Raw genomic sequence first — 144179 nt, 5'->3', positions numbered from 1 at the left:
AGCCAAAGCAATAGAACTGGAAAAAAAATCATCTTGAGTGAGGTAACCCAAACTCAGAAAGACAAACATGGTATATATTCACTTATAAGTGGATATTAGCTGTAAAGTAAAAGATAATCATGCTACTATACACAGACCCAGAGAGGCTAAGTAACAAGGAGGGAGGGCTTAAGGGGGGACACAAGGATCTCCCTGGGAAAGGCAAATAGATTTCAAGGGTAGACTGGCGGAAGATAGGGTTGGGAATAGGAGGGATCAGGTAGAGGAAGGTGGAGGTAGAAAATATTGGGAGAAACAACTGGAATTTCAGGGCATTTCAAGGTGAAATGAAAACCAAATGCAATGGAAACCCATGGGATCTACAAGAGTAACCCTAGAAAAGACTCCTAGTAATGAGGAACTTGGAACCTGAACCAGACATCTTCTGTAACCAGGCAAACCCTCAAATAGAGGGATTGGGACACCAACCCAGACACAAAATCTTTGACCCACAGTTTGTCCTGCCTGCAACTCTGAGACCAGAGCATAGCATAATTGTCATCAAATAGACCAGAGAGACTTTCATCCAGCAGCTGATGGGAGCCTCTGCAGAGTCCCACAGCCAAATATTAGGTGGAGCCTGGAAAATCCTGCTGAGGAGGGGTAGGAAGGGTCAGAGGAACTAGAGGAGTCAGAAACACCATGAGAACACAGCCCCAGGACTCAAGGGGGCTCTACAGGGAGCCTGTAGAGGTCTGACCTAAGTCTTCTGCATATCTGTTATGGCTAAGTAGCTTGGTATTCTTGTGGAATTCCTAACAGTGGGAGTGGGGATGGCCACTGACTCTTTAGCCTACTTGTGGGACACTTTTCCTCTTACTGGGTTGCTTCATCCAACCTTGATGTGATGGTATGTGCCTGGTCTTATTGTAGCTGGTTATGCTTTGTGTGGTTGATGTTCCTGGGAGGCCTGCTCTTTCTGAGGGGAGCTGGAGAGGGAGTGAATCTGGGGGAGAAGGGATGTGGGGGAAAAGTCAGGGGAGGGGAGAGAGTGGAGACTGCTGTTGTGATGTAATATATGAGAATAATTTTTTAAAAAAGAATCCATTGTAAATGTTGAAGTGTGGAGGGAAATAATAAACCAAAAGCTTGCAATAGACATAAGAGGATTAATCTTAACTTCGCAATAAGTAAAAAAAAAAAAGGCCCATTTTAAAAAAAAAAAGTAAATGAACATGTATACAACAAATAGACATTCCCAGTGGTTTCCTGCGGAAAAAACAAGGGGTTCTGGAATGTATGTGCTCAATGGACCTACTAAAAAGCTTAACAGTACAAAGAGTCCCTAGTTTATAATGTTTTGACATGCAATTTATCTTTTATGGTAGTATGAATGTGGCATGCATTTAATGGACAATATAATTGAAATTTCTGTTTTGATTTTGTTTCCCGGCCTAGCAATGTATAGCATGATCCTCTGTTGATGCTTGGTGTAAGGAAAAACAACAGATTCTCCGCAATCTGCTGTGTTGCTGGTATCTTTGGTATTGTTATGTTTCCATATGCCATCCTGTCTACAAAGTACCCATCTGTGGTTTTTACTTCTGGCATATTAAACACATTTTCAGCTTCCTATGAATTTATCAGGAAGCCACTCCATTATAAACCAAGGAATCTCTGTATTTGAAATTGATACTGGCTGTCAAGAGTTAGCCTATTCTAAGGATCCTTCAACAAAGCAAGTGGCCCGGTTTTGCAGAAGGCTTCGTTTGGGTTCTTTCCTCATGGTTCATCAGTTATTAACTGCCCTCTGCCCAGGCTTTTCTGTCTATGTAGTACAGAAGGGTATTTGAACATGGTGTTTGAAATCACTGCCCTCCTGCCTTTTGATCTCTTTTGGATAAACTGCAAAGCAATTACCATAAATAGAGTAGCAGGCAAGTACAGAGCCTACTATAGTTTGGGTGTGTTTGAGTGTATCCCCCAGGATCCATGTGTTGGAAGCCTGGCCCCAGTGTTGCAAGGCCAAGAAATGGCTGGACCTTGAAGGGTGGAGTCTGGTGGGAGTTAGCTGGCTAGGTCTTAGGCACTGTCCTCAGTGAGATTAAGATTGCTCTCCAGTGACATTTAATTATCTCCTGAGAGGAAGTTATTACAAATGAGTGAGCCTGACTCCACAGTCCCTTACTCTCCTCCTCACTTTCCAGCTTCTGTCTTGCCATAAGATCTCTCCTTTTCTCCCAGACATCACCATGATGAGACATACACAGAGGGGCTTTACCCAAGCAAGCTCCATGCTGTTGCTGTTGCCTCCAAAACTGTGAGTGAAGTAAATTCCTTTTCCTTTGTGTTTTGTATGGAGGTTTGGGAAAAGTGTGTGTGTGTGTTTGTCTGTCTGTCTGTCTGTCTGTCTGTCTGTGTCTGTGTGTCTGTGTGTGTGTCTGTGTCTGTGTGTGTGTGTGTGTCTGTGTCTGTGTGTGCCTGCCACGTGCAAAGGGATGTCAGAAGTCAGCTTTATGTGCCTTTCCTTGAGAGTCATCCATCTTGGTTTTTAAGACAAGGTCTCTCCCTGAAACCTGAGGTTTCTAACTTGGCTAGGCTACTTGGCCATCAAGCCCCAAAGATCCACCTATCTCCATCTCCCCAGCACTGAAATTATAAGCATATACCACTTCTCCCCCACTTTTTACATGGGTTCTGAGAGTTGAATTCGGGTCCTCTTCCTTGTGAAGCTAGCCCTTTACTGACTGAGCCACCCTCCCAGCCCCATAAGATTCTTATTCTTTAGAAATACTTAGCCCCCAGCATGTTGTCATAGCAATATTTCTGTGTCTTTCACATGGTAGCACTGTGGGTTTGGACAATTTAACCCACGGTCTGAATCTTACTTTCCAGTTCAATAACATAAAGATAGTAAAATTACCCACCTCTTGAGGATAATAGGAGATGTTCTGTGTTCAGCAGTCCTCATATACTACAGTAAGATGGTAACAGCTGAATGTGTGACTATATTTTGTTACCATTGTTCTATTTATCATCAGTGAAGTATGGAACTCTACAGCCTGAGTAGAAACCAAACTAAGGGGTCTCCAGCCATTTGCTTTGTTGTTGTTGTTTGTTTGTTTGTTTTTCCTATTGATCTCTGTCCCCTTTGGCAACCTGGTGGGGGGGGGGAATGATAGTAACAGAGTTGTCAATCATCGGAGACTAATTGAACTCATGATCATGGTTACATTAGGGACAGTCCCATTAGTATCAGACACAGTAGTAACAGCAGTGTAGCTAATGATTTCTGGATGGTGATGGCACATCCAAGAACTTAGATGACAAGATACAGACTCTCATCACAGATTACTTCTGTGTTTATCTGTCTCTGTGGTGACCTCCCTCACTGACTTCTCATTCATAAAACTGTGTAGACACAGGGCTCATGGTTTCTTGAAAACTATGAAAGTCATTACTTGAAACTTATTTCCTTTTGAAAAGAAGAAGAAGAGGAGGAGGAGGAGGAGGAGGAAGAAGAAGAAGAAACCCTTGCAATGTTTTGATAACCAAACTAGCGTTTCATTCCTGAAGGTTTGGAAAGGCCCCAGGAGATTTTCAAAACTGCTCTCTGTGTGAGTATTCTTTATTTAGCTTCTCATTTCTCTACCTGAATCTTTACTTATATGAAACTATCTTGATCACGTGATAGTAACCAGGTATACTACTGTACATGGCCATATTTAAATTTTTTTTTATGATCTTGATTTCCTGGTGTTCTGTGTGATGCAATAATGGAAAGCCCAGCTTTGAACAGAGAGATGGGCACATTTTATTTCCCCAAGTAATAGTGATAGTAATGGCATTGTTCACTTCCCTTGTAAGCTCCAGCATGTACTTCAACACTTCACTCTGCCTCGTCTGTTTTAAGCACACTATGTTGCGGGGTCCGAGATGCACTTTCCAAGGCAGGACAACTCCTACTGGCTGCACCCAATGGACCAGACCTACAATAGATTGGGAAATTAAACCCACACTGCTAAGGGGCTCTCTTGCTTCTAAGACAGCCTTTTTGTTTTGAAACTGCAGCACCTAAAAACTCACCAGCTTGATTCATTCTGTGCTGACACACAGGCGGAACAAACTACATAATTCCAGATCTCTTAGTATCCTGAAAACCAACCCAGCCACTATAAGGTCCAGTAAAAACAAAATCTAATACAATATTTACAATGAAGTGCAGGTGGGACATCAAATCTCCCTGTTCAGGGTGTTCCCAGATCATGCACTGTGTCTATCTTCATTTTTTCTGGTCTTGACCTGAATCCTCTATAATAATATTATAATAGTAAGTGTATATGCTGATGGTCATCTATGTTCATATATATGTATAACATGAATATGTCATTAGTATATAAACAAGTGTCTATGCAATCATTCCACACCCCCAGGGTCCCCAAGGTCTACTAAAATCCTTGAATGCTCAAGCCCCTTCTCTATAGCATAGTATTTATTTTGTATATGCATTGTACATATTTTAGATGACTTAGAATATCTTATACACTGTAGATGATGTCTACATAGTTGTTGAATTTTTTAAGGAATAGTGACAAGAACCTGTATAAAAAACAAACCAATAGAATAATAATTTTGTCTTGTTTTGCTTTGGTTTTCTATGTAGGTCTCATTATGAACCCCTAGCTGGCCTTGGACTCATTATATAGACCAGCTTGGCCCTGAATTTAGAGAGATCTGCCAGTCTCTGCCTCCTGAGTGCTGAGATTATTGTGCCACCACACCTGACTAAGAATAATAATTTTAACTGAGAAAATTACATGAAACTTGAATTTCAGTGTTCATGAATAAAACTTTATACCTGTTCAAAACCAAGTCTGTACACATTCAATCAGATGCAATTTTATGCAAAGAATTTCCTGTATTTGGTTTAATCTGCAGATACAGAATAAAAATATGTGAATACAGTGAATGGACTCTATATATGTATCATAAACCTGTGTGCATACATGTACCTATAAGTACCTACATACTATACATGTATGAATGTATCTATATAGATAATACATTTATATATGTAATGTTTGTTTACATATAGTAATGTGATTTATGTTATATATGGAATAGGTGTTTATATGTGACATGTCTTATATATGTTATATGTAATGTGTAGTATGATTTCTTTTTATTTTTTGTTGAAAAAAACTTATTTTCATACAGTATCTCTGATCACAGTTTCCCCTCCCTCATCTCCTCCCAGATCCTCCCATCTTCTCACCCTTCCAATTTCATAACTTCTTTCTCTCTCAAGAAAACAGAGGTAAATAAAAAAATGAACAATGATAAAACAAAATGAACAAATTAACAAACAAAAAAGAAAAGAAAGAAAAAAATTAAACAAAGGTAGAACATGAGAAATACACACACACACACACACACACACACACACACACACACACACACACAAACCCATAAAAACAAAATATCAGAAACTGTAATATACAAGCAAAAGATGAGTAATGTTTTAAAAAAAATGCTTTGGGAAAATGGGAACAAAAAAATCTCCAAAATACTCTGGTTTCTTTTTGTGTTGGCCATCTACCCCTGGGCATGGGCCTTGCCCTTAAGTACGGCTTAAATACCGAGGGAGACTCCCTTAGAAAACTTTTTTTTCTTTTTGAGTGGTTATCAGTTGGAGATAGCTTCTTGGTTGGGGGTCGATGCTCATGTCAACTTTCTCCATCTCAACACTGGGACCCCTATTTGGTTTGTACCTACACAGGCCCTGTGCATGCTGTCACAGTCTGTGTTAGTTCATATGTCCATAAGTCCTGTCTAGAAAACATTCTTTCTTTAGTACCATCCATCCCCTCTGGATTTCAGAATCTTTCTCCCTCTTCTGCATAGTTCCCTCAGCCCTGAGGGGAAGTGTTTGCTGAAGACATCTCCTTTGGGGCTGAGTGCTCCAAGGTCTCTCACTCTCTGTATAGTGTCTAGTTGTGGGTCTTTGTATTTGTTCCCATCTACTGCATGAGGAAGCTTCTCTGATGATGGCTGATTAAGACACCGATCTATTGACATAGCAGAATGTCATTAGGAGTTATTTTATTACTGTGTTCAGTTAACATAAAAGTAGTATTTGGTTTCTCTTAGGCCCGTGGCCTATCTGGCCTGATTCTTGGCCACCCAAGCAGTGTTGGGCATGGGTTTCATTTCACGGAGTCGGCCTTAAATCCAATTAAATAGTAGTTGGTGACTCCCATAACCTTTGTGTCACTGCTATAGCAGGGAGTCATACATGGGTCATCTTGGTAAATTGAAAAGTTTGTAGCAGGGTTGGTACTTACCTTTCTCCTCTAGAAGTGTCCACAGTCCTTCCCAGGACCAGGAACACTAGTCAGTAGGGGAGAAGGCTCTAGGTAGGCACCAGATAGACTTCTCTGTGTTCAATGAGCTCTGTCAATGTTCTCTTCAGCAATAGGGCCTAAACATCAGTTTATGGAGAACAACCGACAGCCTTGGCAATAGCATGAGTTGTATGCACATGTATTTACCATGTTTGAATACACACACACACACACACACACACACACACACACACACGCTTGAACTTCTGACCTTCCTGACTCCACTCTCAAGAGCAAGATTTCAGGCATAGGCTGAATATATGGTGCCTGGGATGTAAGCCCAAACATTTGGTGCATGCTAAGGCAGCCCTATACCACCTGGACTACACCCCCAGCTCAATAGTAGAGGATTGTGAGACCTCTAAAAGTTGAGGAAAAGTCCTAAATAATCTCTGACTTCCATAGTAATGCTTCAACATGCAAATTTCCCTCCACAGGCACACACACACACACACACACACACACACGCACGCACGCACGCACGCACGCGCACACACACACACACACACACACACACCAAGCAAATAAATAAAAATTTAAGTCACCAAATTATACACGTATGTATGCTATTGTTATCATCATTATTATTCAGACACAAATGTGACTGCCTGCCTTTGTTGTGGGGTGTCCACAAGAGAAGACCACTAAGACATGGATTTAAGCCAATAGAAAGTCTTTATTAGCCAATTGGCGACTACACTGGGTGTTCAGGATCCCAGTGTAGCACTAAGCCTTTCTCAGGGTAAGTTTTCCAGCACAAAAACTATGTTCTGGGTTGACATATTTCAGTTAACAAGGACAGTTAGCCAGAAGCAGAACTACAGAAGCCAAAAAACAAAGTTAGTAGATTTAGAGACTTTCCCAGAACTATGGGCTTTGATGGATTAAGTTTGGCAGGTGGTTCTGTCTACATGCTGAGTTTTACAGCCTGAATGGTAGTTCCATCAGGGAGTCAGTTAGGTCTGGGGACCTATTACACCTTGAACCCATGCTACTCTAGGGCATGGACTATTATCTTTCCCCTCATCCCTTCCCTCAGTGCTTCAATCTATATTAAAAACACTTTCATAATTAGTTCCACCTCTGCCCATACTGACTTGTCCTGAAATTCTTCTCTGCAGGGAAATAGGTCCTGCAGATGGGTTTCTCCACACTGCTACAACACTGAGCTGCATCTCCAGTTGTCACTGACAATAGCATTTAAGTTTAACTAGAGATGCACTGTTTAAAAACAAAAAGCACAAAACAAGGCTTGAACATTTTGTAACTCGAAATAAAGATAAGAACAGCCAGATCCTTTTTTTTAATCTGTCAGCAGAGTAATTCCAGTAATCAGCCTGAATATATCATGCAATGAAATGCTAACACTGTTTTTAAAGGTAACACGTACCCCGTTACGATGATCTATTATCCTGTGGTGAAAAGACCATGGTGCTTAGTAGGCCAATGGGTCACAAGCAAGCAATCCAATCCAAATGTTGTATTACTCAGAACACTTGGAAACATAGGAAGAACAACCCTGCTTCCCTGTTCAAGTGTGACACATAACAGGGGCACATGCCCTCCATCCTCATACATTTAATAGGAAAAGGGTTAGAATTAAGCCAAAATTCACTGAATGCCAAGTACACAAAGACCCGATCTGGCACTAATTTACCATTTGTAGCTCATGTTTCTCAGAGAACCTTGACAGCTTAGATACACAGAGAGCTGGGTTGTTCCGTGTATAGAATCCCTGGCCTTGTCTGTGAAACCCCCTACAGATTTGGGCTAGATTGAGACCCGGTTATCTGTTTTAACAAAATATTGTTCTCATTGCAATACTATAAAGTACTTTCTCATTGTCTCTGTCTTACAGAAGCACTAAAATTTAAACAATTTGTCAGGGCACCTCCAAAGATGCATGGCCAAGCTGGATGTTCAATGTCAAGTATATGGTCTCCAAAGCTAATGTTATCACTGAGTCAGGCCACAACTCCATAAGACACGTTTCACATTTCAATATTTCTCTACCAACAATAAGAGCCTCAGCTGGGCATGTTGGCATGTACTTCTATCACGTGTCACACCTGTAGTCTCAGTACTCAGGAAGCAGAGACAGGGAAGATCACTGCAAGTTTGAGGCCAGTATGACCTACATAACTAGTACCAAGCTAACCTGGACTACACAAAGAGACCATGTCTTTAAAAAAGAAGTAGAAGAGAAGGAGGAGAGAAAAAAGTTTCAATCCCAGTTCATAGCATACTAGCTCTCCTCTATGCTTTTTCCCTTCCTGCATCCTGTTCCCCCAAACCAGCATGGCCTCTTCAGTTACTTTACTGGTTAGTGTCTAGTTCCATGGCTATTACTGTGGTAAAGCACCTTAACAAAGCAACTTTGAGTGGAAAGGGGTGTGCTTGACTTACAGTTCCAGGTGACATTTTAGGAAAGTCAAGGCAGGAACTTGAAACAATTAGTCACATACTGTCAAGAACAGAGAGAAAAGAATGCATGCATGCTTGTGTTCAGCTGCTTTTCTCAGTCATATACTGCTTAAGACCTCATCTATGAAATAATGAGGCTCACATTCTGGGTGACTCTTCTGACCTCATTTAATCCAGCTAAGGAAAATCCCTCACAGAGAGGCCCTCAGGCCAACCTGGTCTAAGAATTCCTTCTTTGAGACTCTTCCCTGGTGGCATTAGATTGAGTTAGCAATTAAAATCGTCACAGTATATTATAATTTTTTCAGTAGCTCAAGCACAACAGTGAACTAATGGATGTCATGTTCTATTTGCTAGCTGCTTTCAGCCATATCTCCTTAAAGTACACAAAGTAGTTTCAAACCAAAATATTTGGGAATCGTAATTAGCCATAACTCATCGAGGCAACTTGTCAAGAGCTTGAAGGCTGCTGCTGGCTGAACTGTTTCTCAAACAAAACAAAGAGTCTGGGGACAGGAATCTCTCAGCTGGGTAATATCACCACAGATACTTCTGCTTGGCTTTACATTCTCTTGTTTAGAAGTTCTGCTTCCTTATCTCTGAAGCGCATGTATTTATAGGTGCTGTGTGCTTCTGAAGCATGCCACTGTGAGGAATGAAGTGGCACTTAAGCAAAACTTTGACAGAAAGTTGAAATTGAGGTTGTCCAAGAACTCAACAGTACATAGTGTTTCAGCCCACTCTTCAGCGGTTTGGTGAGCTCTTGCCTCTTGGTTGTTTCTGAGTGTACACATCACTATGTACTGAGGCGTCGTGTCTGTTTTCCCAAAATCCAGAAGCATGAGTCAGCTATTCAGCTATGATCTACAAATTTGGTAAAGTACTGTGTCATGGACTCCAAGGCCCGTTTCCAGGAATCACTTCTCCAGGGCCCCCAGACTCACGGTCACAGCCAGAGCGAAGTACAAGCCCCTGAAGTTCATCACATTGACTTTCTGGGGAAATGTCAGGGATCCTGTGCAATCATTTACTCAGTGTGGAGGTGCAAAGCCACAGCTTGATGAATGTAGTATGATAGTTAATATAAAATGTTAAATGCCATATGGAACAGGACCGTAACTTAACAATATCCTGGCTTAGTTAATAAAGGTACTTTATCTTCCCCCTGTACTTGTTTTATATCTCACTGCACAAAGCTATGGAGTTTACAGCTTCATACTAAAATGTAAGAAGATGTTTAGAAACATCTAAATGTTTCACAGTCAAATGACAATATCCTTTTAACTCGAGGAACCTGATGGGGAAATGATGCAGGAGATTGTCACAGATTAAAAATTATGTACCCCAAAAACTGTATACTTAAGTCCTAACCTCCATTAACTCACAATACAAGCTTATTTTAAAGTGTTGGGTCCGGGTAATCATACTTAAGATGAGGTTGTTCTAGAGCGGGATGGACCCTTGAATAATATGACTGGTGTTCATATAAAAGGGGGAGAGATGTTGGGGGACGTTGCTCAATGGTAGACTACTTGTCTGACACAATTGGCGCTCTGGCTTCAATCCTCAGGACTACAAAAACTTTTTTAATTTAATAAAATTTCAAAAAAAATGGGGGAAATTTAGAAACAGACATGGACAAGCACAGAAGACAGTAGGTGAAAACAGGCAGAAATGTAATTTACTGCTATTACATGAAGGAAGATGATTTTTTAATTAGCCTTACATCCTATGACCTCGCTGAACTTGCTATGCACTTTTGTGATTGTGCAAAAGATGCTTTAGGAATGTAGATAACCACAGTGCTTATGATTGAGGCATCTTTATATCTTCCTTTCTGATCTGGATATTTTAACAAAAAGCATTTTAATGATTCAAATTAAAATGTTTTTAACTAAGAGGATGGTTTATTAATTTTCATGTGAGATAACTCATTTTTTCAATACACTCAAGAACACCAAACTAAAACTTTTTGAATTTTACAAATTAATGTGCAAAGGATTGGGTTTCATTACAAGACTTTCATACACGATTTGTTTGTGTTCTCTTCCACTGTCTACTTCATCGTTCCCTGACCTCATTTTACCCTTCTACTCTAAGCAGCCTCTTCTGTCTCCACATTACTTGTGTTGTACTGCTCTTCCCCCATTCTACAATATCTTTTTCCTCTCACAATCCCTTTTCATGACCTCTCGCATGCACATACATATATCCATTAAGAGTTAAGATCCACAAGTTAGAGAGAATATGTAATATTTGTCTGAGTCTGTTACTTTACTTAATGTAATGCTTTTCAAATCCATCCATTTTTATGTTCTATACATATTTACATAAACTCAAATTCATTGTGTGGGTCAGCAACATGGCTTCACCGGATGATGCTTGCCTCCAAGCCTAACTGACCTGAATTCAATCCTCAGAACTCACATAATAGAAGGAGCAATTTGACTCCTTCAAATTGTCCTCTAACCTCTATATATGTGCTGTGGCATGTACATATACACAAGCACACATACATAAGCAATTAATTAATTAAATTTAAATTCTACCATGTATATAAAACACACTTTCAAGACAGGGTATCATCGTGTACCCCAAACCACCCTTGAACTCTGAGGCAACGCTCTTAACTCAGAATTGCTAGGATCATAGATGTGAGTCACCATGCCCAGCTACAATTAAAACATGCTTTGCATTCAGCAAATTCTATCTAATTCTCTTGCTAGTTTTTGTTTAAAGAGTGGTGGTAGAGCAGAATAAGATTTTATTTTTAAAGAATTGTGCTAGAGGAATTCACAGTAACATTTTGGAGTCAACTGCTGTGGGATGGTCTGTATGTTAAATTGCTCTATTGTTCAATAAATAAAACACTGTTTGGCCAGTGGCCAGGCAGGAAGTATAGGTGGGACTAACAGAGAGGAGAATTGAGGGAACAGGGAGGCGGAGGGAGACACTGCCAGCCACCACCATGACAAGCAGCATGTGAAGACACCGGTAAGCCACGAGGCAAGGTATAGATTTATAGAAATGGATTAATTTAAGATGTAAGAACTAGATAGCTAGAAGTCTGAGCCATTAGTCCAAACAGTTTAAATAATATAATCGTCTGTGTGTTTATTTTATAAGTGGGCTGTCAGATTGCCAGGCTTGGTGGGACCTGGAGAGAAGATCTCCAGCTACACAGTCAACCTACACAATGTATCTTTAAAAGATGGGTAGAATTGTTGAAGAAAATCTTTTTGGATATAAAATATCTAAACTAGCCTTTGAAGAAAGTTTGATGTGGTTAAGGTAGGAGAGATACAGGACCAGAGCAAGGACAGGCACAAAGGTAGAGATGACTAAAGCATGGGACAAGTGTGCACAGATAAAAGTTTCATGAGGAATACTGACAGCTAATAGCATAGTGTCCCAAACAGTGGACTACTGGCTTCATGCTCTGCTTTAAGGTTTTTACATAGTCAAGTGTCACAAAAAAAAAACATTCCAAGATCACAAAGAGTCCGTGACCTCTGAAAGAAGATAGTCCAAACTGGTGGGTGCATGTGAAGGCTGGACAGTTTTCCCACCTATGAACACTTTGTGGTTTTGTTTGGTTGAGCTTGTTTACCTAGCCAAAGAGATGTCCTTGAAGTCATACTGATAATTTCATTTAAATGCCACAACTGCAAGACCTCATCATATCATATGTTACAAAAATTACTTAATACATGTCAAATACACATTTAATATTCTTAACTCAGTGTAAGTCTTGCTGTGTGTATTAAATTGTTATTGAATAGCAACAGAAAAGAACTTGAATTCTAATAGTTTGATGATTCAGTATATTTTTGCTGCAAACTCATCAGGAAGCTGTTAAAGCATATAATACACAAGAGGTTGGATCTACCATGAGTGCTACTAAAAGGGAGTTTCAGCTTTAAAATACTCTGGGGTGGTGGGGACTAAAAAAAAAATACTCTGAGAATGCTTTCAAAGAATGAGTGGCATTAGATCAAGCCTTATAGGATTAACAACAATCTGGTTATGCTGGCTTGAATCTTCTCATTACCTTGGTCTTTCACATAATTCAGCTGCCTATCACTGCAAATGGAGACACATGAGTCTTTTCCACTATTGTCGCAAATTCATGCTCATGCCTCAATCTGAGAGAATTAGCCTGGGAGTTAGCTAAGGAGGCTCAAGTGAATAATTCAAAGTGTTAGCATTTCTGCCCTACAAGGCTGGACAGAACATAGAGGAACAGTATTGTGACAGTCTCCTTTCAAAAACTCTGGTTAGCCCCCTTCTATGATCCTCCACATTCTGCTGGTCCTTCTTTTAATCATATCTGCTGCCTCGTGGAAACCAGTAAGCCCCACAGCTCATCTTCTGAAGAGCCATTTGTCCAGAGTCCAAATAACATTGTGTAAGCCGTTGTGGGTGGAAAGGTGGAAGAGTACTCATGTGGAGACATTTTCACTAAACCCAAGATTAATCCCCTTACATGAAAAGAATAGGTTACGCAATACATACCAAAGAGTGTTCCAGTGAACAAGCCAAGAACAAACAAAACATCCAGGCGTGTGTACAGTACTTCATGAAGTTCCAACTCAAGGGGAATCCACGGAGTAGGCAGAGATTTGAAAAAGGATTCTCTGGAGGAACTTTACTCCAGACCCTGCAAGTACATCTCTTCTCTAGATGTACTCTACTGCATGTGCCTGACTCTGTGTGCTGACTCCTCATGAGAATTACTTGGGAGTTAGTGCCATTGTTTGGTGAATCTTTGATTGCCTGGTATGTAATATGAGATCAACTACATAGTAGGATTTCCATTAACAAATAGAAAGCTAAGATGAAGACTGAAAAGTATCTTTCACATCTTTCGCTGGCTACTTAATGTTCTCATGTATACACTGTTTGGTTACTTCAAACACCACATATCTTATTTAGGAAGAAATTCTGTGGAGATAAAAACAACAGAAAGATAGAACTGGAGATTTGGGGAAATTAGTCCACAAGTATTTATGGTCTAGCTAAAGATATTAATGGTATTGGATCACTGTAGATATTAAAGCTTGTAAACACTTGATGCTACTGAATGATAATATAAGGGAAATCCCAGGTTTATCTCATATTTACGTACATGTGTCTCTACATACTAATTAATGCCTAAAGCATTAATGAAGAACTCTTGTATAACACTAGCGAAACCAGCCTTAATATTATACATCCCAGGGGCTCAGGAGAGAGAACTACTAGTGGCGAGGACTATTTTCAGGAAATAAAATCTAAGCACACCAAGCTCTATAGTCACTTGCTTTAATTCCTCTGGTATAACATCCTATATACACAGCTTCAGTTCTGTTCTCATGTCTAGCTTCTTTCTTGCCTGATTTCTCTCTGTTTATCTACTGCTCCCCCTTAAGTTCTATCTTTTTTTTATTATTTTTTAAGATGTATTTATTTATTGTGTATACAGTGTTCTGCCTGCATGTATGCTTGCACTCCAGAAGAGGGCACCAGATCTCATTATAGATGGTTGTAGCCATCATGTGGTTGCTGGGAAATGAACTCATGACCTCTAGAAGAACAGCCAGTGCTCTTAACCTCTGAGTCATCTCTCCAGCCCTTAAGTTCTATCTTAATTCTCTCATCTGAATTCTGCCTCACCTAGGTCCGTTTTACCTTGTTCTTATCCAGCTAGGACTTTCCCATCTGACTCTTTCTCATCTTCCATCTCGTTCCTCTAGTCCTCTCTTTTTGCCCTTCAATCTAGTTCTTCCCCATCTCAGTTTGTTCCTCTCAAGTTCTTACCCATCCATTTCTTCCATTCTCTTTTCTGTTCTCTGTCCTTCACATGCCCTGGAAGTCCTGGAATAAAAAGGGAGGGTCCGAGCTAAATTGTGTAAAGCTATTTACTTAACATTCACCTCACCTAGGTGGTGTCTCCTTGTGGAATTTACCGTAAGTCAGGAGACTTGCATGTGGGCTGCTATCACTGTTAGTCATTGAAAGTTGGGCGCCCACCTGAGTGGTGTCTCCTGTAAGTCCTTGAAAGTGACTAGGGAGATATCTGATTCCAGAGAAAGCCTTTCCTGAGGCTGTTCTCCAAAGGAAAGAGAGAGTGATCAGTCCACACTGTTAGCCCTTCTAAAGGAAAAGTCAATTGGGAAAACTATGAAGGCACACATGATTTTCATAACAGAAGACAGCTGATTTATAACAAGCCAAATAACACCAAAAATTCCTTGGAATTTGGCTTCCTCTGGAGAAAATCCTTGATCCCTCCAGGTAGTGACTTTGCCATAACCAGCTGAGTTTTTATGATATATTCCTGCGGCCTGCATCAAAGCACACTTTGTATATGTCTGTTGAGGATGTTTTGAGAAGATTAACTGATGAGGAAAGATCTGCCCTAAATGTAGGTGCATCATTCTGTGAGTTGGAGGCAGGGGTTAGATAAAAAGGGAAAGAGAGGGAATCAGCTGAGTGCTAGCATTCCCCTTTGTTTCCTAATCTGTCCAGATGGTAATAAGCGCCCCCGCCCATCAGATTTAAGCCACCCCTGCAGCCTTGCCTTTCGCACCATGATGGACTGATCAAACAGACCCTTCCTCTGTTAAGCTGCTTCTGGTTAGGTATTTGGTCGCAGCAATGAGAAAAGTAGATAATACATACCCTTTACAGGACATTGAGTGGAAAATGGATGGAATTTGTGAACATTACCTTCAGCGAAGTCAGACACAGAAAGACGACTACCACACGTTCTCTGTCACGTGTGAATTTTTTTAAGTAGAACATATTAGACAATGATGAATTACAATAGGCTGGGAAACATGGAGAAGTACAGTAGGAGGTGGAGGAAGGCACTCAAACACAGTGCATAGCAAGTTCTAGTGTCTACAGGACAGTGGGGGTGCCATGAGCCTTTAAAATCTATCTGTTATTTATAAATAACCAGAAGAAGGGCTTTTCAAGTGTCTGACCATGATGGTATGACAAGAAAAGGGAAGTGTAAACTACAAGGGTTGAGCTATCACACTGTGACCCATAAATGTGCAATTATTTTAGTCCATTAAAATTTTTCAAAAGACATTTAGGAGGATGAAATGTTAATTACTCTGATTTGACTGTTATGTATTATTTATGTGTATAAAGATATTGCACTATACCCCATCAATTTGTACAATTAAAATATTGGAAAAAAATAGAAAACGTTCTGGAAAATGGCAATGAATCATAGAAAAAAAAAAAAACCTGACCCAAAAAGAAGGAAGAATCCTCCTTCCATAGCTCCTCTTGCCTAGCAGAGCCTTCCTTCCCTCCAAAAACCACAGCAGGTCAACTGCAATGGCCATAATCAGCATCCTCAGGCTGGTGACAATGTCATAGACGAGTGACAGCCAAAAACTATCAAGCATCATGAAAAGCAACACCATGAAAGAATGGTGCCAAGTCCACCCAGCTGAACAACCCGCATCTGAGAAAACAATTGAATGAACAACAGGGCAGGAGAGCTCTTTCTTTACCTGTTTCAGATTCCCCACATAGCCAGCTTTTACAGCCTTAGCTGATACACAACTGATTTTGTTCCTTAATACAACATGGATGCATTATTGGCAACTTTAATTATGTACTCTTCCATGCCCCTGGCCCAGAGTAATGCATGTGTGTTTTTTATGTATGCTATGATAATCATTTTCTGAAAACAGAAAATAGGCTGAAAGCAGCCTTATAAAATGAGTATCCACCATAAATGCCAAAAACACCATTCAGATATTGCAGTGTTTGATCTTTGTTATCTGGGTCAGTTAGGGTCTGTGGGAGTCAGTTAAGCCCTTGTAAAACTCTGTTGGGTTTTACAAAAACCCTAAAAAGTGTCACTCTTTTCTTCCCACGTCATGCTTTCTATGCTGCTCAATGAGGAACAGCAGGAGCCCTCTGTTAGGACCTGTGGAAGACACAGGGAGAGCAAAGTAAAGAATCCAAGTCTGGGGTTGCTCCCCATTAAATGACACCAAGTGAAAGTGCTTTGATTTTGTTCCTTAATACAACATGGATGCATTACTGGCAACTTTGAGTTTATTATTAATGCATTAAAACCAAAGCAAGCATCCACATACACATATGCAAACAAAAATTTAAAAAGAATGATCAAATTGCAAGTATAACAAATAAAAGAAGCATAGCAAATATGTCCACGCTATGCTGTTCAATGAAAAAGAAAACCTCACATATTTACAGGGAGTGAGTGTGAGAGGGTAGGTACTAATATTGGAAATTTAATAAAGATATATGATCTCGACAGCAGCTCAGAGTGCTAGAAGACGTTGGAGTGCCATATTTAATATCCTAAAGAAAAACCAGCATTGAACTGAGAACCTTATTCTCATTTAAATTTCAAACACAAAATAAAGACATTTTCAGATATCAAGGATGCAGATCTTCACCTTTTCTAAAATAATTTTTCAAGGGTGCTTCCAAAAACACAAAACTATTGTCAATGAAAAGAGGTAGAATGCAATAAATTGTGAAATGGAAATAAAAAAGTGGCTCTATCAAAGGTTAATAAACTTTTTATTGTTTGCTTGTTTGTTGAGACTGGAGCTGATGTAACCCCACTAGCCTCAAACTTACAATGTAATAGAAGATGATCCTCAACTCCTTACATCCACCTCTAAAGTGCTGGGATTCCAGGTATGCACTACCATGTCCGTTTTATTGGTATGAAGACTCAAACTCAGAGTTTCACACAAGCACTTTACCAAGTGAGTGATCTCCCCAGGCACATATTTTCTAAGATAGATTTTATTATTTACTTAATGTGTGTGTGTTTCAGTGGAAGTGCCCATGGAGGCCAGAAGAGGCCGTAAGATCTCCTGGAGCCAGAGTTACAGGTGATTGTGAGCCTCCCAATGTTGGTTCTGGGAACTAAACTCAAGTCCTCTGAAAGGTCAGTATGTGCACTTAACCATTAAACTATCTCCCCAGCCCATGCTTCATAGTTTTAGTAATCATCTATAATCAAAATCATAAATTCATTCAATATGACAGGTTATATCTAAAATAAGAGCATACTGCTCTTGCCTAGAAGTAATGTTTATTCAATAACTAGACTCAAAATTGAAAAACAAACTTAAACATTCAATTGTAAGAAATACATACTTTGCAAGGGTCATTAAAGAAAGGAAATAAGTAATCTTAATAAAATTAGTAATTATACCAAGTAGCTACTAATAGATGTTTGGCAGACTGAGGAAGTGAATTGCTGAAAGCATAATGGAGAAAAGATCTTTCTCATCTTTCTCTTTCATCCCTTGGACTTTTGTGTTCAGAGACCCACAAGACAGTGATTAAACACATAGGTGGGGTTCAAGTCCCAGATTCCCATGGTCTGAATGCATGATGTTAGCCATGGTACATACACGCTTGGAGCAATGGTTTGTCCACTGCTACAGTGTAATGCCTCCTTATAAAATCACTGTGTAGCTAACTATTTAAAAGATAAATCTCTCTTGGAAACTATCCATCTATGGCTATGGATAGAGGTAGAGTCAAGTCAAGAGGGGCCCTCCATGCCCAAAGCCCTTCTGTTTTACTATCGTTGATGTTTCCATCCTCTCTCAGTTCCTGCACTCTCTCCTTAAGAATTCTCAGCCAATCCAAATTCTGTGACAGTTGTAGGGAGATGGCACCCTCAAGCACACGTACAGGCAGGCAAAACACCAATGCTCATAAAATAAAAATAAATAAAAATTTTTTTGAAAAAGTTGATTTCTGGTAGGTTGGCCTGCCATCCGTATTTGTTATATTGTTTTAAATTTTCGTTCTACATGTCCCCTCATTACTATTTCCAAGCCTAAGTACTGTGGATTCTCTATAATCGGTTATTAATGTCTTAGTTACCCTCAGTAAGTGAATACTTGAAGAAACTGGGAATTCTCAAAGCTCTGGTAGTCACTCAAAAAAAAAAAAAAGCCAGAAAATAGTAGGGTGTAGAAAAGCCTCAAGTAAAACTATATGGGTATTGTCGGTACCCATGACATAAGGATACACAAAGTCTTTTGTGTTGCAGAGTCAAAAGCGTCATTTGAGCTAAATAGCAACCATTTAGCTAAGGGGGAAAAGAAAAAAAAAAGCTCCAGTCATTTAGATCCATGCCATTCATATGCTGAAAAGTATTTTATATGCTTGGTATATGAAGAATTTCAGGTTCTTAAATTTTAAATACAGTAAAAGTCACATAACCAAAATATAATTCACACATGTGAATATTTGTTGCAAGATCTTAAATTTTAAATACAGCAAATGTCACATAACCAAAATATAATTCACACATGAGAGCATTTGTTCAGTCATTTATCTTATAGAATTTCCTTTTAGTTAGTGAATATTAAAGAAACCAAGTAGAGGCTTTTTAGCCTTCCATGGTCTCTAATAATTTTTTTTCTTTTTCCTTGTGCTGGGAACACAACCCAGGACCTCACACTTGCTAGGCAATCGCTCTTCCACTGGGCTAAATCCCCAGCCCACCAATGGTTTATTTAAAAAGGCGATGGCAGGTCCCTGATTGCATTAGTTACTTTTCTATTGCTGGAGTAATACACCATGATCCCGACAACTTAAGGAGGAAAGAATTTATCTGGGCTTTTGGTTCCAGTGGGTTAAATGTAGTCCATGATGGGGAAGCAGCAGGCAGCAGGTAGAGCTGCTGGAGCAGGAGCTGAGGGATCATGCCTTGAACTGTAAGCACAAAGATGAGCTTTGCAACCTCAGAGCCCAAGCAAGCCCCAGGGACATTTTTCCTCCAGCAAGGCCACGCATCCCAAACCTACCCAGCTACACCACCAACTGGGGAACAAATACAGAAGCAGCTGAGCCTCTGAGAGACATCTTCATTCAAACAACCACACTGACTATTCTGATTCCAGGTTCAGTCTTGACAGCAACCCTGTCTTGAAAAATAACAGTGAAGAATGAGTGAGAAAAGCACTAGATGCTGTTCATTCTGTGTCTTCTATACACATATGCACACACTTAAACACACATGAATATGAACATGTACACACACACACATCAAAGAGGAACAAAAACAACAAACAACAATTTAGAAAGAATAATAAGATTATGTCTGTAATACCACTTGACCATCACAAGCATTTTTTTTTTAACAATGTAAAGATTAGTGGCAGAATCCTGAAGAGGCTGAAAGAGGATGAGGGGAACACTAAAAATTCTCTTCCAAGTTTCCACAGACTCCAAGAGTTTCCACTGTGTGCCCTTCAGTCTCTAATGGTAATACCCACAGCCCTGGCATTTGCTCGCTGCTAAACATTACTAGTGGCTCAATCTTCAATAAATTTCAATATGACCAGTGTATTCAGGTTCAAGTCTGAGAAGGGTTTTTCACAGATTGCCAAGTTTTTTAAGACCTTGTCCATCTCCATTTGATATGTGGAACATAGATTAATAATTTAGTTATTTTTAATATCTCCTTCTTTGGTGTTAGGTAATAGAGAGAGAGACAGAGAGATTAACATAAATATTAGAATAACTGAAAGGGGGACATGGAAGAGCAACTGTACCAACAGAGAGCTCTTTTATCCAATTATCTGTTCCTTTTCCCAGGCATTTCTTCCTACAGCAGCACTCCAGTCATCAGATTGGCCACACTTGGAAAAGTCCTTTTTCTACTTGATCCTAGCATAACCAGTGGGTTTAGAAGCCTGGGGGAAGTATCACATGCCTCATGAGAGAAAGTTTTTTTTTTTTTTTTTTTTTTTTTTCCTTCATTTCCTTGGCCCTTACAAATTTACCTAATGGCATTGGCCCAAATTAAGCAGAAAACAAGGTAATATTGTTTTGATTATTCGGCAATTGTCTTCTGAGGCTTATATTAAAAGAAGCAGAATTTAAATCAGAAATCATGGGAACTAGTAATTTGCTTTAAAATGCCAGATTTTCTTGGCTCACGTTATAAAAAGATATTATAAGGGACCAAGTGCAGCAGGAATTTTATAGGTTTGTGAAATAAAATATGCGAGGAATTTCTCTAGTTTATTTCCCTAAAATGAACCACACCATAAAAGTGGTTCCAGTGCACTTTATATACATACGAATGTCCCTGAGCCCTCATAATTGTTGGGTTGTTAGACTGGCTTTCCTGTGAAACAGCCCAGGAATTCCAGCTGGAACCTTTCCTGTCCTCAGTTGTTCCTGAAGGTCTGACTTAGTCATCTAAGCTGAGCTGCTGTAATTTGCATCCACAAAACTTGGTCCCCTAGGGATTCAACATAGCTGACTTTTGGGGAAGCCGATTACAGTTTGGGCAAACTTTCTCAACTATGCCATTACACCTGGCAGCCAACCCCAGGAAACAACATCTGCTCGAGTTCCACGGCCCTCACCCCCTAACGCGTTTGTGGACTGCTGGCTGACAACTGTTACATGTTTGTAGTACAGATAGTACTCTGAATTCGGGTTTAAGTCGGTTCAGGCTCTCTCATGTGGCTGGAATGTTGGCATGGCTCAGAAAACAAAAGTCAACTTAACAACAAAAAAAATAGTTAGTTCCTCCCAAAAAGATGGCTATGGGGCCTGACAAATATACACGGGGCAATGATGCTGACTCCACTAAGTGACTGCTAAAGGACTCTCAGTGTCTTGGACTTCCAGCCTTTGTCTGCAGACAGGGTGGGCCTTGTTAAAATGCCAACGTGATGGTTTCGTCTCCCAAGGCTTGCTTTTCTGAAGTGACTTCGTCAGCAGGGAAGTTCAACAGTGCCCCTGAGCTCTTGTTTCTGGGGCCGTGATAACACTTAGCAAGCTCAATGGATCATTGTCTGCAGACTTGAAATCTAGAAATTAGGCTCTAGGAGAACACACACACACACACACACACACACACACACACACACACACACACACACACAAAGTAAGATCATTGATTTGGGTATCTCAGTGCACTCTGCTAACTTCTTCTGACTGGCTTTTTCCAAGTTTGCACTAAGACTGTCTCCATTGACCCACTGCAGAAACTGAAACCTGAAAACTACATTACAAGTGAACTGGAAATGTGGTGTTATCTACCTTCTGTTGGGACGTTCCCTGAGAGAAGAAGCATCCGGGCTCTGTAGAAAGGTATCAAGAGCTCTTCTATTACCTCATCTAAGTCAGGCTTCACTGAAGCACAGATCAATTTAAAAGTTGCCCCCCACCCACCCACCAAATCCAGGAACTCAGTGCCCTGTACTCTAAGTGCTAATACCACTATAAATTGATAGGAAAAACATCAGTAAGCTCTGTCCACATGCATCTATTAAGTATCTCTCTTATGCCAGGCCCTCTACCAAGCCAAACTACATGTCATAGTTAGTCTTGTCAAGTTTACAGGATTTAGATTCATCTAGGGGAAAAAAAAAAAACCTAGGTGAGTCTATGGGGGAGCTTCCAGAGACGACCCAGTGGAACTGTGGGTAGCAGCATCCCATGGGCTGGGGGTCTGGGCTGGACGAAAAGAAGAGAATCAAGTGAGCAGCGGTACTCATCCTCCTCTGCTTTCTGACCGCCTATGCAATGTGACAGCCTGCAGCACATTCCCGCTGCCCTGACGTCCCTGCTCTGCCTAATGAACCCTCAAACTGTGAGCCAAAACCAACCCCAGCTTTCCTTGAGACGCTTGTGAAGTGTTCCGTCACAGCCATAAGAAAAGAAACCAGGCTGTAGAGATGGCCTGATGGTTGAGAGCGCTGGCTGCTCTTGCAGAGGACCCAGGTTTGGTTCCCATCTGTAATGATGATCCAACCATCCAGTCCTAGGGGATCCAATGCCCTCTTCTGACCTTCTCCAGCACCAGACATGAACATGGTGTACATGCATACACAAAAGCAAACCATTCATATTCATAAAATAATAAAGTAAATCAATCTAAGAAATATAATAACACAAAGCAAAATAAATAAATAGCAGAATTGGATATTTCTGAAGGTGGTTGGAACTGCCAATAACTCTGTTGAAGCCCTCAAGTAAGCTTGTGTAATAAGTAGATTCCTCACCCCAGATCTAGTTAACCAGATGGAAGGGTGGCAAGTAGCTGCACTTCTTACGATTCCCCGATACCACTTTCAGCTAGTGCTTGAAAACTAGTTCTAATCTCAAACTGGCTTCACGTTTGAACCATCCAGTAAATTTAAAAGCTCCAATGATCTGGCACCACAGCAGACCAGCTACCTCAGACCCTCAAGAAGAGAAGGTCTGGTGAGTTCTTGTTGTTTCTTGCTGCGTGTGGGTTTTGTTGGTTAGTTAGTTTTTGTTTTAAGAACTTTAGGTGACCCTAAGACACATCCAAGACTGAGAACCACAGTCTTGGGCTATAAATACCGAAGGCATTCAAAAAAGAAGAATATCTGCAGTGGTCAGAGCCTACATTTGCTGTCCTCTTGTACCTTGAAGAAGACATTATGTTCTCTTTGGAAAGCCTGAGTGTGGGTGTTATTATTAATAAAATGGCATATTTACACAGCATCCATCCAAGATGTAGAATATTTTTATGGATATCTCTTAATCTCGTTTATCATCAATTCATCCCCTGAAATGTAATTAGAAGAAAATTTTATTACTACCCAAATTGCAGAGCAAACAAACAGCATTTTTCCTGAGGATACATGGCAAGTTCATTCTACAAATCAAACTCCACTGAGTTTCTTCCCAGAGCAAGAAAGGAATATTTGGACAGTCCTGGTTGAAACGTGCACTCCTGGATTCTGAAAATTATCCATTGTACCATTGACACCACTATCTCTCATAGCTGCAGTGTTCTTTGGGGTCTGTCTCTTTGGGTTGTAAGGGAGATAGATGAAGGGCCGATTTCCCCACTTCCTTGTAAGGCAGCAATGCTGAGCACATGAATGGGCATGCTCAACTAAGATCTTCATTCATCCATTGCTGAGATTTAAGACCATTGCCTGGTAAACTCCTTTGTTCAGCGCCCTGCTAAAAAAGCTTTATTAGAAATGGAAGCAAAACTGCCCTTTGAAGAGCTGCACTGACAGAGTTCAAGGTTGAGGAGGAACCGCCAAAATGAACAGGAAGTAAGACAACCACCATCAAAATCAGTAGACTCGGCTTTAGGCTACAGAGTGAGACTGGGAAGGCATGATGCAGGATCTAGGTCCATGGTTCTCTATCTGCGTGGGCATCAGAACCACCCAGAGGACATTAAAACACAGATCACTGCCCCAACAACAGTTTCTGATTAGTAAGTCTGGAGAGGGGCTTGAGAATTTGTGTTTCCAGCACATTCTCATATACTGATGCGGTTGATCTCAGGATCACACTTAGGTCCTGGGTGGGTGCTAGGCATACTTGCATTTGAGCACAGGAAGCAACTGGAGGGTATTATCTCCAAACCAGATAGCTAGAAGCAAGCTACATTAGGTGAAGATTCATGATGAGGCCTAAATATAAAATTCAAAAGGTTCAGAGTGATTCTGAACTAACATAGAACTCCAGCTAGGAAGAGCTGGAATATGACAGAGAAAAACAAAACAATTTTAATCAGAAAGATGCATGGCTAAGACCTTTCTATTAGCTGTAGGCGAAAAGTATGTCTTAGCCTTAGAAACAAAGTAAAATTCCGTATATGAACAAATATCCACTGGAGAGCTACTGAATCAACAACTCTTCAAGATCCCCAGGCAAGGATAAAAGGAGGGTACTCAGCCATACTGATTTTCCCAAACTTTTCTAACTGTGGCACTGTTAATCAAGAGCCTGGGAAATTCAGGGGCTGAAGAGATGACTCAATGGTTAAGAGCACTGTCTGATGATAGACAAGGACATCATGGGAACAGGAAGAGGCAGGGTGCTGTAGAGGCTCTCAGGAATCCACAAGGATGACCCCACCTTGGTCTGCTGGCAGTGGTCCAGAGGGTGCCTGGACTGGTCTACTCTGATAAATAACCTAGGTGTCATCATAGAGCCTTTGTCCAGTGACTGTTGGAGGCAGATGCAGAGATCCATGGCCAGGCACCAGGATGAGTTCCGGGAATCCAATCGATGAGAGAGAGGAGGGATTCTGCAGGCGGGGACGTCAAGATCATGATGGGAGGACGTGCAGAGATGACCAGCCACACTGGTGTAAGTCCATGAACTGTGGACTGGTGACTGTGGAGCCCCCATGGGACTGGACTAGGCCTTCTGGATACGGAAGATGGTTGTTTGGCTCGAACTGTTTGGGGAGCACCCAGGCAGGGGATCAGGATCTATCCCTGGTACATGGGTAGGCTTTTGGGAATACATGCCTGTGGTGTGACGCCCTAAGCATCCTTGGTGAAGTGGGAAGGGGCTTGGACCTGCCTAGGCTCTGCTGACTCCCCATGGGAGACCTTGATTTGGGGGATGTGAGGATGTGGAGTGGCTTGGGAGGAAGGGCTGGGAGGTGGGAGGAAAGAGGAGGGAGGATCTGCAGGTGGTATGTGGAGTGAGTAGAAAATTTCTTTAAAGAAAAATGGAGCCGGGTGGTGATGGCGCATGCCTGTAATCCCAGCACTCGGGAGGTAGAGGCAGGTGGATCTCTGTGAGTTCGAGACCAGCCTAGTCTACAGAGCTAGTCCAGGACAGGCTCCAAAGCTACAGAGAAATCCTGTCTCGAGAGAAAAAAAGAAAAAAGAAAAATGGAAAAAAAAAAAAAAAAAAGAGCACTGGCTACTCTTCCAGAGGACCTGGGTTCAATTCCCAGGAGCCACATGGCAGCTCACAACTGTCTGTAACTCCAGTTCCAGGGCTTCTGAGACCCTCACCCAGACATCATGCAGGCAAAACACCAGTGAACAAAAAATAAAAATGAATTATATATACATGCATATATATTTTTTAAGTGCCTGGGAAATTCACTTCTAGCCATCTATTCACCTCAAACATGGTCTTGGGAGACTGAAACCTATATCCACCTTCATCGTCTGGTCTTGTGGCTCCACCATAAAGGAGGGAGTATGAATGGGAAGAGAAGGATCCAGCTAAAGAGAGATGGAGAGCCAGGGCACTTGTTACAACATATGGCCTTCGAGAGAAAGGAACAGGGTGCCCCGAAATATGGCCTGTAATACAAAGTGCATTTGCTTTAAATGGGCAAAACATGTTAAACTACTCCCCAGGCCTGCGGTTTTTCTAAACTCCCCAAAGTGGAATCGTTCAGTACAAACAGAACAAGCCAGACACCCCGTAAATGGAAGTCGCCCTCACTGCCTTTTGACAATCATCACACACACTTAAGATCTCATTAAGTGTAGCCTTAAAGGGCCCTGAGACACACATCCCAGCCAGGGGGACAATAATATTTGTAAATATTAGCAGAATATCCCATAGCCTTTTGGTTTCCCCATAAAAAAATAATAATAAGCTATATAGAATGAACATACATTTCAAAATGATTAAAAAATTAAGGAGTGTTTGAGTGTGAGGAGTCTTCTCTTGGAATGCGGATCCCCTAAGATGTTTAGTGCCATAGGATAGCATGCCAGAAGCTTCTCAAGTTTCTCCCATGGACAAATATCAGTTATTCTGCAACAGGAAGGAGTGCATGCAGGCAACTATTGATAATTAAGGCAGCCTTTCAAGGTGTCCTTTTCGAAAGTCATTCATATAGTGTCTCAATCTTATTTTTTAGGACTTGGCTTTAAGTATTTATAAATTGATGGGCACTGATATTCAGTAAATGGGTATAATTCAATTTGTGGGGACAGAAGAGAATACAACATGATGTCATGACTTTGTAAACCCTAGATGCTTGGAGATTAAAAGTTAGAAAACAGAACAGTATCACCTTTCAGATGGTGGTTGGCCACTGATCTCTCCATGCCAAGAATGGTTAGACTCATGTCCCACAGATGCCTATATTAAATGTCACTTTCCCTATCTGTGAAGAAGACAGGGAACTAAGGAAATGCTGCTTAGTCCAGACTCTTTTTTTTTTTAATGTAATGTGTATACTAAAGTTGTTTACTTTTAGAACATCTTATTTACAAGTGAGCAGACTTAATTTAATAACAAACTGCTAAAGAGAACTTATTATGTTTTATTTTGTTTTGCTTTATGAACCATATATTTATATAGTACTCTCACACTGTAAAACAACCATTCCTACGGGTAAGGCTTTTGGGTTACAGTTTTTCATCATAACCCAGTAGAGGGTGCAGACACTGGGCATTTTTCCCTGGAGTCATTGCCTAATTATCAGAGTTAGACTTCAGTATCCTTCCCTGGCAAAGATGCAAGATTTCACATCGTAGGACAAACACTCTGGAGTCTTACAAAGAAGCACAGTCAAGCTTCAGGATGTAGTGACAGTGATAGGGATCACAAGACGAGGCTGACAGAGGAAACGACAAGACAATCAGGATTTGTCTTGTGTGTGCCCATGCCACCTGGGGTCTCCCTTTCCTGTTCTCTCTGTCCTATCTGTGACTCACCAAGTGTATCAGTTACCACTGATGTAAATAATTAGTAATGAAAGCCAGAAGGAAAATCACTGGAGTGCATTCTTGGACACAAATTTTATGGCAGTAATAAAATAAATGATTCATTGAGTTGAGGACACACTCTATTACAAGGAATTTATATAAATTGGGTAAAAAAAAAAACTGTTCTGAACTCAATACTTTGCAGGAATTAAAACCTTTCTAAAACACCATGTTCCCATAGAAACCATTAACTTACCTAGTCTCGTGTTCTGCATGACAATATTAATACCCTGGATTCTTAGCCTGTCTCACTTACACTTCATTAGAAGATGAAACATATAAGTATTGAACTACCTATAGATGACTAAGCCAAGAATAGCTATTCATTTACTGATCCACACAATTAAGCAGCAGCTATGAATTCAGAGGCTGGTCTCAAGAAACTCATGCTAAGGTTCTGCTCCTATTTTCTGAGTGACAACACATGTGAGGTATTGAGCTAAAGGTATTTTAATTCATGAAGGTGTTTGCCATGCAGTGGGTAGTAGACTGGTTACTTCAATAGGTTTCCTCTTCTGATATTCATGACAACTTCATCAATATACATTTGGATTTGACACATAGGAAATAGAGACTCAGAAAACTTATGTAATTCAGCCAAAGTTACACTATATGCCAAGATTTAATATTGGCTTTCAAGCTGCAGTTCTAGGCTATTTCTAATATGTGATGTTTTCTGTCTTAAGTTCACACCTTAGTTCTTCTGCTTTATAAGGGATATAAAAAGCAGGTTTTTGTTAGGAGGATATAAGGGGGAAAAATGAAAGCACATAGAGTTTGAGCTAACTTTGCCCATAGGCCAAGAGCTCAACTTACCCCATGTCACACAGCCATGAGCTCCAAATACAGCATCACATCTTTTCAAGCCCAATAGCATAGTGGCCAAAGTCAACCACTAATAACCTGAGAGCAGTGACCTACACAGACAGGTGTGATAGCTCCTAGCAGGGGTATATGCATATTTTCAATATATTTTGAAACAACTCTTAGAACATATCTAAGACTATTCTATTTTCATTCTCTTGCTATGATAAAAGCCTATTACCAAAAGGCAGCTTATGGAAGAAACGGTTTATTTGACTTACAATTCCAAGTTATAGTTCATCATTTCAGGAACTCAAGCAGTTTATCACATTACATTCACAGTCAAGAACAGAGAGAGAATAAATACATGGATGCTTATTTTCTTGCTTCACTGTTATATAGTTCAGGGTCCAGCCTAGGGGTGCCACCATGAACTGCATCTTCCTACATCAATTAACAATCAAGACTGTCCTGCATAGTCATGCCCACAGGTCAAACTGATCTATATATTTCATCATTAAGACTCTTCCCAGGTGACTTTGCATTGTATCAGGTTGATCATTAAAACTAACCAATAAAAAGTTCATGAGTGATTTACCAAGTGCAGTCCAGAATTTTAACTATAAAGGAAATCAATGATTTCCCAGCTGAACCAGTATGAATCAAACTATACCTTCCTTGGATCTAAAATTTTACAATTTTTCACTTGATAAGTTTTTTATTTCATGTTCTATTTATTTAATGTGTATGGGTGTTTTGACTGTATATCTGTGCACCACATACATGCTTGGTGCCTGAGGAGGCCCAGAAGAGGGTGTTAGATCCCCTGGTACTGAAGTTACAGACAGCTTGAGTCATCAATTTGGGTGATGAGAATGAACCCAGGCCTTCTGGAAGAGCAGCCAGTGCTATTAACCCAGGGGGCATCTTTTCAGCCCAACTTGGTGAAATTCTTAACTTCATTTTACTTAATTTGTGGGAAGTAGTAACTACACACAAATTAAGTAGCAACACATGTTCTAGGGCTTGACTATCAGGGTTCATATGCTGGCTCCATTGCTTCCAGCAACAGAAATGTAAGCAATACTCCACTGAGTATTCTAGTTTCGTTTCTGTGGCCATGATAAAAATATCCATATAAAAGCAATTTACAGGAGAATGGTTTTATTTCAGCTTACAACTCCAGTCTATCCTTGTGAGGAAGTGAAGACAGGAACCTGAAAGGCAGAAAGAAATGAATGCTTACTTGCTCGCTTGCTGATTTGATTGCTTGTGCTCAGCTTGACTTCTCTACTCAAATAGTTCAGGATTCCTTGCCTAGTGAATTGTGCCACTCATTGTGGGCTGGGTCTTCCCACATCAGTTAACTTAATTAAGACAATCCCTTACAGACATGTCCACATGTCCCCCACTAACCCAGTGTGAATAATCTGTGTTGACTCTCTTCCCAGGTGCTTCTAAGTTGTGGAAAGCTGAAAATTAAAGATGACTGTCACAGTGGACTTCATTTACTTCACCCTTAATATGAGCAGAAGGTGGTTAGGGAAAAAAAATGACAACATTCTAAATGCCAAATAAATATCTGATTTTTCAAAAAAGATCCAACTATATGAACAAATATGAATCCATGTGTTCCCCCCAATTTTCTTGGTTTATAACCATTAGTATCCATTTATTAGATGTTCTATGTTTGCACAGATATGTATATACATGTCACTTCATCACAAATTGAGCATGAATGAATGTTTCTCTTTTTTCACAAATACAAGCACACTTCACAACATTCCTCTGATCAAAATGTTTTGAATAGTTCTATATTGGCATGTACAAATTTGTCACAGTCCTCTATAAATGATTCATAGTATTACATTATATGGATAGACCATGAATTATTTAACTACAACCCAAATGACCTATGTTTGTCACAGAGACAAGCATGGAGGATTGGAGCTGCCATTGCTTCTTCACTATTTGCTTAACTGATTCATTGCCTTCTATCTACAATATAAGGCAATGGTGCTATTTACATGGATTCTAAATAATTTCCTTGGATAATTTTTCTTGGACCATCATAAATGTGGAGTATGAGTCTCTTCTCATTAATCATCCTACTGCAAAACAAAGAAAAATTCAGACTGGCCATTCTGCTACTGACAAGTGGCTGCATATATTGAGATGACTATCTTTGTAAATGACATTATTCCATAATAGTTGCTAGCTTGGGCATTGGCTCACAGATGTAAGGTCTGAATTCTGTCATTTTCTCATTTTTTTAAGTAGATGACTGAATGTTAATCTCAATTGTCAACTGATGAGGTCTAGAACCACCTCAGAGATGAACCTCTGTGCATGCCTGTGGGGGATTATTTGATTAGGTAATTGAGATTAAAAAAAAAAGCCACCCACTATGAGTGGCCACATTCTCTAGACTGTGTTAAAGAGAGGAAGTAAGTTGAGCACAACCCTTTATTCCCTGCTTTTTGAATGTAGACACCATGTGACTTGTCCCCTCCTGTTTCTGTGACCATGACCTCCCTATCACAATGGACTGTACCCTGGAACCGTGTGTCAAAATAAACTCTTTCTCCCTCAAGTTGCTTTTGTTGGGGTATTTCGTCCCAACAACTAAAGAGTGACAAGGAGAATCACTGAACTTCTGTTATGCTTCAACTGTCTAATGAGCCATCAACGACCTCTTACTGCACAGGAAAGAGTTAACTCCACAGGCCTTAATTACTCAAATCTTGCACATTCCCAAGATGGACTTGTGTTCATGGCCTGTGGCCAGTTCCTGAACACTGAACTGTTGGAATGTCCTGAGAACTAAGGGTGTTTTGTACACTGGGAGCCTTGAGCCAAACTGTACTGGTTTGTCTGGACAGTTCTGCAGACAATGTGATTGATGGTAAATACGTACTTGCCTGCGAGACGTCTGGAGCTTTGATGGCTACGGTCAGTCTATGTGAAAGGCCTTCAGTGAGCAAACATGGACTGGTAGGTTTTCAGGCGAGCTCCCTGCAAGCAATAGTGTGTGTGTGTGTGTGTGTGTGTGTGTGTGTGTGTGTGTGTGTGTGTGTGTGGTCATCTCAGCTCATTGTTAAGGGCATAAGCAATTGCACATTGTGCAATCCCACAGAGGGAAGACTTCAGCACTGGAATTTCATGTCATGTAGACATGTGCCTTCTCCTTCAATGGTTCTGTGGTGTATCTTTTTACTGTCCTGAAACTAAAACTGAATTGCTCCTGAGTCATGTGAGCCTTTATAGGGAATCCCTGAGCCTGGGAGTAGCCTGAGAGATGACTGACATGCTGTTTCAAAGGGTGACTGAAGATCAAATGACAGTGCTGAGGAAAACAACCATTTGATGACACTTCCTAAGACCATCAGACTTTCTTCAGGACTTGCTGCGAGGTAGAAGAGTCACAGCTACAGGGGTTTGGCAGAGGAGGAAACTAGGCTCACTCTGAATATAGAATAAACAAGTGTAAGTTAATGGCTAAGGTATGAATGGTGGTCAGTGATGGAAAACTCCTGAGAAGAATCATCATGGTAAAGGATATTCTGTCCGAACTGCCCTAACAGAATCCTTGCTGAAACAAACTAGGGTGATCTGACATCACTTGTGGGATGGTGGAGGATGAGGAGCAGTCAGATATGAAGGGTGACTAGATTATAAAGAAGTTTTAATAGAGGAGTTTTGTTAAACTCACTTAGTAAGTGTCCTTGGCTATAGCCAAATTTTATAAGAAAATGCCAGGTGGACCTAGAAATTTCAAAAGCCTGACTGATATTTGGCCAAGCAAACTATTTCTGTTGGTGTACAAAATGCTCAACACAATGTCTGAGCCGAGAGTTATTAATATCACAATTGACAGTAACCTGTATGGCTTTGGGATTGACCAGACTGGGTTGATGGGGCGTGAAGAAATGACAGGCACATGTACAGACAAGCTGAGGCTGGCTGGGCTGTGCACCCTGGTGAAGACGCTCCAGCAGCCCAGAAACTCAGCATGTTCATTGTAGACAGCTGAACAAAAATATGGGTGGGCTATTTAATCTTGATAGATCTCTGTAGGAGAGCAATCTCAGACGGTCAAAGGAGGAAGTTGTGATTGATACTTTCTGCACATGTTGTCAACATCCTTACCAAGGGGAAGGCCTTGCCATTCCTGTGAGACTGACCTAACTATTTCTATGGGTCTGAGGTTTCGTGGTCCCTGACATGGCTATGCTCATGTCATGAATGTTCATGCATACACAAGTACAATACATTCACTCCCCACAACAGACTATTATAAAAAGTACTACTCAGACTATTTACATTATTAATAAGTAGTTGAGATGATTCTTTCTTCCTTGTTCTTCCTTAAGCATTTATTTACTTCCCTTGTCCTTTGTATATATAGCTACCTTACACTGAACGCATGAACTGAAATTCCAACTTCCAAGAGTATCAATAGGTGCATTGAAATAACTGAATTTTCACTAGCCATCAACACAAGAGCATTTGTGTCTCCTGCCTTGCCTTCCTGGTGTCTCAAGAGGATGCAACATGATGGTATCTGACAAGTATTGACCTATCTGCTTGCAGAATCTGGCTTGCTCAGCAACAATGTTCCCAAGTTCTAGATGAGTCTTAATTGGACTAAGCCAGTGCCGTGGTGGTTGCTTTTCCTTTTGCAAACGATTGACTTCAAAGTGTCATATGACCCAGTGGTTATGAATGATGAGACACAGGCAAAATGTCTCCATGAGCAACAGGAAAGGATTTTACCCCAACCCCCAATTTTATGCAGTTACTTTTCTTGTTGCTGTGACAAAATCCTTCACAAAAGCAACTTAAGAAAGACATAGTGACTAGAGAGATGACTTGAGAGTTGAGTACAAAGTTCTCTTCTAGAGATCTGAGTTTGGTTCCTAGCACTCATGTTTGGTGGTTTACAATCTCCCATAACTCTAACCCCAGGGGGATTTAATGCCTCTGGCCTGGATTCATGTGCACCTGAACTCATTTGCACAAAGCCCACATGCAGACACACACACATACACATAATTAAAAAATAAATAAGTTTTTTTTTAAAGGAAGGGTTTATTCTGGCTCACAGCTTTAGGGTAGAGTCTATCTTTTTGTGAAAGGCATGACAGTAAGGGGTGTGAAGCAATTGGTCATGTGACATACTTCCTCTAGCAACTTGCACCCTCCTAATCTCCCCCACAAACAGAGCAAGCAACCATGGACCAAGTGTTTGAATACCTGAGCCTATGGTGACATTTCTCATTCAAATTACCACAAGGACCTATAGTTTTCTATTCCTCTTTCCACCTAGAGGGAAGACTATGTATAAAAGGAACCTCACCAAACCCAACCATCCTGGGGCCATGATCTCAAACTTTCAGTTACTAGAACTAGGAACCAAATCCCTGTCATTTATGCACCACCACCCCCACAGCTTATAGTTCCTTGGTAGAGCAATCTGAATTGCATGAGACATCTACTGAAGCCACATAAAGAAAAGACTTGTGCTAAAAACAATATCATATAGGAAGACCTTTTAAACTGGCACACACCTTTAATCCCAGCACTCAGAAGGCAGAGGCAGGCAGATCTCTGTTAAGTTTGAGACCAGCTTGGTCTATATAGTGAGTTCCAGGATATCCAGGGCTACACAGAGACACGTTGTCTCAAAAAACATATATGTGTGTGTGTGTGTGTGTGTGTGTGTATACACACACACACAACACACACACACATATATATATATATTATATATATATATATATACACACACACTTTTAGTACAGAAGCTTTACAAAATTAAAATCAACATTTTACAGTAACCAGACAATTCACCATGCAAGTAAATCATATTAAAACCTATTATCATAGGTTCAAAATCTATAAAACAAAGGTAAAGGGGGGAGAGAGAGTGAGTGGGATCCACAATCATAATGGGAGACCTTACCAAACCTCTCTCAGTATCTAATGGAATAAATAGGAAAAGAGAACAATCAGTAGGGGCCCAGAGGATTGAACAAGACCATGACCAATGCAAAGTAAAAGGTAATGCATGTCCATGTTGACCCAAACTCATTCCAAGAAATAGGATGCGAAGTAGTGGTTGGGGAAAGACAACAAAATAAGTTGAGGTATCCTAAATCATTTGTCTGTAAGAGGGGAAATATGGGCACCAAAAAGTATAAATATTAAATATACGAAAATAAAACAATCACAAAAATAAATTATGATGACTACAAATTTAAAAATTGAATGTTATATTAATCAGCTTATCAGCACTATAACAAATACATGAGATAAACAACTTACATAGAGCAGTGCTTTGTTTTGGCTCATGGTCAGCTGATCCTTGCTTTTGGCTCTATATCAAGACAACATACCATAACTGGAGGGTATGGTGGAGCAAAATTCTTCACCTCATGACCAAGGAGAAAAAGACAGTGAGGAGAGGTGGACAGACCACTTTCTTCTTCCAGAGACAAGCCCCCAGCAACCTAAATGCCATCACATGGTCCCAATTCTTAAAGATTCCAACTTCCAACATCCCTGGAGACCAACCTTCTAATACAAGCCTTTGGGAAACATTTCATATGCAAACTACAGAAAATATATAGCGTTTAAGCCTAGAGAAGAAAATTTATCCAACTGAAAGCAGGAAACTGGAGTTGGAAAGATGACTCAGCCTTTAGGAGCACTGGCTACTCTTCCAGAGGACTCGGGTTTGATTCCCAGCCCCCTCCAGCAACTTGTACCTCAAACAGGGCCACTAGTCGAAGACAAGGTGTTTGAATACCTGAGCCTAGACATTTCTTACTCAACCACCACAAGAACCTATAGCAGCGTCTAAGAACCAGCTGCAACCCCGGTGTCACGGCGTCCAACACCCTCTTTGGTTCTCCACAGGCATGCAAGAGGTGCACAGATAGATACACATGTACGCAAAACACATCAAACAAAACAATGAAAATGGGAAGTGGAAACAATAGTGAGAAATGTCCCCGCTTACAAACAGAACCAAACGATACCCAGATGGCTCCCCTCACCATTTCTGCTGAATTTCCAAGAGATTGCTTCTTTCCCATCATCATCCCTGGCACTGTGTGAGATTTTTTTTTTTTTTTTTTTTTGGTTTTTCCGAGACAGGGTTTCACTGTGTAGCTTTGCGCCTTTCCTGGATCTTGCTCAGTAGACCAGGCTGGCCTCGAACTCACAGAGATCCTCCTGCCTCTGCCTGTGTAAAATTTTAACAGGCTACTTTGTCATTCTAAGCTTTGGTTTCTTCTCTGGACAGTGCAGTTGTTATTGTAAACAAGGTGCCTACCTTGGTAGAAAGGATTTAATATACACCATCTGCTAGTTTCCTATTCCAACTACTTAAACTAGTATGTTAATGTTGCTCCAACTACTAGTACTCATATATGATTATAGTATCCTGAGTCCCTCACTCCAGCTAATGTGGGGACAAGGATAAGTTGATTGGTATTTTTAAATTGACTTATGTAAATACATAAAAAGAAGTCTTAGAAGCAAGGAGAAAGTTTCTTAGGAAAATGAAAACCATCATAAGAAGTTTGGATTAGAGCTAGGAATATGGCTCAGTTGATACAGTGCTTGCCCTAGAGTTGACAAAGCCCTGGGCTCTATCCCCAGCACCACATAAAACCAGGCATGGTCGTAAATGCCTGTAACCCAGCACAAGGGAAGTGGAGGCAGGAGGATCAGGAATTTAAAGCCATTCTCAGTGAGTACAGTGAGTTTGTGTACATCCTGGGCTACGTGAGATTCTGTCTCAAATAATGATTGCAGTAACAAAAGTGTAATGTAATTGATTGTTAAGTTAAATGAACAATCTCATTGATAGATCATACTGCATTAACTACAAAACATGACAGATTTGAGTGTAAGTTAAATTCTTATCCAGTTAGAATACATTGAAAAGAATTACAGGCTGGCAGGAGCTCACTCCTGTCAGGGATTTATGGGAAGAGTGTCCCTAACTAGTTGCCCAAGCAAAGCACCTATACCCTTGCCATTACTTAGAGAAAATCCCAATGGGAGGTTTAGCTTTGTACATAGTTAGTGTGCAAGAAATATTTATTTATCAGTTCTCAGTTTCAGAGTTTAAATCACTCATCAATTAAGTCATTGGTGGCTTGTCACTCTACCTCGGATTTCAATGTAGACCTGGGCAACTAGTTAGGGACACTCTTCCCATAAATCCCTGACAGGAGTGAGCTCCTGCCAGCTTGTAATTCTTTTCAATGTATTCTAACTGGATAAGAATTTAACTTACACTCAAATCTGTCATGTTTTGTAGAACTGGACTGTATACTCACACTAGCATTCCTTTTCCCAAACATATTGCAATGAATTCAGGCATTTTTAGCCCCAGTACGTTTCTAGACTTTTTAGTGACCAAAAGACCCCTGTGTCTTTGTTGAGAATGGTTACAAAGCCAGTTTCCTTCTGGTTTAAAGTTCACTCTGTTAAGCAAGAGCTTTTATAGTCTCAGGATCATGTTCATAAGCAAGTCCGTTTGGAAAGGTTTGAAAATGTAGACCCAGTTCCACATTTTCCTATCCTAGTTTACTTCAAAAAGAAAATAGCACAAATTAGTCAATGCTTTACAGTGGGAAGGAACAGACCTTAGGAAGTGGTTCAGAGAGATATTTTAGTTCTCTTGCTTTATTGTTTCAGTTAATCATTTGACCCTTTTGTGACCTTCCTTTCCTTAGGGAAATGTTCTGAGTTTGATCTGATGTCTTTAAAGCTATTTTACTGTGAAAAATACTTTCGGTATTTATGAATTTACAAAATGTTCTTAGCCTCTGAGGAAAAAAATAGATGGGTTGGAGAAAATTAAAACAAGCCCCAATGACTGAGTGCATGTTTTGAAATCCCTCAAGTACAGGAAGAATGTAGGTGGAAGAAAAAAACAGTCAAACTCAGGCAAGAATCTAGAGAAATCTCTGAAGATGTCAAAAAAGTAATTTTACATGAATCATTGTGTGTTTGTGTTTCTTCCAAAGGAGAGGAAGAGTTGTAGGAAAGCATGAAAAAAGAAATGTTACCAAAATTCAGTGTTCAGCAAGAATACCCCAGTGCAGCGAGCCTTCCTGGACTGTCAACAAGTTCACCATCCAATGGTAAAGCAATCCCATGTCAATCAAGGAGAAAGGGAACATGCAAGGTGCTGAGCTTGTAAAGAAGCATGAGCAAGGTGGCATGGGTGACACAGGCCTATCATCCCAACCCTGGGGAAGCTGAGGCAAGAGGGTCTTGAAGCCAAGGCCAACCTCAGCTATAGACCCAGGGCTCCATAGCGGGACTCTATGGAAAGAGAGGCAGGTCAAGAAAAGGGGGGTGTGGAGAAGGAGGGTGTGGTCAAGGGAGAGAGAAGTGAGGAGAACCCTGTGTGGTGCACATGCCTGTAATGCCGGGACTCGGTGGGTAGAGGCCGGAGGATGGGTAGTTCAAGATCATCTTTAGCTATATAGCAAGTTCATGGACAACCTAGGGTATATGAGACCATGTCTCAACAAAGAAAGAAAATAAAGAGAAGGGGGAAGAGGGGAGGAAGAAAAGGGAGAGGAAGGAAGGAAGGAAGGAAGGGAGGAAGGAGATATATGTAAACCATACAGGATTCTTGCCTATATGAGCTACTTTAGGTGATGAAACCAGGTAAAAGGTGGAAAACCCTGCTGAAACACGCAGACTATAAAAATTTTCAAGTCATAGGGAGGTAAACTCTACTCTTGTTCAAAGCCTTCCTATCCCCGAGAGTCGCCTTAGTTCTACAGCTAATTCAGAATCCATAAAGCTTTCTAGTCCATAGTCACTCATACCTCCAGTGAGACACTGTTACAAACACCTCTCTGTACACAATATGTTCTAGAAACATGTAAGCAATGTACTTGCCCTCAAGAAGGCAACCTAGCAACCAGAGACAGAAGAACATAACAACTAAGATAACAGATTTCAGAGCCAGAGGACTCTGGGATAAATCCAGGATCCCATCACTGGACGATTTTAACGATTTTAACCCTCAGTTTCTCCATATGTAAACTGAGACTACCAGTAGTCTACCTTGTAGAACCATAGGAATCAAATGAGACAAACAACTGCACTCAGGACAGTAGGGCACAGATGACCAGCATATGACCAGCCTTGCCTATGTGTGTATTAGTAACGTTTCACATGACAGAACCCTGACAGAATCAGCTTCCGAAGGAAGGGTTTGTTTAGGCTCATGATCTGAGCATGGTCTGTCATGGCTGGAGAGGTACAGCGGAGCGAGAGCTTGAGCAGGAGCTTCTGGCGACTTGTGCTGTTGCATCCACAGTCAGGAAGCAGAGAAAGATGAACCCTAGTGCTTAAAGGGCTTCCTTCTTTTCTCCCCCCTCTTATTCAGCCCAGGACCCCACCCCATAGTATGCTATAACCCACATTCAGGGTGTGTCTTCTCTCTTCATTTAATCCTTAATGAAATCCCCCCCACAACATACCCAGAGGTGTGTTCCCTGGGAGAGTCTAGTTCCAGTCAGGTTGACTGTAAAGGTTGTCACAAGTTGTCACTGTAAGTGCGACACTGAGACAGAGGGTTCCTAAATTCCTGCTCTCTGTCAGACACCACTCTGGTCCTAGACCCCAGTCATGAACTGGGCAGAAACAACACCCACAGGTTTGCACAAATATCACATGTCCAATCAATTTTCTATCTGATTTTTTTCTAAACACGAAGTTTTAGACTTCATGGAGCCTCCCCATCTCTTCTCAACCAGAAACTAAACATCATTTGCATGTCTATGGCACCTTGTGCAAAACAGAACCTAGGAATTTGTGAGGAAACTATGAAAAGTAGGAGAAGAAAGGCATGCTTGGAAAATCTTGTACTCCTGGGCAAAGAAAACAACAATTATGTGAAAAAAGCCCATTGTATGCTGCTAAGACGGTCTTTTGGAACCTAGTCATTTAACATTTCTTAAAAGTCAGCTCTTGAGTAGTTTAAAATAGAACAGATTCCACAGAGTTTCCACCCGAGTGCACCACACTTTGCGTGTGTGATGCAGGAATGTGAGGCAAGCAGCTCACGTCTGGAGTGTGATGCTCAGCCAGGTGAGTCCAGACCACCTTGAGTTATGGGCCTTTGGGTCCAGATTGTCTGACTGCCAGTTGGAAGCCGTGGCTCTACTCCTCGGCCTTAGATGCCCAGAGGGTAACCACTGGCCAGAGTGCCTGCAGGAGGCCAGGGAGCCCTAGGCCTCCTAGCTGAGTCTCGCTCCTCTAAGACTTGAGTTACAGCTGGAACCCAAGTTCCACCAGCACACCCAGCAATTCAGGATGTGTCCACTTTCCAATAAACGACTTTTTAAAAAAGTTCCCCATTAGCTTTCAATCTAACTGTAAAGATGTATTTAATTCACAAGAAACAAGTGGAAACTATAACTTCACAGAGTTGGGTAACTTCCTTAGTGACAAGATTTGAAAAGTGTGGAGAAATTTGGAGGGAGCTTGCAGGAGGCTTGGTTTCAACTTTGATTAAGTAGCTTATTGAACTTCAACAAAGGAACTAATTTCTTTGGGTCCCAATTTACGTATCTGTAAAGTGGGTATATAAATTGGGTGTGTTTAAATAAAGGTGCCCTCTATTAGTTTTACTTTTTATTTTAAAAAAAAAATCATCCATCATATGCCTACCTCCTTCATAGACTGTTTCACAGAACAGCCTAGTGAGATGCTGTGTTAGTCCATCTGGTGCCATGACGAGTGCTTGAAGCTGAGTAATTTATGAAGAAAAGACTTTTCTCATGGGTTTGAGCTGAAGAGTCTAAGGTCAAGGTGCTTGTATGTGGTGCCTAGTGATGGTCTTCTTCCCTGTCCTCATGTCAGAAGTCAGAAGGCGCAGAGGGAAAACGGCTTCCCTCAACCCCATCTACAACAGTACCATTCATTCATGAGGGCAGAACCCTGGTGTCCTAAACACCTCCCAGAGTGCCCCCCTCCCAAAACTTTTGCAGTGGGGATTAAGTTCCAAACACCTGAGCTGGACACAGGACATGTTCAGATCACTGCAGATATTAACACAGGACGGTGAGGAAATAAAGGTGAAGGGAGCCCATTTGTTTCCCTCAGTGGCTAAGCTACAGAGCAAGGTGTGATCTAGGAGGGTCTCCTGACGCTGTCACATCTTCTTCCTACCAAACCCCACCGCCTTTAATTTGCTAGAATGAGAACACCTCTGTGTCTGAGAAAGATAAGTCTTACAGTAAAAGTACATTGCCTACTTGAACCCTGGACTAAAATACTTTGTCATTTATGTATACAATAACTCCTCTATTTTTACAGTTCTCAGAGCAGTGGTTGAAAAGCATTGAGTTTTACATGGAGAAGGTATCTGAATTTTATTCTATAGACCAGATTTGTTCATAAGAATAGTCTTCTCTACCCATTCCCCATTAATGGTGGAGAAATGCAACCAGAACATAGGGTTATGTAGATCTGACCTAACACATCAAATTCCCTAGGACTGTTAGACAAATCAGTCATTACAGCAGTCACATCTAACACACACACAGAAGGAAGGCAGCCCCCTTCATAACTACTTCTGATTGATTTATGGGCAAAGACCTATACCATGGCTAGCTCACCCATAGACTTGTTATTGGGACGTAGTAAAATCAACAAATCTCTACTCATCAAGACAGAGCGACTATTTTTAAAATCTGCAAATGCAAAAAATAAGACAGCTGGTAGCCAGTGAAAAACAGAGAAGATACTGGCTACACCAAGCTTTCAATGTAGGATACATTCTAAAACTCTAAAAGATCCAAGACGAGTCTCAGATTCAAAATCACTTCCATTTCCTGTTTCACTTTTTATATATTGTTCAACTAGGAATCCTGGATTTCTTCCAAAGTGATATGACTATGTTGTTATCTGATATAATTATTGAAATAAATGCCTCTTCTATACAACCAAATGAGCAGAACGAAGTCCTGAACAAGTGTTAGTCTCTATACTGTGATTCCTGTCTGTCAAATGATGCTAAAAAGAGTGGGGACTGGATATTTGACCTGCTGATTCCAAGGCCCGATCAACAGGTGCTGCATGCCACTGCCCATTGTTCTTTCGGCTGGGCCAATGGGTGTAAGTGTAGCCATTAGGATTCAGTGAGACTACCAAGAAAAGAATCTAGCACCCTGGCTCCATGTGATAAATACCATGACCAGAAGCAACTTTGGATGGAAGGAAAGGGTTATTTCAGCTTTCAACTCTCAGGTCATACTCCATCACTGAGGGAAGTCAAGGGAGGAACTCAAGGAGGGAACTGAAGTAGAAGCCATGGAAGAATGCTGCTTATGGGTTTGCTGTTCCTGGCTTGCTCAATTTGTTTTCTTACACACCCCAGGACCACCTGTCCATGGACTGTACCACTCGCAATAGGCTGGGCCATCCTCATCAGTCATTAATCAAGAAAATACCCCCACTAGCTTACCTACAGACTGACCTTATGGATTCATTTTCTCAGTTAAGGTTCCCTCCTCTCAGATGATTCTAGCTAGTGTCAAAAACTACCCAGCACATATCACAATTTACCTCACAGAAAAGGTCGTGATCCATATATTCTAGCACTGAGTCCTAAGTATTTGACTTTAATAAATTCATAATTCTTATAACACTATTAAGTTCAATTTTTTTTTTCAAGACAGGGTTTCTCTGTGTAGCTTTGCGCCTTTCCTGCAACTCACTTGGTAGCCCAGGCTGGCCTCAAACTCACAGAGATTCGCCTGGCTCTGCCTCCCGAGTGCTGGGATTAAAGGCGTGCGCCACCACCGCCCAGCTTAAGTTCAATTTTTTTTAATGTAATACAACGACAGAAATACACGGTGTCAGTTATGAGTGCAGGCAATGAATGTTCTCACAGTGCAGCCAGCCAGCCTCTCTTTGGAGAGACTTCTTTGCCTACCCAGTGAAGGCGGCCTAGGAAAAGTTGAGCCAAGGGTTTCTAACCTCTGCCTTCCTCAAGGTGCTTGATGGGGATTATTTTGTTTCCATGGATGGTAATGAGTTCTGTGTGCCTTGGAAAAGAAGAAAGCACTTGCTATTTCCTAGACTGGCTCTCAGTACTCTCACACCGGTTAGGTTGTCAGTGGCTTTCAGAAATCCTTGTTCACATATTTAAATGTAATGTTAGCATTTCCTTCATTGGCTCATTAACTGCCCTTGGTACAGGTTAACCAATGCCCCCAAAGAGGTCTCCAGTTGCTATATAAGAGTGATGAGCAATTCGCACCCTGCACATCAGCCAACAAAAACGTTGTGCCTTTTTACAAGCAGCTGAAGTCCCAGAAGGCCACACAGTTCATGGCATGATATATGTAGAAGAACAATAAAAAAAACTTTTATAGCCCTGGGGAAGCTAACAAGTCCCAGAAGTGCCTGAGGCAGGTAAGCTGGTGTGTCCTCACATAGCCTCATGCCTTAGCAGCTTCAGGAGACCAGCTGTACAGTGCCTGGCCTGCAGACTTCAAAACAGTCCTAGATTTGAAACAAGCACATTCAGGTTTTCTGGGAAATCAGGGCAGTTGTTTTGAAGCACAAAGGCTAAGTGAGTTTAATGGACAGCAAGGTTCTTTAGCCTTGAAAAGCCAAAAAAAAAGTACATTCTGCTGCCCATTTGTTAAGAAATAGATGAGCTGGAAAGATGGCTCAGAGGTTAAGAACACTGGCTGCTCTTCTAAAGGTCCTGAGTTCAATTCCCAGCAACCACATGGTGGCTCACAACACTAAGAAATAGATGGGCTGGAGAGATGACTCAGAGGTTAAGAGCCATCAAAGGTCCTGAGTTCAATTCCCAGCAACCACATGGTGGTTGCTGACCTAAGAGATGGCTCTTAACCTCTGAGCCATCTAAGGTCCTGAGTTCAATTCCCAGCAACCACATGGTGGCTTACAACCATCCGTAATGAAGTCTGGTGCCCTCTGGCCTACAGGCATACATGCAGGCAGAACACTGTATACATAATAAATTAATTAATTTTTAAAAGGCATGTTGACAGAAGTCTAATCAAGATGTTAGTGGCTGACAGCTGACTTCCATCCAGTGACAGCATCCTTTGAAAAGGCACGTGTGCTTCCCTGTATGTGTACCACAGTGATAAATGTGCACAGGGTGTTGTCAGGAAGTGGGAATCTTTTCAGAGATTGCCCTTTCATTACAGACCAGCCCAGGAGGTCAACACTGACACCAATTAGATGTTACATGTGCAGCACCCACAATATGGAAAAGATTGCAATGGAGGAGGAAGGGGGGAGAATTGTTGCCACTAAAAGGATCATTTGTAGCATATGCTCACTGAAGGTATGAAGTTTGTACAATTCCCCCCCTCTCCCCGCTTCTCCCTCCTTCTCCCCCCAACCTCTTTCTTATTGCTATGACAAAATCCCACAGAAACAACTTCAGGGAGGAAGGGTTCATCTGGCCTCACTGTTTCAGACAGTTGCAGGTCCACTGTGGCTGGAAAGGCAAGGCAGAGTGTTCAGTCCACTGAGCTGCAGTGGCAATGAGCTACAGCAACCGTTGAGATCATTGTGATCCAGGAAGCAGAGAGGGAGGACCAAACCAGGACCTGCCTTTAACCTTCATAGGCCTGCTCCCCAATGCCCTACTTCTGCCATCCAGGCTCACCTCCTACAGGAGTCATAGCACACCCCTCAAAACAGAACCAGCAACCAGAGAACCAGCACCCAAAATTCAAGTCTGTAGGACAGTTCAGACTCAAACCATTCAAATAGATATGGATATATATTTTGTTTGAGCATATGTGTGTGTGTGTGATATAAATTTATTCTTTTTCCACACTAAATGTTAAGATAATCCCCATCCAAAATGTAATTCCTTCAAATCCTCTTTATAGTCCTAAAATTTCTTGATCATATAAACAGATAGTACTTTATGTCTAACAATGGACACTGGCCTGAAATAATAACTGGATTGCAAAAGACATGTATTTCCTCAGGATGGAAAGATGTGATACCCAGAAGCCTTTGTGAGAAGACAAAGGCATCTAAACTGATTCAAAACTACCCTGGCAGCCTGTGAATAAAAGGGCAAGTGCCCAAGCCAGCCTACCGGTTGTACTCCTGAACCATACAGAGAAGGACTGTGTGGGCAGCTCTGATTTAATCACCTCTCTGACAGCACACGCTGTTCCCATCCAGATACGCTTGTGTTAATGAATCCAGAAGTCCCTGGCTTTCACTAATGACCCTCAGTTGGGACATTTTATCCAGCAATCTTCCTCTGTTTTTTAATTCTATGCCTTGCCTGTGAGAATTCCTATGCCAGAGGAAAAAATATGTTTTTGATTTTGCAAAGAAACATTACCTAAATTAATGTTTTCTTAGTAACAATGTCTTCATTTTACAGACCACCTTTCCCTCCTTGGGGGAAAAAGAGAGCAACAAAACACGTGCAGAGATCACCTTCCTCTACCACAGAAAGCCTTGCCTTCCTCTCATCCAAAACTGCCACCTCTCCACTGCCAAAAGCATTTCTCACAATCCCTTAGGCTTTCCCTCTGGGTCTTTAATTCTCAAATTCTGGCTTAACAGCCACAGTTTAACTTAAGATTTGTGGAGATCAGACTCTAAGAGGATATGAAGGTTTTAAAATGGAGACACTCATTTTAAAATCCATACAATGTTCTTAAATACATCCATTAATTTCACTGATAAGGCCACTAGTCAATCATTAGTTGATGATAACTGATATAGAATATATATATATACATATATATATATTATATCATACACAGAATCATGTATTCAAAGTAACCCTGTCCAGTAGGAACACAGCATGCATATTTATATTTTCTCATAACCACATTAAAAAGTAAAAAGAAATGGAAAATAATATCTTATTTAACTCAAGCTAGTATTATTTCAACATGTTCTCAATATTTTAGTATTACTAATGAAATATTTTGTATTCTTCACAAAAATCTCATCCTTGTGGCATATCCCATGACCTTCCATCAGCTTGTCTTGCACTCAGAAGAGCCAGGCAGAGAAAACCGAGTACACCTTGGGGGTGCTGTGTCAAAGTAGAAACTATTTTAAATAAAATCAACAATAGTGGCTGGAGAGATGACTCCTTTTTCAGAGGACCCAAGTTCAGTTTCCAGCATCCATATGATTGATGCAGCTTACAACCACCTTTAACTCCAGTGCCAGGTGATCTGATGCCCTCTCCTGGCCTCTTTAGGTACCTGCACACATGTGGCATTCACACAGAGAGACGCATACACATAAATTTAAAAAAAAAAATCTTAGGCTGGGTGTGGTGATGCATGCCTTTAATACCAGCTCTCTGGAGGCAGAGACAGGCAGATCTGTGTGAATTCAAGGCCAGTCTGGTCAATAAAGCGAGTTCCAGAACAGCCAGGGCTGTTACATAGAGAAACCCTGACTCGGCAAAACAACAACAAAAAAAAATTTTTAAAAACAACAAACAACTCAACAAATACTTACTATTATGAGAAAAGCAGTGCTCAGCTTAGATTATTCATACCTTAAACTGTAAATCCACTTTATATAATATATATATAGATAGATAGATAGATAGATAGATAGATATAGATATAGAGATATTTTACTGAAACATTATAGTTATGCTTATAGACTATTCTATGGTGATTCAATACATGTATACAAGGAGTGTCGTTCAATGTAATAACTATTTCGATCTCTTCAACTGTTAGTCATTTTCATGTGCTGGGAGTTTTGTGCCATGTTAGTCATTCTTAAATATGTGTGTTCTGCCGATAGTTCTGCTGCGCTGAAGAAGCAGCCGGAGTGGAGAGACTGCTCAGTGGTTAGAGCACTTGCTGTACAGTCATGAGGGCCAGAGTTTGGATCCCAGCACCCACACAACAATGTAGGCATCTAACACATGCACACCTGTAACCCCTGGCTCCACGGAGGTCAGAGACAGGAGGACCACCGGGGCTGACAGGCTTCCAGCCCAGCTGAGAAAACATGAGCCCTAGCTTCAGGGGAAGATCCTGCCTCAAGGGAGGGGGATGAGTGTGCAAACACTCTTACAATGGAAAGATTTAGAGAGAACAGTAACCAGAAGTCCTCGCTCTGGGATTTGACGCCCTTACACACCCATATCCGTGCCCTTCTTGGGTCTTCATGAGCATTACTCCATTTTCTTCAGCAGCTCCTGACTGCGCGTGTGACGGGCTGCTTCGTGTTGCTGCTAGCCTTGAATTTCCTGCTCTGATGTGCTGCAGCCGGGAACTTCGTGCCAATGTAAACGCTTCCTCTTCTGAGACGCTTTCTCAGAGTATTGCCACCGCAACTGGAAGGAGATTAGAGTGCGAGTGAGTGAGAACACGTGGTGTTTTTCTGTACCTGGCGTATTTCAATTAATATAATTACCTCCAGACCCGTCCACCCTGCTAAAAATGACAATTCCATTATCTATATGACCTAGTAGTATTCTGTTGTATGGCTATCTTTTTCTTTATTTACTCATTCACTGGATCTTGGGTGAGTCCATATTATATCTGGTACAAATATTGCTGCAATGAATGTGAGTCTGCAAGTGTCTTGACAGGATAATAATTTCATCTACTGTGGACATAAACCCAGTGTAAAATTGCTAGACCATGTGGTAGTTCTTTTTTGTTTTTAAAGCTAACTCCATATTAAAAACAACAGCTATTTCTAATATTTCTCTTCATTATCACATCAAGATGAACAACTATTAGTTTGGCTTCCAAAGTAAGTGGCTCCATTGGATTATTGCTTCTTAATTAACTGTCTGGTATGCTGAGGGTCTGCATATTCAGAAAGAGATGACTGAAGCAATAATTCTAATTCTAAAGCATGCTTTGCTGACTTACCTGGACTGTCATCTGAAACCCCACTGCCCGTCATGAGGGTTCAAGTTCCTGTTTCTGATATTTGGGAGGGTGTATTTGAAAGTGCGTGCTTCCCAGATGCAGAGATCCACAGCCAAGCACTGTGCCAAGCTCTTGGCTTTGCCCTCTGATTTCCAGGCAAGCTTCATTTGCTAGATCATAAACAAAAATATCACCACATTTCCCCCTTTTTTGCCTAAAATTTTAAAAAATGTTATAACTAATATAAGAAAACTATATATAATAAGTACAATAACTATATACAAATACATACATCATATGTATAAATATGGCAATAAATACATCAACAATGTCTAGTCCATTTGCATTTGACAAATTCAGAGAAAATACCCCATTATCTATCCTATCTTGGTGAGTCAAAATTCTTATAGCTTTCTATCCTAACTTGCATTACCATCCAAAACTATCTTTTGATGTCTCTCAACTTTATACACTTTACACTTCTTTAGTCTGGTAAACAAGGAGAACTATAACTATATAACTATCTAAGTCTTCAACTCCTTCAGAGACCTGAGAAGGAAATAATATTAACTGAGTAAGCAGGAGTGCAAGCAAGCAACTTCCAAAAAAAAAATGTGAGAAATGACAGAAACAGCTAGCTGCCTGGACAGTCACCAAAGGTTCCTCTGCAATGTTGGGGCATCCCTCCTTGGCGGTCACTCTCTTTTGTGTCCTACTTGCCCAATTTGGGCAGCATATTGTCAGCAGTCAAGGCAAAGGTAATTTCCTGCCCAGTGGCTAACTTTTGCCACAAAGAAGGTAAACTCCATATGGAGTTTTCAATGCCCCTCATCTTCTCTGAAGTAGATTGGTGCTGCCAGGAGCAGACATCTCATTGTCCAACAAACAAACAAACAAAATAAAAACAAACAAACAAAAACACCTTATGTTATTAAAACATCTTAAATGCCATATTCTGTAGATCTCTGAAGTGCTTGAAGAGAACTTGTCTATCTAAAATATATCTCTGTTTGACCTTGAAAACATACCTGTTATGACTACAAGTTCAATTGTAATAGGTGACTAACTACTAACCTGCATTTCTTTATTATCCTAAATAGTTTGTAATAATAACTTTCAAGGACTAGCAATTTGCATTACATTGTTAAATGAGATGTATAGGTACAATTCCTTGAACAAGATTAGAAATGTATGTACAGTATGTTCTAACAAAAATAATCTCAAATTTGTATCAATATACAAAATTTGTATACAATATACAAAAGTCCAATCCAATGTAAAATATTTACTAGTAGTTGTTTTTTAAACGTAGATTCAATATTTTATCTTTTTATCTTATCATATCTATATCCCCTTTTTTTCTTTTCAGAGTAGATTCAATAATCTACCCTTTTATCCTATCATTTCTATATCCCCCTTTTTTCTTTTCAAAACAAGAACCCTGAATCTAAACCTTTTTGTTCAGCTTTTTTCCTGATCATTACCATTAACAACTTGCAACCAACCACCCTAAACAAATGACAAATATCCATAACCCACTGAAAAACCAAAAACCACCCACCCTACCTCTTGGGAATATGGGCCTTGTGTTCTTAAATTTACTTCCTGATGTCTGGGGGCAAAGGCATCTTTAAGGGATCCTGAAAAGAAAAATTTGGGTTAATTGTCAAGTCCTGGGAGAGGCAGCTGTATCATTTGTTGTGCAGTCTCTGTATAATGGGAAAGTTCAGGGCTTATCTCAAGTCCTGGCTAGTCTGTGAGGCTGGATCTCAGCTAGCCAACTCAAAATTGCCCTGTGCAGTTTGTAGTCCAAAGCCGATCTTTGGGTGGCATTTGTCAGCTTAGTCATAGTCCATGTGGAAGCATCGTTGTGGGGCCCCATCATCCTTTTGAAGACTTCAAAGGTCGCTGTGAGGCATGGTCATGGTTCATTGCGGAAAACTTAAACATTTTAAATGTCATATGCAGCAGATCTCAAAGAGGTTAAAGGATCAATATTTGTTATGTACATCCAGGGTACAAAAACTTAATTCCTAGTTATCTGATAAAGACTCAAACCTGAAATTATGTATAGGAAGCTGGGTGAAGCCTTGTTCTAGAAATAGTTAGTACTCCATATGACCACTGATATCATGACAAAAAGTTTAAAATATGTATGTATATATATATATATATATAAATCTTATAAATTGAGATAATATTTATACCTTATGAGAAAGTTTCAAAGAGTCAAAATAAAACCAAAGAATTATGAGATTAGTGGCAATAAAATAGTCCCAAATTTTTTGTTTTTCTTCTGTCCCATATCAGGTGGCTCTTCTGATCTGAGACAGATTTCGGTTTTTACTTTAACAAGCATGCTTGAGTGTAGAGAAGGAGAGTGCTGTGGGATGGTCTTTGAAGTCTGTATGCTATGAATATGTGTGGCTACCATTAGTTAATAAAGAAGCTGATTTGGCCCATGGCAAGACACGTTATAGCCAGGTAGAAAATCCAAAGATACAGGGAGAAGAAAGGCAGAGTCATGGTAAGTGCTGGGATCCACTGGAGGAGCAAGAAGTAATAGAACACAAGTAAAGCCATGAGACATGTGGTGATACATAGGTTAATAGAAATGGGCTAATTTAAGATGTTAGAGCTAGCTAGCAATAAGTCTGAGCCATAGACCAAACAGTTTGTAATTAATATTAAGCCTCTGAATAATTATTTTATAAGCTGCTGTGGGGCCAGGCAGGACAGAGAAAAGCTTCTGGTTACAGCTTATGCCTCTGGTTCTCTGAATGTGGTCTCCATGTGCAACATCCAAAGGGCATTTGGTACCCAACACATAGTGATAACCCACAGCTCCAAAGAAGACAGAGACAGGAGGATTCAAAATGTAGCTGTGAAGCTGAACAATTATAACCTTAAGACAAGGTCTAGAGAGATTATGTGTGGCCTGTTCAATTGTTTCCAGATAGGGCCTTCCTACAGTAAGCTGGCATAGAACAAATTTTGTGGCCCAGGCTCAACAAAAAACTTTCAGTGATCTTTCTCCTCAGCCTCCTGAATTCTGGGATTATGGACATGAGCCACTGTGCCTGGCTGTCAGATTGTGTTTTCTTGAATGATATCTGTAAGGATAAATGAAATGACTAAGTAATAAGATAACTTTCTTGCCTAGTTTTACTTTTGAAGACGTTTCTCGTTTTCTTAAAAACAAAATAGTTTTATAAGCAGGTAAAGATTCATTTAATGAATTATGAACTAAAATATCCTTGTGCTAAAAAGAAGATGATAGGTACTCATGGAAATCATTTTCATGAAAAGTCAATTTCAGAAAAATCATGAATTCCACACATCATTTTTCTAAAGAGAAGGTGAAGTCATTAACCGTGGTGATTAAAGGTCAGTCACAGGGCCTGCTGATGCTTTGTTCCGACAAAAACAATGTAATTATGAAAATTACTGTGAATTTTAGTGATTTAACATTACAGCACAAGCACCATTAAAGCGTATTAACCTTCCAATAATTTCAAGAAATTGAAATGAAATCTGCTTGGCAATGACTGGACATTTTGACACCAATGAAAATATTTTATGTAGTTACGTAAGTGATAAAAATAAATGCTTTATTTTTAAAAAATCTCCAAAAGGAGTTCTAACTAGGAAAAACAATCATAATTAGCAAGATTTCATGCAGGGTGCAGGAGCCAAAGACAACATTTTAGGCCGGCCAAAAGTGACGTCATCTGGTCCTAAGTTCCTAAGGTCTGACCACCTGCAGAGATCTTTAGAATCCGTTTAAAGAATTAATTTTCCATGTATGGACCACTGAGAGTCTCTCGCTTTTATGTGACTTTCTATGGTGCCAACGGGAGCTGAATGCATGCTTCAGCTTTGTAGACAGCTGCTCCTTCAGAGCAGAAGCCAATGTGTCCCTGCAGGTACCATCTGCCGGTCCATTATTTCTGAATATATTAAGAAGCCCAGATTTGAATTCTAAAATGGAATATGTACAAAGCAATATATTCAAGATGGAGCTCTAAAATGATGCAGTGGATGTGAATCCATCTTGACAATCCCAGGGGATGATACAAAAAAAAAAAAAAAAAAAAAAAAACAGTACATCAGGTACATCCTTCTTGATGTATGAGGGGATAGAAGTTCAGTGCATATTACAGCAGTATTTTAATGATGTTGCTGGCTCCTTGCTCTGGGAATTGTGAAAAGAGGTTCTACATCATCTGTGCACATGTGAGTGTAGGCATTTTTTTAATGCCTTTAAGTAAATAGTAAGGAACATTATTACTAGGTCACAGTAAAATTCAGTTTTGTAAGAAATTGCAGAGCCGCCGGGCGGTGGTGGCGCACGCCTTTAATCCCAGCACTCGGGAGGCAGAGCCAGGCGGATCTCTGTAAGTTCGAGGTCAGACTGGGCTACCAAGTGAGTTCCAGGAAAAGGCGCAAAGCTACACAGAGAAACCCTGTCTCGAAAAAACCAAAAAAAAAAAAAAAAAAAGAAAAAAGAAATTGCAGAGCCATGTTCCAAATGGAACATGTATCCTCACCGTCGCCATTGTTCTCACTTTGTTCATCATTAAATGTGTAATGGTATCTATGATGGTTAATCTTGCTTGCCAACTTGACTAGATCTGGAAGAAACTAAGAGATAACTGCTAAGCCCACCTGTGTGGGATTATCTTGGTCAGGTTATCCGAAGTGGGAAGAGTCACCCAAAATGTGGGTGGAACTTTCTGGTAGCAGCCCAGATAGTAGGAGGAGTGATAAAAAAGCTTTATGTTTGCTCCGTTGCCCCTGTGTGTCACTAGCAAGTCCTACCCTGTTGCCTCTGCTGCTCCTACATTCCCTCATTGATATCAGAACCCAGCTCTCCAGATTAGACTGCTGAGGAATCCAGTCTCTCGGGCCAAGCAGCTACTGGGTTCTCAGTCTTTCAGGTATGATGAAAGATATTAGACTAACCTGACTGTACTGTGTCAGCCAATCTAATAAGGATTTTAATATACATTCATTCTATTAGTTCTTTGCTCTAAAAAACCCTGACTGATAATGTCTTGTGGTTGACTTAATTTGCAATTTTAATGACATATGAAAATGTCTTTCATATGCTTGCCATCTGTACATTTTTTCTTAATATGCTATCTCTTTAGGTCATTTGTACATTTTCCTTTTGGAGGGTATTGTAGCAGTTTTTAATATTTTTTCAATATTTGAGATTTGAAGGAAGAAGTTTCTGTCCCACCAGTAACTCTCAAATACCCAGCAACAGCTTCCCAAATAATTGATTTGGAAGCTTAATATTACTTATAAATACTCGGCCATTAGCTCAGGCTTATTACTGACTGGCTCTTACACTTAAATTAACCCACAATTCTTATCTATGTTTAGCCACATGGCTTGGTACAACTTTCTCGTCTTGCTTCCTCTGCATCCTGACTCCACCCTTCTCCTTCCCAGCATTCTCAGTTTGGCTTTCCTGCCTAACTTCCTGCTCAGCGACCAGCCAGCCTATCAGCTTTTTATTAACCAATGAGAGTAATCCATATTCATGTGTAGAAAAGGATTATTCCACAACAGAGATTATAATTATATTTCTCCCTCCAAACCCTCTCATGTACCCCTCCCCACTGTCTTTCATTCATGGCCTCTTTTTTCATTGTTATTGCATATACATATGTATATACATATATATCCCTAACTATAACTGTTTAGTCAGTATAATGCTGCCTGTATGTATTTTTTCAGGGCTGACCATTTAGCACTGAGCAACCTGATGTCCCTGGAAAGACCATCTCTCCTACTCCTACTTTCCCTTAGTTAACTTTAGGTCTTTGTTTAGTGTGGAAGCTTCATGGGCTTTCTAGGTCTATTTTCACATGTCTGTTGGTGTCATCCTTGTTCAGCTCACATTTGGGCAGTCGTGTTGGTAAGACTTTATGGGTGTAGCTTCTGATGTTACTAGGAGACACAATCACACACAAACGCCCTGATCCTCAAGCTGTTATGATCTTTCTAGCCCCTCTTCTGAAATGGTCCCTGAACATTAGGTGCAAGAGTGTTTTGTAGCTGTATCTTTTGAGACTGGGTTCCACAACTCTGCATTCTGATTGGTTGTGTTTTTCTGTAGTGGTCTCCATCTGTTGCAAACAGAAATTTCCTTGATGAGGGGTAAAGGCTACACTTATCTGTGGGTATAAAGGCAAATGTTTATAGATTGTTGTTAGAGATTATATGGATTAGTAAACTAGCAGTTGTAGATTCTTCTCCAATATCCACGGCATCATTAGCACTGAGTGGTTTGGTAGGTAGTAGCAGGCATTATTTCCCTCTTATTGAACAGGTCTTAAGTCTAACTAGAGAGCTGTTAGTTACCATCAAGGTATGGGTGCCACTACTTCATCCTTAGGGTTAACAAATATGCACATTTTTCAATCATGTTGGTCTTTAGTGTTGACTTTGAGTTCTTCTGTACATTTTGGCTAGCAGTCCTCTATCAGACATGTCTTTGAAAGTCTTTTCTTCCAGTCTGTGTCACAGTGTTTTGAGCATTATGATCAACCTTAAGGAGGTGTTGAGATATGACTTTACAGAGACAAAAAGAATCTTATGATTGTAAATGTTTGGAACCAAACTTCAAGGAGCACAGAAAAATATACTGATTTTAATTCTTATATTATTTCAGTTCTAAACTTAAGCAGAGTTAACTAGAGTGCCTACAGACCCTTTCTATTAAGAGATGGAATTTTGTTAGGGTTGGTGCAACTCCTTGATATCATGAATAGAGCTGAATGCAACTTGTGAATTCTACTAAAATATAAGCCAAGCTAAGGTGGAAGAAGAACTATTTTTACCAGAAAAGGGGAAGAGGTATTATGTCATGCTAAAATAGTCTTGCACCAAAGCCCTCCTCAGATTAGAAATAAACCTTATTATACCTTGCTATTGGACTCTGATGCCTCTGAGAAAACTTAAATCTGACTATGAAGAGTACAACCCTTAACCGTAGTTAATGGATGACTGGTACATGATCTTAAGACCGTAGCACTCAAAACCATGACCAGTGATGGAACCAAATACCCTTACAATAATCAATTTTAAACTTCTTGGAAATATGGCATGACTGCAACAAACCAGAAAATGCAGAAGTCAACAGCCCCGGGGGCAGTTTTCCTGCACTCATGGAGTCCATTTCTAGTTGGTGTAAGCTAACAGGAATTCATTACGAGATAGCCAGGGGGTAAGACAGCCAGCTTTGAGAGGTCCAAAGACCAGCTTTGGGCCGAGCTTCCAAGAGTACCTCCTAGAGCCACATTGCACAACTGAGCTTCTGGCCCTGTCATGGTCCAAAAACTGGGGCATCAAGAACCCACCGCTACCGCTGATGGCTCCAGACCCAGGCCATCCAAGCCACCACTTTTACAGCCACAAAAGGCAGGAGCTGTGCCCGATCCACACACTGGAGGAGCTGAACATTGCGCACAGTCCTTGCAGGAAAACCAACTCTACTTGCCAGTAAAAATAGCAGAGTCAACAGAAGTCAGCCTGTATCTCAGTGTTCCACTCACGCAGCTGTAAAGGACTGGTAAGACCTAAGTCACCTCTAAAACCAGAGCCTTGGGGAAATATAAAATAATGGTTTTAACATCTCCAGCCTCAGTAATTTCAGAAGGCAGGGTAAAGAGAAGATTTAAAAAAAAATACCAAATGAAGCGAGAATATCACACCCACATGAGGAAGAGAGAAGTGACGATGGGCTGTCAGAGGAGAACTTGGACATGATTTCAGAACTCCAAATGTGGACCCTGTGGACATAGGAGTTGGAGAGGGTCCCAAAGAAACCAGAGCAGTCACCTGTGGTTGTATTGTGTTCCCTGAAATATTGTGCACTCTAATAAACTTATCTGGGGTCAGAGAACAGGACAGCCACAATATTAAACATATAGGATAGGCAGAGGTAGCACACTTTAATCCTAGCATTCCAGAGGCAGAAATCCCTCTGGATCTCAGTGAGTTCAAGGCCACATTGGGAACAGCCAGGCATGGTGACTCACACCTTTAATCTCAAGAAGTGACAGCAGATAGCAGAAAGGTATATAAGGCATGAAGACCAGGAACTAGAAGCATTTGGCTGGTTAAGCATTCAGGCTTTCGAGCAGCACAGTTCAGCTGAGATCCATTTGGATGAAGACTCAGAGGCTTCCAGTTGGAGGTAACAGGATTAGCTGAGGAATTGGCTAGGTGAGGTAGCTGTGGCTTGTTCTGGTTCTCTGATCTTCCAGCATTCACCGCAATAACTGGCCTCAGGTTTAATTTTATTAATAAAAACTTCTAAGATACATGCTACAGTCACCAGAGTGACTGATGCCATCAGCACCAAATTTGTCAGAAGCTTGACTCCCAAATCCCCAGACTAGAAAACTGAGAACAAGCGCCATGCTCAGATAGGTACTATATACTCTGAAAAGCTTGCAGGGCAGGACAAGACTCCATCTTCTAAAATCATAAGAGCTGTGCAGGGATGTAGCTCAGTGCTGCAGTACTTACCTAGCATTCACAAGGCCCTAAGTTTAATCCCCAGCACTGAAAAAAAAAAAAAAAAACAGGGCATGGTGGGATATACCTGCAATCCTGGTGTCCAGCAGGTGAAGTCAGGAAAATGAGAAGTTCAAGGTCATCCTCAGCTACATAGCAAGCTTGAGGCCATCCTGGGCTACATGAGACCTTGTCTCAAAAAGAAATAAAAATAATAAAAAAAATAGGGGCTAGAAATATAGTTTGTAGGGAGGTTCAATGCCCAACACTAAGAACATTAAAAAAAAAAAACAAAAAAAAAAAAAAAAAAAAACCAAGAAAGCCAGTCATGGTAATGCACGCTTTTAATCCCAGTATTTGGGAGGGAGGGAGAGGCAGGGGGATTTCTACGAGTTAGAGGCCAGTTTGGTCTACATAGTAAGTTCCAGGCCAGCCAAGGCTATAGAGTGATACCCTGTCTCAATACCGCCCCCCACCAAAAAGGACAAGTAAGCACAAAAGTACAGACATGTCACAAAGGAAGAAATTCCCATGATGGACACATGAACTTATGCTTAACCTCAATCAGTGATCAGATCAATTCAATCTAAAACAAATTTCTAACGATATCAAATCAAATAATAAATCTGCCACCAAGAGAGGACAGGAGTATAAATAAGTATGATTAGTTTGTAGAGAAATGGGCAATGCCCAGAAAAACTAAAAAATATATGTAAACTAACTGATCTCACACCAGGAATTGTGTGTACCGTAGCAGAAGAAAATTAAGGAAGTTATTCATGAGAATCCTAACAGACAAACCTGGGAGAAAGTCAATGTTTGTCAACAAGCATGTATCCATTCCAGATAGAAGTACCGCATATAGTAAAATGCTGCATGATGACTAAAAGCAGTGAGTCGGCGTTACACATAGATTAAAACATCAGCCTTGAGGCTACAGATATGCTCAAAGTAAGAGTACTTCTTGCTTTTCCAGAAAAGCCACATTCGGCTCCCAGCACCCACATGGGGCAGATCACAACCTCCTGAAATTCCAGTTCAGGGGATTTTCTGGCCTCCTTGTGCATCCATACACTCATGGAATACATCCACACAAACACATACGTATGTATATAAACAAATGAACAAACAAAACAATTAAAACCCCCAAGTTTTATAAATTTTGAGTGAAAAAGGAATTGAAAAAAACAATATATGCAGGGCTGGAGATACAAGATCCAACACCGTTACACAGACATACATGCAGGCAAAACACCAATGCACATTTAAAATTATATATATATGCAACCTCTTACAAGTTATACAACTTTTAAAATATACTTTATCTAAACTTTTTACTTATGAATATATGAATGCAAAAGTACAAAAGAATGGGTTAAATGATTACACACTATATATCCCTAAGAATTTTCCAAGAAATTCAGGTCAGGGATGGGAAAGATGACTCAGCAGTTAAGAGCACTTGCTGTTCCTGCAAAGTAACCAAGTTCAGCTCCCACTACTCAATGGGGCTGACAGCTGCCTGTAATTTCAGTTCCAGAGGATCCAACACCTTTTTCTACCCTCCTTGGGCACTGCACACACAAATGCACAGATAGACATACAGGCAAAACACCCATTCACATAAAATGTGTGTGTGTGTGTGTGTGTGTGTGTGTGTGTGTGTGTGTGTGTGTGTGTGTGTGCTGCGCGTGCGCGCACACGCGTGTGTTTAATTCAGGGTGTTGGAGAGATGTCTCGGTGGTTAAGCACACTGATTGGTCTTGCAAAGGACCCAGTTTTGATTTCCAGCACACACATAGTGGTTCACAACCATCCACAACTTCAGTTCCATGGAATTCAAAGCCCTGACTTACTCCAGCACTCACATGGTTCACATACATACACCCAGGCAAAACAATAATGCACATAAAAATATAATAAATAAGTTAAACAAAACCTGAAACCTTTAAAAAAAAATTCAGTCCAGAAAGATGGCTCAGCAATTAAGAGCACCTGTTGCTCTTCCAGAGGACCCAGGTTTGATTCTAAGCACCCATACAACAGCTCACCATTGTCTGTAACTCTAGTTCCTAAGAACTGGATGCCTTCTGGCCTCTGCAGGAACTGCACACACACAGACACACATGCAGGTAAATCCCTCCTATACATAAAAATAAATAAACCTTTAAGAAAAGTCCAGGTCACAAAATACAGTAAGTTGAGTACAGAAAAGAACAGCCATCTCTTTTTATTTCTTGTATTTAAAAGGTATTGAAAGATGTATGTGAAAATACTAATAGTCAATCCCAGTGGCACACGGCACTTTTAAAAATATTTCTGTATTTTTTAGGTCTGTTTGTGCATGTGTGTGCCACCATCCCCGCAGAGGTCAGAGGACAACTTGTAGGACTAGGTTCTCTCCTTCCCCTATGTGAGTTCCAGGGACCCAATGCAGATGCTCGGCTTGGCAGTGCCCTATCTTTTACCTGCTGGGCCATCTTGCCATCCTCATTTCTGTATTTTTATTTTTCAAGTTTAAACTTTAAAAAACTAGAGTATAATGTTTAATTAACAAATTGCAGAAATTGACTTCAAAAAAGTGCAAAAACACTTCAAGCATGTACCTATAGAAAATGTCCCAAATGCCAGCAATACATCCATTAGGAAAGACACTAAGGGAAGCCAGTTTGGAGTGGAGTCCCAGCAAACGTTTCAGAGAACGTCCAATCTGCGCCTACTGGGACTGCATAATCTAAGAATGCAGAGCTGGGTTACTGACATTTCAGCCCTGACCGTTTCAAAGGAAAATTACACCACCTTGCTGGGGAAAAAAAAAACCCTTATGAGTAATGTCTTAGTTATGGTGTCTCTTGCTGTGAAGAGCCACCATAAGCAAAAAGCAAGTTGGGGAGGAATGGGTTTATTTGGTTTACACTTCCATATTGCTGTTCATTACTGAAGGAGGCCAGGACAGGAACTCAAACAGGGCAGGATCCAGGAGGCAGGCACCAATGCGGAGGCCGTGGAGGGGTGCTGCTTACTGGCTTGCTTCCCATGGCTTGCTGGGCCTGTTTTCTTATAGAACCCAGGACCATCATCCCAGGGGTGGTACCACCCACCACGGGCTGGCCCTCCCCCATTGATCGCTAATTGAGAAAATGCTTACAGCTGAGATTCATGGAGGCCTTTCCTCAAGTGAGGCTCTTTCCTTTCTGATGACTCTAGCTATTGTCAAGTTGACACAAAACCAGCCAGTGCTCGGGACAAGTGACTCAAAATTAGAATGGCAATTTTTGTAATAAAATACATTGAAATATTAATAAACACAATTTTTAAATATTTAATTTGTATTCATGTGTACTCATGTGTATCTATGTGTTTATGCACATGTATGCGGGTGCTGGCAGAGGACAGATGTTGGATCTCCCGAGCCACCTGATATGGGTACTGGAAACCAAACTCCGGTCCTCTGGAATAGCACCTAACACTCTGAATTGCAGAACCGCCTCTCCGGGCCCCATTTTTTTTTTTTTTGAAGATTTATTATTATTTCATGCATGAGTGTTTGCCTGCAATGAATGTGTATACACAACAGTTCCGTGCCATTGAGGTGGGAAGCACACCCAACCCCTGGAGCTGGAGGTACAGGCGGCTGTGAACCACCAGACAAGGGTGCAGGAAACCAAACCTGGGCCGTCCACAAGTGCAGTACAAGGTCTCAACCACTCATCATTTCTCCAGCTCTTCAGACTAAGACAGGTTTTCAAAATATCTTAATGAACGAAAATGACCAAAACCAACTTTATATATATAGAAATAATCAAATAAGAAATCAATTTTCAAAAATCATAATCTAAGCTGGGCATGGTGGCACAAGCTTTTAGTCCCAGCACTCGGGAGACAGAGGCAAGCGGATCACTGTGAGTTCCAGGTCAGCCTGGTCTACATAATGAGTTCCAAGACATCCGGGGCTCCATAGCGAGGACTGAATAACCAAATAAAGCATATAAAAGTAGCCATAATCTTATAGATTAAAATTTACAGTTCATCTGTTTAAAAACAAACAATATTACTTAGTGATCACTATTTTTGCAAGTCCTTACAAGTTAAAAAATGGAAGAAAATTTCCAAATGCCATTAGAATAAAGCAGTCACCTTAGTAAAAATAATAATAATAATAATAAAAATAACAGGATGCTCAGTATTAGAGTAGCTGAAAAAGTAAACACAAAATGTTCAGAAGACGAAAACTGATACTAGTGGTCGCAGAACATATAACTATTTAAAAGTTCCTAGACAGTCCGCAGGCTGTCGGACTTCACATAAAACCCAAACGTTTCGCCCCAAACTCCACCCCAGTGTCAGGCCAAAGCGCATGCGCGGCCCGACGCGCGTGCGCACTCTGAAGGCAAGGCCCGTAAGACGCGGGAGAGCAAGATGGCGGCGCCGAGCCTCCCCACGCCGTTGTACGGGCACGTGGGTCGCGGAGCCTTCAGCGACGTGTACGAGCCCTCGGAGGACACGTTCCTGCTCCTGGACGCGCTCGAGGCGGCGGCGGCCGAGCTAGCCGGGTGCGAGGAGGGTGCGCGCCACAGCGGGAGCGAGCGGGGTGTCCGTAGGGGCGGCAGCCGGAAGTCTTGCCTCCTCCGGGAGTGGTGGGTCGGCCCACTTCCTGGTGATTGACAGCAGGGCGGGGTGAAAGTGCAGCTTCCCCTGGTGCTGGGATTTGTGCTCTTCTGCTCTGGTGTTCCTCGGGGGGTCAATGGTCAGTCTCCCTGCCCTGCCGTTCCGCTGTTCATCTGAAGAACGCAAGGGCCCCCGAGAGCAGCCGTAGTGTAACGACCAGAAACAAGATGTTCCGGAAATGTTGCTGCTTTCCAATATTACGGTTTTTTTTAGTTGACTTTGTAAAACTCGCGTAGGGTTATTTGACCTACTTAATGCATAAATCGCATCCTCTGGCAACGGAAGGAGACAAATGATGAAGTAGTGGCATGTTAAACCCATTCACCCTTCTCAAGGAACAGTCATTAACCACCCATTCTGTTACTACTGAGCACTTGGAATATTACGGCAACAGAGAAACCGAATTTACAATTGAACTGTTAGAAACGTAGTTGGAACCATGATGAAAGACTTAAATTGATAGTACATGCATCGGCTTGTAGGAACTTCACTAGCCTGATTTGTTGAAGAATTGGCCAAAACTTTAATGACAAAAGTAATAAATGCCTACATGTTAACTTTTCAGTAAAAAGAATTTGAGTTGAGAGCGGGTACGGCGGTTCAGCTGGTAAATGCGCTTGCTGCCAAGCTCCTGGACCCCTGTTCAATCCTCAGGACCCACAAGGCATAAGGAGAGAAATGACTCCTACAGGTTGTTCTTGTGCATTCAGTTGCAGTGCTGAACGCCATACATGCTCCCCCCCCCCCCCCACCACACACACAAAATAAATGTAATAAAACATTTTGCTGCAAGAAGTCGGGTCATTAACTTTAATGGTCAAGATTTGAACTGGGTTTCTCCAGAAAGAAATAGCCAACATGTTTACCCCTCTTAAGCTTTGTCATATTTTTTTCCGTCTATAAAACGCTCCTTTTAAAAGTCTTTCATCATAGACGGTGGAGCATTTCAGTTTACCGGAATATCTTACGGAACACTGGACCATAACTTATGTATGCTCAGAATAGCCCAGAAAGATGTACAACTACAGATTGCATTGCAGACTTATGCTGTAAACGGAGCTGACCTTGTTACAAAGGTTTGGAATGCTAATTATTTATGGAACTGTAATGGTTCTTTCTAAGAAGAAGCCACCTGGTAAGATCCACAAACTTTAGAATGACCGACCCACTAATGGCTTCTCAGCTATGTGGCTAGTTCTAAAGCTAAGAACTGTGTAACTGCTTCTTGAGTTTTGTTTGAAAGGTTAAGTGCCAGGAATTCCCATAAATGTCATCAGTCATGGAAATTAAGTAGTGTTCTTGATGCACGTACAGTGATTGGGGAAACACATTTTTTGGAAAATAATGTAAAGATTTTTTTTTAAGTTTAGAAAGCTAAGATTATTGGCATTTTAAGACCAAACACTGAGGCACTTCACAATTAGTAGAGAGTGTCTGTTCTACATCTGTCTAGGTGGGTGGAGGACTTTTGCTCCTAGGACATGCTGCTGGGTGTATTTAAGTACTTCAAGGTGACTGACAATCTATTACACACCTAAACTATTAGGTTTAGCTATACAACGATAAGCACCAAATGGTTGCCAGAAATTGTAAATTTCCCTTATATCCCCATGTATTTGCAAGTGAATGGTGATGCTGGAGAAATATATAGCATGAGAGCTATCGCCCATGAAGAATCTCTTCATAAGAATGAACTAAATATTTTGGTTTTTGTTATTAGAGTGGAAATATGCCTCGAAGTAGGAGCAGGGTCTGGTGTGGTGTCTGCATTCCTGGCCTCCATGATAGGTCCCCAGGCCTTGTACATGTGAGTATGCGATGTCCATCCACATCTCCTAGTTTACCATGACTGTGGCAGCTTGGTGAATATTTTAAGGAGACACTGTGTCTCTGATAGTGTTTCAGTAAGGACGCTAGTCACTATGCTCACCCCCAGTCATGATTTCATGTTCACGCCTTCATGCCATGTGATTTTTAGAAGCAACATAATTTTAATCGAATTGTTTTCAGGTAAATAGTTTGACTGTTAGAAAATAGCTGGAAAGTTAAACTTCTTTGCTGAGAACTTGAAAATACAAAAGCCAAGAAATGGCCATCAGAAAATTTTGCCATACACAGAACAAATGTTTTTCTTTCCGTTTGTAATTTCCTATGTATTTTGTGTAGCAGTTCCTTATTCTATTTCTCTTGGCTTCTGTTTTGCTGGGTGCTGAAGCCGTACTTTAATAAATTCCTTCAGGTGAGTGTGAGCAGATTTTTTAGCAGTGTTTGTCATCATTGTATAACAAGACTTTGTTCTCTTTTGCTTTGCCATTATGAAAACATCCTGATTTTTTTTTTGATACCACGTAGAATTAACAGAACATTCCTAAAATATCTAACCGATTTGCTTCTGTACATTACCCTGTTTATAGGTGCACTGATATCAACCCCCAGGCAGCCGCCTGCACCCTGGAGACAGCACGCTGTAACAGAGTTCACGTTCAGCCAGTAATTACAGATTTGGTGAGCTGTAATTCTTGTTCAGTAGTAATCAGTTTCCTCTCAATTAATTGAAAATCAGTGTTTTAGTGCAAATAAACTTTAGTAATTAACTTTTTTTGTTTTTATGAGACAAAGTCTCATATAGCCCAGGGTAGCCTTAAACTTGCTATATAGCCCGAGATGACCTTGTACTCTTTTTTGCTTTTTTTTTTTAATTTTTTTTAAAGATTTATTTATTTATGTATATAGTGTTCTATCTGCATGCATGCACACACGCCAGAAGAGGGCACCAGATCTCATTTTAGATGGTTGTGAGCCACCATGTGGTTGCTGGGAATTGAACTCAGGACCTCTGGAAGAACAGGCAGTGCTCTTAACCTCTGAGCCATCTCTCCAGCCCAGCTTGTTTTTATTTTTAATTAAAATTTTTATTTTATTTTTGAGATTATAATTACATCGTTTCCCCTTCCCTTTCCTTCCTCCAAACCCTCCCATATATCCCTCTTTGCTCTCTTTCAAATTCATGACCTTTTTTTTTCATTAATTGTTGTTACTTGCACACACACACACACACACACACACACACGTGCATGCATATATACGTGTGTGTGTGTGTGTGTGTGTGTGTGTATTCCTAAATCCTGATCAGTCTGTGTGATGTTAACTTGTGTTTATGACTTTAAACCTAACCATTCGGTATTGGGTAAGTGCTGGAGTTGTAGATATGCATCTAGCAAGTAATTAACTTCTGACCGTAAACATGACTAAATGTGACACTCTATCCATTTCATGCTGGCTTAAATTTTAAAAGCTTTAGACACAGCTAACACAGGAATTCAGATGATATAGCACATTTTTTTTTCTTAGCTCTGTGTTTCTCTCTGTTGTCTCTTAGGCAATCTCACACCCTCATGGTAACCAGATGTTTGCATTTCTGTGTCTTATTTATTAACAGCTCCCCATGAAAAGAAGTATCTCAATAGTATACTTGGAATGAGAGTTGTTTGGGTCAGCTCGGGTCCTGTGTCTAAGGACTGGCATTTGAAGAGTAGCTTTGACCTGGGTCATAGTCCCCCAACTCCACTCCACATAGATCCTGCCCAGGCTTGAGTTGAGAATGGGAGGAGATAGAATATCCCTGTCTTAGTTATTTTTACTTCCGTATTGTTGTGAAGAAGTGGTGGGGGGGGGGGGCAGAGAAGAGAGGAGGGAAGAGGAGAGAAACAGAGAGACAGAGAGAGAGAGAAAGAGAGGCTGGGACTGGCTTGGCCTTTAGAAACCTCTAGTGACACACACACCTCCTGCGAAGAGGCCCTGTGAGCCTGTGATGCCAGTGTTACACAAACCACCACAGTCCCGTCAAAAGCAAAGGAGACGCAGGCAGAAATAAGGGAACGTGGTCCTACGGACAAGCAAAAATCAAGACAGCTTCCACACCTGTTCTCACTGTTGTCTCAGTCTGTCTTTGAACTTGGTGTGTAGTTGCAGACAACCTTAATTCTAGTTTCTCCTGATTCTGCCTCCCCAGTAGACCACTATACCCTCCCCCCTGCTCCATTTTTTTTATCCTTTTAAACGTTTGAGTGTGTGTGTGTGTGTGTGTGTGTGTGTGTGTGTGTGTGTTTTGCCTGCATGTATGTCTCTGACACCACATTCTTCCAGTGTCCACAAAGGTCAGGAGATCCCCTGGGACTAGAGTTATAGATGTTTGTGAGCCACCATGTCAGTACTGGAAATTGAACCTTGGTCCTCTGCAAAGAGCAGCCAGTACCCTTAACCTCTGAGCCATCTGAGCCATCGCTCCAGCCCTCCATTGTTTTATGTTAAGAAGTTCAGGTTACACCTTTTAAATTTCAGTTATTAAAATATTTTAAGGATATTAGTAGGATTGGGGTAATTTTAGATTTGCAGAATATTTTTAGCTACCACAGGGAAATGCTGTTCATAAGCAAAACTCATAGTAGCATGCAGCAGGTAGACACAAGAAACAAAATGCCTTCTGTGCTGCTTTTCCGAGGTTGGAGAGAAATCAAAGTCTCAAGAAGTCCAGGGTGGCTTTGAGCTGTCTTCTGTTTCAGGATGACATTGAACTACTGATCCTTCTGCCTCCATCTCCCAAGTTCTGGCTTTACCAATGTGTGCCATCGCACTCAGCTTTGTGTGTTTCTTGGCCAGTGTTGTTCCTACCCTGGTGAGGACAGGCAGCTTTCCTACTGCCGTTTCACATGTACAAAAGATGTTGCATCTTAGAATGAACCCCAACAGACAAGGAATTCTTTTCGTATCAGCAAAAACTAGTGTCCAGAAAGGTGCTCAGGTTACTCACTTTAAACCAGCATGGTGATGTAGAACTTTGTTTCCTTAGTGTGTCTGGTTTTTGATAGAACAGTAAAGCTTCAGACGGAACAAACCCAGACTATTTTTGAAACAGATACTGAAACTGAAGTGTCTTTAAAAGCTTTGATGATAATAAAAATATCTCTAGGGGTATAGCCTGGCTCTCCTGTCGGGCTCCACACAGCAGCCCCAGGGCATGACTGGAGGTTCTCCATGCTGGAGTTAATTCCTTAGTAGTTAAAATTGATACTGATCTAAATTTTGACTTGGCAAAGCAAGAAACAATAGGCAGGCTTCAACAGAACTGTTACCGTCAACTTATAAACTCTAACATTCAAAATATAGATATGGTTACAGCTGTCATATGAAACAAACCCATTCTTTAGCTGAGATTACATGTTTAAAAAGTAGCAACCAACTGGGTATGGTGGCTCACTCCTGTGATCCCCAGTGCTCAAGAGTGTAAGACGGATTTCAAGTTTAAGGCTACCCTGGGTTGCATAGTGTGACTGACCCCTTTCTCAAAATCAAAAAGGTAGAATTATTATTTAGTTTTAGAATACGGTCTTTAAAAATGCACATTATGTATTTCTTCCCACCGTTACCACATCCCAAACACGCTGGGCCTCTTACGAACCCCTCCGCGGCACTCATTCTGAGCTGAACGGTACCAAGGTCTGCTCACTTGTCTGCCCTGTGAAGTGGCTGATAGTCCTCCTCTGCCTTCACTGGCATCACTGTCCTGTCTCACTCTCTTCTGTTGGCAGAACATCCGTTCTCCTTTTCCACATGCTTTATGCAAGAAAACCAGACAGTTTTGACCCGTATTTAACCTAAGGGTCCTCCATAAGTGTCGCTGTAGGAAATAACGCCTGTGTCTTTTGCTGTGTGCATTTAACCCTTGCCAGGGCCTCTTTCACTTATTTTTCAACTCTTGGAGATATTAAGGCTCACAACCGACTAGGCCTGGCTAGAGATGCCTGTACCAGACCTTCAGTTTTATTTAAATATATTTTGATTTCAAGAATTTCTGTGCCTGAATCTAATGCTGTTTCAGCCAATAATTTCGGCTCCACAGTTAGTGACCTGTTTGTCCGGTAGCTGCCCAGCAGAAGCCTCCTGCCCCATCACCAAATGTCATTTTAACTAAAACTCTGTCGTTCTATTTACAATAAGACTCAGGAGTCAGAGGCTGGGGTGAAAACCTGCTAGCTCTGAGAGGTTGGTGAGCATGACCTTCCCTCTTCATAGGTGTCTCCGAAAGGGAGCGTCCTTCTGCTCTGCCAGACCAAAAAAAAAAAAAAAAAAAAAAAAGTCCCTCCCAACTACTTCCTGTGCACCTCTCTGTCTTCCAGATGTCCTCTGACTCTGTGATTACTTTCTGTCAACTAGTTGCTAGCTCCGCCTCCTGACCCAAGTTTGATTTTTATTTAATTAACACAAATGCAAACTCAGGGTTCACAGAGTGATCATATATCCCACAACAGTTTCTGTTTTAAGATTTTGTCCTTTTCCTTTATGTAATATCCAGCCTGCAGTTGTTAATGGATAGCTGGATAGTTCTTCAGGAACCACTGTGAGTTACAAAGCAAAATCTTCTCTAGTTTCCTTATCCAGCATTTCTGGAAAATTATATTTTAGAGTTATTTTAAGAAACTTAATTTCATTATGGAATTGAAAACAAAGCATTGTGCACACAGAGTTATTCCCTCATTCTTGCACTGATGGAGGAGCAGATGAATCATCTTTCAGTTTGCAAGCAAAGTTGTATCCAAATTATTTCAAGGAATAGATTGTTTCCCCCATTAAAGAAGCTGAAAAAGAATTAGTTCTGCAAGCATATCCTTATAAATAGGTCATAGGAGTTCTCTTTGAATTACTAAGTTACCAGGCTTATTGGGATAATTAAAATGGGATTATAGAATCTGGATCCGGAAATTCTCAGATATTACTTCATAATGTATGTTCAATCTTCATAACCCAGTCCAGTATATGTCCAGTGCTTAGATGGTGTGACTGGAAATGGGGTAGCTTTGAAACACACACACACACACACACACACACACACACACACACACACACACACAGATGATAGTGTAAGTTAGAGATAGCTGTCAGGCTCGTCACAGATCCACAGGGAGTGTTTCATAGAATCAGAGCTTGCCTCATCCTCATGTCCTCATGTCTTGTAAAAGTGAGCCCAGAGTGTGACCGTATCTGCTGTTGAGATGCATATTCAATATCTGTTCACTCTCATTACCTTACTCGTTTTTAGTTCATATAAACTGCATCTGCATGAAAAAAAAAATCTGTTTATAAGTACTCCCTCCCCTCTGGAAAACGTGAGAGAATATTTTTAAAACTGATTTATTTAAGTCAGAATCCAGCTTAATCTGTATTGTTGCCGCCTTCAGGTCCAAGGCTTGCTGCCCCGATTGAAGGGAAAAGTTGACCTGCTGGTGTTTAACCCCCCCTATGTAGTGACTCCGCCTGAAGAGGTAAGGCCCACAGCAGAATGTGAGACAAGATGGACTTGGTGTGACTTCAGTCACTGCTGCCACTGACCCTCCTCTGACTGCAGAGAGGTGGTCAGTACCAGGTACTGTGAGTGACCCAGAAGGAAATGAATACAGACGGAAGTACAAGGCATGACCCATCTAGTCAGAATTCTCACCCAGATCGGCCACGCTGTTTAAACTGACCCTTTACCATAAGTAAATTTATAAAGCACATTTTTAAAATACTTCCCATCATCAAAAGTGTCCTTCTCAAAGTCCTATGCTTCATCCCTTCACATTATCAGAAATTAAAAGTGTGGGACCAGTCCTGATCTTTCCTGGGGAAAGGAAAGACATACAGGCATCATGTATTTAAGAATCTCCGTGGCGAGGAGTTGAGCCATATCCGCGTTCTCCCAGAAGGTGAAGGCACGTAGTTCAACAATAGACGAGCACTAGCTTCTCTTTCATTGCGCCTGTTGTATTCTTCGGTGGTTATTCTCTGGCACAGCTGGTAAACATGCTCGCTCCCACTCCAGCTGCTCTGGCTGTGCTCACATGAACTGAGGAGCAGGAAGGAAGTCAGTCACAGAGGGAAGAGCACTACGCTGTCTCATAGTCTGTCTCCTGCCCTGGAATGAAGTACCATTGTGTGATTGATAAATGTATTTCTCACAGTCTGGAGGCTGAGGAGACCAGTCCCAGGGTGTGTGGAGGCCGAGGAGACCAGTCCCAGGGTGTGTGGAGGCCGAGGAGACCAGTCCCAGGGTGTGTGGAGGCTGAGACCAGTCCCAGGGTATGTGGAGGCTGAGGAGACCAGTCCCAGGGTGTGTGGAGGCCGAGGAGACCAGTCCCAGGGTGTGTGGAGGCTGAGGAGACCAGTCTCAGGGTGTGTGGAGGCTGAGACCAGTCCCAGGGTGTGTGGAGGCCGAGGAGACCAGTCCCAGGGTGTGTGGAGGCTAAGGAGACCAGTCTCAGGGTGTGTGGAGGCTGAGACCTGTCCCAGGGTATGTGGAGGCTGAGGAGACCAGTCCCAGGATGTGTGGCTCTGGCCAAGGCCTTCTTGCTGCCTTATGACAGAGACATTACATGCTGAGGATGAGGGGACATTCCTAAACACATGGCTCCCTTCTCCTTTTTAATATGGCTTCTAATCCCTCGTGACCCTCATAATCTCCTACCCCTACTCGGCCCAGCTCCAAATGCCATCGGCATATCCATAGAGGATTCAGTTTCTGACATGAGCTTAAAGCTCAAGAAAGATCTATGGAAATGAACTTTGTGGTAAAAATGGTTCAATCAAAGGCAGCTCAGTGGGTAAAGATGCTTGCCGCTGCAACTCACGAATCTCCAGGACCCAAATGGTAAAGAAACTTCCAAAAGATGGTCCTCTGCCCACATGTACACACAATAAATCAGTAAATGAATTTTTTTAATGTTTCAGCCCTTAAGATCTAATTTTAAAAACCACTCAGTAGGTGCATATGGCGGTGCATGCCTAAGAAGGCAACGGCAGATCGATCTACACAGTGAGACCCCGTCTCCAAACAAACACAGATCATTCAATAATAGGATGAAAAACAAAAAGGGACAAAAGTTTATTACACTCTATTTATGACGACATGAGCCTGTGTGTGCAGCAAAGGTGGTTAATTCATGGTCATGGTCTCAGTGGACACTGAGAAGCCCCAGTCAGTGAAGAAACGGTTCAGAGAACATGGTGGCCCACCTGGGGTTCCGGTGTACTTCCAGTTACAGCAGTAAGCTGAGTATGTCTCCTGGCCCTTCCATCTGCCGAGACGCCACGGAGGACCATGTCCCGGCAGTGCCCTGGGCTCTTCTGCCACCCCAGCACATCTGGTGCCTTCATTCCCAGAGCTGAACGATTAGATAGGGTCAAGACAGCACAGGCCTGGCGAGGTGCCTCAGCGGGTAAAGGGTGCTTGCCACCAAGACAATGACCAGAACTCCCATGGTGGGAGAAAACCAACTCCCAGACGTTCTCTTATTTCCATGAGCTCACATAAACATGCTGATTTTTTTTTTCAACCCAGCAAAATAAAAAGCAGTGGTCTGGAAACTAAATGAAACAGTGATTTCATCCCATAAAGTATAAAGACAAAGTACATGAAATCACAAAGGTTAAAAATAAATGATTTAGAGGTGATATCTGGAAGACATACAAGTAAGAGTTGGTACTTGAAAAATCTGTGGCTGTACTCACTATCACATTCAGAAGTGAAATAAAGTGTCGTGGGCTACACCCGTGGTCTCTAAGGAACCAAGAGTGGACCAGCTGGATGGCCGAGGAGTGAGCAAACAGAAGGTAACACGCGCCCGCTGCCTGCTGAAGTGGAATCCTCTCCTTTTTGGCCTCAGGGTTGGGCTGGTGCCAGAAATTCCTCAAGAGTCATCTCGGCTCTCAGCAGATAAATGGGGCTTACTAACCTGGAATCTTAAAACAGGAAGCCCTACTACATATCTGGAGCCGTGACTAAAGGAAGGGGCCAGGTGGGGACTGGCCCCAACCGGCAGACCTATTGAACAGCCAGACAAGTTCCTCCAAAACAGTGGAGTAAACAGATGAGACTCCTGAACAGGAGGAGCTTGCCCAGAAGGAAAGCAGAGGCAGCAGGAAAGGGAGGTCTCCAAAAGGAAAAATCAGATGCTAAAGTGGAACTAATGGATCTGGGAAGAATCGGAATTAGAGTCAAAGGGAATTGATAGACGCAGCAGATGTCAAAGACCACCTAAGTAAGATATATTCAGTAAGGTACTGTGCCACCATAGAAGAAGGAATTAGAACTACGCCAGAGGAAATGAGAGATCCTCGAGATGCTGTGCCGGGGCTGTGGAGATGGGTTAGTGGACGAGATGCTTGTGAAAGAGCGAGGCTCCAATTCGGTGTGCTCTGAACGCACGTATGGACTGTATGGGAGTGCACATCCCTAACCCCAGCAGACCGGGGGCACGATGGGAAGCAGAGAGGAGTCCCTAGAAGCCCACAAGGCGCTGGCCTGGTCTGTGCAGTGGTAAGCAGGAGAGAACCCTGTCTCCGACAAGGTGGAAGGCAAGGATTGTCTGACCTTCACGTGCCCACTCACGCACACGCACACGCACACACGCTACACATGACATCATCACATGCACTGAAATAAAGACGCAGGAAAGAATGTGGAACAATCCTGCATTCTGAAACATAGTTAAACACAAAATTGTTGAAGATGGGAGTCGGGGGAGGGGCAGACAAACAAACTTGGAAAACCCGCCCTTAGCAACAGTTCACGTACTTTCTTGCTTTGTAAAATTTATGTGTGTGATTATAAAGGAGTTATTTTAAATTGGGAAACATATGCCATATTAGGTGACTAAGAACAGAAAACATGATTGTATATAAAAACTAAAATCAAATATAGGTAAAGGCCATAGCAAGAAATAAGAAAACAGTTGTCAACATTGGACTTAATTTTCATTGATTTCTTCGAAATGTTCCTATGGTCCTGACTGAACCCAGGGCCCCATGGACAAAATCCCGTCCCTTGGGGTTTTGAGGCAGGGTCTCACCATGTAGCTGGGGTTGGCATTGAAATTCAGTCTTCTCACTCCAGTGGTAAGCATGGAGATTGCAGGTGTGCCCGGCACACCTAGTGTGCTGTTGTGTTGGATGGGTGATTACATGCTCTCTTGTAGCATAAGGACTTCAGGAGATTAACAGTGACATTCAGGAGGATGCAAGGTGCATTCGTTGGAAATACGTACTTGTTTGGTGATGTTTCAAAGGATCGTAATCTCAATGAAACTTGAATCAAGTCTCTCTGATTGGTGACAGGTAGGAAGTCACGGAATAGAAGGAGCTTGGGCTGGTGGCAGAAACGGCCGAGAAGTCATGGACAGATTCTTCCCAATGGCTTCAGAACTCCTCTCCCCAAGAGGGCTGTTCTACTTAGTTACCATAAAAGAAAACAATCCAGGTAATTAAAAAAAAAAACAAAAAAAAACCAGCTTCTTGTTAACTGTTTACTTTGCTGACAACAAAAGTGTTGAAAACTGTAATTTAAAAGTAGCCTGGGCTGTTGAGCAATTTAATCGCTGACAGCAGCTAATACAGCCAGAAGTTCATGTTGAAAGAGGAGAGTTAAGAGGTAAAATGTTCATGTTTTAAAAACTGTCGTCTTAGGACAGGCAGTTTTCCCTTACTCATAAACTAATATTCCGATATAAACTCTGGCTTCTAACACTTCTCCGTCAGTGTGGGTTCTTTCTCACGGGGCGGGTCTTACATCCCAGCAGTAATAATAATAGAAAGAGACGATGGTGACCCCCGTACCGTGTGCACCAGTAGGGTACCTTGCAGACAGGCCACTGGTGTGGTCCACAGGCTTCACAGCTGGATGAGACTGATGATTACTTCATCTCCCGTAGTGTGTAGACTTTCCAGCATCATGAACACGAGCCGGTAGAGATGAAGTTTCCAGGTAAGTACCAGTTAGGTTTCCTGAGTGTGGGGTCTTCACCAGTATGGTCCAAACCCTCAAGACTGTGTAGGGTAAACAGTTGCTTTGGCAATGGCCTGTAATGTTTGTGGGGGGAGTTGGTCTGTGGATCCTTTTGGCTAACTGATAAAGACATAACCCATTCGTTGTGTGTGAAGGGATTACTTGATACTGTTTTCTTAGTTCAGTTTTGTTTTTTTATTATTACTTTTATTTATTTATTTATTTGTTTGTTTATTTATTTATTTATTATTATATAGAAGAGGGTTCAAGATCTCATTACAGATGTTTGCGATCTACCATGTGGGTTCTAGGAATTGAACTCAGGACCCTCTGGATGAGCAGTCAGTGCTCTTAACCTCTGAGCCATCTCTCCAGCTTGTTTTTGTTTTAAGATGAAGATTTGTTTTTTGTTTGTTTGGTCGTGTGTGTGTGTGTGTGTGTGTGTGTGTGTGTGTGTGTGTGTGTGTGTATACATAAGTATATATATGCACCATACGTGTGCACAAGCCTAAGAAGGCCAGAAGAAAGCATTAGATCCCCTGGAACTATAGTTATAGATGGTTGTGGGCTCTCATGTGAGTGCTGGGACTTGAACCCACGTCCTCTGCCAGAGCCATAAGTGCTCTTAACTACTGAGCCATCTTTTGAGCTCTAGGATTTATTTCCAAAAGAAGTAAACTTATTTACACTCTCTGGGCACTGTCAAGGATTCACTTTGTCCATATTCTCAGAAAGGATATATGGCAGAGATTGGCACCAACTGGCTAAAAGTGTGATTGCTTGCTCTAATAACAAGGTTAACTAATGATCCTGTGTCATCTCAAATGGGCTACCACTACAAACTGGGCCTAAGTCTGGTCAGACTCCTCAGAACATCTTAACAATATATGTCCACTTCTCTCCGGTTTAAGCTTGAGTTAACAAACATTTATTTGGTGTACATTGTTTAATCAGAGGAATTTAATGTGTTTTATCATCTTACTAAATTGATCAGTGATCATGCATGTCACCAAATGACTTAGAGAATTTTACCTTTTGGTTTTTGTTGTTTTTTCATTTTAGAAGAAATTGTTAAAACACTGAAGACAAAAGGCCTGCAAGGGACCACAGCACTTTGCAGGCAAGCAGGCCGAGAAATCCTGTCCATCCTCAGGTTCAGCAAGTCCTAGTGTCCTGAGAAAGCCACCAAAGTACGCAAGACCTGCCTGAAGCTGAATGCACTCAGTAGGTTTGAGACTGATGCCATTCCCTGGCCAAGAAATTTTATCAGAAATTTGTCATAAAGAAAAAGGTGGAGTCGGGGCGGTGGTGGTGGTGCACACACCTTTAATCCCAGCACTGGGGGGGAGGCGGGGAGACAGGCTGATGGACCTGAGTTCAAGCCCAGCCTAGTCTACAGAGCGAGTTCCAGGACAGCCAGGACTGGTGGTACACAGAGAAACCCTGTCTCAAGGGAAAAGAAGAAGAAAAGGTGAGGGCTGTATAAATGGCTAAGAGGTTAAGAGCACTGGCTGCTAACACAGGTTTAGGGTCCAGTTTTGAGCACCCACATTGTGGCTCACAGCCACCCATAACCCCAGTTCCAAGGGATCCTACCCTTTTCTGACCTCTGGATACCAGGCACACATGTGGTATACATACATAAAGCAAGACACCTATACACAGAAAACAACATACACCTAAAAAAGAAAAAGATGTTAAGCTGGGGCATTTTGTTTTCAGGGACTCAAGTATATGGGTATTTCTGTACATGTGCAAGTAAATGTGTATATTTATAATTTACATTTTATGTTATATTTATATATGAAATTATGTTTGATATAGCACTAACTATATATAATAGCAAAGTAATATATGATCACCCTAAATGTCCATCAGAAAGGACACTGGTTAAAATAAATGCCAGCTATCCATTCCACTGAACATACAGCCATGAAACGAGTCGCTGTGTAGACCCTGAACCAGAGGCTCCATGGCAGCTCATTACAACTAATGCAAAGAAGCTGCAGATGAATTTTACCCCATACATGCAATTTTAAAAATCCAGCTGAGGCAGTGTGTTGATGTGTGTACATGACAAAGGCGTGGGAGGTAAACTGCAGGAATAAAAGAACTTCACTCTTTTGTGGTAGCATGCGCTTTACACAATGGTAATATTAAACAATTACAGTGGATTATCATACACATGATAAAAACTCAAATGGAGGCATTGTTTCATTCTTTGAACAAAAAACATCACTCAATGACTGCTACCAGGCATTCATCAGGAAGGTACCTTTTTCTCTATAGTTATTCATAAAGGCCCACCAGAGGCCAGAGATGGCATCCAAAAAGTCCAGCCATATACCTCCTATGGAGGGAGCGGTAACCTTGATAATCATTTGCAGGGCCACATTCCCTCTCTATTTTTTTAGGGGTGTCTACTGGTATATTGCCTACCTATGCTCAGTGAACAACCCTGTACCCATATGGATATAGGAGCACTGCCTGGACTCAGTGAGTTAAAAAAATATACACAGGTAAGCTTTTGTTTTGTTTTCTGAGACAGGGTTTTCTCTGTTACAGCTCTGGCTGTCCTGGAAGTCAATTTGTAGACTACCCTCAAACTAAGAGATCCGCCTGCCTTTGCCTCCCAAGTGCTGAGATAAAAGGCATGCACCACCACCACCTGGCCAGATATAATCTTTTAAAAGTGTGTGTATGTGTGTGTAAATATATGCCACATGTGAGCCAGAAGACAGTGCCAGATGACCTAGAACCAGAATTACACGTGGTTTTAAACCACCCAGCACAGGCTTTGGAACCAACCTTGGGTCCCCTCGAAGAGAGCAGTAAGTGCTATTAGTCAGTAGGCCTAATACTACTCCAGCCCTGTATATGTAAATTAAAAGTAGGGCATGAAGTTGAGGAGGTATGAGGAGGGTGAGGAGAGGTTATGATCAATACACATTATATACATGTATGTAATTTTCAAATGAAAATGATAATAATTCCCAGTTCATGATAGCGTAACTAGGGTCAGGATAACTTGGTGATCAATATTCTCTATTCATATCTGCCAAGATACAGACAGTATCAGGCCAGGGGCTGTCACTCAAAGCAAAAGCAGCTGTGTTACTAGCAGGGTTTTGCTCCAGAATCCAGAAGGCCTGCAACTGCGGAGGCCCTGGATGGAATCCCTGCCTGCCATTACAACCTCAGACACCATGGGTTTGCTGGACCACGTGGCCAGAGTGCCAGAGCAGCTCACACACAGCCTGGACTTGGAAGAGTGGGAAGGAGCAGGCTGTAGGTGAGACCTCAGGTACTCAGGAACACTTGTTTCCAACCTGTGGTCTTGCTGCCAGTGTGCCACATTTGGGGAGTGGACAGGTGGGTGAAAACCTGTTGGCTTTAGCAAGCTGCACTAATGGAAACTCCCGAGGGGCAAGTCCACCACACTGAACTGTCAGGAACGTACAGGATGGCTGACTGTAGCCTGCCTGCAGCCTACGTCAGCTCGTTTCACCGCCGGCAGGCACAAGAGCAGCACACATCATTACAGCACAGCAGTTAGTATGAACATGGGTGTGTCTTCATCAGTTACACCACATGTATGCTGTGTTCAAGGAGAACTCAGGAGGCCCTGGCACGCCTGCCTTTAGTGTACATGAGGTTTACCAGACTGCAATGGGTCCAGCGTCAGCTGATGCTGAGAAGAGATGAAATGGAATCGTGTGGTGACACATGAAAATGCCATAGTTAAGCCCGTTACTTCATAGGCCAATTCAGTGACACTAAGTTATTTCTTACCCCCACGTACCCTATAGAATCAGGGTATCAAAACCACAAATTACAGGATGCCTTGGTGTTACTGAGAGGAGTCCTTATTCTTAAAGTTCACAGTAAGTCAAAGCTACCAGAGACAGGTGAACACCCTGAATAAGACCTTTTAATAAGGAATATCTGCAAAATGGAAAGACAAACCTATACAGACACTGGAGGATTCCATCACAGATACATAACATTTCTACTACCTCTAATTTGGAGCAGAAAAAAAGAGTCAGGTTATAAGACCTATAAAGTAAAATTTGGTGAGGACAGGAGAGCTTTAGAATGTTGTGATGCCTACTGTCAACCTGGCTGTATCTGGAGTTCACTAAAACCCAAGTGATGAGCACATCTGTGAAGGATTTTAGTTAAATCATTTGAGGTAGGAAGACCCACTTTAAATCTGGATCTTTTGAGGTGGGAAGATCCACCTTTAATCTGGGCCACACCTCCTGCTGGCAGCCTGTATAAAGGACATGGAAGAAGGAAGTTTTTGCTCTGCCTGCTTGTTCTTGCTGGCAAGTCCATTCCTTCACTAGCATTTAGAACCTACTTTTGGCTTCTGGGATGTACTGAAGACCAGCTGAGATATCCAGCCTCATGGACTGAACAACTACTGGACCTTCCACTGGTAGACAGCCATTGTTGGACCACAATCTGTATGCCATTCTAATATATACATTAATTCTATAAGTTCCGTTCCTCTAGAGAACCCTGACTATTAAAACCGTTAAGACATAAAATACGGCTGAATCAAAATGGAAAATGATCAATTTAATTAAATGGAAAAACTGTGAAATTAAAGTCATATACTGTGGTGATGTTTTCTTTGTGCACCCCAATAAAGCTTACCCGAGGATCAGAAGAAAAAGTCACTATATTAAACATAGAAGTCAGGCAACGGTAGCACATGCCTTTAACCTTATCACTAGGGAGGCAGAGATCCATGCAGATCTCTTTGAGTTTAACGCCATGCTGGGAACAAAGCCAGGCATGGTAGCACATGCCTTTAACCCCAGCACTAACCAAAGAAGTCTGGAGGTTTGTACAGACAGATAGCAAGTGCTGTAACTGTGTGGAGAGAGGAAGTGAGTTGGCAGAACAGAAAGGCATATAGGCATGGGTGTACAGGAAGTAGGTCTCTTTGGAGACAGGTGTCGGTGATCTCTCAGTTTTAACTCCAATATCTGGCTCCAGGTTCTTTATAGCAATTCGTCTTACAACATACTGTGGTTTTTTGTTTTGTTTTTTTTTAATTTTAGAACATTGCTGTCTTCAATTTCTTACCTACATATAATGTATGGTAATTACACAACACACCATGTTGAGGACAAGCTACATGCTTAACTAGATAGTAAAGCATTATGTGACTATAAATTAAAAATACAAGTAACCTAGTAGAAAAATAAGCATAAATTGTGGACATGTTTGTAAAATAGTGACCATCAAGAATGAATGAAACTGGGTCTCTCCATAGTTAAGAAAACATGAATCATCACACAGATAACAGGAGATATAGACCAGGTGTACAATGCTTCCCTAGCCCACAGCTCTCCAACTAGAAACTGGAAGGTGTCATTAAGACTAAGCATGAATGGCAAGTACGAGCCGGAACCCTCTTACTGTACTGGGAGATGTGCCAACGTGCAGCCAAGTTAGAGAGCAATCTGACATCGTGTAAACCAATAGTTTACACATCCTGTTACCTGGAATTCCACTGTAACTCATGCCTCCAGAGCACCTACCACATTTGCTGGGGAAAGGTGCAGAGCAACATAATTGCTCAAAATAGCAAAAACTGCCCAAATAGCTGTTAGGAAGCCTGGCAGGGAGGTTGATAAATGGCAGGTAAGTGAAGAAGCAGGCGGCCAAGGGTGCCAAGGAGGAAAGCACCTTCAACTTCAAAACAAAAGCCTGCCACATACTCTCCATGGACACAAACAGCAGAAAGTATAAACCCTCAGGAAGGAAGGAAATGCACACACCTCCCAACAGTAAACTGGCTCTGGAGAAGGAAGGAGGATGGGTCAGAGAATACCAAAGAGGAACATTTTATTTCTAAAAAATCAGAATCAAATAGGCAAAATAGTATGGGAAGAGTACAAGGATTTATTATTTTCTGTATATTTGAAATATTTTGTAATTTGAAAGAATTTAATGGCATAATCAAATAATTATTCACACCATAACAATTTATCATGTTAACATTTAAACTATAGAAATGCATATAAATACATTAAATCATGAGAGAAATAAGTAAAAATAAATTTTAAAAATTGCTATTTAGTTTGGGGTTTTAAGTAAATTTGTAATGGGGCTTTGATTCTCTGGCAATTTTAAGATCTTTCATGCTAAAATTTTCAAGTCTGGTATCCTGTATGTGAGTGTCATTAAAACTAAATAAATGAAATCTGAATGTGGAATTCTGGATTCCAGTCTTCCTTCTAGAAAGCTTTCTTTAGCACAGCAAAGATGTGAGCTGACAGTTGTCTATGCATTCAGAGTCCCGAGTACGATGCTCCTCCCTCCTAACCTGCCGCCCTCTCCGGCTGCAGGAAGCCTGAGCTCTGCTGCTCTCTCTTCTACTTGGACTTTGGGTCAGGAGTCAAGAAGAACCAATACTGGAAGGGTTATAAACAAAATTTTATTGTAAAACCACTTTGAAAGAAAGTTTTTCACAGGGGTATTACACAATCCTTGAGATTACTGTGTCAGAGGCAGACATAGAAAGGTAAGAGAATGTCTTAAGGGGTTAAGAAGAGGTAGTAGAATTTTGATATCTACACTTCACTCTGTCCCTGAACCTCAAGACTGTAAGATAATAAATACTACACACAAACAAATCAGAAGACAGGCAAACCAATGCTGCATCTGTAACCCACATAGTTCTCACTCTGGACTGTAATCCTGACCAAATTCATACTATTTCAATAACAGTCATGTTGAGCAGTTCATGGTAAGCAGTAATTTTATTTGACATGAATTGCACCCTTCTAATTAAACATTTTCAGAGATGAACTGACCTTCTAGGTGTCCTAACTACTAGATAGGAAATGGAAGACTGTGATAAAATTGGCCTAAGATCCAAACTTCTATACCTCATACTTTGGATACAGTTTTTAAAGGCAATGGTACTGTAGCCAAGGCAGGTTTTTTTTTTTTTACTTGTTTAAACACTTCAGTCTATTCAGACTTCACCAGGCTTGGTGGCACGCACCTTTCATCCATCCCAGCATTTGGGAGGCAGAGGCAGGCAGATCTCTTGAGTTTCAGGCTAGTCTGATCTACATAATGAATTCCAGACCTGCCCAGAACTACACAGTGAAATCCTGTCTCAAAACAAAAACAAAATACTAAAGACTTAATTTTACTTAGTACTAAAGCCTTCATTTCTGAAGGTTTTAAGTAATTAGTTCCCCCAATTCCTGATCTGTAACCATGGCCAGTACAGATAGCAAACTGCTTACAACATTTAAAGTCTCCTACAGTATTTTTAAATACTGGTTTTCCCACACATTATCATGCTTTAGTAAGCAAATTTATCTGTTCCTTTCTTGATAGACAACTACCATTTTACTCTACAAATAATCAAATAACTGCTTACCTCAAATTTCTACTCTTTGGAGACTCACTAAACTGAGTAACAAATTCACTCACAAATTTACAATTCAAAACTCATTAACATATGGAAATAATTCTTTCACAAGCAAAAGATTAACGTCATGAATATAATTTATAAATTTCATAATTCTCAACAGAGCCTCTTTGAGTTCAGTTCATTCTTCCATGTGAGATTTCAGAGTACACTTCAAACACCTCTGGATATGGATGTAAATAGCTTAGTGTCACTTTATCATGAGAACAATCTATGAAAATCAGAGATATTTTTAATTTTTCCATCATTACTAACAAACAAATCTTAAGTTTTATCTATAGATGTAAATCAGCTCTCAATTCATTTTGCTTTTACACCTGGACTGTTCTACAACACAAACCAACAAACTTGATGATTATAAGTTACAATATAGCTAATGCTTTCACAAATTTCAGTTCTATAATTTAGGGTATTTTTGAGAAGAGATATATTTATTTTTAAATATACAAAGAGATTAAACCATTAATATAAATATTTTCTCTCAAATATGTAATATTCTCTTGTAAAAGAATTTCCAAAGATTTACAAAGCGATCTAAAGAGAAGTGAGCCTGATGTCAGGGTCACATCAACAGAGATGCCATTTCTGTCGTGCTCACTGGCTTCCTCACGTCAGCACTTCAAGATGGAGCCAAATCCATTGCCTCTGGCTTGACCTACTGCAGGGACAACGTACAATAAAAAACAAAACCCTCAGAAAAAGGTCTCACGACAGAGTGGACAAGTGGATTTGTTGCTAGATGTAAACCATTTGTACTGAAAAAGAAAAGGATTTAATGTTAGAATAAAGTTTTAAAGTTTATTAGATTATCATATATGCCACAGATTACAATTCAAAACTCATTAACACAAGGAAATAATTCTTTCACACGCAAAAGATGAACGTCATGAATATAATTTATAAATTACCACATATATATGGTAATCTAAATGATAAAATGAAAATGGGAACATATTAAAAATGTTGCCTTCCCATCTCCAAAATTAACATAACTAAATGTTCTTTCTAGAGGCTGTACTATGATCCCTTGGCCCTGTATACTTAGACTCATGCAGAAAACTAAGGTAGAAGATCTACCAAGAAATGACTCAGTGTCCTTTTCAATATGATGTTTACAAAGAGCAAAAGGCTCTGAGGACGGATGGCCCGAGTCAAGTCTTAGAGCCTCCTGTCCTGGTCTAGATCTCAAAGACCATCAATTCACTGAGTGCCAAGAGGTCTTTGAGTACCCACTCATTAAAGTGCTTTCATGTTCCACCTCAGTAAGTCACTGCTCTTTAATACAGATTTTGAAACTTCCCTTCTTAATGTCTTCTATAAACACATAGTGTCTTTCTTTAAACTGTGGGTGTCTGCAGGACAGGAATGTGCAGTGCCGAGGGCATGAGGTCAGAGAACAACTCTTGTCAGGTTGGTTCCCTCCTTGACATGGATGCCAGTCTTGGGCAGCAAGTGCCTTTCCTTTACCTCTGAGCCATCTTACCAGCCCTACACACCATCTTCCAAAGAAATATCGCATCTCTACAGAGCACAAAGCATGGAAGAAATGTCTCTTTGCCTTACCAAGCAGGCTGAGTGGAACTTTTTCTTGCATGTTCTACAGGCTTTTTTGGGAAGAGAATAGTTGAAACCATGAATAACTGAGAAGCAGATCATACAATCTTCAACACCCTCAAAACGTTTGTCTACATTATTCTTCCATAATGCTAAGCCTTCCATAATACTTCCATTCTGTAAGTCAAGAGGAAAGAAAGTCACTACACACTGAAGGCCTCCAAATGTTACTTTTATTCAATCCCACAAATTTCAAGGCTGAAATTTAATTCTGAAAGGAGAATATGGTTGGTTATATTATCTCCTAACTTTCCTAAATGTTGTTTGAAATCATCTTTGAATTTTTAGGAAAAAATGTAATTTTTCCCAGTTTTTACCAGAAATACTGGGGTTAAAAGTTTAAGTGAGATTCAGGCAGGGGCACAGAAGGGCACGTTTGGAAGTGAGGGAGCTAAGGGAGTGTGGGAAACCCTTACAGAAACCGTACCTTGTAACATCACTGAAGTATATATTTATGTAAATCTACATATTTATTTATTTAGGCTTTTTATTAATCTCTGAGAATTTCATACAATGTATTTTGAACATATCTACCATATCTACCAGCTCCTCCCCATCTCCACTCAGATCTGCCTCCACCTACCTCTACCCCACCCAGACACTATTCTCTTTATCTACCTACCTCTACCCCCACCCAGACACTGTATTCTCTTTATCCACCTACCTCTACCGCCACCCAGACACAGTATTCTCTTTAAAAAAAAAAAAGTAATTTTTAAAAAATCTTAACGTAATGCCACCTTTGCATGAATGGCTCCTTAGCAAGGTACCAGAGGCCCCCAAACAACAAAGGCTCTTACCATTACCCCAGCTGCCCACCAGAACTAGATAATAAGACCTAACACACTCTGGTGGTCGAACATAGAGAAATCAAACTAGAACTTCCCCGTGCCAGAAGGTGCTGTGTAGACCACTGAGGGAGAAAGGACATCAGCTGTCTTACCCTGACTGAACTCTGCTACAGTGCAGACTTTCCAGACAAGATGTGCTGTCTGCTGGTGCAACAGAGACGAGACTGTTGGATAACAACGGCTTTCCCCTGGCGCTGAGGCCTGCTGCCCAGGAGGGAATCCCTCATCAAAAGCCCACAGCCCTATTACTTTTGTTCTGCTAAATGACAAGCATGTTTTTAAACTTCCTTCTAAACACTGAAGTTTCAAACCCACAGATAAGTGATGCTCTCTCTCAAGTGGGCAGCAATATAGAGACTCCTGACTGGTCAAATGCTGAGAGGATAGATGACATTTGAACGCTGAACCCCAAATGAGGCATCGGAATCAAGCACTCAGAGCGTGGGAACCATCTCGGAAGAGGGAGCAGGAAGAGTGTAAGCCCCAGAGGCTGTGAGGGTGCTGTCTTCGGGACAGGCATGGCCTCCGCACTCAGAAACTGTACTGCAGCTGTGGCCACCTGCACAAGGCCAGGCCAACAAGACCAGTCCACAGGAAGTACGGCAGGCAGCGTTAACTGGCCTCTGCGGGGATGGGACCACTATGACAGGAAAGAGGGAAGATGAAGGGAGATGAGCTGAGGGGGCAGGGGCAGGGAGTCGGGGAGGGAAACAGAGAGTAGGTATGCCCAGCGTACAGTGTACAGTGTATATATGTAGGAAACTGGAAAAGATAAAAGATATTCTTAAAAAAAAATAACAGAAAAAGACTTTAAAGCCTTCTGAACCAATCCTCTAAGGGATATGCTCTCAGCTTCTCTAGTGAAATTAAGTCATTCAGAACAGCTTTTCTAATTTTCAACTGACAGTGATGACACCATCTGACCTCAACTGACTTACAATAATGGAATGTAAATTTGCTTTAAAATAATTTCCTCTATTGTAAAGTACTTAAAATATATACTTTACAACATACAAACAAAACTGGAGATTTGATTGTTTAAGCTCAAGTTGAAATGCAGGGGGAAAAGCTACTGAGAAAGCAGCACTCATCAACCTCGTCCCTCTCAGGAGTCCCCCAAGTTCTCCACCTTCTGCAGTCAGTGTCGGGAATAAAGCCTGTCCCTGCCGAACAACAGAACATTCACCAGAGATTTGAAACTTCAAGCAGGGATGGAGGGAGCTTCAGGTCATTTAGCAATGTGTTTGTCACGTAAGCAGAGGTTATACTGTGTGTTCCGCTGCTCTTTGCAACACCTGGGTCTGGAAGGCGAGCGAGCGTGAGTGTCCGCAGAGACAAACCTGGTGGGTGAGGTAAGTGCTTAGCTGCAGCATCCAGTTGCGCCACTGCTGCACAGCCACCCCGATTCTTTTCCCGCTCTCCACCGTTATGGAACCCAGCGGATAATTGGAAGGCAACTGGATTATAAGTTCAATGACTATGTCTTCGATGGTGTAAGTAGCCATCACTTCTCGGGTGGTAGCTCGCGCTTTAACCTACAATACAAGAAAGGTATTTTTTCTTTACCAAATAGCTTCCTGTTATTCAAAAATCCAAACATTTGTTAAATCAACTAATAGCTGACGACTACCTAGGAAGGTAAAGGAGATCAACACATCATTTATCTGACACCAGGCATTTGAAAAGTAGGTTTAAGAGCCTGGCATGTGGCAGAGTGTGATGGTTCATGCTGTTAATCCCATCACTCTAAAGGCAGAGGCAGATGGATGTCTGTGATCTAGACTCATATATGTAGTGTGTTTCTGGTGAACCAAGGCTACAAGTGAGACCCTCTCTCAAAAATAAAAGACTTTAGCATGCTTTACAGTCCCTTTATGACATGTATAGTTTGTCTTACAACTGACTACTCATAGACAGTACCTAACCTTTGTAGGTTTTAACACAACAAAGCACTGCTGAACAGTCAAAAGGCACCCAGAGTATTACGTATCAGCTGGATGCCTACTATATCTTTCTTGGCACAGATGAACCAGAAAATAAGGTAGACAGTTTTCTATAAATTCTGAATCAAATGGTTACAAGTGTGACGACATAAGCAATCAAAGGTATTTGTTTTCTGGAAAAAGTTAAGACAATACTAACCGTCATGCCACTGAACAGCTGTGTACTTGTTTGTACAGAAGATATTTCTTGAAAAGAAAGAACATTGCTGACATACTTGCTTGTAAATCTATCTACAATATTGAAAACGCGCTTCTCACTGCTATTCCACCACAGCCGAACCATGGCAGGCAAGTCTTTTAAAGTCATATGATAGACTGAACATGCTAAGTGTGGAATATGGTATGGAAGAGTTGCTGTTTCTGAGGAAAAAACAAATTCCAAGTCAGTGATATGTACTTCTCACCTAGAAGAGCAGACTAACAATAGAGTCCTTAGAAAGCCACCATCCTTACTCAAAAATAGTGTAGTAGCTCATAAAACAGAGAACGACCCCAACTCACAGTATCAGCATCCTTCTACACACTCAAATGGAACCACAACAACAAGACATAGGAGTGAAAATCCCACTGACACAGAAAAGTCTAGAAATAATATCCTATGTTTCACACAAAAGACCATAAATGAAATGGGACAAGTATTTTTCAAAAAAAGGAACATTTAAGGTTGTTGTTGTTTTTTGTTTTTATTACAAAAGTTGCAGCTGGGCAGTGGTGGTGTATATCTTTACTCCCAGCACTCAGGAGGCAGAGACAGGCAGATCTCTGAGTTCAAGGCCAGCCTGGTCGACAAAGCAAGTTACAGAACAGCCAGGGCTACACAGAGAAACCCTGTCTTCAAAAACAAAAGCAAAACAAACAAACAAACAAAAAGATCCCAGGATCTGAACAGATGGCTTAATGGTTAAGAACATTTGTTGCGCATGCAGAGGAACTAGATTCCCAGCATGCACATGGCAGTGCACAACTGTCTGTAATTCTAATTCTAGGGAACAGACACCCTCTTCTGGCCTCTGTGGGCAGAAATGTAGTGCAGATACAAAACATATCTATAAAATAAAAATAAGCCTAAAAACGTTCAAAAAAAAAAAAAAGGAGCACCCCAAACTTCACACCACATGATGCATCCTCAGATAAGTTTATAATACGACAACACAGCCAGGTGCACTCCATATCTGTCTCCTCAACTAAAACGTGAGTTTCCAGGTGAACACAAACTTCAAACTTTTTTTTGTTTTGTTTTGTTTTTTTGAGACAGGGTTTCTCTTTGTAGCTTTGCACCTTTCCTGGAATTCACTCTGTAGCCCAGGCTGGCCTCGAACTCACAGAGATCTGCCTGGCTCTGCCTCCCGAGTGCTGGGATTAAAGGTGTGTGCCACCACTGCCCAGCTTCAAACTTATTTTTAATCCCAGATCTCTATGAGTTCGATGCCATCCTGGCCTACAGAATTCCAGGCTAGCAAGGGTCACAGTAAGACCCTATCTCAAAAAACAAAATAACAAACAAACAAAAACAAAACAAAAAACTCGTATAGAATACTAAGCTTCAAAAACAAATAAAATTCTTTATTAACTTATTCATAAGATCTAGCAATTTGTCCTATCAGATAAATTTTAGAAAATACTGCATTTCAGCACCCCCATAGGTAAGACTTCCATGTGGGGTTTATCCTCCATACCTCTAGGAAGTTTAATACAATGTGGTCTCAGTCAAGTAGCTAAGAAGCATGCACCCATGTAGACCACTGACCTCTAATACTCAGCTGAAGCTCCTCGGTGAAGAATGTTTTGGGGTCCTTATTGGATACCTCAATAGCTGTCTCTCCATAAGTAGGGTTTTCTGGCATAAGTCTGAACAGATGATAGAGTAATTTATTCAAGCTCTTAGTTTTCCGAAGATACATTGAATACAGAGCACGAAGCTGGAGGAAAGCAAAGAATGTATTAGTAAACTCAACTGAGCCAAGACAAAAGACAAATCAAACTATAAGAGACTATGCAATGATACCATACAACCTATTTCAACACTTGGAATTAGAAGGAAGAGCTAGTGATACAGTTCAGTGGCAGAGCACTAACATGCACTGAGATGGTAGACTCATCTCCAACACTGACAAGGCAGAGAGAGTGTCAGAGGGAGTGACTGATAGCTCCGTTACAGGAAGACTCCTATACATGCTACGCACATCTTTATTTCCCAAATGCCTACAGGACATGGCACTCACTGCACTTTTACTCATCAACCAGCAGTGCCCCTCCTTATAATAGATATATGTTTCTAATATTTTTCTCAAGTCATCTCCCCATCAATAATACAGCCAAATTGGTTTGCAGGCTCTATTTGAGCCAAGAATATGTAGTTGCTATTCCCCACAGATGACCAACTACACCCTCCCACACAACCTTCCACACCACAGTCTTTAATCTTGCAAATTCCTGAGTAAAACTAATCTCATTCTCAAGGTTAACTTTATACCAAATAATATAGCATTCTTTTAGAATAGAACACACGAATGAGTAATCCAAAATGTCTTCACAATTGTTTCACCACCACACAGGAAATTCTATTAAAAAAAATAAGGATTTTAGTCCCTCTTAAAATTAGGAAAATCTGGCACCCTGGAGTACCCCCAGAACTCTGTGTGATACTCATGTTTCGTAACTACTTGTCTCTCAATAACCCAGCCTGTGCTTTCCACATCATTACTGCTTTGGTTTCTGTAACAGTTCCATCATGATGCCTTTCTTTGTGCCACACACTTCACAGCATCAGGCCCACTGAGGAAACAAACTACTCTGAAGGGTAGGTCCCATGACAGCAGTAGATGACCAACAGAAACGAATTCAATGGCATCTTTGGAGCTTTTGTTTTTCTGTTTTTGTTTTTTGTCTCATAATGTTAAGTCAGGGCACTATGTTGTTGTCTGTTTCCTACCTTACAGGTCCTTTGTGTATATATTACGGGTTCCAGATTTCAGTTTTTATGTGTGAATGTGTATGTGTATGTGTGTGTGTGTGTGTGTGTGTTTGTTTTTTTTTTTTTTTTTTTTTTTTTTTTTTTTTTTTTTTTTTTTTTTTTTTTTTTTTTTTTTTTTTCGACATTTTCTTGTAGTTTGCGCCTTTCTGACTCACTTGGAGACAGGTGGCTCGACTCACGGGATCGCCTGCCTCTGCTGATGCTGGATTAAAGCGTGCGCACCTCGTGCTTTTTCTTTCTTGGTTGTTTTGTCCAATTCTTATTTTGATCTGTCTTATTTTATTTATTATTCCTTAGATGCCAGTTTGTTTTCTAAGGAAAAACAGAAAGGGTGTGGATTGGATGGGAGGGGATGTGGGGAAGAATTGGAAGTAGTAGGGGAGGGGAAACCATAATCAGAATATATTGTATGAAAAAAAATTATTTTCAAAAAGAGAAAAAAAAATGCTGCTGTTGCTGGGCCCATGGTACATGCCTTTAATCCCAGCATTTTCAAGACAGGCAAGCAGATCTTTTTTTTAAGATTTATTTATTTATTTATTTATTTACTTACTTACTTACTTACTTACTTATTTATTTATTTTATACACAGAAGAGAGTGCCAGATCTCATTACAGATGGTTGCTGGGAATTGAACTCAGGACTTCTGAAGGAACAGTCGGTGCTCTTAACCTCTGAGCCATCTCTCCACCACCACCCCCTTTTTTTGAGACAGGGTTTCTCTGTGTAGCTTTGTGCCTTTCCTGGATCTCGCTCCGTAGACCAGGCTGGCCTGGAACTCACAGAGATCCGCCTGGCTCTGCCTCCGGAGTGCTGGGATTAAAGGCGTGCGCCACCACCGCCCCGGCTAGGCAGGCAGATCTTGTAAGTTCTAGGCCACAGCAGCAAAGAAGACCTTGTCTTAACAAGAAAAGCTTCTGTACAATCTCAAGTTCCTGCCTCTATCTTAAGAATCAAAACCATGGCTCATGTCCTCCTTCCTGATATAAGGAACACAGTGACTTTAAGATGACAAATTTCCCCAGATAGTGGTGGCGCAGCCTTCAATCCCAGCACTCAGCAGACAGAGGCAGGCGGATCTCTGTGAGTTAGAGGCCAGCCTGGGCTAGAGAATGAGGACAGCCTCCAGGGATACACAAAGGAACCCTGTCTGGGAGATGGCAGGGGGAAACAAATTTCATATACACCAAACTCCAAATTTGCTGTCATTTTTTTGGACATCAATAATACTTTAGGAACAAATCTAAAAGTTCCACAAGAGACTCTTAAAATACAGCATCAACAAAAGTACTAAACCTAAAAACAGGCCTGATGAGAAATAAAATAGTCTGTTTAGCAATTAGATCAATGTTGACCCTGGTGTGATTGCCCCTAAAATACACAAACATAAGAATGTACAAACTTGGCTGGGCTGCAGTGGTGTACACTTTTAATCCCAGCACCCTGGAGGTGGAGACAGGCAAATCTCTGAGTCTGAGGCCAGCCTGGTCTCCAAAACAAGCTCCAGGACAGCCAGAGCTACACAGAGAAACCCTGTCTCAGAAGACAAAACAAAACACCAAAAAAAAGTGTACACACTAATATATTTGTACCAAGGCATGGGTATAAGCAACAACAAAGTATAATTTAAGAATTCATAAAAGAATGTCAGAAACAGTTACATCCACTTTAGACAAGATGTCTTCAACTGTTCTGACTGTGGCAGAAGATACTCCCCAAAGTGATTACACAGCCTGACACCGGATGAGAGTGACACCTGTAATCCCACCACTCCGTAAAGGCCATGTCTCAAAACTGACAAGAGGGGGGGGTTGTCTGCTTATCTTTAAATAAAGTGTGAGTATTTCTGAAGAAATAAAAGATAAAATCTCCGGCTGGAGAGATGGCTCAGTAGTTAAGAGCACTGGCTGCTCTTCCAGGGGACTTGGGTTCAATTCCCAGCACCCACATGGCAGTTCACAACTGTCTGTAACTCCAGTTCCAGGGGATCTGACACCTTTACACAGACATATATGCAGGCAAAACACCGGTGCACAGAAAATAAAAATAAATAATTTTTTAAAAAATCGTATAAGATAGCACACACCTATTATGCTAGAATTGGGGAGGCTGAGGCAGCAGATTTGAGTTCAAGTCCAGTCTGGATTACACAACAAGATTCCATCTGAAAAATGAAAGAAAGAAAGAGTATGACACAGGCAGAGGGCAGGAGACGGGGTGTGTGAAAGACTGTGCTCTTTCTTCTGAAATGTGAAGTAACAGAGACATCTAGTGGCCATGGCAGTAACTGGCTATTGTTAGGCTATTTCACGGGGTTAAAGTTTGAACACGGATTTGGACAGGGAGGCAATGCAGCTCAGGGCACTGGGTAGTCTTCCGAAGCCCGCCCTCAGAGCACTGGTTCTCAGTGATGTAGCAACTGAGTCTCTCTAGCAAGGGTGGCTTCCAAGTCGGGCGGTGGTGGCACACTGTTGCTGGAGAATTTCTCTCCAGCTCCCACCAGTCCCGGAGCCCACTTATAAAATAAACACACAGATGCTTACATTATTTAAACTGCTTGGCCATTAGCTCAGGCCTATCAATGTCTAGCTCTCACTCTTATATTCAGCCCATTTCTATTAATCTATACCTTGCCACGTGGCTCGTGGCTTACCGGTACTTTACATCTTCCTTGTCCTGGCAGAGGCTCCAGGCAGTCTCTCTTTCCTTCCTCCTTCCTCAATTCTCCTCTCTCCTTGTCCCGCCTATACTTCCTGCCTGGTCACTGGCCAATCAGTGCTTTATTTATATAGAGCGATATCCACAGCAGCACATCTTTAATCCCAGCACTCAGGAGGCAGAGGCAGACAGAGCTCTGTGAGTTCGAGGCCAGTCTGATCTCCAAAGTAGTGAGTTCCAGGACAGCCAGGGCTACACAGAGAAACCCTGTCTTGAAAAACAAAACAAAACGGATGGGGGCTTCCAAAAACAGCAAGACCTAATTCCAATTCTCTAAAATCACCGCTAGCACGAAGTCAAATCATGGTAAGATCTTTCCCTAAAGTACAGAAATTAGTTGATTACATTCTGTTAGGGGAAAAAGCGGCCCAGACCCATTTCCAAGATTCACTCTGGGGGAAAAGGCATGCATTTGGAAGAGTAAGAAAGGAGCAACAGGGGGCTCAGCAGTTCCCAGTACCGGCTGCTCTTCCAGAGGACCCAGATTCAGTTCCCAGCACCCACATGGCCGCTCACAACTGCCTGTAACTCCAGCTCCAGGGAATACATACCTTTACACCCTTACAGACATACATACAGGCAAAACACGTACACACATAAAATAAATATTAAAAAAAAATAGTGACAATCTTGACAGCTGGTATATGAACCTTAACTAGAGCGGTAAGATTAAAATGTAGGGCATCCCCACTTTGAGTCAAAAAGACAGGAAGGAAGAAGGTCCTTTGAGAAACAAATTAGAGCACAACAGTCCAAAGTTGTCACTTGGTTTATTCCATAGCGCCCCACCACCCCAAGATGACCTGTGTTGATTTACCTGAGATGAAGCAGCCTTGAAGAAAGTAAGTATTAATTTCCAAGTGAGGAGGTATCCCAGAACATAGCAGAAATCCTCGCTCAGTGGCTTAATGGAAACTATCTGCCCCACAGGAACACAGCCCAGGACGCTCTCTAGCAGTTCCTCTTGAGTGCTAAGAAGAGACATCAGTGCTGCCGGTGGTGACCTGGGAGACAACGATCACACAGTACCATTTACTTGTCACTCAACAAATTAAAACTACTTAAAAACTTCAAGCATTAAAAAAAGAAAATTTCCCCTATTTTCCAAAAAGATGTCAACACCTGAACACAGTTGTAGAAAACTCCTACCCAACTTTCTGTTGTATAAGAAAACAAGTCACATGGCCAGAGAAGCACGTGGTTCAGGTAGAAATGGACCAGGGAATCTAGGCTTCATGTCTTACCAAGGGAAGGAGGAGGCACCGAGCTTCGCCTTACTGCCCACTGCGGTTCTTACTGTCTGCTCACTTTGCAATCAGACCATGTCAAAAAGACCATCACAATTTATCCAACCCTTTTCATTTTAATCAGAGCATCTCTCTTCTGAGAAGCTTCACATTCACATTAATTCACAGTGTAGCTCATTTTCTTTACTGGATCACCTAACTCAGTACTCGGGAGTCTTAAAAAGTGAACTCCTCCCTGGCTTTCAGACTCTCCTCTATCCCAGCACTCCAACCTGGTTCTTTCATCTTTGTGCTGGTTTTCCCCTGCTGGCTTCCTGTTGCTCACTCCTGAACGAGGCTTTCTCCGAGCTTCTGCCGAATCACAGACCAAGCCTTGCTATCCTTGTCACTGCTGTCTTGCAAACATCAGGTCTGAAATCACTTTCCATACTGCCACCCAGTACTGTTAATCTAACTTCCGGAACGGTCCACCTCAGCTTGCTTCTTTCTGCAATTTATGCTTTACCTCATGTCAGATCAGCTGGTGCCATGCCATGTCCTAGCAAATGATGTCCTAAATCCTTAATGATTTCATCTGCACAGGCTGGGAGTGGCGATGCATGTATGTGTTTGCCCAGGTCATATATGCATGCGGAGGCCAGAAGAGGACATCAGGTTTCTTCCTTTATCACTTTTCAGCTTATACCTTCAGACAAGGTCTTCTCCCTGAACTCAACACTCAACACTCACTGTTTAGTCTACTCTGGCTGGCAGCAAGCCCTGGGCACCTGCCTGTCTCTGACCCCCTACCCCAATCCGGGGGTAACAGGCACATCTGGCCATGCCTGCCTCTTACATAGGTACTGGGGATTCCAACTGGGGTGCTCATGCTTCTCAGAAAGGGCTCTTGCTAACTGACCCAGTTCCCTAGCTGGATAATGCTGTTTCTAAGGCCATCTCTGGTCCTGCTCCTTAACTACCATTCCAGTCTCTTCCACTATACCCCCCTGCTTTGTACACAGTGTTCAACTCTCTCTGAACAAATGAGATCTAACTGTGAGTTTGCTATAATCCGGGAAGCATTCTGAGTGATGCCGGAAATGAACAGGGAACAGAAGAAGTTCTTTCTCTCACAGGGCTTGCTGAATAACTGAATACAATAGCGACGCACCCTCAACATTTCCCATGGACATCTTCAACAGTCACACCTCGGTGTCTGCCCAGGGTTTCTTCTGTGTCCCACTGCAACACTAGCAAGCTGTCTGTCCTGTTTCTTAGCACCTGTCACACTGTTATACAGTCTACTACAGAGCAGCCGCAACCACTAATTGTAAGTCCCTTTGGAGTCAGACTTTCCTTTGGGCCACCAGCTCACAAATAATGACATGGAGACTTATTATTAATTATGAAAACTTGGCCTATAGCTTAGGCTTTTTCCTGACTTTTCTTATAAATTAAATAAACCTGTTTCTATTAATCTACATTCTGCCACATGGCTCAGTTACCTCTCCTCGGTACTGTAGGTCTGACTTCTTCAGTGTCTCGCTGGTGTCTCCCTACCTTTTTTCTTCCCAGAGTTCCTCTCTCCCCCAAAGTCCCGCCTCTTCTCTCCTGCCTAGCTATTGATCATTCAGTAACAGCACATCTTCACACAGTGTAAAGAAATATTAGCAAAAACAAGGTGCTTACTATACACTGTACTTATCCTTCTGCACTCACATTCTGTGTACAAAGCAGGGCTCAGTGGATACCTGAACTACCTCACTATTCCCACAGCTACCGCATGCCCAAACAAAGTTGTTATGAACAGCAGCACACTGAAATACGATTCAGGAGCAATTAAACAAGAAAATATGGGGCCTGGGGATGTGGCTCAATAGTTAAGAGCACTGTATGCTATTGCAGAAGACTGAGGTTTGATTCCTAGTATCCACATGTCAACTCACAATCATCTATTAACTTCAGTTCCAAGGAATAAGCTGCACTCTTCTGGCCTCCAAGGGCAGCAGGCACACATGTGGTGCACTGATATACAAAACACCCATACATGTAAAATTATTTAAAAAAAAAAAAAAAAGAAAGAAAAAATAGTTAACATGAACTTTGGATTTCATCTGCCTTATGGAAATTCCAAAGGGTATGCATACAGTACAAAATTAGTACAAATTCTAAAGTCAGAGGTTTGTTTGTTTGTTTTTTTGTTTTTGTTTTGGTTTTTCGAGACAGGGTTTCTCTGTGTAGCTTTGGAGCCTGTCCTGGAACTCACTCTATAGACCAGGCTGGCCTTGAACTCACAAAGATCCGCCTGGCTCTGCCTCCCGAGTGCTGGGATTAAAGGTGTGCGCCACCACCACCAGGCTGAAGTCAGAGTTTTTCTGCATTTCTTTCTAAGAATCTAGCAAGCCAGATTATTAAAGGAAAGTGGGATTGGGGTGATTTAGTGGGTAAAGCACTTACTGTACAAGCTTAGGGGCCTGAATTTGGATCCCCAAAGCTCATGAAAAGCTTGAGGTGGCAGCACATTTCTTTAGTCCCAGCCCTCATAGGGCAAGATAGGAGGTAGAGACAGGAGAGTCCCCAGTGGCTAGTGGCCAACTGGGCAAACTGCAGCAACAAACAAGACCATCCGAGACAAGAGGAAAGGGAGGACCATCACCCGACTTTGCCCTGTAACCCCACACACACAAAACCCAGCACACAGCAAACACATACTCAAAAAAAAGTGAAAGGAAAGCAACCAAGCCCAAAAGCCTTACAAGGCAGGTTCTTCCTCTTCATCTCCATACGACTTCAGATTATCCTGATCATACTTCGGGAATTCAGGCATCAGTCTGAGAAGCAGAAGACCATTTTTAAACACTTTATAACAAGCTGTCTAGTGTTAACTTGTGCTTTAGGCCAACAAGACAAACTAGGTAGAGTTTATCTTTTAATAATTCTTTTCCAAACTAACTACTTATGGCCAAGATTATCTAAATATGAATTACACAGGGACAAAAATGATCAAGGCAAAAACCTGTCCTCCCTATTACTCTCCCGTCTCCTTTCATTTCTCGTTTAATTGTTTTAAAGATTGAAGACAAACAAGAGGCTGGACCAGTGGCTCAGTGACTAAAGACAAACAAATTCAACAGGCATCATGTTTTAGAGACTAAAGTACTCCTTCAGTTGAAGCTGTCTTACTTGTAGAGCATGTGATACGCAGCGATTTGCACAGGTCTGGCTCTGAAGAGAAGTAGTGGGGTCAAAGTATTCAGCAGAGTCTGGAGGTGCTCTGGCAAGTTTGTTTTCTGGCCAGGGACCAATCTCACAGGGAGCTTGTGACTCAGCAGCTGGTCCTTTGACATGTATGTTAACGTTTCACACATGGGCTTCAGCATTGCGTTCTGAAAGGATGTTTCAGACAGGTCTTTGTTTTCTCCTGATATCAAAATGAAGAAATACGTACATCTCAAAGAAAGTAACATAAGTGCGCTGATCAAATCAAACGTCATTTATGAAAACTAGATATAACCTTTAATAAAGTCCTGACTGGAAACAAACTGATTATGTGTTTTCGTTACCCTCAACTGTTATAATGGCCTCAACTGCATGCTTTTTAAAAAGCAACGGTTCTCTAGAGGGGTTCTAGTCTTGTATTCTGTTCAGTTATATATCATAACTTGCAATGGTGATCAGATACCAAGTCATCTTTCCCTGTGTCTGCACCATGAAGCATCAGCATGGAAACTGCCTCTAAGAAATGAAGCTTATTTAAACTCAACAGTCACTTTGATAAGTATCATTAGCCCCTTTGTACTTACCTATAGCAGTCACCAAAAGAGGTAATAGCAAACTGTGGATGCCTTTAGAAAAAAATTCTTTCCACTCACTGATTAGATTCACAGGAAGATTGCCAACAGTATCTGGAGTTACTGAATCAAAAAAGGCACTGAGATCACAGGCCAGATCAAAGCTGACACAGGCAAACAGTTGCACAAGCGGAACAGAATACAATGCCTGATTCTCACTGGTTGTCTAAGGAAACAACAGAAATGAAATAGATAAGCAGGCTGCTACCAGAATACCACAAACAAGACAGGATGGAGAACATCTTCATCATTCTGAATCAGAGGAAGAGAAGAAAGAAGAGGAGGAGAAAGAAGAAAAGGCAGTTGTTGAAGTACATAGTTCAAAAGAAATTTATGTATGCTAATATCAAAACAGCTTTCAAAATTAAATATCAGGAAATTAATAATTATCAGTGAATAATTTATTAAGAAATAAACTTTTAAATTTGTAAAGTATGTAAGAAAACAATATTTGCATTTGCCAAGTACACATTAAGTACACATGCTTTGGAGCTCTACAAGTCGAACATAAGCTATCATAAAATAAAGGAATGCAGGATGAAATGGGAGCTAAAACCCTAACTCACATAGCTGGTAACCAGGCAAAGCAGACTCAGACCACATCAGCTCTAACTGACTTGCTGTCTCAGACTTCACAAGTTACTATTTTTCTAGTTGTTTTGGGTCATGAAAGGAACACTAATTCCTTGCTCAATTTTTTATCTTCCATAAATTTTATGAAATTTTATAAAATGTATAAAATGTAAACAATTTATAATATTTATTAATTATAATTATAAATAATTTATAAAATATAAAACATTACTTAAAATTTATAAAATATTAAAACAATTTTATAAAATTTATAAATGTTTATTTTTCATAAATTACTTTGCTCATACTTCATAGCATCCTTTAAAAATAATCACATCCAGTTGTGTGGTGCTGGCATATGCCTTTAATCTCAGCATTTAGGAGTCAGAGTCAGGCCAGTCTCTGAGTTCCAGGCCAGGCTGGTCTACAGAGTGAGTTCTAGGACAGCTAGGGATACACAGAGAAACCTTGTCTCAAAAAAACAAACAAACAAACAAACAAACAAACAGAAAACTTGCCATGATGAAACTGAACCTGAAAAGGCTGTGTTGCAAATAGTAAATGAAAACAAGCTAATTGAAAATTTTAAATGCAAATTGGAGAACGACCACCTGGGATTCAGGAAACACTATTCTTTTTCTGGCCTGCCTAGCAGTGCCTAGTTCAGGAACAGCTACAAAGTATTTTCAATGTTTTCTTCACAAAGAACTAATAACAGTCATGACTTAAGGATCTACAGGTGTGCACAAAGACCCACCAGAGGTGATGACACACAGGTTGATTTACCTCCAGCCACGACAACATGGAACACATGACGAAGTCCCATTCACTCTCCGCCAGAGGGTAGGAGCAGTACTTGAGAAACAAGGAAAGGAACCTCATGATTTCTATGTTTAGACCAAGTACCTCTGGACTTGCTTCTGACAGATTACTGTGATAAAGGTAAAGACATTCAATTAGAAAATAGTCCATTTTAAACCAGGTATGCATAAATGGTGCCTTAAATAACCACTAAAATTCTGTTCACTCAAAAAAACTGTAAATACAAAATACAGAATCTGGGTCCACATTGTATATAGGGGGAAATAAAGTATTACCTACCAACTGAAAAGAAAAATGTCTTCATGCTGTTTCTTCCAGCTGATTATAATTTTTAATATACCATGCAATAGCTGTTTGTCATCGACACTTCTGGTTTGCAGGCAAGAATTGAAAATGGCAAGATGTCCAAAAGCTCCTAAAGTAAAATTCAGAGTAAAAAGGAAAATATATTTTAAACGACTTCTATAAAGAAAAGTCTACTTTGGAAAGCTGAAAATGTATCACACAAGCTGCTAACTCTTCTAAAAAAAAGAGCTTGAGCCTGGCATGAGACACACTCTTGCAATCCAGTACTTCCACCTGTGAAGTCCTGGTGGAGGCAGGTCGATGCTGACACCCAGGCAAGCCTGGGCTACACAACACACTCTGTCTATAAATAAACAAATTAACAGAATAAACACCTGTATTTGAAAGGTGTTATGCTAAAGAGTCCACAAATGAGCTAAGCCATGCTATGGGCAGAAGTGTGTCTCCATGCCCACCCAGCATGGAATCCAGAACAGGGAATCGAAAGAGGACAGGAAAGGCATGGTTCTGAACTTTACACTGGCCTTTCCTATTTTTGTATATAGGAGCCTTCTGATTTAACTTTCAAAAACAAAAAAGGCAAAGTTATCAAGTGCAAAGTTAAATAAAGTAGGCAATAGAACATACAGAATTCTATAATTAATACATTTACTCAAAAAGCATATATGCCTTCTGGTAAGCTTTTACATTACAAGATGTCCAAACCTCATGAAGTAAAATTCAAAATGAAAATTTTACATTTTAAATTATAACAAAAACCACAGGTCTATTTTGAAAGTTCTGTCTTGAGCAGTACCCAGCTTAGTACTTCTAAAAAAGGTTATGTGAGTGAGTTATACCAATCAACTCATTAACTTCACTCCTAAGGAACCCTATCATTTCAAAATCCACCTTCTGATTTATCCAACATCTTTTGTTCCCAATTTTACCTTCAATGAATGTCAGCTAAACTCAACTATCTGCACTCTGGTTCTGTGTCCAGGAATGCTCTTTCCAAGAATCATACATGTTCAAACAAGAACCTTCAACACCATTTTATGAAACTGCCTTGGCACTGGGGAGCAGTGGAAAGCCCCTCCTTCCTGCTATTTCCATTGCAGTATACAGGCTCCATTACAATCAGTTACAGCAGGACGTAACATGAGCTGTCTGTTTTCTCTACAACAGAAACTGCATGAGGAGATGCTTATTACATCAATAAGTACATGAACTAACAGTGCAGAGTTCAAAAACGGTCAAATAATACAAAAGCTATTCTTGTACCTTTATATGTTCAATCGCTGGTTGACTAGAAGAAACGAGATGTAGCTTTAAAAAGCTATACAGGTGAAAGGTTCAGGATATAACTGCTCAGTAGTAGAGTGTTTCTCTATCATGCAGAAAGCCCTAGATACCTCAGTACATGGAAAACACTCACAGACGGAAAATAAATGGTTATAGGGCACTTCTGGACATCAATTTTCTCGCAAAGCTCTAGCACTTCTGTTCAGAAAGGAGGCCACAGTCACTCTTCCTGGTATGTATCCTAACAACTACCAACTTGACAAGTAACAAAACGATAAGGCGGAGACAATGAGCTCAAATATACTTTGCCACGTGCATCTTTGGTTTTACATATTAATTAAGAAACTTCTTCAGACTCAAAGAAAGATTAAAATGATGAAAATATTACCCAGCAACTAACCATTAATACTGCAAAGGTCTTCTTTAGTCCAGCCCAAAAAAGCAGGTATACATTGAGCACTAAATTCTTTCTTTTCTTCTTTAGACAAAAATGGACAGAGACTCTGAATGGTATGCAAATTACCTTCTGTTAGAGGGAAGAAACTGTTTAGAGAGAAAATATTAATTATAGTCACTCAATATTTACAGTTATTTCACAAAATTCTGGTATCCAGACTATTCAAAAGGTAAATAAGTCTACTTGTGGGAATCCACAGAGGTTATCTAGTAAGAACTTACTCAGGGTCAGAGAATCTGAGCTTGCTTACCCAGCAGGGCTGCATTATGGGTGATTCGGCCACGGCCGTGTTTACCAGGTGTTATGATCTTGCAAAGGGGAGGTCTTTTGCCTCTCCCCTGGGCATATTACAGAAAGCCCTTTACAATAAAGGACGAGGCTGTTGGACATTGATCCAGAACCCCACCCCAAGCTAGCTATCTAGTCTGTCCTCTTTACATAAAGGACGAGCTTTCTTATCCATCTCTCCTCCACCTAAGAACCCTTCAAAAGGTGGAGCTGGACTCCCACATCTACTACATAAATTCTCCAGATAAAAGAAGCCATTAGATTGGTAATTCCAAATGGCTATTTTTATTTTGTTGCTTTTTATCTTTTCTGCTTATTTCTCATTTTTGAAATGAGCATATATAACTTTTCCAGGGTCTGATGATTTTTATCTTTTATTATTTTATGCCAGTGGGCTGGACTGTATACAGCCTAGTAGTGTGTTTGCCCAGCATTCACAAAGCCCTGGGATCAATGTCTAGCATCAAGAAAAATAAATAAATAAATAAATAAATAAATAAATAAATAAATAAACAAATACCCAAAACTTACTGTGTAAAACAGTACCAATGGGTGAAACAGGGCATACATACTATTAAGGCTTATTCATTGTTATTTTTATTCTTTGTATTACTTCCTATAAGTCAATCAAGTTACCTCAAAATTTCTTTTTTTTATAAGATTTATATTTTTTACAATTTTTTATAAGATTTAAAAAACTGAAATTTAATGTGGGTGGTGGTATTTAATCCCAGAACTCAGGAGGCAGAGGCAAGAGGATTTCTGTGAGTTTGAGGCAAGCCTGGTCTATAGAGCAAGTTCCAGGATAGCCAGATCTACACAGGGAAACTTATCTCAAAAAAACAAACAAAACAAATCTGAAATTTAGTTAACAACTCTATAGTGCCAGAACACAGAGAATTCTACTTAATTAATCCAAAAGTTGAGTTCAACAGGAAAGCCACCCCAATCTGCTTGTCTTACATATTTACTGCATTCTGGCACGTACTTTCATACAATGGTCTTTATGTAAGAAAAGAGGAGGGGCTATTGTTGCACAAACCCTAAATGATCTTATAATAAAAACCTGGAGGCAGATATCAGGGTGAAAGCCACCTCTCACCTTGCCAACTCCTCAGCGGAAAAGAGAAGATCCTGTCTCCATGAATCCTCAGACTGAATGGCTCTGAGTCCTCAGTTGAAAGGGCCTAATTCCTGTCTCCTCCCGTCTTATATTCCTTTCTCTGCCCATCCATATCACTTCCTGTCTCAACCTTCCTAGTGCTGGGATTAAAGGTATGTGATTCCCAAGTACTGGGCTTAAAGGTATGTGATCCCAAGAACTGGAATTAAAGGAGTATGCCACCACTGCCTGGCTATTTCTCTTTTAAACTGGATTAATCTCATGTAGTCCAGGGTGGCTTTGAACTCACAGAGATCCAGGTGGATCTCTGCCTCCCAAGTAGTAGGATTAAAGGTATGTGCTACCACTGCCTGACCTCTGTGGCTGTGTGGCTGGCTCTGTCCTCTGATCTTCAGGCAAGTTTTATTCCAGTACAACAAAATATCACCACAGGCTACAGAGATGGCTCAGTGGTTAAGAGCACTTGCTGCTCATACAGAAGACCCCAATTCAGTTCCCAGCACCCACATGGCTGGCTACAATCACCTGTAAGTCTAGTTCCAAGGGATCCAATGCCCTCTTCTGCACTCCATGGGCACCAGGCACACACATGGTGCACATATATCCATGTAAGCAAACACATAAAATAAAAACTAAATGAGTCTGGGGGGAAAAAGTAGAGGCTGTGAGACCAGGAGGCCAAGGAAGGGAAGCCAAGAAAAGGAGCCATGAAAAAAAAAAAAAAAAGAAAAGGAAGGAAGGAGGGAGGGAGGGGGAGGGAGGGAGGGAGGGAGGGAGGGAGGGAGAGCTGGGTGATGGTGGCCCATGCCTTTAATCCCATCACTTGGGAGGCAGAGGCAGGCGGATCTCTGTGAGTTTGATGCCAGCCTGGGCTACAGAGTGAGTTCCAGGACAGGCTCCAAAGCTACACAGAGAAATCCTGTCTTGAAAAACTAGAAAGAAAAAAATGTCGGGCAGTGTTGGCATACGCCTTTAATCCCAGCACCCAAGAGGCAGAGGTAGGCATATCTCTGTGAGTTCGAGGCCAGCCTGGTCTACAAAGTGAGTTCCAGGAAAGGTGCAAAGCTACACAGAGAAACCCTGTCTCGAAAAACCAAAAAACCAAAACAAAAAGAAAGAGAGAGTGAGACAGAAAGAAAGAAAAAGAAAGAAAGAAAGAAAGAAAGAAAGAAAGAAAGAAAGAAAGAAAGAAAGAAAGAAAGAAAGAAAGAAAGAAAGAAAGAAAGAAAGAAAGAAAGAAAGAAAGAGAGAGGGGGGAGGAAGGAAGGAAGGAAGGAAGGAAGGAAAGAGAGAGAAGGAAGGAAGGAAGGAAGGAAGGAAGGAAGGAAGGAAGGAAGGAAGGAAAAGAGGAGCAATTTTTTTCCCTCCCAATTCCACAAAACAAATATGGTGGTATGTTGAAAACAAAAGTACTGTTATCAGAAGATTTCATTTCATTTTATTTTATTTCATGTGTACTGATGTTTTGCCCAAATGTCTCTGCGCACCATTTGCATGCCTGGTGCCTTCAGAGACCAGAAGAGAGTGCAGATCCTCTGGAACTGAGTTACAGATGGTTGTTGGCTGCTAGGTGGGAGCTAGGAATTGAACCCAGGTCCTCTGCAAGAACAACAATTGCTCTTAACTAATGAGTCATCTCTCTAGCTCCCTATCAAAGAATTTCTGAGGAAATCGGGTTTATAAAATGTTCTTTTTCTGAAATAAACAAAATTTTATGAAGTATCAAATTAGAAGTTTCATTCAAAACAAAAAAATCTGTTAATCCCAGCACTCAAGTAGCAGAGGCAGGCAGACCTCTGAGCTGAAGACCAGCCTGGTCTACAGAGTGAGTTCCAGGTGAACTAGGGCTGCACAGTGAGACCCTGTCTCAGAAAACAACCATGACTCCAATCAAAACCCATTCAAGTCTGTCAGTCTTCTGTTCTCATTTCCTTTCATTCAATTTCCTCTCTTCCCAAACCTTGTTTTCCTGATTCACTATACTGTTCACTATATCACAGATGGTCAAAGTAACCAAGTATTATAGTAAATAGCAAAGTAGAAGCATATTAATAAGAATACCTTTCTTTTCTTTTATAATACGGTTTTACTTCATCAGATGAAATACTTCGGGAAAGGATCAACTTAGCAATAATAAGAGACCAAAGTGTGCCATTTTTTCTAGATCTAAAAAGAAGAAGAACACAGATGATAAATAGATACATAGATATAGGCATGCATCAATCATTCTGAAAAGTGTTAGGATTTTAAAACACTGATTAATTATCAGGATTCCTTTTTCAGAATTAAATAAATTTGGATCACTAAGTTATGCATAACTTTGTACACAACTGCCACTAACTACCCGAGGACTGGGAGTTGAGGTAGTTCTTCACACAACAGGAACTGAGTGCTCTCTCCCAGGCAATATCAAAGTACCTCAAGATCCTTGAGGAGAGATGACCTTAAACATCCTACTTGCAGATCAGAAGCCACAGCTGAGAAAGAGCTGTCTCCCAGACAGTAACTGAGAGTCTCAGTGAAGGGCAAAGAAGCACCAATAAAACCCTGAGGGAAGGGGTTGGCCTTTTTTGGCTACCTGAATCTTGCCATGTAGACCAGACTGTCTCCAACTCACAGAGATCCCTCCCGAGTGCTGGGATTAAATGCCTGCATCACCACATCCAGCAAGATGAAAGTGTTAGTATGGACCAGTGTTAGAGAGGAAGTCTGGTGTCCTCACACTGTAAAGCATATTCAAAATACTGGTAAACTAAAACAAGAAAAATTTCATTTCAAACAGTTAAACATCTAACTATGCTACAAGAACTGTTTTCATAATCCATTTTCCTCATCTAGGGAAGAGAAACTCATGGCTACAACATTAAGAAACATCTAAATTGCAGATACAGTTAAAGTACAGGTTGAAGCTGGGTGGTGGTGGTGGTGGTGGTGGTGGTGATGGTGGTGCACGCCTTTAATCCTAGCACTCGGGAGGCAGAGCCAGGCAGATCTCTGTGAGCTTGAGGCCAGCCTGGGCTACATAGTGAGTTCCAGGAAAGGTGCCAAAGCTACACAGAGAAACTTGTCTGGGGGTGGGGGGGGAGTGTATGTTGAATTTGAAAGCCATGGGAGCACCAGTCACATATAACAAATTAAAACAATGTCTACAGGCTTCTAATTCTTTCATCTTCTGCTACCTCAGTGTATTTATGAATTAAATAAGAGGCAAAATCCAAATACCTCCCCTAGAAGATTAAATATTTAAAATCTGTAAGTGCTTACTATTAAAAGGGTTTCAGATCAATGCTCTGATTGAAACAAAAGCACTTTTTGTTTTGAAACTGGCTTACATTTTATTGAAGGGAAAGCCATATACAAATAATGACTTTACAACAAATTGAAAGGAAGTCTCACCTGTCAAATAACAGCTGCAAGAGGCTGGTAGTATTACCAAGTACAGATAAGCTGCCATACGTTATATTCATGTTTTGAAGCATTACAGAAAATCCAGTCACAATAGGTGGCGGATTGTCAAGTTCTTCACACCACTGCAGTGAATACAGCAGCTCTGCAACTAACAGAATGGGCACAGCAGTTATCAAAGGCACACGGTCTACAGGACCCCATGCTGACTGCACTGTCATACACTATCTAAGCTTGTGGAAAGCTGAGTCTGGGGCTCTCCCTTGTCCTCCAAAACTCCTTGTCCTGGAGCAAGCTGGCTTCCTAACTCTGTAAAACAAGGAGAAAGTCAGCCGGCAGCGAGGGTATTATTGAAAACATGGTGGTGAGAACAGGGAGGAAGCAATCTGTTTCCACCAACATAACCATTGTTTATCCCACAGTCTAAACACCTGCAAAGGAAAAAAGACACTAGAAGCTTATCCATGGAGAGGACCAAGAGGACCCCCCACCTAGGTCTCTCCTTCAGTTGATATCCACTAGATGACTTTAAGTACCCGCTCCGATGATGATATTTGCTGCTGTTCATTCTTTTACATGCAAGCCTTACTAGGGACAACACTGCTCTGACCACGGTCAACAGGAACTCCAGTTAACACTCAACTGTGTTTCCCCAGTTGACCTGATTTCTGCTGGAGATCTGTAAGGTTAATTTGAAGATGCTACCTTTTGTTTGCTCTCTCTACTGAGAGACTCCAGTCATGTCTGCTAGACGCTGTGACTGCTCAATTTGATGACACTTTGCTAACTATCTGCTACTTCTTTTTTTTTTAAATAATTTATTTACTTTTAATTTTATTTGAATTGGTGCTTTTGCCTGCATGTGTGTCTATGTGAAGGTGTCAGATCTTGGAGTTATAGACAGTTATGAGCTGCCATGTGGGTGCTGGGAATTGAACTTGTGTCCTCTGGAAGGGCAGTCAGTGCTCTTAACCACTGAGCCATCTCTCCAGCCCCACTATCTGCTACTTCTATCAGGTACTTGCTCTTTCTTCTATCACCTTTCTTGCTAGGCACTATATAATAAATTTGCTCACTAAACTCTAAAGCACAGCCATCACAGACTCTCTGGTCATACAGAACACACTTTCACTCCTCCACCCATTTCTCACTATAAACGCAGCTGTCAGCTAGTTCTCAAATGGCTTTGAGATATGAAAGTGACATAAAACAGCAGTCCCTCTGTCGAGTGCAGTGGCACGTACCTACAGTCCCAGGCACCCAAGAGGCTGAGGTGGGAGAAGTTAAGAAACCAGTAGGGCAACTCAGTGAGGCCCCATGTCCAAACAAATACCACCCCTCTTCCAAACAGAGCCTCATTTACTGAAAAGTGCTAGCTAGGACTGCAGTAAGTTACTGGCAAGTTACACAAAGGTCAAAGAAGCTGGGCCAAGGGTGGTAGCTCACACCTTTAGTGCTGGAAGAGGCAGGCCGACCTCAGGAAGTTCAAGGTCAGCTCGGTCTACACAAAGGTAAAGGCCGGAGAGACAGCTCCACAGTAGAGAGCTCTTGCCAAGCTTGTCTCTCAGCACCGTGGCAGATGGCCCCCAGCCATCTATAGCTCCAACTCCAAAGGATATGACTCCTTTGGCCTCTGAGGGCACCCGCACTCAAGTGAACATACTCACATACAGATACACATGCCTACACATAATTAAAAATAAATCTTAAAAAAAAACAACAGGGGAAAAAAAAAAAGAAAGAAAGAAAACCTAAGGGGCTCTGAGACCTTAGAAGAGAACTTCATGCCAATTGGGCAAAAACAGTGAAAGCTACCAAAGTAACATAGGGATGGGGGTGGGGAACACATGCCTTTAATCCCAGTACTTCAGAGGCAAACAAAGGAAGATCTCTGTGAGACCAGCCAGGGCCCCACAGTGTGACCCTGTCTCAAACCACAAACAAAGCATTATGTCCTGGTAAAAGACTGCTCTGCAGTAAAATCTCTCGGCACTGTTGTGAGAGTAAAAGGACCAAGAGTCCAGCAGAAAACTTCACGACCACAGGTTTCCAGCACAGAGATAGCCAGAGCTCTTACAAATCATGTGGGTCATGGAATCAGGAGTCTTGAACTCTGATCCTACCTTAACTAGTTATTCATTAAGTTAGCAAAAACAATTACAGTATTTAACTGAGAGCCGACAAGAAAACTAAACATCCCTTATCTGGACATAATGGCTTGTAATCCCAGCAACTTGGGAGACAGAGGCAAGTCCATCTTTGTGAGTTTGAGTCCATCCTGGTTTACAGATCAAGTTCCAGGTCAGTTAGAGCCATATGCTGAGACCCTATCTCAAAAAATATCAATCACTAGAGAAAGATGACAATGATTAAGTTTCTTCATATTTGGTAGGCCTCATGAGGCAGGCTGAGATTTTTGCCTCCAAAGAAAAAAAAGGTGGGGATAAGGGGCTAGACGGTGTGGCTCCCTGGTTAAAAGCAGCTGCCACACTTCCCGAAGACTGAGTTCAGTTCCCAGCACCATGCCGGCCCACCCAACACTGCCTGTAACACGAGCTTCAGTGGTGATCTGAAGTGGTCTTCCGGCTTCCAGGAGTACCGGCAAGTGCACACACATAAACTAAAAGAATGCAACAAGATAAATCATCAGCTTCTAGTCTTACATTGGGACAGACTCTGAGCAATGTAAATTAAGCATGGCTGTCGTCACCTTTCCTCCGCAGAGCAGAGCATGACTCCCTCCCACGTATGCCAACTGTCCATCTGGAACACTATAGGACATACCTGCAATACTGCGAAGGGGGACATTTGCTGGGGTGCTAAATCTTCTTGAGATTCAACATTTGAGCCTCTATCTGCTAGTAAAATAATTAGAGCCCTGTGTATAAAAGTATGTATGTTCAAACACCAAGAGAGCTTTCAGAATCCTGACAAAACACTAAGCATCACACCTGTTTTCTTCAGGACATGTGACATAGGATCTCCTTACTCTGACGTTATGCCAGCTTGAATAAAATAACAGGTTTTATACCAAACTCTGCTGGACAGCTAACAATATTACAGCAAGCCTAAACAAAATAAGTTCTGTTTATTTTATGGTTTGTCTATCAGAACCTTCATAAATACTCACTTATTTTCTCAAGGACATTGTTTTCTAGGACGATTTTCTTTTTCTGAGCAGTCAAGATCATTTTGCTCAATAATGATGACGTACACAGATGACTGGGAAGAGTCTGTGTATCTTGTTCCTTAAAGTCAGTCTTGAAGCATTCATAATTTAAACTCAATCTTCCCTCTAAAAGAGGTCTGTATAACCACTGTAAACAGAACACACTAAATTATATGCAAATTCATTACATATTCTAAATTACTTATTATTTAGAGATTTCCAATGTTTATTTATGTATTCATCCAGTTCCTTTTGTTCAAATGAGACTATTAGATAGTGTAGTTTATGTAAATCCTCAGTAGCCTAGAACTTTGGTTTCTATCAGAGCAGTCATCAACATGCACATTTTTTTAAGATCCCCTAAGACAGAGCCAGACCTCATTCCTCTTTACATGAGGCTATATCATTGTCAAATATTATATCTGCATTAATAACACCTGTTTGTAATGTTCAGAGACATGAGAGCAATGCAAGAAATGCTTTTAAGCCAAGTGGTGTTGGCACATGCCTTTAAATCCCAGCACTTGGGAGGCAGAGGCAGGTGAATTTCTGTGACTCTGAGGTCAGCTTGGTCTACAAAGTGACTTCCAGAACACAGAAAAACAAAAAAACAAACAAACAAAAAAGATAGAAAAGAAATGCTTTTGTGGTAGTTTGAATGTATTGGCCCCTATTAATCTCACATGGAGTGGCACCTTTAGGAGGTGTGGCTTTGTTGGAGTGGTATGGCCTTGTTGGAGGAAGTGTGTAACTGTGAGGGTGGCTATGAGATTTCCCATGCTCAGGATACCATCCAGTGTCTCAGTCAACTTCCTGTTGCCTGCAAGATGTAGGACTCTCAGCTACTACTCCAGCACCATGTCTGCCTGCATGGCGCCATACTGCCCACCATGAGGATAATGGACTGAATCTCTGAACTATAAGTGAGCCCCCTCAATTAAATGTTTTCCTTATAAGAGTAGTCGTAGATGGGCTGGGAAGATGGCTCAGCGGTTAAGAGCACTGACTGCTCTTCCAGAGGTCCTGAGTTCAATTCCTAGCAACCACATGGTGGCTCACGACCACCTGTAATGAGATCTGGTGCCCCCTTCTGGCCTACAGGTGTACATGCAGGCAGAACACTGTATACATAATAAATATATCTTTAAAAAAAAAAATCCATTTCCTTTAAAAAAAAAAAGAGTAGCCATAGTCATGGTGTCTTTTCACAGCAATAGAAATCCAAAGACAGATTTTAACTATTTTTGATTCTCAAGGAAAAAACACTGAAGCATGCATGAAATAAAAACTTCAGAATGAGAAAGGCACTCTTCGATGTTAAGCATACCTGAATAGGAAGAGACCGCCTCATCTTCTCCCACTCGCTGTCAGTGGGCATTACACTTCCAATATAGACTCCAAGAAGAGAAGTATTCTCACTCTCTACAAGAGTATTCAACAAATCACCAACAGCAGACAAGAGGACCTGGAGACTAAGAATAGTGCAAAGAACTGTAGTTATGGGACAACTAGGTTCAACAATCCAGTGCACATCAAACGTCCAGTTATAGGAACAGCACACCTGAGCAGACAGAGACAGACAAAGAGAAGACGGTCCTTCCTACCCCTCACCACACCTAAGACACATAGAATCAAAACTTCGGGTATAATCAAACATTTGTAATGTGAAACTAAGTAATGCTTCTTCTATCTCAAGATGTAGTGGATGATCATTTTTAGATGTGAAATGTTTGAAATACAACTACCTTACCAAATCAAAGTATGATTATTTGAACCAACCCCAAAGATACTATATGCACTGCCTGAAGTTCATGATATGGGCAGCTATATAAAATACTCTTGTAATCCAGAATCTTAAAAATGAACCACCAAGAATAATTAGTATGTATGGTGGCCATGAAAAATCACAGTTATCAATCCAAAAATCTTTAATACAGAATAATACCACAACCATGCCACTAACCACAGAAGACAGTTTAACAGATGAATAATTGTTCAACTGAAAGTTTAAATGAATAATGTTAAGACAAAATGTTTTTTGAAAAATCTGGACTATCTAGTTTTGGAAATTCTTTTTTTTTTTTTTTTGTTTTTTTGTTTTTCGAGACAGGTTTTCTCTGTGTAGCTTTGGAGTTTATCATGGAACTCACTCTGTAGCCCAGGCTGGCCTTGAACTCACAGAGACTCGCCTGGCTCTGCCTCCCAAGTGCTGGGATTAAAGGCGTGCGCCACCACTCCTGGCCTTTGGAAATTCTTAAACGGTTTGGAACTCACACTAATCACGAACATCTTTTTCTCTTTAAGACAAGGTTCTCATCATATAGTCAGGCATGCACTATCCCAGCCAGAATGAGGTCTTATACGAGGGACAGTGAAGTGAGCACAAAAAGGTTACCTCGTGTTATCCAGAGCTGAAGACTGAACCTGGTCTTTCAGCCACAGAACTGACAAGCGTAGGAAAGTACTCTGCTTGGGTGTGCTTGCAGTCTGACGGACCAACAGATTTATGCCAGAGAGCAAAGTACTTTTCAGTTTACAGATCAGAAAATCTAAAAAGGAATTAGCAATAATTTGTAATCTCACTGAATGAATTCTTATCAGTACAAAACATCTGAAACAAATTTGCTGCAGATCTGAGATCCTAAAATGTTATTTTAAAACAAAATACAAAAACTCTCATTACCAAAAGTAACTGTCATATCACACAATAAGCTATCTTGTACCATAATAATATGAAGTGATAAGATAGCTAGCCATTTTCCCTATCCTGACCTTCTTTACCAAAATGAGTTGTCCTTTGAGGAGTACAATAACAACTTATCTTTTTCAACAGAAAATAAGTATTAAAAAAAAGATTATAGGGGCCGGTAAGTGGTGGCCCACACCTTTAATGCCAGCACTTGGGAGGCAGAGGCAGCAGGTATATCTCTCTGAGTTCAAAGCCAGTTTGGTCTACACACTGAGCTCTAGGGACAGCCACAGCTATATACTGAAACTCTGTCTCAAAAGGAGGAGGAGGAGGAAGAAGAGGAGAGAAGGAGGAGAAGGAGAAGAGAAGAAAGAGAAGAGGAGAGAGGAGAGGAGAGGAGGAAGGAAGGAAGGAAAGGAAGGAAGGAAGGAAGGAAGGAAGGAAGGAAGGAAGGAAGGAAGGAAGGAAGGAGCCATGCCGTGGTGGTGGTGCACGCCTTTAATCCCAGCACTCGGGAGGCAGAGGCAGGTGGATCTCTGAGTTTGAGGCCAGCCTGGTCTACAGAGTGATATCTAGGACAGGCACTAAAACTACACAGAGAAACCCTGTCTTGAGAAAGAAAAAAAAAAAAAAAAACCCACAAAAAAAGGAAGAAAGGGAGGGAGGGAGGGAAAGGAGAGAACCAATTCCTACAAGTTGCTCTCTGACTTCCACACATACACAGTGGCACATACTCGTGAACCACAAATGCCTGTATCCACACACAAAATAAACGAATGTAATTTTAAAGGAAATGAAGTACCCTATTAGTGCTACTGAGTAAAGAGGCTAAGATTCTAAATCATCCAGTATGGCCCCTTCCACATTGTTTCCTTGATATCAATCATGCACTTTAGAAACATAACCTCTATGTTTATTTTTAGCTTGGTTTTTAGAACCAAAAACATGACAGTGCTATTTTTTCAAAATTTTTAAAACTAATAAACACATTACAGTTCAATTAATAATTACACTCACTATGAAGGTCAGAGCTGGAGATTCCCAACAAAACATTTGAGCAGTAGGCTATTACCTGGCAAGTGTGTTCGTTCTTTGCTCTGAGCACATAACTGAAAGAGAGTTAACAACAAATCTTCAGCTGATGGCATTAGTAAGCCTCTTGCTGAGCTGAAGTAGCTATGGGCCACATCACAGACAAAAGACATTGAAGAATCACTATTTTCAGCTTCTGACAAGCCCTTTGTTTTGGATAAAGTTTCATGAAGTTTAACAATAATTCTTCCAACATATACTTCTCCAATCAAGTAATCTACAGGAAAAAAAATCAAAACAGACAAATATAAAGAGTATTAACAATGCATTTTGAAATATCTTACCTTGGACTAGCAATCACTTAGCTCTTTCTGATGTTTTGTTTTTTTTTTAAAGCCATACATGTATATATTAAACAACAAAAAACATTTAAAAAGTCAATCTGCCCTCTAGTACCTAAAAGCCCTCAAGTTTTTAAAAAGCAACTTTAAAGTAAAACCCAACAATGGCCTACAAAATTCAAGAGTGGGCAACTATGTTATATTAAAGAACTTTAAATCAAAATTAATAATACTATGTATCATTCAAGTCATACCATGTAACAAACACAGTATTTATAACAAATGTATTTGAAAAAACATCTCTTAAGCAACAGTATTCAAGTTAAAAGCACGGAACCCCCAAGTGGCAGAAAGAATTATCAACCCTGCTATAAAACAGAAGTGTGTCCCTACCATTTTTAACATGTTGTGACAATGCCAGTCTTAGCAGAGTCCACTGTTCTGAGGAGTGAGGTTCTGAAGATGTTGTGGACTCCGAATCCTGACCACAGAGACAGTCTGCCAAGGTAACCAATTTCTCTCCAAGAATACTGCCTTTTAGCCAAGGAGTTACTAAAGCATGTTTATCTGAACTAGAACATGCCTAGAAACCATAAAATTAAAGATTAGTAGCAAGATCAAAAGGTGTGTCCAGATTATTATTATGTGGCTCCTACTGGCTCCCTCCATCTTGTGGTCCCAGCTCTCCCCTCTACTCTTCCTCCTTCCCAGGTTCTAGGAAGACTACTGTCTTCCCTGCCTCCCAGTAATAGGTGATAATCATTCCTGCGCTGTTATGCTATCCTCCAACCACATATATTCCCACATATCAAAATCCCATTGATTCTTTGAAAATTAGTACAAACCCACCTATTTTTCAAAATCTCCCCATCCATTCTAGCCCAAGATGATCACTATTTCTGACTTTCTAAAGCACTTACTAGAAGGTATTATTACATAAATGTTTCATCTCTGTGTGTCTTATTTTTCCAATGAGACTGTGAGTTCCTTGCCAGAAGACACTGTTTTAAACTTCTTTGATACCTACTAACAATCCTGAAGATATGTTCAATGAACAATGAATGAACTCTGAAGATAGATTATAAATGGCCTAACAGTATACTTTTGTTCATTATTTTTTCTAAAATTAAAGAACAATTGATATATAATAGTCAATTACTTCAATTAAGAATGGGGTAAATTATTTCCCCAGTCTCTGAAAAAGAGTGCCAAGGTCCAAGCATCTAATGGTAACTTTTTTATTTTCATTTGAGTGGGGAAGTGAAAGAAAAACTTGTAAATCCACCCCCAAAACCACGCTGATCCATGTTCCCAGAGCTTCTTTTGCTTTAAAGGCTGAGAAGAAAGGAATTTGCAACTTGGTTCATTTCAAAGCAATCTGGAAAAAAAGAAAACCCAAGTGCACGTTGGGTAGTGACTAAAAACTGCTTATCTCTTATGTTAAAAAAGTACAGATAATCAGAGCTTACAACTCAATCTAAGCCTTATCATTAAGCTAGCCTTATGATCTTTGACAAATCTTTCAACCAACCAGGGCCTACTTCTTAATTTGTAAACCAATAGGTTTTATCTAGAAAACTAAGCTTCTCTCCTGGTAGAGAAATTTCTGAATAAAATGTCAAGTCTGTTACCAAGCCCTGAGGGTTAGGGGTCTCAATGCATTATCATAGCTAGTGAAAGACTGTGCAACTGTAAGAAGCAAGATAGCTAGGGTCACAGACACCCAGACAACTGGACCCTTGCAAACACTGCACAGGAAGATGGTCTTCCACACCTGCCGACCTGGCAGATACAGCTGGAGTCAAATGGGTGGACAGACACTTATTCTCTTTTCTTAGTTTTTAAAAATTACATTTGTGGTGCGTGCATGCGTGCTGTGCGTGCATGCGTGCGTGCATGTATGTGTGTGGGCGCACAACCTATGGCACAAGTGTGGAGCTATAGGACAAACTGCAGAACTGGCTCTTTCCTTCTGCCATGTGGGTCCATCAGGTCAAACTCGGGTCATATGGCTCAGCAAACACATTTACCCACTGAGCCTGTATCAGTTTACTTTTATCAAATTACTGACTCTCCCTGTTTTGATTCAAGGCTTATCAAGCAGCTCATTTGGCTCTTCACGTAGCTTGCTTACAGGATACTAAATAAACCAATGTAAATGGTGTGCTTAGTAAGTTATACTTCTCAGTAACAGTAAATCATAGTAAATAGTAATTCTATTATTATAATTCTCAGTAAACAGTAAAAATTTCTGCACTTATATTTTGTAAAAGATAAACCAATTGGTGAAATTGGGAATTATTGTTAAATGAACATAATTGAAAAAGTTTTTGTCTATTTAATTTTTTGTATTTTGTAGTGCTAAGAATCAAACTTAGGGCCTCAAACATACTTGGCAAGTGCTCTACCTCTGAGCTACACTAACAACTACAATGTAGTTTCACAAAATAAAGTTAGATGAATTAAACAACATGTGACTAAACTTATTATCATTGAACTGCCATAAAAACTGATGGGACTGAAGCACAGCTCGGGGACAGAGTGCTTGCTTAGCATGGGGGAGGCTTTGGGTTCAACTCCCAACATAGCAGAAAGGGAAAAAGAAAAGAAATTACTAAGATTGCTAATTTTGTTTTGTATTTTTTACTATTTTAAAGGAGAAAAACAAATTCACATAAAATAGAAAAATCAGCAAAATATGCTGTAAGAGGAAGTCTCTTCAGTAGTTGATTATACACACTTAGTTATGTCATTTAAGTCATCATTAGGAAAGAAGACTAGAGCCATTTAAAAAATTGCTAAATTGCATCCTTTGATTCGATGTCCTTACTTTTATCGTTAGCTTTCTTGTTTAATCAAATGGCAAATGGTACAATGCTGGAACATTTTCAAATCATGAACAGTTCTCCACATAGGAAAAGAATTTCCAGACACGTTCTAGTCAGAGCTAGCACCATTCATTCACGTCTACAGAACACAGAGGGCAGAAGCCTTGCACCTCAATTAGAATCCAGCACAATGTTGGATCACCTGCTAGGAAACAAACTGGTTCCTCAGAGCCAGCTTGTCATAATTTCCAATAATAAGGATGTGCTCTATCAGACACCTGACTACAGTCAGTGTGAGATTAAGACTGTGGTTTTGTTGATACCAACACGCAAAAACAGAAAAGAGGAAAAAAAAAGGAGGGGGGGCTTAAAATACCTTTTCAATGATCTGAAGAAGAGAACTGCACTTCAGGTCCTCCTGAAAGGAGAAACAGAGAGTTGCAGGACAAATGGGAAAGTTTAATTTATAATAATAATATTATTGTTATAATTATTATATATTTATATTTATATAAACATTAACATATAAATGTTAATATATAAATATATTTATAAATAATTCTATAATATAATAATAATATAAAATAATAAACATAATTCACACATCCAAAAGAAAAGGACAACACTAGGCAGAAACTAAAAGAATTCTCTTTTGTTACCAACCATTTATCAACAAGGAACTGATCAGTACGTCTCAAAACAGTGAAGAGCATATTGCTTGTCCTCAAACTGACATTCAGAGGCAGGTAAGCAATCCCAGATTAGCACCCAAGCAGACTTCTTCTCGTCATGCACATAAAACTGTGTAGCAGAGGTGTGCGACAGTCATACCTTGGTTAGATCGTCCAGGACATCCTGCCTCTCGGCGTCACTGTCACAGCATCGCAGGGCACTGTACAGGATGTCCACCAGGAACTCCCCGTCCTTCTTCTGACTCTCATTTAGCCAGCCTACCAGCTTATGGTACAAGAACTGCACTGCAGGACTTTTTTCTGCAAGTCTGACTATTTCCAGAGGTTTGTCTTTGATAACATTCTTCTGTTCGTCCCCAAGGAGAACTTTGAACACTTGGCCGGAGGAGAAGGAGTCCAGCAGCGTGGAGAGGAACTGCAGGTGCTGCTCTGATTTCTGCTCGTTGACAAAGTTAATGCTCACCTCTGCAAGTTTACAGACTAAGTCCTCCAGAGGTTTTTTCCTCAAAGGAGACACAAGGTCTGCAGAATCACGAATGAGAGAAGATTCAGTCACTCCCTCGGAGCCTTCACTGTTCTCCCCTTCGGAAGATGCGCACTTCTCATTCTCCTTTTGAGCTTCAGGTACTTCATCGGCAAACCTGACCTTACCATTTTTCTTTCTCTTTGACTTCAGTGAACTCTTCGGCTTCTGAAGGACCCCTACGAGGTTAGACACACCCAAAACACACCTCACATCCGCTTCCGGCTCACTGATTTTCTCAACACAGATCTCTGAAAGTCTTTCCCAGAAGTTGAGCAGAACATTCTCCAAGTTGTAAATGGTTTCGGCACCTTTTTCTACATCTGCTTTGGCTTCCCAGGAATTTAATGTTTCTGCTAAATGGCTAGAGAGAGGCACATGTCGCAGTCCTGGGTCTTTGAGAATGGTGTCAATAAATGGGATCAACTAAAAGAGAAGGTGAAAGTGTAAAACTTCAGTTTCCAAGAGAGTTTAAACAAGGCTAAGACAAGCACAGCCTATCTGAGGGCCCGGGAGACAGCTCGTCTCGGAAATGCTTGCCATACAAGCATGAGGACTTTACTTCAATCGCCAAAATCCATATTAAAGAACACAAAATTTAAATTTAAAAAATTTAAAAAGCCAGGCAGGTCCCCGGTGTTAACTGGCCAGACAGCCTACCCAAGTCTGTGCATTTCAAAGCCTGCTTCAAAAGGCAAGAAGAGTGGATTCCTGAGAAATGACCCATGAAGTTGTCTTTTGGCATTCACACACACTTAAACATATATGCACTAAACACACACACACACACACACACACACACACACACACACACACTCCTCCTATTTGTGAGATGACTGTTTTCTCCCTCAGAGCTCTGAAAAAAGTTAGCTCAAATATTTTCCAATCAGTCAAAAAGTTTAACAATTTTACTCTATTCCACCTCAATTAATTTTATCATGTAATCAACCATAATTCATAATCCAGTTTTCTTTGGATCTTCTAAGTTCAGCTTTTAGATTTTTCCACTTAATTAAAAGATACAAGAAACACAGAAGACTAGAAGAAGCCTGCCAGGTAAGGTGGTATTTGCCTATAATTCTAGCCCCTGGAAAGTGGAAGCAAAGAATCAGAAGTCCAGAGTCATCCTGGGCTACATAGGAAGCTGATGCCAAGATTGGACTACATAAGACATTGTCAAATAAATTAATTAAATAAATAAACAAGCAAACAAACAATTCAGAATAGCTGGGCAGTGGTGGTGCACACCACACCTTTAATCCCAGCACTTGGGAAGCAGAGGCATGTGGATCTCTGTGAATTCCAGGATAGGCTCCAAAGCTACAGAGAAACTTGTCTGGGCAGGGAGGGATGGGACAAATTCAGAATAGCTTTCCAGAATAGCAAATTCCTTATAAAGCTAAGAAATGGAGGCAGGTGGATCTTTAAGTTTGAGGCCAGCCTGGTCTACAGCACTACAGCATAAGTTCCAGGACAGCCAGGGCTACACATAAAAACTTTGTCTCAAAAAAAAAAAAAAAAAAAAAAAAAAAGAAAGCAAGCTAAAGGTAAGAGATGATAACAATGGGGCTGGGGAGATGGCTCAATAGTTAAGAGCACATACTGCTTCTGTAGATGACTGGATCCCAGCAACCCTACCAGAGGGCTCACAACCAACCCTAACTCTAGCTACAGTGGATCTGAATCCTTCATCTAGACTTGGCAGCTGCCTATTCTCACACATGCAGAGATATACATAAAATAAATCTTTAAAAAAGAGAGACAGTACCTAAGATATTAACAAACATCCAGGCTTCTATAATTGCAGAACCTGCTCTTTATCCTGGATCTCAAGATCAAATACAACTGCACCTAAGCATTTTAGAAATAACAACATTATTACTGAATAACTGAAACCTACACTAAACATCACCAAGAGCACCATCCAAAATCTGTTTTGCACTGTCTCTCTCTAAAGCAGTCAGGAATTTAAATCTAGAGACTGGATATGGATAGTCTACGGATATTACACCAGCAACTGACAATACAGAATTTTCACTTATCCAGACAGAAATACACTATTCAATTTGTAAATTATAAAACTGAAATCCTTACAGTGAAGGCTAACTAAGAAAAATGTCCACAGGACACAGTGAGCTTGAGTCTTTCTTGCGAACGTACCTGCTCATTGACAAGCATCTGTTCCATCTCCTCCTCACCTAAGTTCTGCTGCATTATAAACCGTAAGCATTCAAAAAATGCAGAGATGACGGCTGAGCACTCGGAAGAGCTCGCTTTGGTTCTCTCTGTTGACAGCCTAAGAAATAGTAACTGAGAATTATTCTTACAAGAAAAAGAAAATAAAAACTTGCAATCACTAAAGATATTTAAAGGGTATCATACTGAAGAAAGACTTTAAAATCAAATTATTAAAACTAAGAACTAGCCAGGCAGTGGTGGCCCACACCTTGACTCTCAATATTCAGGAGGCAGAGGCAGGTAGATCTCTGTGAATTCAAGGACAGCCTGGACTACAGAGAAGTTCCAGGACAGCCAGGGCTACACAGAGAAACCATCTCCTGGGGAAAAAAAAGAAAAGAAAAGAAGAACTAAGAGCAACCAAAATATACAGAATATATGTCAAGAATATATGTCAAGAATTAAGAAAAAAAAAACTTATTTTCAAAACTAAGAGAGACAGAATTCCTATGTGTCAATCCATCTGTAAATATGAAAGAGGAGGCATAACCAGAGATTACTACATTTAAAATGTGATAATAGTAAAAATATGCATTTTATTAAATTCATATGAGGTGAACTTTTTCCATTTTTCTTTTTTATAATTTCTTTTTATTTTATGTCCCTTCCTGTTTTACCTGCATGTATGTCTGTGTGAGAGTGTCAGAAGACCTAGATAGGTGTGAGTTGCCGTGCAGGTGCTGAGAATTGAACCCGGGTCCTCTGGAAGAGCAGCCAGTGCTCTTAACCACTGAGCCATCTCTCCAGGCCAGATGTACTTTTTGTTTTGTTTTGTTTTGTTTTTTTCAAGACAGGGTTTCTGTGGAGCCTTGGCTGTCCTGGAACTCATTTGTAGACCATGCTGACCTCGAACTCACAGAGATCCTCTGACTCTGCCTCCTAAGTGCTGGAATTAAAGGCGTATGCCACCACAGGGATCAAGATGAACTTTTTAAACAGAAATGTATTTTGTTGGTTCTTGGGCACTGAACCTGAGACCTAGTACATGCTATCAGGCAGGTGAGCCACATCCTAGGTCCTAAACAGCTCTAATATTTCATTATAGGAACATTTAAAAAACTTCATCAGCTCATTTTCTGAATTTGGGCATCTGTATTTGCTCAAAATTACCATGACTCATTTAGAATATGGTCTGTTTCCATCTAGGCGCTTAACTGTATTTACCTTTTACAGAAGCTCTGATGGTCTCCAGGGAAAGAAGTGAACTGGTTACAATTCATGTCCTATAATCCCAGCCATCTAAGAGGGTAAAGCTGAGGTGTGAGGCTTATCTGAGCCCAGGTCCAGCCTGGACAACATGGCAAATACTCTATCCTGCTCTGTCATTCCTGTTTCTCTGAAAGCTTTTAAGTGTTTAATAAACAGAAGAAGGAAAAAAAAAGGTAAAGTTCAAATAAGAAGGAAAGCTATGAGAATAAAAACAAGAAAAATTCCTTTTGCTTCTAAAAACAGAATTTAGGCTGGCAAGATGGCTCAGGGTAACAGCACTTGTAACTGAGCCTGACTACTGAGGTCAATCCCTAGGACCTACATGATGGAAGACAGAAGAGATTCCTGCAAGTTGTATTCTGAACCTCATACATTCACCATGACACATGTGCATGCACACGCGCACACACACTAAAGAAACAAATCTCATTTTTTAACTTAAAAAATGTTAGTTGCTTACCCAGTAATTAGAGAGTTGAGAAAATTTTTGAAGAAATCCAGCTTTGGCTCTGTAATGGACTGAGGGAGTTTGCTGATAAACGGTAAAAGATAAGGATATATGACAGTAGCTAGGCCCCGGCCACCTTCACGAACCACAGCCGTCAGCTTGGGAAACACACTTTTTTTTGCATTTACATGAAGCCAACAGTCCTAACCAAATAAAATAAAATAAAATAAAAATTACAATAGTAATTAGAAATTATATTTCCCAACTAAGAGAAAACAAATTTTAAAACTGAAAATTAAGCTGGAATAGTAGAGCACACCTGTATGCCCAGCACTTGTGAGGACATGCAGGTAGGTGTGTGTGTGTGTGTGTGTGTGTGTGTGTGTGTGTGTGTGTGTGTGTGTGTGCGTGCGCGCGTGTTTTCCAAAGAAAAATAAATAAAAGCTAAAAATAAGGCCAGGTGTGGTGGGACACATCTTTAACTCCAGCAGAAGCAAGGGGGTCTCTGTGAGTACAAGGCCAGCCTGGTCTAAATATGAGTTCCAAGCCAGCCAGAGTGAGTGATGTAGGGAAACCCTGACTCAAAAACAATTAAAATTTAAAATTAAATATTTTAACTAGTAAGGCATTAATATCTCTTACCACAATTAAAACTCCAAAAAATTAAATGTGTTACATTTAATAATCATGTATTTGCTATGCTAACAGGAAGATAATTTAAGACACTCTTATAAAAGCTGTTTTCTTAAAAAAATAAGCATATTTCTGGTTCAGAAACCCTTCCTGTGAGAGTTCCAGCAACAAGCTGAATCACTGAGCAAGTGGAACTCATACAGAAACACTTCTGCACTGTTGAGATTGAACTGTAAAGTGACTAAACCACAGGGTAAAATTAAAGGTCATAAACACTGTGACCAAAGACTCACGTCCTCCTGCTCATGGTGCTGCAGCCACAACACTGCTCTGCTTCCCTGAGATTTAAAATTGGTGATGTGGGAAATTAAATAAACGCTTCAAAGCTTAAAACAAAAAAGCCAGATATGGGGTGCATGCCTTTAATCCCAGCACTCAGGAGGCAGAGAATCTCTGTGAGTTAGAGGCTAGCCTGGTTTACAGAGCGAGTTCCAGGACAGCCAGGACTGTGTACAAAGACTCTGTCTTTTTTTTTTTTTTCTTCGAGACAGGGTTTCTCTGTGTAGCTTTGTGCCTTTCCTGGAACTCGCTTTGTAGACCAGGCTGGCCTCGAACTCACAGAGATCCACCTGCCTCTGCCTCCCGAGTGCTGGGATTAAAGGTGTGCGCCACCACCGCCCTGCAGCTGTTTTTTTTTTTTTTTTTTTTTTTAAAAAAAAGGGGGGGGAGAGGCAGACAAGGAAGGGAAAAAGGAGTAGGGAAGTAAATGTAACATATAACATTTATGCCATTTTATGACCAGTTTAACATGTTTATTGGATTTGTTTAGCATTTTTCAGTCCCCAACGTGGTAAATGTGCCTCCCTTACATACCTCAATAGTTGTCAGTGTGTAGAGCACAGCTTCCCAGAGAGCTTGGCAGACTACAGGGTCACTGTCATCAATACTAAGCAGGACAGATGGGCTCACTTTGGAGGCTTCCTCTTTCATCACCTGGGGAATGTGTTGGCACAAGGCAGAAACTAACTCGAAATACGCTGAACGGATCTAAAAGAAAAAACAAAGTGGAATTAAATTGAAGCCTACTGATGTTTGATACAATTAACTATGGTAGCAGCAATATTTTCCTGTTCATACAACTAAAAGTTTATATAACATAAACTGTAAAAATAATTTTTAAAATCTCAAAGAGTAACAATCTGAAGAGAAATTGGGAATTACCAAGGCAAAATAAAGGCAGAAAGAATATAATTTTTGACACAAATCCTTAAATAGCAGAGCTCCTCATTTGGGGTCTCTTATATAGCCAAGCAAATGTAAAATAGGGCAACATTAGCCACAATAAACAGAAAGAAAAGCAAGCATAGCAATACATGATGTCAAATTAATCAGGAACAAATTTCATAACAGTGCTTATCTAAAGAAACTAAATTTTTAAAAAATTGCAGAGAAAAAAAAAGGGTTCTATCCTTTTCTAGGATAGCAGACCATAGATCTGAAAGAGAAGCATATTTCCTAAACCAAAATTTATTAATCTAATAAATTTAAATTTAAAGCTCGAGAGCAGTGTTACAGCTAATGTTCCCACAAATGCAGTCATGTGCTGAAACTTAACTGCTGGGTACAAGTGTCTTGAGCACATTACCTTCATAAACGTAATTAATAATTAACAAAAGAAAGCTCAGCATAGTGGCAAATGCCTTTAATCCCAGCACTCAGGAAGCAGAGGCAGGTGGATCTCCATGAATTCAAGGCCAGCCTGGTCTACAAAGCTAGTTCCAGAACAGCAAGAGTTCTATGGTGAGGCTGTCTCAAAACAAAAAACAAACTGAAACCCCAAACAAAGCAGTGAGACAATAACTGCACGGCGGGGCTGAGGAGCAAGTTTGCCCTTCGGCTCCCCATGTCTTCCAGCATATACTCTGAGAAGATCCATCTTTGAAGCAAAATCTCTTAAACTGCTAGAATATTCATCAGTCCTATAAAAACAATTTTGAGAGCTATTTTATTTTACATATGTGAGTGTTTTGCCTGCATTTATGTGTATCACATTCGTGCCTGATGCCTGCAAAAGACCACAAGCTAAGAGGGGAGGCCCTAAGAGCGTGTTAGATGCCCCAGAAATGGAGTTGCCCATGGCTAAATGCTCCTATGTGGGTGCTGGAAACTGAACCCAGATCCTCGGCGAGAGCTCTAACCCACTGAGCCATCCTTAGCCCCTGTGTCGAGTTTTAACCAGCCTCTATAACCATGAGATATATATTTCTACTTTTCACAAATTACCCAGTTTAAGTTATTTTGTTTGGGCAGTACGGATGGCCTGAAATAAGCAAATTAAACACAATCAGTGAAGTGGAAGACCAAATTAAAAAAAAAAAATCCACAAGCAGCACACAAAGAGAAAACTGAAAAAACACATGAGACATACAAGATAACATGCAAACAATTTAATCTATAATTAATTACGACACCAAAGAAAAAGAAAGAATGAAATAAAGGAAATATCTGAGAATTTTAGAGTCAATTAAATACCCCAATCCATTGATTCAAGAATCCCAATAAATCATAAGCAGGACACATGAATGCACAGAAGAAAATCCACACCAGGACATTTCAGACTGCAATTAAGGAAATGTAAAGAGAGATGAGTGCAAGGTACAAGCCTTTAATCCCAACCCTCAAGAGACAGAGGCAAGAGGATCTCTACTAATTCAAGGCCAGCTTTATCTACATAGTGAGTTCCAGGCCTGTCAAGACTATATAAATAGACTCTGTCTGTCTCAAAAAAAATATATATATAAGAGGGTTGGAGAGTTGGCTCAGCGGTTAAGAGTGCTGGATGTTCTTACAGAGGTCCTGAGTTCAATTCTCAGCAATCACATGGTGGCTCATAACTATCTCAGTGGAATCTAATGCCTTCTTCTGTCATAAAGTCGATAGATAGAGTGCTCATATACATAAAAAAATAAATACTGCCGGGCGGTGGTGGCACATGCCTTTAATCCCAGCACTTGGGAGGCAGAGCCAGGCAGATCTACAGAGCTAGATCCAGGACTGGCACCAAAACTACACAGAGAAACCCTGTCTCGAAGAAGAAAAAAAAAAGAACAAACAAACAAAAAAAAAAAGTAAAAGAAAACATAAAGAGTAAAATTTAAAAAAAAAAAAAAAAAAGAGTAAAATTTTAAAATAGCCAGAGAAAAAGACAAACTACCTCCCAAGGAAGGGCCACAAGAATGATAATTGACTTCAGCCACAATAATTAAAATCACAGACAGTGGATTAATATGTTCAAAACAAAGTTATTGCTATCATATAAGACTGTACCAGACAAGTCTATAATGAAGATGTAGAATATAAAATGATGCATTTCCAGATTTAAAAAGACATGAATGGAGATCCTGCACAACCTTCTCAACTTAGCCTGGTGAGACCACCTGATCCTCCCTCCATGCACAATCCCCTACCCCAGATCTAGCCTGGGTCCCACATCCAGGGCTCCCCTATCAATCTCTAGGCTTCCTTGAGGCCTCTTCCTACCCCCACTCCCAAACCTACAGGCCCCTCCACACTCAACCCCTCCACCCAGCTAGATCATGCACAGCCTTCTCCAGGTTCTAGCCAGATGAGTCCACCTAATCCTCCTCTCCTCCATCCCACCCCAACCCCCAGAGATCTACCGCAAACTCCAAGCTTGGACCAAGATACACTTCATGCCATCCCGTCCCTGCATCCATCTGACTTCATTCCATCTAAGCCATCTCTAACCTCTAGGCCTGCTCAACAAGCAAGAAATAATGCTTGGTACTGGGAACCCAGTCAATTACCCCAGAACAGCAAAGTCATGGATCCTGAAGAACCTACAACTGCCACTTTACTAAATCAGCAAAGTCCCTAACTATATTCTAAATATTTGTCCTCATACCCACAGATAAGTGTGCTTCTCACCCCCCCATCAAAGTAACATCTCTGAAAAAGAAGACCATTACAGAAAATTACAACCAATCAAAATAGAGTTGTAGAGCCTGGTCCTAAATGATGCATCTACAACACCAGAGGGGCAGGAAGATGGCAAGAGCCAGAAAGAGAACTTTGCTGTGAGATCTGTCACCTAGAGGTCAGAGAGACTCCATTGGTGGTGTCACCCACAGGTTCTAAACATAACCTGAACAAGGACAATACCAACACACAAGAAAGGGGCAAAGCTCACGAGGCCTCAGGCCTAGACAAAAAAACTACAGGCAAAAGTCTTCCCCAAAAACAAACACGCCAACAGATTATCTAATACCACTTGTCAGGCCTGAAATCATATACATACAGGTAACTTACAGACTGAGCAGGTTGTATATATGTATTTAGAAATATATTAATCATTAAACGTGTGTGTGTGTGTGTGTGTATATGTGCATATCAAAGAAAAAGAGACTGAATTTGAAAGAGAGAATGGAAAAATGATGCAATTATATTATAATCTCAAAAAATAAAAAACTGTAATAAAAATATAAATCTTTGGCCCTACAAAATATTTATGTATATTCTTCAAAAATATTCTCAAATCGAAGTCAGCAAAGAAGTAACTCTACATAACATTTTAAAGACGGCAAACTTTAAAGTTCTCTCTTGAAAACACTGTTTTATACATACAGATGATGAGACTGGCCTCCACAAGCAAGATGCATACGTTAGAACTCTATAAGGTGGAGAAAGGGGACTGGACCAGAGGGTAAAAGATATTAAATAAGAGTCACGAATACAGCAATAATTTTAAGGTGCCATGAATAAAGTAGTATGATTTAATTTTAATTCAAGGACCAACCTAAATTTACAAAGTGAAAATATAGATCTAGTAAAGCGTGTATCAGTTCAACCCCCAACAACAACGAAATAGGTGAAAATAGAGTAATAGTTTAGTAAAAGAGGCAATTAAGTCCTGAATGACCAACTACAAAGATGTGCTTGCATAATTTTAAACATAAACAATAAACAAGCATAAATGCAGTAAAATGAGTAAGTTACAGAAAAAAGAAGTCTTAAAAACTATTACGATACCTGAGGTACATTGTGTTTTCCATACTTCCAAAACTTATTCTGTGATAACAGTGATTTAAATTTCTCTTCCAGAGAATCGAGTTCATTGTTAGGTAAGAAGCAAAGCAGTTTCTTTAGGGCCAACAAGGAGCACGTTACAACTCGATGGAATTTAGCCTCTCTCTCTTCCTCGGGAACAGTTCTGGATTGAAAAATAAATGGGTTTTGGTTTTGGGGTTCTTTGTTGGGTTTATTTTATGCACGTGCACATGTGGACGTCTGAGGACAACCTTCCACAGCACAGGTAGGTCCCAGGGCTTGAACTCGGGTTCTTAGGGTGGATTGCAAGTGCACTTACCTGAGGAGCCGTCTGGCTGCCCACAGGGAGAATTGCAATCACACACTTTGCAACTAATGCAAGTGAAAGCACATGGAGGAGGACGGGAACACAACGCTCTCTCAGCCGCATGTGCTGAGCGACTCTAGGAGTGCTGGTGAGGCACCTGACTACTTGATGCAGTCTTAAAATTTAATTACAACACAACATAAAGGTAAATAAAACACTTTACTACTTCTTTAACAGAACTACTTAATAACTTCTTCAGGTATGCCAAACCTTAAAATAGTTCCTGCTGTTGTGACTGCCAAAAGGTAAATGTGAGAAAAAATAAAATAAAATTCTTTCTAATAGAACTACATATGTAGCTCAGAAAATTCAAATTTGACAACCAGCTAAAGTTCAAGTAAAAGCACACAGCAGGCACCATGTAGCATTCTCTGAAACAATTTCACTTGTATTTGGAATTCCTTCCTAGAACATAGCACACTGAAATTACACATGGATACCAACAAAGTAAATGCCTCCTATGAGTGACTTAGAAACAACGTACTTACTGAGGGTCACTGAGTGTATCAGGGGTTTCTTTTAGAAGGTGATCCTGTAGTACCTGAAGGAGAAAACCACCAAAATCTTGAGATTTTATGGAACTGTCAATGATGATCAGATATAAGGAAAATCTATTTTTTTAAAAATTACTGTACCTGCTGGGCAATGGCAACCCTTTAATCCTAGCACTTACTTGGGAGGCAGAGGCAGGCAGATATCTGAGTTTGAGGCCAGCCTGGTCTATAGAGTGAGTTTCAGGACAGCCAGTTACACAGAAAAACCCGTCTCAAAAAAAAAAAAAATATATATATATGTGTGTGTGTATGTGTGTGTGTGTGTGTGTGTGTGTGTGTGTGTATGGTGACACATGCCTTTAATCCCAGCACTCAGGAGGCAGAGCCAGGCGGATCTCTGTGAGTTCGAAGCCAACCTGATCCACAGAACAAGATCCAGGATGGGCACCAAAACTACAAAGAGAAACTCTGTCTCAAAAAAAACCATCATCATCATCATTGTCATCATCATCATAACAACAACAACAACAAAATTAAAATTCCCATACCCTCAACCCACCTACTAGCCAAATCAGACAGCAAAACTAACAAGTGTGAATTCTGCCCATTTTTCTCTTCCTATCGATTCCCTACACTGGCTGCTACTGTAGTAAGGACAAGGTACTTTTTGACAGCTCCGATTCCCAAGAGGAGAAATTTTCCACTAAACATCTGTGCTACTTGTTACTCCTTATTCTTCTTACTGAGAGAGACTAGGATTTGCTCTCCTTTGCTTCCTCTGGCCCACAGAGAACACACGCTGCGCACACGTGCAGGGCAGGGAACAGCTGTGGAGTCAGTTCTCTCTGCCTGTATGTATGAGGGCTGTAAGGAACACGCAGGCGTTCAGGCTGGCAGGGTGAGCACTTTTACCTGCTGATCCATCCTGCTGGTCCCCTACACCTTTTGAGGTAACAGAAAGCAAGGGCAGGTAAAAGCGTTGCCACTATATGCCCGAGAGCCCTTAGACACTTGAGAAACACAAAGTGACTCTAAAACTCACACTTGTAATTTCTTCCTTACAAAAGGCTATGGCTTCAGGTTGCTTGCTTGGAGGGAATGCGGCTTCAAAGGCATCTTTTGCTGCAGTTGCAGCTGGTGGGTATGTGTCACACTGAGCCATCAGCCAATATCCCATTACACTTTTTAAATACGGAGCCAAGTGCTTCTTTACTTTAAGGATAAGTTTTTCAAAAGCTTGCTGTGTAGCCTCTCGAACCCGGCGATCATGATCCTATTAAAAATAAAAATGTGTTTAAAAACAAATATGAATATCTGTAAATATTCTTCAATGACTCACAGTAGGAATTCAACTATCAAACTAATATTAACTTGTGACACGCTAGGGAAGTAACTCAGTAGTGAAGCGTGTGTTTTACAATAACAATGCCTGGATTCAATTACAAGCCATAAAGAAAAAAAAAGAAAGCAAAGAAAAAGAAAAAACTTGCTTTGAAACATTGAGGATTTAGGGTTTCTTTACTGGCAATCATATGAAATAATTTTTCCTTTCTCCCCCTTTGCAATGAGATTATATCAAAGATACACTCAAAGACTGAGTAACTATAAGGAACTCATTCTCAACCTTCTGTAGCAAATACCTAAGAAAAACTTTCCAGAAATGAATCACTCAAGCAAAAACAGGCTCATAAACTCTAATGCTTACAAGGGAAATTTTGCAGAAGATTCTCGGCCAGTATGGAAGAACCCCTTTGACAGCTTCTGTGTCTCTTTCCGTGCACATGGTTCCAAACTCTTGCATTGCCTGAAAAGAATTAACATCATCAAGGATTAACAAATGTCACACTGCCTTTTCATTTTCTTTCTTTTGCTCTGGAAGCTTAATCTATTTTATTTAAAAGGAGATTACATTATTTCTGTCTGTGCCACAAGGAAACATGAAAAATTCTTTCACTATCCACTATAGCAGAAACTTAACCATTGACTTTTAGACTTTACCATAAACAAATGGGAAGGATAGAGCTGAGCCAGGAGTGGCATCAGCTACCCAGAGGCTGAGGAAGACCACCTAAATCCAGAAATCTCAGATGAGCTCAGCAATATCACAATACTGCATCTCAAAACAATAAAAATAGTGTGAAGAAACGGCTCAGCAGTTAAGAAGAGCACTGGTTTTCTTCAAGGAACCCAGGGTCAGTTCCAGAACCACATGGTGACTCACAGCCATAACCACAGTTCCAGAAGCTCCAACAACTTCTCTTGGCCTCTTGGGCACACACATGAACATGGTGCCCATACATTCAGGCAAAACACTCAAATACGTAATTAAATAACAATAGCCAGGCATGGTGGCTCAAATCTGTAATTCCAGCACTCAGGAGGTGGAGGCAGGAATATTGCCACAAATTTAAGGACATCCTGACCTATACAGCAAGTTCCAGGCCAGCAAGGGCTACACAGCACAACCCTAAAATTTTAAAAACTTTTATTCCTTTACCATGAATAACTACACAGCTAGGATTCCAGAATGTGGTTCAAAATGTTTCAGAGAAGCAAGCTAATTTATAACTCAAAAAGCAAGGGTCAACTAAACTTAGGTGACAAAAAAATTACAACTGTAAAAGAAGTAATGATAAGTTATTGCACATTATTGCAATAATGATAAATTATACAACAACTATACCTAACACTTATTCTAAGAAAACTACATTTTTTTTTTCTTGGTTTTTCAAGACAGGGTTTTGAACCAACTCTGGCTGTCCTGGAACTTGCTTTGTAGACCAAGCTGGCCTTAAACTCACAGAGATCAACCTGCCTCTGTCTCCCAAGTGGTGGGATTAAAGGTGTGTGCTACCACCACCACTACCTGTCTAAAACTACATTCTTAATCGGATGTGTGTGTGTGTGTGTGTGTGTGTGTGTGTGTGTGTGTGTGTGTAAAAACTTGCCTTTAATTTTGTTGTGACATCTTTCTTGGAAAGTTTCCTCAGCACCATTCGGAAATCAGAATCTACGAGGCTGTCTATATCTTCAGCTCCTTGAATAGCAGGAACATAGCCAAGGTCACTGTGAGATGTTCCAAAACCAATAAATCCAGGCACTGTTCCCTGTTCTTTGGCAAGGAGTTCTGCAGCTCGGCCGCTGTTTGAAGGCTGATAAGAAGGAAAAGCAGGAAAGAAAGTCAGCACATTTCCACATATACATTAATTTAAAATACATTTTTTGTTGTTGTTTTTTGTTTGTTTGTTTTTGTTTTGTTTTGTTTTTTCCGAGACAGGGTTTCTCTGTGTAGCTTTGTGCCTTTCCTGGATCTCACTCTGTAGCCCAGGCTGGCCTCAAACTCACAGAGATCCGCCTGTCTCTGCCTGACAATACATTTTTTTAAAAAAGATAATAGCCTGTTTTGAACCACAGTCGGTGGTTTGACTGATATATATATAATTCCACTAGTTCTAAAAGTTAGGGGATCTGCTGCTACAGAGAAAACAAATATGTGAACTATACAAAGAAATGTATTCCCTTCTTTAACTCCTTCACAGGTATATTTACAACTGTGGACCGCTTCTTGCCGTAGCCTGCAATGTTCCCTGGAGACGAGTTATTCTGTCCTAAGAACCTATCAAAAAAGCTCTCACAAACAATTCTAATTTCCTAAACATTAGACAACTCTTGATTTTGGAGACAGTCTCATGTAGACACACTGGTCTTGAACTCCTGACTCTCCGCTTCAGTCTCCCAAGTGCTAGGATTATAGACATATGCCATCACATAGGGTCAAAACAAGGTTTTGAAAACTATAGTTATAACCTATTAGTGGCTGATGGTATCAATATAATTGGCACTGAGAACATTTTAAAGAAAAGGAATGAAAGTCCAAAGCCTACAATATATATTTATTTTAATTTCCAAATACCATATAGACAGTATTTGCATACACATATATCTTATAACGATATAAACTAATAAATCCAATCTTTTTAATCCAACAAATGTTATCAGACTGAGAGAGATCTAATGCCATATGATGCTAGACTGAATCCCTTGAGAGCAGATAAGCTCATTTCCACGTATCAGAAGCCAAAATTTACTATAATCCACACAAAAATCAGTGTAATGATCAAAACAAAAGACTCACTCTTAGCCTACAGAGATGGCTCAGCAGTCAAGAGCAGTCTGGGTTCTTGCAAAACACCTGAGCTCAGGTCCCAGCACCTGCACAGGGCTGCTCATAACTGATCCGAAGCCCTGCCCTCTTCTGGACTTTGAGGGCACCTGCACTCACATGCATACACATATAATTAAATCTTTTTTAAAAAGCATTCCTTTGGTTTGAATCACAGTCAATGTTTTGACTGGTATATAATACACTAACCCCTATTCTAAAAGTTAGGAGATTTGTAGCTAATGAGAAAACAAATATTTAAACTATTCAAAGAAATCTGTCGTCTACGGCCATACCACCCTAAATGCGCCCGATCTCGTCTGATCTCGGAAGCTAAGCAGGGTCCGGCCTGGTTAGTACTTGGATGGAAGACAGCCTGGGAATACCAGGTGCTGTAGGCTTTAAAAAAAAAAAAAAAAAAAAAAAATCTGTCACTATCAACTGAGAAGAGGCAGGCAGATCTCTATGAGTTCAAGGCCAACCTGGTATATACAGAGAGTTCCAGGACAGCCAGGGCTACAAAGAGAAATCCCATCTCAAAAAAACAAAAGCAAACAAGCCATAAAACACAAATTCCCACTACTAACCCAATGAAGGTTGCATTGAAAGCTGTATCAAGCTGGCAATGATAACTAGAAGCAACAGAAAAGGTATCAAAATCCCAGCTTCCCACTTAAAACTATTTCCTTAACTGTACCAACAGTGTCTTTTATCCAATGTCTTCTGTGGATATAAAATACAGGTACTGTTCTGATCTCTGCAGGTTAGATACTTATACCCATAGTTAAATAAGAATTACAAAGCTATGAGTGAAGCAAAATGACTCAGAAGGTAAAGGCACCTTATGCCAGGCCTGAGGACCCAAGTTATATCCTAGGACCCATATGGTGAAAGGAGAAAACTGATTGTCCTCTGACCCACACACAAGTGCATGTAGGCAGGCATGCTCGTGCACATACACAAATCAATATAATAAGTACTTTTTTAAAAGTAAGAACCTTGGACTAGAGTGATAACCTAGTCTTTAAAGGAACTGCCCCCACCTCCCAAGCATGAGGTCCTGAATCTAATTAATCCCTAGAAGCCTGGTGCAGTTACACATACTTGAAACACTAGTGCTAAGGAGGTCAAAACAAGAGGATCCCTGGGGTCTCCAAGTCAGCATTCTTAGTGCGCTTCAGGCCAAGGGGAATCCCCGGCTCAAATAACAAGGTGTATAAATCCAAGGTTGACCTCTGGCCTCCACATGCAAACAGGTGCACATGCACCCACACTCTTACACCTACATAAACAGGCAAAAGAGGGATGCAAGAATAGAGCACACATGTGCAGAAGCACATGCACACACACAAATTAAGAACCTTATTCTATCTTTGGCAGTTTTCATATACTGTATCTGTCGATTCTTTATGCCTGGCTTCTCTAAGGCTATTTGAGTCAGTGATTGAGTCCATGGTTTAGAGACCAAAGTGAAGGCTTACAATACATTCCACCAGCCAGGCAGTGGTGGCACATACCTTTAATCCCAGCACTCGGGAGGCAGAGGCAGGAGGATCTCTGCGAGTTCGAGGCCAGCCTGGGCGCAAAGCTACACAGAGAAACCCTGTCTCGAAAAACAAAACAAAACAAAAAAAACCTTCCACCATCTGTCTTCAACTTTTCAGGCTCATCTCCTACTATTATCCTACTTTGCCCCTCCATCCTTCCCTTCTCCCATCATTCAATAACCTGAATTCCACGCAAGGTTCCCTACGTATGCTCTTCAATCGTCACACAATCTTTTCTGTCTAAAGGCTCCTTCCTTCCTTCCTTCTTTTTCAATGCCTGACAAACTTCTATTTCTCCTTCAAGACACCAGTGTGTGCAGTGCTTTTCTCCCTCAGATCAGTCAACACTCTCTTCTGTTTTCTCACTCTTTCCATTCATGCATAATTGTTTAATACATCACATGTTCTTGCAAATCTGTGTCTTCAGGAATACTTCAAGAACAGCAATCAGAAGTGGTGTGGTAACACGTATCTGTAATCCCATAATCCCAACATTTGAAAGGGGGGGCAGGAGAGTCAGGATGTTAGTGCCAGACTCAGTTATATGATGAGTTTGAGTCCATCCTGGTATATGAGAGACCCAGTCAAAAAAAAAAAAAAAAAGAACAGCAGTTAGCCATTTACTGTAATCTCACCACTAAAGAGGCTGCAACAAGATGATCACAAGTTTGAGGCCAGCCTGAGATGCAATAAGAAGTTTCTTTCAGACCAGTCTGTACTACACAGTAAAAAAAAGAAAAAAAAAAAACTCAAAAAAACCAGAGCCAGGTGGTGGTGGCCCAGCCTTTAATTTCAGCACTTAGGAGGCAGAGGCTCTCTGATCACTGAATTCAAGGCCAGCCTGTTCTACAGGAGTTCCTGGACAGCCTCAGGGATACCCACAGAAACCCTGTCTTGAAAAACAAAAAAAACAAAACAAAACAAAACAAAACAAAAAACAGACGTGTATCTATGATCTACAGATACATGTGGCACCCAGCACTTTCCATGCAAGCCTGACAATCCAGAGTTCGATCCTGGGACTACATAAAGGGGGAACAGAGAATGGACCTTTGAAAGTCATCCTCTAACCTACACACACAGACTAATAGATAACATTTTAAAAACTAAACTTCACTGGGCGGTGGTGGCCCATGCCTTTAATCCCAGCACTGGGAGGCAGAGGCAGGAGGATCTCTGTGAGTTCGAGGCCAGCCTGGTCTACAGAGTGAGTTCCAGAGCAGGCTCCAAAGCTACACAGAGAAACCCTGTGTTGGAAAACAAAACAAAACAAAATAAATAAATAAATAAATAAATAAATAAATAAATAAATAAAAAATTAAAAAAAACAACTAAACTTCAAGCCTCAACTCTAAAGCTTCCAGGCTATGTAAACTTAAGCAAATAAACTTCCATAAACTTCAGTCAGATCCTCTCTAAAATGAGATAAGAGTAATTAATTCACTATTTGAGTCATTTTCAATAGCAAAAGTAAGTTTTTAAACCACCATAGTAATACATAACTGATCGGAGCAAGAATCATCTCAGCATGCTAAGCGCTTTAGAGATAAGTTCATAGATTAGTACATTCAAGCTCAAGCTCCAACACCACATATTGTCTACGAGCCAAGGGAAAAAGATGACTTTACAGTGGTCAACATAACGCAAATATCACTGATGAAGAAAAGCAAAAACAAGTATTGTGCACTTCTGGTGTGATCGATTGAGAATAGCATCGTAGGAAGTATTCTGGCCAAAAATGGCTTAACCTGAATTGATATAAGGAAACAGGTAGATGAGTTTAAATAAAACAATGGACAACTCTTCCAGGTTATTATGACATAGAATACAAGCGCAAGGGGGCAAGAAATGGGAAACTGCCTAAATCTAAAGACTTAAATGGTGGGTTGGGGATTTAGCTCAGTGGTATGTCCTCAGCTCTGGAAAAAAAAAAAAAAGACTTAAATGTCAGTCAAAGGGAACAAGTGATACTTGACTCAGTCACCAATGTTTTTACAGAGGATAGCAGAAATGTGAACTGTAAGCCTGCACATTATATTTGAGTATTCCACCACAGTTAGTTTTGCACGGTATATGAAGAATGGCACTGTTTTTAGAGTATCTGAGGTGGAGAATTAGGGTATTAAATATTGAAATTAACCCTCCTAAGGGTCAGCAAAATTTATAAATTAAGCTGGGCAGTGGTGGCACACGCCTTTAACCCCAGCACTCGAGAGGCAGAGCCAGGCGGATCTCTGTGAGTTCGAGGTCAGAGATCCAGGGCAGGCACCAAAGCTACACAGAGAAACCCTGTCTCGAAAAAAAAAAAACAACAACAACAACAAAAAAAATGAAATGTGAACAAATATTAACAGCTGGTGAGTCCAAGAATATAGAGGTTTCCGGGCTTGGCACAGGCCTTTAATCCCAGTACTCTCCAGACAGAGGCAAACAGTCTCAAAGTTCCCGGTAGTCTACATAGCTGAATTCCAGGTCATACAGTGGAGTGATTTCAAAGAAGAAAAAAATAGGCAGATTGTAACTCTAATAATATTCTAAAACAGTGAATAAAAATTTTAAATACATGCTGTGACAAACAAGAATACAAGAAAAGCACTTAACACAGGAATTAACTATTGTGATTGTTTTGACACTGAAATCACTAAAGGTAACTGACTCAAAAACGCTGGGACAGGTCTATAACACCAAACTGTGCTAAAAACCAGCACGTGTGTGCGTGTGTCTGTGCCTATAAGGGCAGTAGAAAACACCTGCCTTCAAAAATGTTTATAAAGCAAGGTAGTAAATCACGTGACACGCAGTGTTGCTAAGCACGGAGACCGGCTACCTAAAGTTGGGGCTGATGCTGGAGGAAGAGTGACCTGCGGTGTCTACAGCCGCCACCTAACAGATGGGCATCGGGAACCTGCCCGGCCAGGCCAGGCCAAGACGTGGCGAGGTCAGTAAGGGTGGCCAGGGTGAGACAGGAAGAGCGAGCTGAGCTTGAGGCCGGCCAAGAGAGCCAATGGGGCGGGCGACACGGACTGAAACCACGCAGCACACCATCCACCGGCTCCGGCCTTGGCCGGGAGGGACGGGGAAAGCCACTGTCCACCCCCGAGCAAAGGAAGCCCGCTCCCTCCCACAGCGCCTGCACAGCCACCTCGGCCACCCGGGCAGGTTACCACCCGGGTGCACGCCGACGCCGTTTCCCAGCGACACCTCCCCGGGCGCGCTCCGCCCCGCACAGCTCCGCCGTGAGACGCCGTTTGGGTCCCAACTCCCCGACCTGCCCACCCAGCGGGGACGCCACACGCCTCCCTCACGGCCCTGCAGACGCCCGAGCGGCGCGCTGCGGGGCTGCCGCGCCGGGCCTCACCCTCAGGTTCCCCTTGGTCCGCTGCTTGTTCTTCCCGCCCATGGTCGCGGTGGCGGCCGCGCTCTCAGCCTGCGGAGCCGAGGTTGACACCGCCGGGCCACAACTTCCGGTCCCTCGCGCCGGAAGGGGGCTCATTGTAGCAACTTGCCCCCGCCCACCCGGCCCTCCGGCTTCCCCCTTCCGTTCCCGCCCCTCTGCAAGGGCTCTTGACCATCCGCTGTCTGATACGTCACAGAGAAGGCCACGCCCCTGCCTGAGTGGCGTCACTGAGGACCAATAAGACACCGGGATTGGGGCCCGCAGCGCCAAATCCTGTCCTAGGTACTTGAGGTGAAGCGATTCCCTTGCTAGTGTGTGGGAATTTGAGTTCAGCTACGTTCTTGCACAAGATAGCAACAGAATGGTATGGTAGCAACTGTGCTAAAAAGTGCGAGAAATAAAGAAAGTGATGCCATCATCGGCATGAAAAACAGATTCTCAGGCTCGCGACTAGAGAATCAGATTCTGCATTTAACAAGATTCCCATTCGTACTAAAATTTGGATAGTGTCATACGCTATAGTCTTTGTAGATCTCCTCTTTTCCATACTACAGTGAGGCAGGAGTGAGCTCATGGACAAGAGCCCATAGTAAGGTGGAGGGATCAAACTGACAATATCTGACAGATCTTTATAGTATCAAACTTCGGATGAAGCTCAGTGGAGAGTACTTGCCTAGCATGCGCCAGAGTCTGGTTAAATCACTAGCATCACACACCCCAAATCCTCTAAGAATTCTGTGTGTATCAAAAGACTATCAGTGAGCTATTATGTGTCTTGATATAATGCAATAGAAAGTACTGGAGACCTATTAAGTATTCTTGCAAAAAAGTCAAAAAATCTAGCTGAGCTTCAGATCTAATAATTTACAGAATACAGAGGAGTATATAAAACGACATTGGCACAGCTAAAGAATTCAGAATAAGAAAATTTTTACAAGAGAGACGGTTTAACAAATACATTAGCAGGAGTAGGTGAGGAAAAAACATACAATAAGACCTAAGACATCATGCAAATAAGATGTGTGGCTCTTGTTTGAATCAAATTATATGCCCGTTAGAGAAATATGAACTTAGATTGAATTGTTTCTATTTTAAAGATTTACTTTATTGTAAATTGTGTGTGTGTGTGTGTGTGTGTGTGTGTGTGTGTGTGTGTGAGAGAGAGAGAGAGAGAGAGAGAGAGAGAGAGAGAGAGAGAGAGAGAGAGAGTGTTAGTTTGTGGGGTATGAGGAGTGGTGGTTAACAGTACCTGAAGAGTGGTTTCACTGGCGCCTCTCTCCTGAGCCCCCTCTTCTCTCATACTCTAAAACCTAACATAGGAGGCTTTTCTAGTATTATGTAGGCAAAATAATAGTAAGCACTAGTGATTATATGGTGCAAAGGAAAATGTTGAAGCATTCTGATGTTCCATTTCTCAACTTTTTTATGATGGAGCCCAATGATGAGGGCATTGCATATGCTGTACCATAATAGGATGTGTGTACTTCATCTGTTTGAGACAAGTTCTCACTCTGTAACCCAAAATGTCTTCAAATTTTCCATTCTCTTGCCTCAGCCTCCAAAGTGCTGGAATTATAGGCTACCATGCTCACATCTTTTCAATTTTGCTAATTTTCAAAGAAAAAAAATTTTTTTTTGGAACAGGATCTCACCACCTAGCCATGACTAGCCTGGAACTCACTATATAGATCCACCTGCCTCTGCTTTCTGGAGTGCTGGAATTAAAGGCATACACCAAAACACCTGGATCAAAGAAATGTTTTAATTAGGAGGTCAGAAGATCTGTACTTCTCTTGCTTATCATGTCTTCACAATTAGAAGTGTCTAAATGTGACAGGTGTGTCTTAGGGAGGTGACTAGATAAAGCTTTACTGCACTGCTTCCTGTTACATCCGAGCTATGCTTTCTGGTCTATTGCACCATGTTTTTCATTACAATGGACAAGACTGGAAAAGTTTTAGTAGTTCTGTGAAAAGTAATCTATTGTCTATGATCTACCCACCATTCACACACACACACACACACACACACACACACACACAAACACACACACTCATATCTGAGTCCTTTCAGCAGCCTCTAGGGATGTTAGATTTTATCCAGCTTTGTTAGTTGCTGGAGTCAGAACTCTCAAAACACTCAAAAGAGAATTGGTGTGGTGGTTCGAATAGGTACAGCCCCCACACACTCATGTGTTTGAAAGCTGGGCCCCTAGGGAGTGGCACTATTAAGAGGTGTGGCCTTGTTGGAGGAAGCCTGTCATCGTGGGAGCAGGTTTTGAGGTCTCATATATGCTCAAGCTACTGCCAGTGTGGCCCAGTGTGTCAGTCTCTTCTTCTGCCTGCCATTCAAGATGTAGAACCCTCAGCTCCTTCTCCAGCACCATGTCTGCCTGCAGACTGATATGTCCTGCCATGATGATAATGGACTAAACCTCTGAAACTGTAAGCCAGTCCCAGTTAAATGTTTTCCTTTATGAGTTGCCATGGTCATGGTGTCTCTTCACAACAACAGAAACCCTAACTAAGACAGTTGGCCTTGCTGTATGGTAACAGCCTGAAAGAACAGTAAGTTCCAAGCCAGTCACTGAAGCCATGTCTTTAAAAAAAAAAAGCAAAGAAATGACAACAAAAAAAGTGTTTGAGCTCTGCTCATGCCTCAGTCTTCAGTGAAGCGAGCACAAGTAGGGGCCAAGTCTAAGACCACAGAATTAGAAATGAACCATATAATCAGATTGGTGAATACCCTGTCATCATAGAGCCTTCATCCAGTAACTGATGGAAACAGATGCAGAGAGCCACAGCCAAGCAACAGGCTGGCTGAGCTCCAAGAGTCCCGTCAAGGAGAGGGAAGAGGGATTCTATGAGCAAGGGGCATCAAGATCATGATGGGGAAATCTACAGAGACAATCGAACCAAACTAGTGGGAATTCATAACTTTAGACCAACAGCTGTGGAGGCTCCATGGGACTGGACTAGGCCCTCTGCATAAGCGAGACAGTTGTGCAGCTTGGTCTGCTTAAGGGGCCCCTGCAGTAGGATCAGGATCCATCCCTGGTGCATGAGAGGGCTTTTTGGAGCCCACTACCTATGGTGGGACACCTTGCACAGCCTTGATGCAGGGGGAGGGGCTTGGACCTGCCTCAAACAATGTACCAGGCTTTGCTGACTCCCCATGGGGGGGGGCTTACCTTTTTGGAGGAAGGAATGGGGAGTGGGTTCAGGGGGAAGGCTGGGGGAGGGATCGGAAGAGGGAAGAGAGGGGGGTCTGTGGTTGTTATGTAAAATGAATAAAAAAATCGCTTAATAAAGAAAAAAAAAGAAATGAACCATAAATACTGCTGAGGATAACTTTACTGCTTGTATATTATAGTTTCAAAGCCAAAGCTTTGAAAAAAAATCTGACAGATTAACATTTGGCTGCTGCTAACAAACACAGAGACTTTAAAAAGTCATCACTTCAAAGGTCTGAAGATCACCAAGGATTAGTGTTGGGTCGGCACATGACAAGTAGGACTGGCTTCTCTGTAGTTGTCTTGGACCATCCTTCCCTTCTCCTGCTATTGCTGCAGGATTCATGGCACAAAGAGAAGCAAATTCCTCCCCAGAAATCCTGCAGCTGTAACCTACAGCCCGATACAGCTGCAAGAGAGGCCAAGAGCAGACAGCTTTCCCAGGTTCCTCAGTAAAGGCAGAAGGTTGTGGGAAATGCCTAGCAAGTTGAACCACCAGAATTACCTTCACAAATAATTTGTCTTTCAAGTTTCTATGAATAACTTTGGTTTTGGGGTTGTTTTTTTTTGAAACCTTTTTATTTTTATTTTTATTTTTTCAGAGCTGAGGACCGAACCCAGGGCCTTATGCTTGCTAGGCAAGCACTCTACCACTGAACTAAATCCCCAACCCCTTGGTTTTGGTTTTTAAGACAGAGCCTTATGTAGCCCAAGGTGGCCTTGAACTCCTGATCCTCTTTCCTCTACTTCCCAAGTGCTGGGATTACAAGCATGTGCCATCATGGCCAGCTCATGTCAAAAGTTTCCAACAGGTTGGAGAGATGGCTCAGTGGTTAAAAGTATGCCTTGCTCTTGTTGAGGACTCAAGTTTGGTTCCCAGTACCCACACTGGTCAACTCACAACTTCCTGTAACTCCAGCTCCAGGAGATCTGATGCCCTGATATTTGTATGTGCCTATGTTTGTGTATACACCCTTGTGGAGGACAGAGGCCATCAGATACCCTGAAGTTCTGAGTTATAGGTGATTATGAGCTGCCTGCCATGGGTGCTGGGCACTGAACTTAGGTCCTCAGTGACAGCAATAAATGCTCTTAACCTCTGGCCTATTTCTCCAGCCTTCTCTGTTGGTAATTTAAAGTTGATAATTTGAAACTCAGTTCTTTTTTCATTCATGGCATGTTTTAACAGATGCATTTCAACTAAGTTGTCTTCTCATGCCCCCGATTCTGTAACTTTTTAGAATGGAACCAAAATGAAAATCCAGGCAAGAATGGGAAGAAACAATCAAAGAAAGAACATCCAACCACCCCTCTGCTCAGTCACTGTCCTTCCACCCCAAAGAACATCTGGAAAACATCCCCACATCCCCTGGCATTTAAGAACTGATACAGTTGACCAAAGTCCATGTGGTTTCCTCTGGCTCCATGGACACTGAAGACCTTTTCTTCAAAACTGGAAAATATCCGTTGTTTTTCCATTTCATCCTTTGTACTATCAAAAGGAATGTCTTCTCGATGGCGAATTAAAATTCTCTTCCAGTTTAATTTTCTGAGTCTGAAAAATAGGTTTTCAAAGTACAAAATTTCAAAATATATTTTCTACAGCACTGAGACCAGAATTTATAAGACACACTTCTCGGATTTGGGAGTGGTGGTACATGCATTCAACCCCACCCAGCACTTGGGAGGCAGAATGCAGAGCTCTGTGAACTGAAGACCAGCCTGGTCTACATACTGTGTTCCACACTAGCCAAGGCCATTTAGTGAGACCCTGTCTGAAAAACAAACCAAACAAACTACAACAAAATGATAAAGAATGGCTAAGCAGTTTCTGTTCCTGTAAATGAAGAGGTACTCTCACAGGGGCAAAATGGTTCTGGTTCTGATCCCACCCGAACACTCACTTACTGTCATCATTACGGTTGTCTACTAGAATTTTATTGTGATTTTTAACATTTAATTATTTATTTTGTGAGAGGATCATGTGACTCTCAGGCTGGCCTCTATCTTGATAGAGGTAGTACTGAACTCTGGGTCCTCTCATTTCTACCTTCAAAGGGCCAAGATGTGTGACCATGCCTCCGCGCCTGGTGTACATGGTGCTAAGGATAGAACCCAAGGCTTTGGGCATGCCAGGCAAGCACTCTACCAACTGAGCTACAAACTCAGCCACTGACACACATATTTTAGAATTGTAGGAATTTCTGACTTTTTTAAAAAAATAATTTATTTTGCTTTATTTTATGTGCATTGGTGTGAAGGTGTCAGATCCCCCACAACTGGAGTTACAGACAGTTGTAAGCTGCCATGTGGGTGCTGGGGATTGAACCCGGGTCCTCTGGATGAACAGTCAGTGCTCTTAACCACTGAGCCATCTCTCCAGCCCCAATTCCTGACTTTTAAATTGCTTAAGAAACTTCTCAGAAACTAAGTAGAGAAACAAAACTAGTGTCTATCCTAATCCTCAAAAAGAATCCTCACTACATAGGTTGGAAGTTTATTATATTCATTAGATAAGAAAAGAACAGATCTATGGACACTGACAGGTCCTAGACAGCATCAGAGGAGGGGTTTAATTTATTCAACGTGTATTTACGGAGTGTGTATTGTGGTAGGTAAGGAGAATAATGCCAACTATATGTGACTTCTGCCTTAGCATCCACTTGAGACTGAGTCCCCACGAAGATATCCCTTCCCCCAGAACATACTTATTTCTACAACTCTAGTATTGTTTTTCAAGTTATCATTATTGACATGGTATCTAATATAGGTGAAAGCGCACCTTGACCAGAACTCTTCGCAAGCACTCTGTGGGCCTTCTACACAGACCACACCAGGTTTCCCAGGCATGCTGAACCCAGACAGGGACAGTTCCTTTGCCCACTCTAGGATGCTTTTTCTTTTGCACTTGTTGTAGATGTGATGGCTATAGATCCAGAGCCTCGTGAGAGTGAGATCCAGGGGCTGGGCTGGGCTTTCCTTGGCGGGGGAAGGCGAGGCATCTCTGTTGACATAGTCAGAGGCATGCTCTCTAACCCACTCTGTGGCATTCAGTATACAGACATCTCCAAGACAGGTCTTCTGCAGGTATGCTATCAGATCTGTGTTCAGCTGAGTCTGCTGGGATCTACTCAGTGATACTGATCTGACGGAAGATACATGGGGGCGGGGGCGGGAATAAGTCAATTTTCTTGGAAAACAAAAGAGATGCAAGAATGACTTTGATTCTCACATTAGTTTTGGCATGCGCCATGGACATGGTCTGTAACATACCTGACAGTAATTTCAGGCAGGACTGTAGGGTACTTAAAGGGGAGAGTGCAGGACAGAGAAAACATCACCTGAGAAGAGAAGGGGGAAAATGCTATAAGCATTGTTTTTTGAAGTCTTGGCATGCTCTAATTCTTTTCCAAACAGAACAGGATTACCATTGCTTCCTCAGTCAAGTCCAGGTTCATGTTGATTGTAAAATATACTTGTGATGACCGCTCCTCCATTGTCCTCTTCTCAATACAGTGTTTCAGCTCTGCTAATGCCAGTTGGTCGTTCACTATGAGCTCATTCTCTCCTGGGAACATACTGGCCAGGAGGTCTAACTCGGACAGCTGGGCCTCTGCCTGTTCCAGCTCAACCATTCTGAGACATTGGTAAGTTCCTAAGGAGTTATGGGTAAGAGAAAGGATTTATATATACATGTTGTAGATATCACTCTGTATAAATAAAACACTGATTGGCCAGTAGCCAGACAGGAAGTATAGGTGGGACTAACAGAGAGGAGAGAAGAAAAGGAGAGGAAAGCAGTGGGAGGAGACACCAGCTGCTATTCAGGGAACATCATGTAGAGGCAACAGGTAAAGCCACAGAACACGTGGTGACATATAGATTAACAGAAATGGGCTGAGTATAAGAGTAAGAGCTAGACAATGGTAGGCCTGAGCTAATGGCCAAGCAGTTTAAATAATATAAGAGTCTGTGTGTTTATTTTATAAGTGGGCTCTGGGACTGGCGAGGCTTGGCGGGAGCTGGAGAGAAATTCTCCAGCTACATATACAGGCTTAGGAGAATTCAATAGAGCCAAGGGATGTTTCCTAAAGGATACTTAATTCTTTCATAAGAGGAAAAAAAAATAGCCAAAGTCTTTTCCTCTTCCATATATTAAATTCTAATATATGAAATTCTACTTTCATATATTGTATGTTATTCTACTTGTGAAGGGGCCCCAAAACAGCTTGGCCACACAGCTGCCATGACAGGCTTAGGGGCCCAGACACAGCTTCTGCGACAGGCTTACTGGCAGGAAACACCCTGATCCAGGAAAAGCCTTAAGCTAATACCACCCAGGGATGCAGAAGTACCTAACATTCCAAATATTCCAACCATTAGATAAGGTGGTCAGATGTCCCTGAGTCTAGCACACACTCATTTTTTGTTTTACAGATACCCCTAGATAATTGTCAGCCAATCAGGGTCCTGAACCCTGGAAATCTCCTCACCCCAACCTCTGCTATGATAAAAATCCTACTCTGCCTGGGCTCAGGGCTCTCTTCTCTCACTGCTGCATCAGACCGACAAGAGAGACCAAGCTCAGAGCTTGAAAATAAAGGCTCTTTGCTTTTACATGCTGGAGTCGGTCTCCGTGGTGTCTTTTGGGGAGGCCCCACGTTCTGGACATAACACTACTTTCATATACTGTGGTGATCAGAGGTGAAGATCAGAGGACAGAGCGAGCCACAGAGTTAGCCACAGAGGTCAGGCAATGGTGTCACACACCTTTAATCCCAGCACTAGGAAGGTTGAAACAGGAAGTGATATGGCTGGGCAGAGAAAGGAATATAAGGCAGAAGAAGACAGGATATCGAGCTCTTTCAGGATGAGGAGTTGGTGAAATAAGAGGTGGTGGCTGTGGCTTGCTCTGCTTCTCTGATCTTTCAACTTTCACCCTGATATCTGGCTCTGGGTTTTTATTATAAGACCATTTATAATCTATTATAAGGATTGGTGCAACAATATACTATATGCTAAAGACCAAAACTATGAGGCAGTGCTAGTAGTTAGGGGTGCTCCTGCTCTTCCAGAGTTCAGTCCCCAGTGCCCATGTTGCAAGACTCACAACGGCTTGTAACTCCAGTCCCTGGGAATCCTATGCCCTCCATGAGTACCTGCAGACATATGGCATTCAGTGACATGGACACATACACACTTACGATTTTTTTAATTAAGTAAGAGACAAGCCATTGAAATTCATAAAAATCTATGCAGTAAATTATTCTATATAAAGACAGTAGATCTGACATTTCTAGTTACAACAGTGGCCAGTCTCGTTGAAGAAAACAAACTATGTAGTCAAAAAGCCAGAGGATACAGCCAGAATGATACAGCCAGAGGAGTGGCTGTGACCAGTTACTCTGGAACTTATGATGAATAGAGTTATTTGTCTTTCTTTCAAGTAAATATTAATGTTTACTAGTCCTTTACAACTTTTCTTTATTTTATACATATAGGTATTTTGTCTGTATGTATGTCTGAGTACCATGGACATGACTGGTGCCTGTAAAGGTGAGAAGAGGGTATCGGATCCCCTGGAAGTGGAGTTGGAGCCACCATGTGGGTGCTGGGAATCGAACCTGGATCCTCTGGAAGACTGACCAGTGTTCTTAACATCTGAGCCATCTCTCTATCCCCATTTATTGGTCTTTAAATAGAAGATCCAGGTGTGTTAGCTCATGCCTGCAATCCCAGCATTGACAAAGATAGAAAACTGCAAGTTCAAAGCCAACCTGGGCCACAGAGTGAGACCCTTTGTCAAAAAATTAAACAATAAAGGGCAAAAGAATGTTGGGGGTGGGTGAATCCTTCCATAGCTCAGGCAACCCCTTTTAATGTTTGAAAAGCACAAGTTTAGAGAGTTGAAACTGTAGCACAAAGTTAAATTATGAAGATACCACCCTCTATCAGTGGCTTCCTCCCTTATCTACCTAAGTCCTGCATCCATGGCAGAGTTTTGGTACTTCATATCAGAAAACTAAAGATGCTGGCCAGGCATGGTGTATGCCTCTAATCCAGCACCTGGGAGGCAGACTCAGGAGGCAAGGGCAGGAGGGTCTCTGTGAGTTCAAGGTCAGTCTGGTCTACAGAGTCTACCAGGTCAGCTAGGGTTACATAGTTAAAAAAAAAAAAAAAAAAAAAAAAAAAGAGGAGGAAAGGAGGAAAGAAAGAAGGAAGGAGGGAAGGAACAAGAAAAAAAGTAGTTTAATAAATATATATGTAAACAAATGGTACAAAATCATTAAAATATACATTGTTACTAATGTTCATGAAATGGCTACCTTAAAACAGTAAAGAGAACAACAAAGCATTATTATTTTAATTATTAGTTGTTACTGTTTTACAGAGTTTTGGATTAAAACAACGAAGCATTATTATTTTAATTATTAGTTGTTATTGTTTTACAGAGTTTTGGGATCAAATCCAGGGCCTGGTGCAACGCTATTTTTAGTACGTGATCACATATGCAGGAGAAAAGTCAGAAAAGGAATGTACCGAATAGCTAACTTGAGAGAAGACTTCCACTTCTAATTTATGTACCTTCAGACATGCAAACAATGTAGTCCCCGTGTCTAAAGTGGGAACAACATGGCTGCTGTGAAGAATAAGTAAGAATGTGTGGCCAATGCTCAAAAGGACAGGTGGATTGCCAGGTGGAGTGGCCCATGCCTTTAATCCCAGCACTTAGGAGGCAGAGGGAGGATGATCTCAGAGAGTCTGAGGCCAGCCTGCTCTACAGAGTGAGATTCTGTGCCAAAAGTAAAATAAAATAAACAAATTAAATAATTCCTATTAATAAAGTATTGAGTGCCTGCTATGATTGTCACTCGTCATTAATTCAAAAAAATGCTTCTCAAACACTCATGTGTGCCAGGCATTGTACTTGACACTAAGAATAGAACGATGACTAAAATTAACAGTAACAACAACAAATATCTCTGTTGTTCCAGAGCTTTAATCTAGTGAGAAGAGCTCTTGACATTAAAACAAAAAAGTTTTGTTGTGCTCAGTGAATAGCTGTTATGAAGAATAAAGAAAGCAA

The 144179-nt window shown here is 41.1% G+C and overlaps 3 protein-coding genes, 1 long non-coding RNA gene and 1 pseudogene across 7 annotated transcripts in view; 3 read left to right on the top strand and 2 right to left on the bottom strand.

Annotated features, from left to right (window-relative positions):
• Positions 1-2013: 2013 nt before the first annotated feature.
• Positions 2014-4948, top strand: LOC119088847. Its single transcript, XR_005092582.1, has 3 exons — positions 2014-2299; positions 3466-3596; positions 4643-4948. It is a non-coding gene; the product is annotated as an uncharacterized LOC119088847 (long non-coding RNA).
• A 54975-nt stretch (positions 4949-59923) lies between these two features.
• N6amt1 (N-6 adenine-specific DNA methyltransferase 1) lies at positions 59924-74265 on the top strand. Of its 4 annotated transcripts, XM_037209656.1 has the most exons (7): positions 59924-60134; positions 61970-62056; positions 62664-62754; positions 67485-67568; positions 71398-71539; positions 71991-72043; positions 73127-73212. In XM_037209656.1, the coding sequence occupies exons 1-6, from the start codon at positions 60001-60003 to the stop codon at positions 72026-72028; spliced, it is 576 nt and encodes a 191-aa protein (XP_037065551.1). In that variant the 5' UTR covers positions 59924-60000; the 3' UTR covers positions 72029-72043; positions 73127-73212. The 4 variants fall into 4 exon arrangements, with proteins under 4 accessions (XP_037065551.1, XP_028731801.1, XP_028731802.1 ...); XM_028875966.2 differs by lacking the exon at positions 71991-72043 and having other exon boundaries at positions 59947-60134; positions 73127-74265; XM_028875968.2 differs by lacking the exons at positions 71398-71539; positions 71991-72043 and having other exon boundaries at positions 73127-73238.
• Positions 74266-77963: 3698 nt separating this feature from the next.
• Positions 77964-133995, bottom strand: Ltn1 (listerin E3 ubiquitin protein ligase 1). The gene is made up of 30 exons (XM_028875965.2): positions 133822-133995; positions 127703-127906; positions 126460-126558; positions 125797-126027; positions 124749-124801; positions 123876-124056; positions 119700-119873; positions 118206-118396; positions 116459-116594; positions 113915-114724; positions 113460-113501; positions 110649-110838; positions 109955-110191; positions 108589-108742; positions 107521-107665; positions 106155-106341; positions 103016-103175; positions 101681-101785; positions 98152-98294; positions 96441-96576; positions 96126-96270; positions 94719-94932; positions 94099-94336; positions 93672-93746; positions 90507-90693; positions 85745-85916; positions 84137-84357; positions 83335-83529; positions 81093-81260; positions 77964-80284 (listed from the first exon to the last, which is right to left on the bottom strand). Exons 1-30 carry the CDS (start codon positions 133954-133956, stop codon positions 80222-80224), a joined length of 5391 nt encoding a protein of 1796 aa, XP_028731798.1. The 5' UTR covers positions 133957-133995; the 3' UTR covers positions 77964-80221.
• LOC114697688 lies at positions 129199-129317 on the top strand (annotated as a pseudogene).
• Positions 133996-137195: 3200 nt separating the features above from the next.
• The window catches only part of Rwdd2b (RWD domain containing 2B), a 9344-nt gene continuing 2360 nt past the window's right edge, over positions 137196-144179 (bottom strand). Inside the window, exons 2-5 of the mRNA XM_028875964.2 lie at positions 140521-140747; positions 140366-140433; positions 139875-140237; positions 137196-138647 (exon numbers count right to left, since the gene is read on the bottom strand). Coding sequence (XP_028731797.1) covers positions 138413-138647; positions 139875-140237; positions 140366-140433; positions 140521-140727 — 873 coding nt within the window. The 5' untranslated portion in view covers positions 140728-140747 and the 3' untranslated portion in view covers positions 137196-138412. The remainder of the gene's footprint in view (positions 138648-139874; positions 140238-140365; positions 140434-140520; positions 140748-144179) is intronic.

Source organism: Peromyscus leucopus, chromosome 12 (assembly GCF_004664715.2).
Source record: "Peromyscus leucopus breed LL Stock chromosome 12, UCI_PerLeu_2.1, whole genome shotgun sequence".
In the NCBI taxonomy this organism is placed as follows: Eukaryota; Metazoa; Chordata; class Mammalia; order Rodentia; family Cricetidae; genus Peromyscus; species Peromyscus leucopus.
Note: the sequence above shows the minus strand (reverse complement) of the source record. Positions and strands in the feature narration are given on the sequence as shown.

Bases quoted from the DNA above. Each gene is read 5' to 3' on its own strand.
- N6amt1 (XM_028875966.2), top strand. From the start codon at position 60,001: ATGGCGGCGCCGAGCCTCCCCACGCCGTTGTACGGGCACGTGGGTCGC. The intron at 62,755-67,484 runs GTGAGCTGTAAT...TGCCGCCTTCAG, and splicing joins AGCCAGTAATTACAGATTTG to GTCCAAGGCTTGCTGCCCCG. The intron at 71,540-73,126 runs GTAATTAAAAAA...TTTTCATTTTAG, and splicing joins CATAAAAGAAAACAATCCAG to AAGAAATTGTTAAAACACTG.
- Ltn1 (XM_028875965.2), bottom strand. From the start codon at position 133,956: ATGAGCCCCCTTCCGGCGCGAGGGACCGGAAGTTGTGGCCCGGCGGTG. The intron at 110,839-113,459 runs GTATTTTAAGCC...TATGGTTTCTAG, and splicing joins TTCTTCAGATCATTGAAAAG to GCATGTTCTAGTTCAGATAA. The intron at 83,530-84,136 runs GTTAGTATTGTC...CTTGTATTGTAG, and splicing joins AGCTGTTCAGTGGCATGACG to GTTAAAGCGCGAGCTACCAC.